The 134,623-nt window shown below is 56.7% G+C and overlaps 2 protein-coding genes across 2 annotated transcripts; one reads left to right on the top strand and one right to left on the bottom strand.

The window, feature by feature from the left end:
- Positions 1-7,047: 7,047 nt before the first annotated feature.
- Positions 7,048-8,163, bottom strand: SSTR2 (somatostatin receptor 2). Its single transcript, XM_009485143.2, has one exon. The coding sequence runs from the start codon at positions 8,161-8,163 to the stop codon at positions 7,048-7,050; it is 1,116 nt and encodes a 371-aa protein (XP_009483418.1).
- Positions 8,164-17,454: 9,291 nt separating this feature from the next.
- SLC39A11 (solute carrier family 39 member 11) lies at positions 17,455-123,126 on the top strand. Its single transcript, XM_075720030.1, has 9 exons — positions 17,455-17,562; positions 18,643-18,681; positions 26,901-27,059; positions 45,202-45,346; positions 71,943-72,113; positions 93,954-94,023; positions 121,311-121,409; positions 122,424-122,582; positions 123,048-123,126. Exons 1-9 carry the CDS (start codon positions 17,455-17,457, stop codon positions 123,124-123,126), a joined length of 1,029 nt encoding a protein of 342 aa, XP_075576145.1.
- The last annotated feature ends 11,497 nt before the right edge of the window (positions 123,127-134,623 follow it).

The following is a 134,623-nucleotide window of genomic DNA, read 5'->3' as shown; positions in this document are numbered from 1 at the left end:
GGTTGTGCTGCGGGCCCCTCCAACAGCCCTGCTCCGCGCACCGAGATTTTCCCCCAAAACAGGGGATAAGACAAGAGGAAATGGCCTAAAGCTGCGTCAGGGGAGGTTTAAATTGGATATTGGGAAAAATTTCTTCATGGAAAGGGTGGTGGAGCATTGGGACAGGCTGCCCAGAGAGGTGGGGGAGTCCCCGTCCCTGGAGGGGTTCAAAAAACGCGCAGAGGTGGCACTTGGGGACATGGTTTAGTGGCCATGGGGGTGTTGGGGTGATGGTTGGACTGATGATCTTCAAGGTCCTTTCCAACCTTAATGATTCCTAGTTTTTACTTTCATTAAAAAATAATCCAGCCACCAAGCCAGGAAACATGAAATTATGACTCTCCCCTTAACTGGTTTGGTGGTGGGCTTGGTAGTGTAGGTTAATGGTTGGACTGGATGATCTGAAAGGGCTTTTCCAACCTAAACGATTCTGTGATTCTGTAAAATGCTTTCAGCAAAGCGCCGCTGGCCCCGTCTGATGTGGTTTTAATAAAAAAGAAAAAAAGAAAAGCGCTCGGCAAAATCGCGCTGAGTGAAAGCGTGCCTGGGGGGAGGCGCAGCTGGAGCGCACTCGCTGGAAACAAAGGCGGCCCCTCTGACAAGTGTTTTAGTTCTCTCTTCTGCGTAGCTCCAACTTGCAATACCTACACTTCCCATCATCTCGCGTATTTTCAGCCTGCGGAGGCAGAATGAAATCAGCACGCTCTGCTTTTTATTTGCAAAATCTTCCCTGGGCAGTTACCGCTTTTCCCGTATCAGCCTTCATGTAAAGACTTAATATTTTCCAACAGAAACCCAGAGCCATATCTCTGCGTACGTACCCATGCGTACATATAGTTACAGATAAATCTGACCAGACGAACTCCCCGGAGCCAACGTACCTGTTTAGCACCTAATACTCACTCAGCCAGCTACAACGCGGTGTAGCAACAAGCGTGGTAAATTGCTTTCTTACAAACGCTTGTTCCCAGAGGAAAATCCTGCCCCAGCTACCTGCTGCTCCGCGGCGAGAGGTAGATCTCCAGGGGCAGGGCTGCCCGCGGGGCCGCTTGCCTCTGCCACGCTGGAGAGCATCCAGCCCCGCGGGAGATGCCGGTGTAACCAGAGCGTGTGGTCTTGGGGGCTTTGCTGGTAGAGGTTGTGTTCAAATCCCATCAAAACCCTGTTTGTGCTGTAAATTGGGGAGGGGGGGAAGAAAAAATCAGCCTGTACCTCCGCGCCCTGAGTTTCTGCCGACCGGAGAGCGATCTTGTGGGTTTTTTGGGCAAACGCAGCTCTCCTGCTGCATGGACCCTGCGAAGCTGAGAGCACCCCGTGGGTGAAGAACTGGGTGTGCTCCTCCCCAATGGGAGATGGACGTGGGGAGATGGACGCGGGGAAGAACTGGTTTTGGGAGAGGGACTGAGTGCCAGTCATCCCTTGGTGGGACTCCACGTTTGGTGCCTCCTCTCCGGGGAAGAATCCAAACCTGGGTTATACCCCACTGCTCCCGCCCAGCTCTGACACACGCACGCGGAGTCAGAAACTGTAGGAAAAGTCTTTTATTTCCCCCGCTCCCCGTGGCACACACCGTGGCAGTTGGGAGCCTTCGCTGCGGCAAGGCTCAGTTCCCCACCGAGACATCGAGAAACAATCGCTACGGAGGAAAGCAAGACTTAAAAGCGGAGAAACGCTCTCCGGCGTGTTCCAGTCACGCCGTGTCGCACAGCAGAGCCACGCACACTACACAGAGCACAGCCACAGATACAGAGGAGCGTATGTACAGGAGGTGAGCAGCGTGGTGCGGTGCTGCTGGGGGGGACGGCCCCCGCATGACTACAGCCCCAGCTTGGCGGGGAAGGGCTCCTGCGTTTAGTAGAGACTAAAGCTCGCCTTCCCTTGCCCCGCAGAAGTCGCTTATCGATGTGGGAGCAGCCTCCGCCGTCCCTCCCGGCTTGTGCGCGGTGCCACGGCACCCGGGGAGGGCGAGGGGGACCCCCCGAGGGGCTCCTGCGTGCGCGGGGAGGGGCTGCTCCAGCAGCCACAGCAAAACGGAGGCTGCAGAGCGTCTCTGCAGCATCAGGATAATAAACCCCTTTGCTGGCGTGTCCAGTATATACACGTATGTACAATCACCCGCCCCTTCCCTCCTCCTGGCCACGCAGCATGGGGTGGGGTGGCCGGGGTGCCCAGGCTTCGCGCCCCTCGTCTCCTTCTGGTCAGGGCACAGCTCAAAGCAGGTTCCCCAGAATCTCAGCCGGAGCCTGACTGTCCTCCTGCCCCGGCTTTTTGCAGTCCGGGTGCTGGAGCAAGCGGGGAGCGGGCTGAAATCCGTCACGAGACACGGGTGCCAGGCTGGGGGTCGGAGGCTGGCAGGGAAGGGCAGAGGTGTCCTTGGGTCGGGAAACGGCAGCTCTTGTTTCAGATCTAGTAGCAGGAAGGCCGGTTTGGGGTCTGCTGTGCCCTTTGCTTGCGCCTTGCTGGCGATTCCCCCTTGGAGCAGCCCTGGGCAGGGCGTGCGGCCGGTGCAGCCCTGGCAGAGGGGATGGAGGCTCTCCCCGAGCGGTTTGAAATCAGCTCGTGCACAGCGAGGGCTGAAACAACCCCAGGACATGTGAGAGTCGAGCCCTGCTCTAAAGCAGCGGCACGGATCCGCAGCCTGGGAGCTCTCGTCGCAGGGGATGGAGCTGGCTGGGGATTGCCGGCTGCACGGCTGCCCGCGAGGCCGCTGCATCTGTGCAGGTCTGGGAGGGAAGGGAGCTCTCCGTGGAGTGTCCATCAAAGACAAGGCTCTTCCCAGCGGGATGGAGAGTCAGGAAGCCCTCCAGAGACAGGACAGCGCGGTTCGTTAGGAGATCATGATTTTAAAGAAGCCCAAGGCAGCTTTGGTGCAGATACGAGGAGCTGTAGAGATGCAACAGGAAGGCTCCAGGTCCAAACCCAGCCTCTCCCTGCCCATCAGAGCAGGGTTTGGCTATCGAGCACCGGGGGGGGCACTGGCCATCACAACACCAGGAGCCAGGCTCGGTCCGAGGTGGGCACGGTCGGAAGCGTGCCCGGGGTGATGCTGAGCCCAGCCACAGCACCAGGCTTCGCTCCCTGGCCCCCGAGGGCTGAGGAAGCGGGGACAGCCAGGATATCTCCACGCAGGTCAACCCCGGGCGGGCTCGGGAGAGCTGCGGAGCCGCCCCTCCGCTTTGCTGGGGTTCCTCGTCTGCACGGGGGGAAGCCAGCAGTGGGGAGGGGAAGGGGCGTTGGTTTCTCACAGGCTTTTCGGGGGCCACGCAGGTGCTGGGACTGGCAGTCTCTCGCAAGAGCAACCCGCTGCAAACACCCCCGGTGACAGCCGAGGCCGCGCCGTCACGCATGCAGCCCCGCAGCAAAGCGCCCAGCCCTGCTCTGAGGAGCCACGGGGCCAGATCCGTGCTCCCGGAGTACAGGGGAGCTCTACGGGACACACAGGTCTCTGCTTCCCATCGCCTCCCATCTGTGATAAATCTGTTCCTGCTGCTCCAGCTGGGCGGGCGCTGTGATTAATCTCACCTGCCTGGGGACAGTCTGCGTGTGAAGGAGCAGCGGAGCCGCTCCAGCGCTTGCAGGATCAGCCTATTCGCTCTGCAATAACCGGGAGAGATTTCTCATTGTGCCGCCAGCAGCCCTGCGAGGCTTTTCAGAACAGATCTGATATGAGGTCAAGTTCCCACTAAAATCAAGTGGCTGGCAAGGAAAACTTTGTTACTCGCAGCGGCAACGGTGCTGCTGTTTATTAGTCATCAATGAACCAGCAGAAGGTTTTATTTTGCTGCTTTTACTGCAAGCGTTGGGCTGCGGCTCCCTCCCCTGCTTGCTGCGCCGAGGCGGCACGTTTCCCTCTCCTGCCCTTTTCCCCGGGGCTGAGCTGCGGCAGGGCGGCCGTGGGGACCCCCGGGAGCCGCCCCGTGCTCCTGCCTTGCAGCATCCCACCTTGGTGGCCTTTGGGATGGCGGCGGCGGCCCCCCACACCCCTCACCTGCAGCCCCGTTATCCCCAGCCCAAGAAAGCCCCTGGGTGCAAAGCGAGGGAACGGGGTGTTTCAGATCACAGCTCTGAGCTGCCAGAAACGCCGCTGCCTTGGGGGGTTTTGCCAGGACAAAGCTGACCCGGGCACATGCAGTGCTGGGCACGGGTCCTTCCCAGGGCTAGAAAGCCAGGTTTTCCATATTTTCCACATTAAACCAGCACAGAGAGGTGACGCTCCCAGCCAGGGGCTCCTGCTGGAGACCCCCGTGGGGGTGCAGCCGGCAACAGGCATCTCCCCACGCCACCGGTCGTGGCATCGGTAGCAGGGCTTGCACCGCAGGACCGGGGCGAAGCCGGGTGCCAGCTGGGCTGGGTCTGGCCCCACTGCAGGTGAGTGCTGGGGGGTGCAAACATCAGCTCCTGTGACGGGCGGGGGGGGCTCAAAGCACCCCCTCCCCACCGCCTCTCCCGCTTTCCGCACAAATAGCTCCTTCACCGCCCACCAAACGGGAAATATCCAAAGCCCCGCTGACGCATCGCTCCACTGAAGCCTTATCCTAACGGAGGGCTCCGGCTGCACCAGGCCCAGCAATCGCCACCCAATATTTCACCCTAGCGTGACACGCTGCTCGTGTTTTAATTCCTGCAGCGTCAGCAGAGCAGCCTGCGCTGTCTCGCAGCCCGGCTTTGGGTTTAGTTAACGGAGCCGGTGCAGGGATGCGCTTGGCGAGCGGCCGCCCGCACCGCCCGGCACGGGCAGCGAGGGCGCGGGCAGGTGCCCGCTCAGCGCTGAGCCCACGCCGTGCCTCCGAGCGCTTGAACGCAGACACGCGCTCCTCGGAGGAGCAGGAAATGGTTAAAAGCAAATAAATGCTGACAATGATCTGCTTTGCCCTGCAGAAAACCCCTGAGCCCTGCGGTGTCCGCGGTGCCCCAGCGTCCGACAGAGCTGTGCCAGGGAGCAGACGTTGAGCCCGGCACTGAGGTCTTTTTGGGGGGCTGGCGGGGGGACGTGTGACGCCCGGGGCAGGGACTCACTGCCGGGGCTGGGCAGAGCCACGGGAAAACTTCTCCTAGAGCTGATGCTCTTGGAGCATCGAGCGGGGGTACGTGGTTGAGCAAGGCGGCACCCCAAAGCGGGCAGCATCTCACGGGCAACGCTCACCCTCACCTCCCGCATGGCTTGGAGCGCGAGGTGAAGGCTCTGCATCCGCCGGCGATGGGGCTGGCGTGGGGACTCGGGGGTGGGATGGGAAAGGGGAATAAAAGCAGGCTGTTTTCTCCACATAAACCACTGCGTTCCCACAGCTCAGCTCTGGAGCAAGAGCCTGTGGACAGAGTCTGGCCTCTGGCACAGAAACCGCTGCGGGTGCTCTGGCAGGAAGATGGCTTTTCTCCCTCTCCCCTGGGCTTTCCCTTGTGTTCCGGCTGTGCCGGGTGGCTTTGCCGGGGCAGGAGCAGGCAGTCGGGGCTCCCGAGCCCTGGGTTTGTGCGCTGAGCTGGAGGGGCAGGGGCAGAGCCGATCGCTCCAGGGTGGTCTCGAGCAGCTACACGCAGGGGTGCCAGGCCGGACCCGCCACCCCCCCACGCAGCGGGCTGCACCCCGTGTCCCCCCTTTCCCGCGCTGCGGTGCAGGAGAGGGACGGGGAGGGGCTGGCTGCGTGCTGCCCTGCTTTTCCTCACGGCTTGGTGCTGGAAGCCCTGTCGCCTGCTCTGCCCAGTCCCTTCGGCTCGGATGAGGGTCGGGGCCAAGTCCCCAGCACCCCCCGCCTCCCGTCCCCCATCCTCTCCATCAGCCCTTCCTCCGGAGCCACTTGCCTGGAAGGAGCAGGGCAGCCGTCACCGGCGGCCAGTCGATGCTCGCTCACCGTGCGCCGTGGGGCCGCCAGCCCCAGCCCCAGTGATCCTTGAAACCTAGGTTTCACCCAGGCGCGGGAGCCGTCGGCAGCGGGATGTGCCGCAGCCTGTGCCAGGGTGCTCCAAACCCCCGCTGTTTGGCTGCTTTTTAAATGCTTCCAAGGATTTCCCACCGGGGACTGGTGCCGGGCGATCGTGCCGCGGCTGCTCAGCCAGCCCGGCCACGGCTCGCCGGGGAGAGCAGCGGTCTCGGCTGCCGGCGCAGCCTGGGATGGGACTGGGAGCAGATGCGGGTGGCAGGAGGGGCAGCGGCTACTGGGGAGGGAAAAGGGGGAAATCCTCCATCCGAGGAGAAAACCTGCGGGCAGGTGACGTCATGGCGGGAGGAGGGAAGGGGCTCTCCTGCAGCGGGAATGCGGGGCTGGAGGAGGCAGGGTAGGAGCGTGGCCGGATCAGAGGGGCTGCCGAAGTGGCAGAGCTGCTTCCCATGGGGTGGACGCCTCTGTCCTGGTCCCGGCGTGCCACCTCCGGGCAGGGCGGCTGTGGCAAACGATGCGGTCAAACAGCAGCAGGGAGGCTTCAGGGGAAGCGATGGAGTAAGTTATAAGCCGGACAAAATGCAACCCCAAATATCCTTGTCTCCTCGGGGAGCGTGACTGCGGGAGCGTGCTCGGACTCTCCGGGGAGCTCCCACCAGGTCTTGGCTATAAGACGGCGCATCTCCGCGGTGGCACGGGTGTCGGCACGCGCCCGTGGCCTCGGCTCCTCCTGAGGTCACCCCGCCGCGCACGCCCGCGTCCGCCTGCGAGCGCCCGTTCTGGGGCAGAGCACCCAAAGCCAACCAGCCCCGAGGGTAACACCGGGGAAGCCAGCGGAGCCGCACCAGCGACGGCTGTGGCTCACAGTGGCACTTTGGTGTTTCAGCGCGCTGCATTGCTACAAGTTGTCTGTGTTTCCCTGGCGAGGCAGCTCCTCTTGAACCGTATCCTTCCCAGCGCTTGAAAGCCAACCCGCCGGCAGCTGAGGAGGAGCCCAGCCGAGCACCCCGCCGCCCGTCACTGTGCGCACCGCCATCCCCTAAGCTGGCTCTCCTGCCCCGACTCCGCACGTGCCACTGCCAGTTGGGAGCAAGTGGGGAGAGGAGAGCGAAGGAAGGACAACCGCGCCGTCCTCTCAGATGCTCGTCTGCAGGTCACCATTGAGCAGGGTCCTTTGGGTTTCCGTCGTCTCGTTGAGCCTGGATTTGTCCTGCTTGCTGTCGCTCCGGTCCGCCTCGTCCATGCCGCTGACCTTCACCAGGCAGAGGACGTTCTGAAAGCTCTTCTTGAAGTTGTCAGACAAGAAGGCATAAAGGATGGGGTTGGCACAGCTGTTGGCGTAACTGAGGACCACCACAAAGTCGAACATGCCCTTGAGGACAGGCGTGGGCACGATCAGGACGGAGACGGAGGAGACGTTAAAGATGTAGAAGGGGAGCCAGCAGAAGATGAAGACAGCGACCACGATGGAGACCATCCTGGTGACTTTCTTCTCGGACTTTTTTCTCTTGGAGGAGCCCACTCTGATGCCCGAGGACTTGACTTTGATAATGATGAACAAGTAGCAAAGGCAGATAATGGTGAGAGGCACCAGAAAGCCCAGGATGAAGGCGTAGATGATGAAGCCCGTGTACCAGGCGCCCGACTCTCCCGGCCAGATGATGGTGCAGCTACTCCTGCCATGATTCTGCTGCACCCCAGCATAAATCATGATGGGCATGATCACCAACAGGGAGACGCCCCAAACGGCCACATTGATCATTTTGGCTGTCCTGGGCCGCCTCCACTTGGCAGATTTAATGGGATGGACGACAGCCAGGTACCGGTCAACGCTCATAACCGTCAAGCAGAAGATGCTGGTGAACTGGTTGATCCCATCCACCGTCATGACAATTCTGCAGATGGCTTTGCCGAAGGGCCAGTGCACCAGGGCGACCTGCATGGCCAGGAATGGCAGACCGAGCATGAAGAGCTCGTCCGCGATGGCCAGGTTGAGGATGTATATGTTGGTGATGGTCTTCATCTTGGCGTAACGAAGGATGACGTATATCACCAGCGTGTTGCCGCACAGCCCTATGATGCAGACCACGAAGTAAATGAAGGTGAGGATGGCGTTGCTGGTCAGGTCGAAGTGCTGGCCTGTGGCGTTCTGCGACGTGTTGGCGGGTGCCTCCACGGAGAAGTTGTCAAAGGGGGAAACCGGGGAGAACCAGAACGCGGTGGCGTTGGGCAGCTCGTATTCCAGCTCCATGGCTCTGCTGGTCCTTGGGCACTGCTGGTTCAGAGGAGCCGAGATGTCATCTTCCCTTGCTCTGGGGATAGAGGAGAAGATTCTAGAAATCAGAGAATAAGTAGAAATGAAGGGATTCCTGGGGAGGATTTGCCTGTCCTGCTGTCAAGCTCCGTGGGAGAGATGCTCCTGGAGGGGCTTTCCCTAAACCCCCTCGCCGTCTCCCCTCCGGAGCCCGTGCGGTGCCGCGCAGCCTGCCCTGGCCACACCGCAGCTCTTCCCGACTCCGGCGCTACCGGAGTCCTTATGACTCCCAAAATCCAACCGGTGAAGTCCCGGGCGGGTGCAACCGATGCCCGGAGCGCTGAGCGCAGGGGGGAAACCCTTTCCCTCGCTTTGCCTTTCACCGGGGTGCCAGCGCCTTCCATCCCAGCCGCCACCCGAGCCGGGACGGGCACCCCAGCCCCCGCGGGTGCGGTGGGGGGAGCAGCAGCCCCGCACCCCGGGTGCCCCCAGCCCTCCGCTCCCCGCCGCTGCAGCCGCCCGGGGGCAACCGGCCGGTGCTGCCCCGGCCGCGGCCCCGCCGCTCACCTGCACCGCACCGCTCCGCTCCGCTCCGCACCGCTCCGCACCCGCCGGCCCCGCCGCGGCTCCGCTGCCGGACCCAGCGCCCGGCTGCGCCCCGCCCCGCACGGGGCGGCTCTGCGGGACCGGGGCGGGGACAGCCCTGCCCTCCTCTGCCTGCTCTGCCCGCCCTGCTCTGCCCTCCTCTGCCTGCTCTGCTCTGCCCTCCTTTGCCCCCCCGCGCCACCCTGTCTGCTCTGCCCACCCTGCTCTACCCTCCTTTGCCCTCCTCTGCCTGCTCTGCCCTCTTCTGCCTGCTCTGCCCACCCTGCTCTACCCTCCTTTGCCCTCCTCTGCCTGCTCTGCCCACCTTGCTCTGCCCCCCCGCCTGCTCTGTCCACCTTGCTCTACCCTCCTTTGCCCCCCCTGCCCTCCCTGCCTGCTCAGCCCACCCTGCTCTACCCTCCTTTGCCCTCCTCTGCCTGCTCTGCCCACCTTGCTCTGCCCTCCTTTGCCCCCCCTGCCCTCCCTGCCTGCTCTGCCCACCTTGCTCTGCCCTCCTTTGCCCCCTCTGCCCGCCCTGCCTGCTCTGCCCTCCCTGCCTGCTCAGCCCACCCTGCTCTACCCTTCTTTGCCCTCCTCTGCCTGCTCTGCCCGCCCTGCTCTGCCCTCCTCTGCCCCCCCACCCCCTCTGCCTGCTCTGCCCGCCCTGCTCTGCCCTCCTCTGTCCCCCCTGCCCACCCTGCTCTGCCCTCCTCTGCCTGCTCTGCCTACCCTGCTCTGCTCTCCTCTGCCTGCTCTGCCTACCCTGCTCTGCTCTCCTCTGTCCCCTCTGCCTGCTCTGCCTACCCTGCTCTGCTCTCCTCTGTCCCCTCTGCCTGCTCTGCCCACCCTGCTCTGCCCTCCTCTGTCCCCTCTTCGTGCTCTCCCCGCCCTGCTCTGCCCTCCTCTGTCCCCTCTTCGTGCTCTGCCCACCCTGCTCTGCCCTCCTCTGTCCCCTCTTCGTGCTCTGCCCACCCTGCTCTGCCCTCCTCTGTCCCCTCTGCCTGCTCTGCCCGCCCTGCTCTGCCCTGCTCTGTCCCCTCTGCCTGCTCTGCCCACCCTGCTCTGCCCTGCTCTACCCTGCTCCGTGCACCCTGCCTGCTTTGCCTGTCCTGCCGTGCTCCCCCCGCGTTGCCCACCCTGCCAGAGCCAAGCCGGGCACCTCGCCTGCCCGCACCTCGCCTGCCTGCACCTCTGGGCGCGGCTCCATGCAGCCCCATGCTTGGCTCCTGCCCGCAGAGGGTGCCGGTGCCCAAAACCAGGGGCTCAGAGCGGGTGCTGCAGGTGCCGTGCAGCAGGCAGCGTGGGTGCAGGGACCCCGGTTCCCAGGACCCCCGTTCCCCCCGGAGCGTGGCAGGACCTGCCTGGCTCCACAGGGCTTCCAGCAGAAGAGACCTGGCAGGGCCACGCACCCCTCGGCTCCTTCCTCTTCCTCGCAGCGCCTTGGCCTCGCCGCCTGGCTCCCGCTGCAGAAGCAACGTTTGGGCTCCAGCGATGGTGCAAAGGGCTCCGCTCTTCCTGATGGCTCCAGGGCCGCCGGGGTGGGCAGGGACGGGGCAGGGCGATGGCAGCGTGACAGCCACGCCGTGACCCCGGCTGGAGACGGCTGAGAGTCTCAAAGTTTCCCAGGAAGCTGGGCGTGCCTCGGCCCCAGGATTTTGCACCTTGCCACCAAAGGCAAGGCAAGGCAGGGCCTTGCTGCCTTGGCACAGCCTGGCAGAGGTGGGAAGGTGATGCCGTGATTGCCCGCAGCTTTGGGATCTCTGGGGACTTGTGCAACCCGGGCGGCTACTGCCGCAGCCTCTCCCTCTGCAGTTACCCAGTAACGACGACTGGAGGAGGAAGACCAAAAAAAGAGAGGTTTGGGGGAGATAACCTCTGCTCTGGTTTGTTTGAGATCTTGAAAGCAATTAAATAATAGCTATTCCCTTCCCCCCTCCCTCCCCTTTCCATCATTTATCAAAGAGACAATAGAAAGCAGGAAATTAAGAGTGACTTGGAACAAAGAGCCCGGAGCCAGGCTGCTGATTGTGGCAAGAGGAGCTGGGAGGTTCTCATTTGCAGTTAGCCTTGCACTTCCCAAGGTGGATCTGAAGACACAGGGTCCTGGAGCATGAGTGAGAATCATGATCAGCCTCATAAATCTTTAGGATGCTGGAAAAAAGCTGCTTCTGAAATAAATGATGTGGAAATTAATATCCCAGTAAAAGTAGGTGAGGAGGGAGGATAGGGAAGACGGTTTGGCTGATGCGGATGGGGATCGGGTCTCTGCAGGGTGCTGCCCACTGGGGTTGGGGTGTCCTGTTGCGTGGCACCCGTGCAAGCCCCGAGGGCAGCTCCCGGGGTGCTGCTCCGGGCAGGGCGGCTGCACGTGGCCCCCGGGACCACCGCCGTGCTCTGCCTAGAGCAGAGATGCTCCCCGACACGGGGGAGGAGGGAGTGCAGCGTGGCACAGGAGAGGGTTCTGACGCCCTGTGACATTTTCAGAGTTGTTTTACCCTCTCTTGGATGGTTCCCGTGCCCAGGAGGGACATCTGAGCGTGCCCTTCCCTCAAAGCCGCATCGGCAGCTGTCGCGGGCAGCGTAAAGCCGTGCCGTGCGCGTTTCCAGCGCTGCCTCCTTGAACTTCTCCCCTGCCGAGGTGATGCTGCCACGTCCCTCCCTTGGGTCCTCAGCCCGCGGTCGGCAAACCTTGCTCGTGGCAGGGCGGCGTGCCGCCGTCCCCCCTGGCCCCGGCACTGAGACCAGCCCCTAGCCTTGGGCTCGCAGCGGCTTCTCTCAGCGCCCTGCGTGGTGCTGACCATGCTTTTCCCGCTTATCCGGGGGTAAGTTTTCCGCTTATCCGGGCGGGCGGCTGTGCCGGGGCGAGCGCGGGGATGCCTGCGGAGCTGCAGGGCTTCAGCCGCCCTCTGCCCTTCGCTTTCACCTCCGGGGGAAGCTGGTGTTGGATGCAGGAGCCAGGAAGCTGTGTGAATTCAGCCAGCGAGCTTGTTTGGCTGAAACCAGATCTGATCTTCATTAAAAAAATCCCCCAAACTAATGAAATGATGGGCCGGTGTGTATTAAGGGGCTGATGGGAGCTGATATCCATCCAGCGAGGAGTGCAGCAGCAGCCAGCTGAAGTGGGAAGCTGTGCTTGAGCCTTGTGAAGGGTTTTTTTTTTTTTTATTATTTATTTTATTCTGCTTAGATTTAGGGTTGCATTATAGCCTAGTGTATGGTCCGAGCTGTACCTCTGGGTGGTCCCTGGTTTGGAGAGACATTGTCTTGACCCAGCAGCTGGTTTGGTGCTGGCAGATAAACTCCTCTTTGTCCTTCAGCCTGGGAAGCATCCACTCTGCTGAAAAGCAGTTTAGCGGCAGGGCTGGATATAGGAGAAATGCACGGCCTCTTCCCACACGGCTTTGGCGGCCGATATAACCCATGGGAGAGGGGCATGGGGATTATGTGACCACAAAGCGGTTTATAAAGTCTGTCTAAGTTTCCTGCCATCCGTTCCCAGCTGTTCCGCAAGACTCCCCGTGGGCACCAGCGCTTTTGACCCCTGTCCTAGAAATGAGCGCTGTGAGGAGCTGGGGGTTTGGTTGCCAACGGAGGGGTAGGGTGAGCCGGCCTTTCTCCCCAATACGTGGATGTCCGGCATTTTGCAGGAATGAAGGAGGCTGTGGTGGACTGGTGGGGCTCTCTGATGGCGGAGGGGAACTGGAGGAACGGGGAGGCAGCTGCCGTTCCCCAACAGACAGGAGGGGAAGGATTTGCTCCCGAGCGCAGCTCGCTCCGCAGCTTGCTCCTCCTGCGCGCCGCTCGCCTGCAGCCGCCCCACGCTGCTGGGGGAGAGACGGGGGCGCGTGGGGCCGGTCACCCACTTTTGGGTCCCAAATGGGTGCCACGGGGTCCCTGCCTGTCCCAGCCCTGTCCATTGCTGTCCTCAGGAGTAGCCCTGCCCACAGCCCCTCTGGTCTCTCCCGTTACCTCTGTTAATGACCGATGGCAAAAATACCGGGTCATCGCTCCGGGCCCTGTTTGTGCTGGGGGACAGGTCCCTGGGAGCTAAAGCTTCCCCTCATCTCTTTTCCTCTGGGTGCCCGGCTGCGGCGTCCCATGGCGTGGTGGGAAGGAGCTTTGCAGGGAGCGAAGCGATGCCACGCAGCCTCGCCGGCCCCATCGCTGTCCCTGCTCCCCGCGCACAGAGCGCGGTGCCCGAGGAGCCCCGGGCGCTCACCGTCGCCTTTTGCGGAGCGGCGAGCCGGCCCCGAGCAGCTCTGCCTCCGTGCCCCAGGGCAGCCATGCCCAAGCCGGCTTTTCCCCAGCACGCTGCCCTCGGGGGGACCCCGCTGTCCCCGTGGCCACAGGGCCAGCGTAGGCAGGGATGACTGCGGTGTTCGCTCTCCCGTGGGCGCTTTGGCTGGCACTGCCCTTTCCCTGCCCTTTCCCTGCCCTTTCCCTTCCCATCTCCAGCCAGCAGCCGCGAGCGGCTTTGGTGGCTCTGCTGACGCCCAGCCGGAGCTCAATCACAGGGATGCCTGGGGTGGGGGGAGGCTTTGCTTTCTGCTAATTAGCCAGACAAACAGGCCTGGACCATCTCCCTGCACCCCTGAGGCAGGGCAGAACCAGGACGATGTGATCTAATCGAGCAGCATCTGCAGCCGTGATGGATGGGGAGGGAGAGGCGCTGGTGCCTTCACCTGCGGCCAGGGCAGCTGGTAGCATCCCCGCATGCCCTGCAGCACCCCGACCCCGCGGGATGCCGGTTTCTCTGCAGCTCCGGCGGGTCGGAGGCTCTCCCGGGGGATCCCCGCACCCTCCGCATACGGCTCCTTCCCTGGAGCTGCCTCCCGCTCCCGCCAGACCTCCCCGCGGACGGCTCCTTCCTCCCCCTCCCGCCTCTCCCATTCTTGCCCTGCCGTTATTTGCCTCCGTAATTAGTTTATCGATCTCTGCCGAATGTACCGGGACTGGGTTGCAGTGAAAGCTGCTGCACACATTCCCCATGAATCATATTGCTAAACCCCTGACGCTAATGAGCCTTTGGCAACCACGGACCGAAATCTCTGCTCCTGCCCGTGTCTCTCCCTGCTGTGCCTGGCTTGTTGGAGGGTCGTGCGCATTAAATCGGGACTTAGCAGTACTCTGCATTTGGCAGGCAGGCTTCCTGCACCAGCTGGAAATGTCAGGGTTAGTTACAGCACGCGCCGATCCGCCGCTACTCGCATCCCCTCCCGTTCAAAGCAGCCGTGGGTCGGAGCTCAGCGCCGGTGGGACTCCGCGCTCCCCCAGCCTCGCGCCGCGTCCGCCGCGTCTCTCACGGCGAGCCTAGAGCCAGCGGAGCCGCGTAAAGCTGTCGCTTTGTGCCCTGTGACTAACAGGCGCCTAATAATCCCGTGGGATGGAGATGGCGTGCCCTGCCTGCGGTGCTGTGCTGCTCCCGTGCCCCATCCTCTGGGATGTCTCCGGACGTCCTCGGCTCCGCAGCCGCCTTGGTGCGGGTCCAGGCTGGCTCCATCCACCGCCTCAGCTTGACAGGGATGGATGTGGGTTGGGAAAGAGCCCGGCCACGAGCCCAGCCTGCGCAAAGGGGACACGGGGGGGAACAGGGGGACCCCACGTGCCGTGCCCGGCGAGAGGCACAGCGGGGGCATCTCCAAACCTGCCTCAGCCTGCGGTGCCCCGGGCCATCGCTGTGCTGGGACGTGTCTCTCTGCACCTCAAACATCGCTAAGGGGCTTTATTGCAAAAAAACGAAGGGGTGTGGGTCCTGGCTGCCCAGCGGCCCCAGGGCTCCCCGGAGCCAGGACTGCGGTGCTGCCCCTTGCAGCACCTCTTGTCCCTTCATGAGAGAGATTGCCCAAGAATTTGCGTCCCTTTTGTTGTTCAAATTGCATTTTAGGGACTCCAGGTTGCGACTGCCGGTCTCATCCTTCTTTGCGCTGCTCCAGGCAGGGGCCACGCAGGAGCTGCCAGCCCTCCCTGGCGCTGCCTTCGCCTGCCTGCACCGGGGCGCAGCGGGAGGCAGAGCTGCCCGTCTGCCCGGCGTGGGGAAGGGACCGCATCGGACCCTGACCCTGTCCCTGTCCCCGTCCCTCGGAGGACGGGCAGGATGGTGCAGGCAGGCAGGAGGAGCGGCTGGTGCAGGCGCAGCCCCGTTACCCTGGGGAAGGTGACGTGGAGGTATCCCTGCACCGAGAAGTGACACCGGGGAAGGCGAGGCGTGAGTTGATTTTGCTGATGCTTCTGCACGGAGCCTCGCCTGCCATCACGACCGTCCCCGCTGCCCGGGGCTGCCCACACGTCCCCGGGCAGGGACGTCCCTGCCAGCCGCCTCCGGAGCGTGGCAGCGTGCGGTGTCAGCGGTGTCAGCAGTGTCCCCACGGCCTCACCAGCTGTCCCCAGCCCTGCCAGCGCCTCCGTCACGCCTGGCCGGGGAACCCCGGGGTGACGGCGGGGGGGAAGCTCCGTTTGCTCTGTCCCCGCGTCCCTCCCAGCTGGCACCTCACGCTGCATCTGCCTTGTTATCGGAGCTAATGAAGGATGCAGGCAACTATAGGGGGAGATTGATTAAATCTTAAATCGGGGAGGTTTCAAATGGCCTTGACCTTTCCCAGCTGTGGCAGGGGAGGCTGATCAAAGGCTGTTAAATGATAAACACCCTACTAAAGAAGGGTTATGTTGCAGAAAAGCTGGATGTGTCCTTCTGCCGCCCGCTGCACCCTCTGGCACGGCACAAGCAGGAGGCACCCGCAAGCCCTGAGGGCGGCGTGGCTCCCCACAGCCGTCGGCATAAGCCCTTCTCCCTCCTGCCGACGCCGCTGAGCTGCCGGGGAGGAATCGCTGCCGGGGCTGCCGCTGCCCCCAGCCCACCCGGGGCTGCAGGCTGGGCCACCATGCGCCCCGTGATGGTGCTTCGAGGGGACGTCAATGGGCGGGAGAGGACGCGGCGGTGCCCGATGCACCCTCCAAAGGCCGTGCCGGGGGCGGATGGCAGCGGTGATGGGTTGGGGGGCTGTTTCCAGCAGGCTGCCACGTGCTGATCATAGAATCATGGAATCGTTTAGGTTGGAAAAGCCCTTTAAGATCATCCAGTCCAACCATTAACCTACACTACCAAGTCCACACTAAGCCAATCAAGGGCAGACCAGACTGAACCATGTCCCGAAGTGCCACATCTGCCAGTTTTTTGGACACTTGAGGTGTTCATTAAGGTGCAGGCTGTAGTTGTTAATTAGCCCGGCTGATTGCGCTGCACGGGTGCAATGCCGGGGCCACGCTCCCGAGCTGCTGGCTGGCAGGAAGGGACGCTCTCAGGACACCCCAAGCCAAAACCCAGGAGCAGCCTGCATGCAGCCCAGCGGGAAGCCCTGCCCGGGGTGCACCTCGCAGCGGCGGGGGGGGGCTGCGCCGTGCCCGGGGGTGGCGGTGGCAGCGCCAGCTTACCGCGCCCTCCCGCACCGCCCGCCCGCACCGCTTCTCCCTCCGCCTCTCCCGCCCGAAACGCAGAGCCGCGGGCGGCCCGCCCCCGCCGCGCTCCCATTGGCGGCGGCCGCGGCGGTGGGCGGGGCGACGGCGGCGACACGTGTGCCGGTACCAGGAAGTGGCGGCGGGGCCGGGAGCGGCGGGCGGTGAGCGGGGCCGGGCCGGGGGGCTGCGGGGGGCGCAGGGGTCCTGCGCCCGCTTTGGCGGCTGTAGGGTCTGGGGGTGCGGGGCACCGGGGCCGGGGGGCCCGCGGGAGGGTTTGGGGGGTCTCCCCCTTGGGGACCGGGGGGCCGCCGGGGTGCTCTGCCCGTCCCCGGGGCCGGGGGGGGTCAGGGCCCGGCAGCCGGGGGGGTTTGGCAGCGGGCCTGGGGCAAGGCCGGGGGCCTGGGGGGGATCTGAGGGGGCAGAAGGCAGTAGGGTGCGCGTTTCTTGTGTATTTATATATAAATGTACGGATACAGGTCTAGTTTGATGTATAAACACGTGCAAATCCAGGTCTATTTTGGTATGTTTACATATAAATGGACAAATATAGGTCTATTTTGATATATTTATACGCCTATATTTATGCACATGTGTGGATTTTCTTCGCAGTGCCGTTCCCCGCCACGCTCAGATAACCCCCCGGTCCTCGGGCACAGCCCTGAGCCGTATTTCGGTGCCCTGAGCCATGTTTTGGTTCCCCATCCCAGGACTCGTTCCCCTTTTCGCTTGGTCCCGGGGCTCCTCGAGCCAGCTGCCACGAGGGCCTTTGCCTTCCGTGCGAGTCAAATTGGGTTTTTTGGCACAAATAAGCGCCGCCGAGAAGTGGGTCGCGATGCACATGCCTGGGAGCCGCCCGGGGCCGTGGGACGAAGCGTCCCCTCGCTCGGCGAGCTTTCAGCGCCGTTCCTTTGCGTTTCTCCGGAGCTGCTCTGCCCTGGTGCCGGCTCGGGGAGGGGGCTGAGCCCCAAATCGGCGTGGGGTTGTGCGCTGGACGGGTTGTGCTGCATCCCATCCCTCCTCGGTCCCTCCTGCTCCTCTGAGCTCGGATTAAATTGCAAAGCCTTGCTTAAGGGGAAGAGAGAAGCTTGGAGAGGCGGTGCAGGGGGGATGGTTAAGCTCGCTCTGTCCCCTTTGGTGAGGAAGGGTTTGGGGCACGCTCCCCCCATTAACCAGGGAGGAATTTGGGGGGTTGTTCTCTGTCTTTCAACACCAGGTGCTTCTCCTGACGCTCCTCATCTCTCCTAGGTCAGCATGATCCCGGGGCAGGGGCCGGTGATCCAGTCGGTGCTGGGAACCTTCCTCACCTGGGGGCTGACGGCGGCTGGCTCGGCGCTGGTGTTCGTGTTTTCCAGCGGGCAGGTGGGTGCTGGGGCCGCGTCCTCTGTCCCCGGGAGGCGAGGGGGGCCGGGGTGGGGGGCTGCGCTGTCCTTTCGGATGGGTTTGGCAGCCGGGCCCAAGCGTGAGGGACTTGACGGAGGTCCTGGGGCGGGAGGAGGAGGAAAAAAATCCAGCTCATTTCTCTCCCGTGTGTCAACACAGAAGGGGAGAAGGAAATCAAATTCCTGACCCCAGGCTGTGGTATGTGCCGTAGCGCAGCTCACGGTGTTCGGGAGATGGGGCAGAGCCGCGGGCAGGGCTCTGTGTTTGGAACAGCAGGTTCTCCTCCCGTAACCTGGTTTCTCTGGTGCAGGATTCGGGTCAGCCCGTGCTCAGAACAAGCAAAGGGCTGATCGTTAAGTCATCTTGTATTCCAAAATTAGAGGCTTCCCTTGCTGTTGTGTTCAAAGTTGCCCAGATGAATTTATTATTTATGCCTCTCTCTTGTGATGATTTATTCAGGAGTTTGTTGCAAAGTGAGATTCCCTTTGCAGCAGCACGTTGGTTTTCTTCCTGGGGGAGGGCGATGTGGTAAAGAAGAAAAACGGCGCTGGGAGTTAAGTGGGCAGGATACGTGCTGGCTTACTGGAAGACTGATGGCTTTGTTTATCGCAGCCTGTTATTAGAGGAATCAAAACCTTCAAGGGGGGGGAAACGCAGGGCATCTGCGCGCAGATGGGCGGGAGAGTTTCTGGTTTATCTTTCCGTGCCCTCGGAGCTTTTTGGCGTGGGCACTGGATGGGCCGAGCCCAGTCCCGGCAGTGTCAGTGGGTTGAGGGAGCCAGGATGTGCCGTAGGCCCTTGGTGATGGTGGGTGCCGTGGCCCAGGGTGGGCTCCTCTGCGTGAGGAGCACGGCTCTTGCCCAAAGCACGGAAATCGCTTGGGTCGCGGAGGTGGGGAGAAGAGAGTTACCTCGGTGCAGCAGCAGCGCAGCTGGCTTCCCCCCTTTGCGCAGTTTGTGGTGTGGTTGCGCTCCGCTGCTTCTGCCAGGAGTAAATGGTGTGTTCTGTGTTTTGTTTTTGGTTTGTTTTTTTTTTTTTTTTTTTTTTTTTTTTTTGCAGAGGCGGATCCTAGATGGCAGCTTAGGCTTCGCCGCGGGGGTAAGTACAGCATCTTGCTACTCATCGTCTCTGCTTGCGTTCTCCTGCCGATACCTCTGAAGCCCAGGCGCGCTTCGTTTGGTTGCCCGCTCGTGTTAGTGTTTCTTGGATGATTGCCTGAGGTGCAGGTGGGGCAGGGAAGAGCACGGTGCGGCGCTGGTCATGCCTCGGTGCCTCTTCGGTGAGGGTGGAGGTGGCACGAGGAAGGTCATGAGGACATCGAGCTGCCCATGCTGGATATGGCTCTCTTGAGTTAAATTCTTGTTGTTTTTTTGGGCTTCTGAATCATTCCTCCTGGAATACTGGTGCGATGAGGGTGGGCAGGAGAGCCCTCGTCCTGGAGGCTAACGTGCACAGCTCGCTTTGTGCCGCTTGCTCTCCTGCGGAGTGTGGGTGCTTTAAGCCCTCGGGAGAAGGGAATAAAGACGCTGCAGTTCTACATCAAGGGTGCACGCTACGCGTGGGGCTTATCGCATCCTTCTTGAGGGAAGACTTGAAACCGCGTGGCTTGAAATTGTCTTGGGGCTTGTGAACGTAGACCTTCTCCCGCTGCCCAGCTGCTGGGGTGCTGGGGAGCAGGTGGAGGCTCGTTCAGACTCGTTAAATCACGTTTGTTTTCCTTCAGGTGCTGGAGTGTGCCCGAGAGCCCGGGGGATGTGCTCTGGGTGGAAGGTGCATCCTCCCAGGGCCTGCGGTGGGTGCGCAGGGCTCTGCCAGCTCCCGCTCGCTGTGTCCCAGCTGGCACCTCGCGCGTGGGCGATGCTGCCAGGTTTTTGGGTGAACCACGAGCCTGGCAACGCGGGTGGCCAGTCCTGCAGCGTGCAGTAATGCCGCTCACGCTCAGGCTGTGCGTGGAGTGGGGCTCCTTCCCCCCTGTGTGCCTCCAGACGCTGCTGAGCAAGGTGAAATTTCACTGTTTGCAGCTCTGGAGATCACAGGTCTTCTGCTGTTCCCAAAGCCTGAAGCAAACCCAGCTGCCCCGAGCAAAAGCCTGCCGTGGTGGGTGATGCGAAATGCCACAAAGCTCGGTTCGCTGCCTCGCGAGCTTTCCTGGGACGTGCCTGTGACCTGCTAGTGATGTGAATAATGCAACTCATCCGTTGTAGCGGATTCTCGGGTCATCATTTATAAATGAATCACTTGTGTTAGGCATTGCCCGTTCTGGAGCTTTCCTCTGTGGTTTGATTTCTGAGCTGTTTTTCTCTGGGAGACGCACCCTCATCCCTTGGCAAGCCAGGTCGGAGCCGCTTCTGTGGTGTCGGGGAGATGCTGCTGGGGACAGCGTGGGCTGGGCTGTCCCCTCGCTGTGGCATCGCTGTCTCCCGAAGCAGCTGGTGCAATCGTCCCGCGGCTGGGGAGGCACCGGGGCACGGCGGTGTGTTTGCCCCGGCCGAGGGCTGGCTCGGGTGCTGCACTGGCACGGCACGATGCCGTCCTTGCCGTGGTCACCGCGTTGTCCTGCCAGGACACTGAGTCAGCCCTGCGCAGCAGAGGTGTGGCTCGGCTGGTGAAGCAGAAGTCCTTCAAACATTTGCTTTTCCCTTGCCTTCTTTCAATCTTTCAATACCGTGCTCGGAGCAGGAAAAGGGAATTTTTTTCTGGGGTTGCTGCAGTGTCTGGAGGCGAGGAAGCCTGCGGTGGCAGGTCCCGCTGGCAGAACGTGCTGCCGCATAAACCACCCACGACCTGCAATTTGTGAAGGTTTCTAGGTCGTGTTTACGGGCCGGAGCTGCCAAAGTGGGTGCTGGTTGGGGTGAGCTGTCTGTGTCACCCAGGGTCGCTGCAGCCCTGCCCTGATGCTGCGTGGCCAGGACCAGCTCTGCCAGGGGAAGATGCCTGAGACCCACAGGTGACGGTGCCACTGTTGCATCTAGGGCCACTGGGCTCGCTGGGAGCAGGTCCTTGCTCGGTGGCCAAGTCATAGAATAGAATCATTGAATCGTTGAGGTTGAAAAAGCCCTTTCAGATCATCCAGTCCAACCATTAACCTCACACTACCAAGCCCACCACCAAACCAGTTAAGGGGAGAGTAGCAATTTCATGTGTCCTGGCTTGGTGGCTGGATTATTTTTTAATGAAAGTAAAAACCAGGAATCACTGAGGTTGGAAAGGAGCTCTAAGATCATCAGTCCAACCATCAACCCAACACCCCCATGGCCACTAAACCATGTCCCCAAGTGCCACCTCTGCCCGTTTTTTGAACCCCTCCAGGGATGGGGACTCCCCCACCTCTCTGGGCAGCCTGTCCCAATGCTTGACTACCCTTTCTGTGAAGGAATTTTTCCTAATTTCCAACCTAAACCTCCCCTGACGCAACTTGAGTCTTTGGGTAGCAGTGATGTAAAAGCACCAGAGGTTGGAACTTTTATCTTTTTTGCTCAGTTTGCTCCGGATGTGCCCGTAGCTCTCTGCCTTGTGTCCGACGAGGGGCTGGCGTATCCCCCTGCGAGGGCTGCGCTCGACCCCGTGCCTCCGCGCTTCCCCTGTGCAGCTTCCCAGGGCTGAGGAGGGGTTTGCTGGATGTTACCCCCAGGCAACAGGTTCCCCCTGAGTTTTTAGCAGAGTTTTTTTTTTTCTTTTCCCCGCTGGGCAGCGTTGTAATTGCTTGACCGGCAGCGTGACTGGCTGTGTCTCGCTCTCATCCGTATCCGAAAGGGTTTAATAATGTGAGAAGCGTTTTCCTCCTTCTGCAGACAAGGAAAGTGCTAGTGATGTGTGTGCTTGGTGGCTCTGCAAAGAGTCCACAGAGAAGCTGGAGGAGAAACCACCTCCTGACCCAGCCTTTCAGGACGGCCCTTCGGCAGGAGGGACCGTGGCCGAGTCGCATGGCTGGGAGTGGGATGCTGGAGGTGGGATGTGATGCTGGAGCGAAGCAGGCTGCAAGCCTGAGGCTGGCTGGGACGAGGCAGGAGCAATGGAGAGGGAACCCAGATGGGCTGGGAAATCCTCCTGGCTGGCTGGGACGAGGGGCTGTTCCTGCCTCGTGCGGGCTTTGTGCTGCAAAACCGGTGGCGGGGGAACCTCAGGAGCAGCGCGGGCTCTCCGTGTTTTAGCAGGCTGGCTTTGCATAGGGGGAAAAAGCAGGATGTGGAGCAGCTGGTTTTGAAACCTATTTGTACTGTTTTCTCTCTCTTCCTCTCTGTAAGAAGTGTTTCTTCAGACGGCGACGTTGCTCTGGTCACGGACTACTTCCCTTGCTCTGAGGGATTTCTGTTTAAAACACCGTGTCTCTGATGTAGATCTCTTGCAGATACGGACGGGCTGTTTCTCTGAGCATTGGCACAGAGAGAGGCAGAACTTAGCTCCCTCCCTATCTCTGCTCTGAAATCTGGGCTGCTGGGTTTAATTAAACTTCCCTTGTGCTCTGACAGAGCCAGCAAACCTCCTCTTCCTGCGCTGTTGGAGGCAGGTGGTTGCTTCAAATCTTGCTGTTTTGGTGCTTAGCTCAGGATCACCGATAGTCGTCTGGGTTCCAGGTGCTCTCCGAGACCAGGATCGCTGGTAAAACGGGTTATAATGGATGGTTCCCTCTCCTGTCGGTAATGCTTTGCCTGCTTGTCTTCTGGGAGCTTGTAAAGCAAAATACATCCAGAATTAACTAAAAACTTCTCTACCACTGCTGAACCAGGAGGAGGACGTGGGACAGGGATGTTCAGGTGACCTTGAGGAGGACGGTCCGGGATGCATAGCGTTGGTTTGGGATCCAGAAAGCCGCGGCTCGGCGCTGCCACCTGATCTGGGGGAGCCGGTGTAAGCTCGGGCACGTGGTCAGATTGCTGCACGCTGGGAGAGCCGCCTGCTTGCTCCGGGAGCATCCCGACTGTGAAGCAGAATCCACTTTTGGCATGGCTCAAGCTGAGCAGGTCTGATGGCACCAGCGTCACCTCAGCAAAGGGGACCCGCGCGGCTGGCTGCTGCGGTGCCGAGGAGCTCGGCTTCTTCCAGCCCGGTACCTCCACTCGGGTGTCTGAGCGTTTAGCTCCTCTCTGCCTCAGTTCCCTTTCTGGAAATCATGGATAATAGAGGGGCTTTGTATGCAAAAACCTCCGTGTTTCCATGGAGACAAGGCTTCGCTTGCTTGGGCATCTGATGTGGAATTCTGGCTTTTCTCTTAAATCTTGATGTTCTTAAATAAGACCTTTTTTTAGATGTTATCTTGCAGGTGCTGTGCTCTCAGTCATCATAAACACTACATAAACACTGGCAGTCCTCCTTCCATGCAGCCGTGCATGGCTATTCCTCTTACTGGGTTGCAATTTTAATCTCTTCTTCTGTCCCAGGAGAAGCAGAAAATCGTAAAGACACGCTCTTTAAAGTGCACCAGGCACGGCTGGTATTGAATATTCCCTTTCAGCGCTGCTTAAAACGGCATCAGTAATTTACACGGGTCTACTGAGGCTGGTTCTCGGTGTTGGAGCTTTAATGAAGTCAAGCTAAAAAGTTTGTCAGGGAGAGTGTCCTGCCAGTTCTCTCACCTTCCACTTTTCTTCCCCGTCCTGCCAAGGGGATCTCCTTCGCTCGTAAGCGGCTCGGGTTTTCTGATGCGCACGCCGTTAATGTGGCTGTTTCCCTTGAAGCTGCCGTTCTCATCCCCATGATCCCGCAGGAGTGCGACGAGACGCTGCCGCTTGCAGCGGATGAGGCGAGAGGGCTTTGATTTTTAACACAGCGGTGTGATACCAGACTCGGATGTGCAGGGACTCTGCTCCTCACCCTGGGGTCCAGCAGGGCCAGCTGTGGTTGGGGATGAAGATCATTGTCCTGTTTATTCTGTTTTTGCAGAAAAAAAGCTCCCGGGTGGCTCCGGAGCCGAGCTGGGGCGGTGCCGGCTCTGCAGTCCGGGTGGGGAGGGGTGCTGGCACCGCAGCGTTTGGGATCGGGCACCCATGTCGAGTCCCTGCCTGGAAGGAGATGCCGGTGCCCAGGGGCCAGCGATGGAGACCCGTCAAGCCCTGGGAGCGGTGGTGGGGCACGGTGTGGTTGTAAATCCTGCTGCCTGGCACGTTTTGAGGGTTTCCCATCAGCGTGAGGACACAGACCTGGGTTCAGTCATTTCCCGTGGTGCGAGGCAGTCGGGTTTTGAGCCTGGGTTTTGTCTCCAGTTACGCTGATGTATCCCAGGGAAGGGTTTGTGCTCCCCGCACATCCCCCGGGGATGCTTTAGGTACGCAGCTGCCTTCTGCGTGCTTTCTCTTCCCCCGTCGACCGCAGCTTGTTTTCCCAAGAGCTGGTGGATTTATGGTGGTGTTGCCTCTTGGCTCTGGATCACGAAGTCTCTTTGCAAAAATGTCCAAATCCAGTTTGGCAGGAGGTGCGTGTCCCGGTGCCGGCGAGCCGGCACGCTGTGTGTCCCTGCTCCACATCTTGGCTGGGCTGAGCGGGGCTAGTGCGAGGGGAAGGCTTTGTGCAGAAAATTGTATCCTCTGAAGTGGCTTCGTGTTTTATTGATCTGAGGAGAGCCAGGTTTTTAATCTTTTATTCCTGCCTTTGACGCCAGCCTGCCTGGTGACATTGGTGGGGTTTGGGTTCTTGTCCCTGGCTGGACAATTACAAAGATTGGAAATAGAGTGTGATTTTTGTTACTTAAATCAGGTCGCTGGCAGAAATCCTCACCCTCTTGTTAGTTCGTGAGCATCACCTGATAAGGGGTGCTGCTGAACCAGAGGGGTAGGTGCCAGCTCTGATGCTGAACAGGGTGGGCAGGAGCCAGCACCCTTGGGCAGGACATGAAATTATGACTCTCCCCTTAATTGGTGTAGTGGTGGACTTGGTAGTGTGAGGTTAATGGTTGGACTGGATGATCTGAAAGGGCTTTTCCAACCTAAACGATTCCATGATTCTGTGACCTTGGCTGCTCCCTCATGTCCCTAAACCCCCAGCTGAGCTCAGAGATGGGCTGAGGGGAGGCACGGGGACATTGTCACTTCTGCTGCCAGGCAATGGCTTCCAGCTCCCCCACCAAGTAGGGTCAAGGGGTTTCTCCACATAAAAGAGCGCAGGAATAAATCGCTTTTCCTTCCCGAGCAAGTGAAGGTGGTTGGTGCAGCCCAGCAGTTTGCTCCTTCAGCTGGTGAGGCTGGGGTGGATTAAAGCTCTGTCACCATCTTCCCCCGGAGCCCATGTGCAGCGAAGCCGGTGGGAGCTCCATTGCTGACTTTGGTGATGGGATCTGGAGGCTGAGCAGTGTCAGGCCTCTGTTTTCCGTGGGGAAATGATATCTTAACGTAAGATGACAATATAATTCTGCAAAGCCTTTCCCTGTTGCTTGTGTTTCCGTGTTGGGGTGTGTGGTTGTTTTTTAAAGGAGGTGGCATTTGAAATATGAAGTTTGACAGCCGTGGTTAAGCCTGACATGACAGCCTGCCTTTTTCTTACTCATAGCGAGCTGAGATTTACACAATCCCGCAGGGACTTGAGTCTACACCAATAGGCATCTCGTTCCTTCGTTAAAGGTGATTTAAAATGTAATTGCTCGTTACGCACTTCTCTTCCGCGGGTGCATACTCGTGCCGTGAGATCAAGCTGAGCAGCATCTCTTTGCATCTCGCAAACGGGACCTCGGGGGGTGCTCGGGGGGTTGCTGGACAGAGAGGTGGGGTCACCTTTCCTCACAGCATCCCTCCCGCTGCTGTCTCCGGGCTCGCTTTGCTTGTTCCCGCCGGATCCTGATCCCGCACCCCTTTCTCTGTTGATAGCTCCCCTTTGACGCGCTTCCCTGCTCGCAGGCAGGGCTGGGAGAGAGCTCGGAGCATCGCCTTGTCCACCCCGCGGCAGCGCGGCCCCCATCCGCCCACGGCGGCTGCCGCCGCTTCTCTGCCCTCGCTGGTGCGGAGCAGTTCCCAAAGCCTAACGCAGACCTCGGTGTGATTTTTAAGCCCTTCTGCGCTTGCCTCGCTGACTTGCTTGCTCCCGGTGTGTGATGGGACCGGTCCCCGGCGCTGGTCGCAGCCGAGCTCCCGTGGAGCTGAACGGCTGCAGGGAGAGAAACCGGGGCCAAGCTGCTGCTGAGGGCATTGCGCTGGGCTGATGACTTTTTGATTAACCCAGCCCGGTATGTCGGGCAGCAGAGGAGAGGAGGAGATAAGGTGACAAAATGCATGTTAATATTGTGTTCTTTGGTATAAGCCTGTGAAACTGGTGCCTTGCTGGGCTTCCTGTTCTCTACACTGGGTAACACCCTGAGCAACCGGCTCCGAGCAGGGCTGGATTGGAGATCCCCACAAGTCCCAAATTCTGGGTTTTTTTTGGGTAGCTGTTCCTTTTCCCTCCCCGCTAAGCAGCAAGCAAGGAGAAAAAGCACTCTGTACTGGAAGGGTTTATTTTCCTGGTGCAAACTGCGTTGGTGAAACACCCTGGTAGGACTTTGGCAGCTCTGTGCCGGGAGCTGGCACGTTGCTGCTTGGGATGGGAACGTGTTCTCCTCCCAGCCCGGGTGCTCTGGCTCGGATGCTGGGACAGGAGCAGCCCAAGCGCTGGTCCGGGCAGAAGCAGAGGAGTTGCAAAGCCCTCGTGCTGCGGTTGCCTTGGTCTGGGGTAGCGAGGCGGGGACCTTGGCAGCTAAACCGCAGCGGGCTGAAATCTGCGTAGCGAAGCCTTGCTGTGCCCTCAGCTAGCTTGGAGATGGCTCTTTGGCTCCAGGCGTTATCCAATATTTATTCTCTTCCTGCATGAGACCAAGGCTGTGTTTCCTTTCTCCCCTGCCTGCTCTGCGGAGAAGCCCGGAGCTGGGTGCAGGATGGATGGGGTTCACCCTGGCTTTGGCAGGAGTGCGGTGGCCGGTGGGCTCATGGACCCTCTCCTGTTGCTGCGAAACACTGGAGGGGAGGGTGGCTTTCCTGCTCCCGTGCTGCTGGCATTCCCGTTGGAAGGACTGTCGTGGCTACGCTGATCCCACAGAAAATCAGCCTAAGGAGCTCGTGTCGTTCGTTTGCTGCCTTGGACTTTTGAGCCAAGAAAAACACCCTTGGTGAAAATATGGGGGGGGGGAGAAACCCCTCGCTTCTCCATCCTTCAGTGATTTGTCCTGTCGGGAAGTGGGTTTTGGTGGCTCTGCTGGGTTTTGATGGCCACGCCGCTCGTGGGGCCGGGTGTAGGGATCTCCTCGGCCGGAGCGTGGGCCGCTGGCAGAGGTGCCAGCGGTGCTGCCGTGCGGCGGTCGGCGCCAGATCCCCGCCGGTCGGTGCCTACGTGGTTCTCACTGCTCCCCTTCTGTCTCCCAGGTCATGCTGGCCGCTTCCTACTGGTCCCTCCTGGCCCCGGCTATCGACATGGCCGAGGAGTCCGGCAGCTTCGGAGCCTTCGCTTTCTTCCCGGTGGCCGTGGGCTTTGCCCTGGGAGCAGCTTTCGTGTACTTCGCTGACCTGCTCATGCCGGCGCTGGTGAGTAGGCGTTCGTAGGCTGGGGGGGCTTCTGCTCTTCCCTCGGCTCTGCCGTGACAGAAGCCGGATACAGATTGGGTTCTGTCACACACTTAATGAAACCATGTTTTCCTTGAGACCCCGGGTGGCTCTGCCAGTGCTGAATGCAGCTTTAGGCTGTCTACGCTCTTTTTTTCTTCCCCCCCACCCCCTCCCCGTTTTTTCCTTTTTTCCTCCCCCCCCCATGCTTCTGCTTTTGTTCTTTTCACTGGCAACACTTTGCAAACAGTTCAGGTGTGACCTTCTGTTTCAGCCCAGGGGTTTAATTTGCAGAGCTGCTAACCCTCTAAGCGTTTCAAAATTGAATGAACCATCCTACTGTCTAAGAGCGTTATTAAATAAATAAATTGGAAGCTGCTGGATTTTTACAGCTGAAAACACAAGAATGGCTTAGTCGGTGAAGATATTTTCAAAAACTTGCGAAGAGCTTTTTAAAATTTTTATTTATTTTAGTGGAAGTGGGGGGGATTATCTGTGGTTACAAGTGAGGAGTGTGAGGCTTTCCGTCTGGAGCGCGGTACGGCTGGTAACCCCCGTGTCCGGGGCAGCCCGCAGCACCAGCCTTCCCCGCTCCTTTGCTTTTTGAGCCTCTCGTAACAGCTACGGTCAAACGCATCCTCAGCTATGAGGAAAATTGCTTGATATTACGGTGTGTCGCTTCCAGTGCAAATGGATGCATTAGAGTAAAGAACAAATAAATGAAACGACAGCGGTGTCGGAGGGCTGAAAGCCTGGCCCCCCTCCGCGCTCTCTGCCTGCCCGTGTCCTGGCTCTTCTCGGGGCTCCCGAACCCTTTGCGGGATGCGGCGGGGGGCCGGGGGCTGCCGGCGGGCAGCCGGAGCCCTTGGAAGCCATTTGCCATCAAACCCTGCTTTTATTTCTCCTGCTCTCAGCAAGCCGAGGTCTCTTGCCTGCGTTGGCCGTGGCAGCGATCGCCCTTGTTACAGGGGGCTGGCTGGGGCCCGGGGTGTATTTGATCAGCTGCCCGAAGCTGGTGTTTCCCGACAGGGGAGGTAAACACTTGCACCACAAAACCCGCTGCTTCCTGGCGGCTGGCGCTTGGCTCCGCTGCGTTTTGAAATGGGAGCGTGTGGAGGGGGAAGAGCGTCGGGGGAGTGAAATTCTTGCGTTGCAGAGAGCAGGATGGAGTGGGGACAAGAGCGGCCAGTGCGCACGGTGGCGAGGGCGACGACCTTGTAGGGAGCAGCGCAATATATATAAAAAATATACAGTTATCTTGCTTTAAATCCAGTCCAAACACCAGCGGGAGAGGAGCCGTTGCCTCCTCGGGCTCGACGCGGCTGTCCGCACCGTGCGGGAGAGCGTGTGCCACCACACGCTTGTTCCACGGGACTTCTGCTCGCTGGTGCGTGCGCTGACGCTGAGCTCGGGGAGGGTTTACACCCCGTGGCTAATGCTGCTGCCTGTGTCTTTTGCTTCCCGCAAAAGCGGGTGTCCCTGCGCTGGGGTGTCTCCTCCAGCCGGATAGCGGGCAGGATCCATCTTGTTAGAGTTTGTGCAAATGCAAAATGCCGCTCGTCCTTCCCCCGGGTGACTCGGGCAGGGTCAGGAGAGCTGGCGGTGGGCGCGGGGCTCCTGCGCTCCCTGCCCGGAGGCAGCAGCGACGGCTCCTGGGGTGGTCAGAGACCCTGCAATGGGCAGGGGATGGAGCTTTTGGGATGCTTTGGGCAGAGGACGGGGTACCCAGAGACTTGGCGAAGTTACGAGGGATGCTGTGGAAGCAGCACGGGTAGAGGTTAAAGCTGAACGTGTTGAAATGAAAATCAGCAAGTGCTTGGTTGGTCCTGAGCCGTGCTTGGTCGGTCCTGAGCCGTCCTCAGGGCTGTGCTGGCAGGGGAATTTGGCTCGGGATGCATCTTCCTTCACTTGGATCCCAGACTTCTCAGGAGCCAGTGCTGCTCAGACAAGGGTTAAGCCATTGCCCTTTACTTCCAACAACTCTTGCTTCTTTCTAAGTCTGTTAAAATCTCAGGGTTGGTTTTTTTTTTTCCCCCCCACTTAAAGCCAGGCAAGGAAGGGATGCTGGTGAGACCGTGGGGCATGCTGTCCCTGGGAGGGCAGGACGAGGGATCCGTTTTTAGCAGGCTGCTCTTTGCACAGAGAGCTCTCTGTCTGCCTGGCACTCCTCCGTAATTGGTTTGCTGGATAGCAACAGGTAGTAAAAGCTTTTAATGACTCCTTATCACCCCAGCCCTGCTCCCCGGGGAGGGAGCAAGGCTTTGCTCCTGCTGCAGCCTCACCAGGAGCTGGGCGGCTCCGGTGGTACCCGAGTGTTTGAGCTGGGGCCGGCGGGAGGGTTAAACCCCCGAGACAAACTGGTTAATGATGCTGAACAGCCGTAGTCATTAAATTCCTTACAAAAGACAGAGCTAATCTATTACATCTTTATCTTTCACCGTTTCCCCATGTGAAGCCTTTAACGTGTTTGTTCATCCTTTAGCCGAGTTTATGGAGGAGGAGACGCTTGCCTGGGAGCGCTCGGCTCGGCAAATGGTGGAGGATGGCAAATGGTGGAGGACAGCAAGCCCCAACGGGGCGTTCGGGCGCGCTTGGAGAGCGAGACCGTCGCAGAAGCGGACCTCGGGAGTTTTAAGAAAGGGCCTCTCCTTTATTTTGGCAACCACCTGCTTGCATGTCGTGCTCAGCCAAAGTGCGTCTTTATCAGCTGCGCTGGGCTCGGCGGCTGGGGAGGCGGTGGCAGAGCTGGTTCTGCAGCGGGACGTTGCTATAGTTTCTGGAATATCTTAAACCACTAACGAACGGCCCGTCTGTCTCTTCCCTCCCGGCCTCGGTGATGCTGCAATAGGTTTCTCTCCTTCCTTCCCTCTTGTTGAACCTTAGGACGATTTATTTAAATAAGAACTTGGCTTTCAGCTGATATTTGAGGAGGCTTCTGGATGGAGAGGGGCAGGTGACGGGGCGTGTATGAGACGCTGTCGCCTTTACTGAAAAGGGTTGGGGCTGAGGGTCTTCGATGCCAAGACCCGAAGCCTTTGAGGGAGAGTTTACTTAAAAACACCGCTCAGTGCAGTAGGTCCCTGATCGCTGAGCCGCTATTTTGGGTCTCCTGTAATGCTTCGGAATGCTGGAATTAAGGATTATTATTCGTATCCTTCAAATCTGTCGTGCAGCTCTGCTGACTTGGCTGGGTTTTGTTCGGTGCATGATGTTTTATCGGGTTTCTTGCTCCAGCCTCTCTCTTCCCAGAGGAATCTCACAAGAGTCCAGAGGACGCATCCAGCCCTGACTCTGGTTTTCAGACAGTCCCTGGCTGCTTTTGCTCCTGAATTTTTGCATGCACGTGTGTTGGCTTTGCCTTCGAGCTGCCGGATCCCCAAGACCTCTCCTGACGGTGCTGCAGGCTGTTGGAGCTCCCACGAGTGTTCCCGTGCCCACGCGGGTGGGCTTTGGGTGGGATGCTGGGTCCGGGTGCAGCGGAGCATCCGTCTTGAAGCTGTGGCTTCCAGGAGCTCCCTCGCTCCTGCCCTTTCCGGATCACTGCCCTTTTAAATGCTCCTCCGAGCAAGGGGGAATTCACAAACGTGACGCTGGTGGGATCGGGAAGGTGGCGTGGGCAGGGAAGAGGAGAAAGCAAGCTGGCCACAGCGGGAGATGAAAACCCCTCGCTGGCTGCACGTCGGCTCCGCCGTACCTGCCTCCCGCGTGCGTGCGCGTTTCCTATTAACCGCTTCATTCTTTCCGCTCACCGGCTCCGCGATGCCCTCTCGGCTCCACGATCATTATGCTAAATAGGATAATGAGGCTCAATCGGCTTCAGCTCCTCTACCTCGAGGCTTCGTTTTGCTCGGAAGCATCTGCCCGCGCGCAGAAAGCAGCTCTATCGCTGCCATCGTGGTTGGGTGCAGGTCTGCAGCCGGAGCCGAGCTCGGCCCAGGACAGGGGGCTGGGGCACCCTCGGGGTCTCCCCGGGAGAGCTGATGAGCGTTGAAGGTGGCTCTGGGGGAGGGAGAGGAGGGCAGATGTTGCAGGAGGACCAGGAGTTAATGTATAAGCCAGGGAGAGAGCTGACGGGCCATTACTCAGTTCTAACTAGGAGCCTGCCAATACTTCTCATGTAAAAGATGATCGGGGCGGGAGGATGGGGAGCCAGGGCTGTAATTCTGTCCTGCAAATACCATCTCAATTGGACTTTTTCTTTTTTTTCTTGTCAGCTAGATACAGGGTTTGTTGTGTGGGGTATTTTTTTCTTTTTTTTTTTTTTTTCCCCTACCCGAGTACAAAGTAAATCAATAAAGCCGCATGTGATGGGTGGACCATTCGTTAGATTTAAAACAAATAGTAACTAAAGTGCCTTTTAAAAGCCTTTCGCCTGGGTTGGTGTGCGCTCCGCGGGTGCCAGCGCTGGCCCCTCGTGCTGCAGGAAGAACCAGCGCGGCCGAAACCCCTTCCCGGGGGTCCGGGGCTTGTGTTTCATACCAGTTTTGAAATATTTGGGGCTGTGGCTTGCAGCCGCACTCTGGTTTTCGTGAGCAGGCTGAGGATCTTCACGTGGGATGGATGAGAGCGGAGTGGGTGCGTGCGTGTGTACGTTCGTAGTAGGAGGCTGGATCGCGTTAACCCTCTCAAAACGTAATCGCGTTGTGCTCCTGCTCTCTTCTATTTTTGCAAATCGAGACTTGCAAGCTTTTTTGAAATACAGTCTGGGCTTGGGCATTTTGCACAGCGAATTTTAGGCTATTTTTGGTGAGCACCCTTGGGAAGGATTTGAGAACTTGATAAACAGATATCCGAGATATCTGAGATATCCGAGATAAACAGATATTAAACTCTTCCGTTTAATAACGATGGTGTCTGTTGTTTGGCTCCGAATGTGCCTCGAGGATGCACGTTTTGCTTTCTAAATCTGTGCAAGTCGCCCATGGGGGGGAGAGCCGAGAGCAGTGCACGGCTGGTGAAGCTGCAGGAGGGGGAGGAGAGACCATCACGCCCGCTCCAGGCGTAGTTGCATGTTATTTAAAGCTGCAATTTCTTTCTCGGGGCTGAGCCCGCAGCTGGATTAGACCATGGGAAGCATCTTTTTTGGGGGGGGCACTAGGTAGTGATTCCTAGGGCTAACGAGGCGGGGCAATCGTTAGTGCCGTGGGTGCAGTTCGAGGATGGCTGGTGATCTTCCCCGCTCAGCGCCGGCAGCGTCCGTGCTTCCACCCGGCGAAGATGGAAAGCTTTTAATACTGCTCTCCCTTCTGATTTGCATGGAGCTGGATTTGATGGGTTTATTATTTCATGAGGCAGTAAAAATGTGCTGGGTTTTGTCGCTGGTGTTAATTTATAATCGGAATAAAGGTTCCTCTTATGCAATTTGCTAATTCCTCCGAGACGTGCCCATCACAAGTTCTCATTCTTAATGTGCTTTTTCCTGTTAATCTGTGACTCCTAGAAAGTTAATTAGCTGCACATCCTCATTGCCATAGCAGGGAGAGGCTTTTTTGATTTGAGCATTAACCAAGGGACATGCCTGCGTGTGGGGCACGTATATTTTTCTGGCTTATTGAATTTTTGCGCGTGGGACTGAAACGCTGGCCAGAGCAGCCCGGGGACCCAGGTGCGGTGGCGTGGGTGGCACCTCGCCGAGCTCAGCCTGGCAGCTGCGTGTCTTGGGGAAAATGAGCAAATAGAGAGGTTGCGGCGAGGTGGTTTTGGTGGTCTGGGGCATGCAAAGCGGCTCTACCCTTTTTGACATGCAGACCGTGTTCGGTCTCTCCCGCTCCGTGCTCCCGGCAGCCCTGCCTGCCGGCTCCCGCTGCCTGCCGTGCCTTCCCGCCTCTCGGCATCGCCGTCCCGGCGAGAGCTGAGCTGGCGTGGGGATGCCTGGGCGCGGAAAGCGGGAACGGGCAGCCGCGCGAATGCGGGATCGCAGAGCCGTGTCTGCGCCGCGCTCGTGCTGCCCTGAGCTAGGGGCTTAGCCCCCCGTCAGAGCGGGGGTGACGCAGCCCCGCTGCCGTCGCTGCGCCGCCGCAGCCCTCGGCCAGATCGCCGCTGCGCCGGGTCCGGCCTGAGTCGGGGTTTTGCTCGTGCAGGGGCTGCAGGAGACGGGCCTTTGCCTCGCAGGTGGGTGAGGAGGGACCAGAGGGACTCGGCTGACGCGGGCTTGCGTGAGCCGCGGCTTGACTCGCGCGTTCCTGGTTTGCTCCGATTTCCTTTGCTTAGGGGCAAATAAATAGCAGCCCTTCTGTTTGCTTGGTTTTGTGGTATTCTGGCCCTTTTCCACTGGCTCTGGAAGGGAGGAAGGATCCAGATCCGATGGCTGAGGAAGGGGAAACCTTTTTTGGGAGCCTCATCAGGGAACGTAGCAAAGCCTTCTATTGGGAAAGGTCCTTCCCCTTCTAGCTCGAAATAAATAGGAGCATGAGTTTTGTTAACTTATCAAATCCAACCCAACTCTTCCCCGAGGCCAGCTGCGGAAGGTTATGGATCCGTGTGGGACTGTTGCCTGGGACCGGCTCCCCCGTGTCCTGTCCTGGGCAAGGGCAGGATTTCGCACGTGATCGTGGTGCTGACCACAAAGCCCACCCATGGGATCCTCTGAAAGTCCCTTTTCGAGTCCCACTTCTCAAGGCCGGCACCCCGAAACCCCTAAAGGTTTCTTTAAAATCTGTTTGCCCATGTAATCTGTGAAAGCCTGCCTGCCTCCCACCCCTTCCCTGCCCATGTGCAGTGGTTTTAGCGATTGAAATCCAGTTGTTGCTAGATAGGGTGAAATTATTTGCAAAAAAACCCTGTAAAGTTTTAATTATACTAATGTTTAGAAAAGCGTTTTGTTTTATTAATGGAGGTAAAAGGTTATTTACTTCCAGAGTGCAATTTGTCGGCTGCTCTTAATTATAATTCTCTCTCTCATGATGCATTAAGCATTTCAAAAAAACATTACGCTTGAAGCCCCAAAGCTAGAGCTGCAGAGCAGAGGTGCTTTCAATCCAAGCCAGGGTTAAATTCCCCTCCCACCCTCATTAGGTTTATGGGGACAGTCGCTGACAGCAGCTGAAATCCGGAGCAGTTTGACGGCGCTCGCAGCAGCGTGGCTCCGCGGGCTGACAGCAGGGTTGCACGGGGAGCGAGGAGCTGGAAAAAAAAAAAAAAAAAAAAAAAATCCTGCTGTAAAAAAAGCAGGGACTGAGAAAACCTGGCTTAATTCTTCATTCGACAAGCCCCTGCGCTGGATACGCGTTTCTCCACCGTTCCCTTCCCCGCTACGTACCTGTGCCCGTGCTAAAGCACCTCTTTCCCCGCTGCTTACCTCGAGCGGGTATTACCGACTGATAGGGCTGGTAATGCAACACGGGGCTCTTCTCTCCTCCGTGGCTCAGCCTTGGCTGATTGAATTTCAATTACTGTTTGGGGCCTGGCTCAGAATTGTGAAAGAGGATGGATTTTCCAAAAGGAAGAGCACGCTGGAATACCAGATCTCCTCGCTACCTGCCCGAAGAGTCTGGCTGGCGCTGCGGGGAGGGATGCGTCGCTGCCGGGGGGGTTCTGCTGGATCCTGGGCAGCGTCTGACCTTTCTGCTGCTTGAATTTCAGCACCCTTCGCTACGTTAAGTTTTAGACCTGGAATAAGCAGAAAGCGGGCAGCGAGCTCCCGGGGGAGGGCAGGGTGTGGGTGCTGACCCACCACTCGCGGCTGAGTGTGGACCGGAGGGGCTGTGGGTGCTCGGAGCGCCCGGGGATCCGCCTGTGCTTCAGGCTGGATGGGCCCCGTTGGTGGGAGCCTCCTGGGCTCTAAAAGCTGGTGGCGATGCTCGAGAAACTTCAAGCTCCCTTCCTTGCTGCGGTGATGCTCTCTGCACCCTGCCCGGAGCCAGGTGGGCTCGCCGAAGGAGTCGGGAGTCCCCTGCCTCCCTTTCCTGCCACCGCGGTGCCGGTTCGCGGCGAGGAGCCCGCTGCCCGGAGACGGCATCGCCTGTGAGACTCGCTGCCGTGGCATCAGTGCTCTTCTTCTGAACACCTGCGCGAGGCTCCTCTCATCCGCGGGCACGCCGAGCGCTACGGACGGTTCCTCGGCTGTTCTTTGATCTTAAAAATCTGCCTTTGAATTGGCTGGTGGCATAACCCCAAATTAGCGCCTCCGCTGTGAAAAGTAAACCTGCCATTAGGATGACAGAGAAGCAGCGAGTGAGGTTGCAATGGGTTGGGTGGTGAATGTCAGGGAGAGGAAGGCTGCTTTCCTGGAGAGCACGGAAAATGCATCCGCAGGGATCTATAACTGCGGCACGGTGCCGGCTCGCTCTCGGGGTAAACTCTGACTCGGGCAGACTTGATGCGCTGTCTGCTTTGAAGGCGAGCTGTAAAGAGCTCGGTTGTGTGCCTCTCGCGTGCGCGTGTCCCCGGGGGGGACGGCTCTCTCCGTGCGGCGGGGCAAGCCGCTGCCTCGCCGCGCTCGATGACCGCCCTGCAAACGGCTCCTCCCGCCTTGCAGGTGCCGTGGGTGGCTGCTGGCGAGTGATGCAAACCAGACCTTTACCCTTAATCCAATGGAATATTGTATTATATATCATCTGTGTTTCATTAAGAGGCTGGTGACCGCGCCAGAGAGGGGCACGCCGCTGGGGAATTGGGGGGAAAAACCAGCTTGTTTGTTCCTTTCTGCTCAGCCTGGCTCCTCTGCCGGTGTTGGGACCCTGTGGCTCTCTGCTTTTGCACCCACTCGATGCCCGGGGGTGTGCGTTTGGGGGGTGCTACGCTCAGGGCGTGAAAAATCCTCGCGGCGCGTTTTCCCGTCTCCCCTCATCGTGCTCTAATTGTCAGCGAGGTGGTGAAAGGGTTGTGACTTTAATCTCTTGTCCGCAGGCTTCGGAGCTAATGCAAACTGAAAAATTGCCCGGATGAGTCCCGTCTTCGAGTTTCAGGCTGTCTGCGGGCTCGGGAAGGCGTCTTGCTGTTGGTTTGCATTTTGTACGTGGGTTTTTTTGTTTTTTTTTTTTTTTTTTTTTTTTTTTAAGGCCTGTCAAGACTTTATAGGTGAGGTACATACTACGCATATAAATAAACGCTTTGAGGGCTGATTTCGGAGCTCCATTTCGGGGCTTTAGGTTGTCTTGGTTGGAGTCCAGCGCCTGAACGAGGTGGTCGTGAAAGCTTAGGAGGAGCCCTGGCCGTGGGGCTGGTTGGAGGGGACCCAGCCCATTCCCCAGCTCAAAATTCAGCCGTGCCCTGTGGGACAGTCCCAGATTTACTGTCCTGAGCTTCCAAAGGAAAGGAAATTGGTTAGCTTGGTTGGTGGTAATCAGGAAGCGCCTTGTGCCTTATTACGGCTCTGTTCTGTAATGAATTAGCAAATTAATTGCGCTAGCTGAAGAGAGCGAAGGGCATCTCCCGCGGGTTCATCGCGCAGGAAGGTGTTTCGGGCTCCCCTGGCTTTGCCACGGCTCCTGCAGACGAGCAGAGGAGTTGGCATCTCCGGGGCTTTGGTGCTATTTTGGTAATTACGGGATGCACGAGAAGCGGGGAGGAGAAAAAGAGCAGCAGCCCTGGGCGAGCTGGCTGCGGGCTGGCTCCCCGGAGGCTGCTGCCGCTCCATCCGCCCGCCGGGGCTGGTGCATGTCCCCGTCGCTAATTGCGGGCCTGAAGGATGTTGTGTGTTAACGCGATGGCATTAGGCAGCGCTGGCGTGGCGTGGCTCCTGGTTTGGGGGGGATGGATGGCTAGCTGAGCCCTGCTGCAGCTCGCCAGCCCTCCCGGCAGCCCTCGCCGTCCCTTGCCAGGGCTCCCGACTTCCCACCCCGCAGCAGCGGCCGCCCGCTTTGTTCGCCCTTCTCCCCTTAATTCAATCTGCGCTGATAGCAAATCATTACCGAGGAGTATATTGTGTAAAAACGAGCTGTTAATTGAAGTTTTGTTTGCTTTTTCTCTTACCCTTGCAAAAAGCCTTGCATAATAAAGGACTGTAAAAAAACCCATGTTGCCACGCTACAAATATACAAGGTGGGAAGGGGGCAGGGAGAGAGAAAAGAGGCGAAGCTGGTCTCCATTAGATTTTAATAAGCGTGTGGAGAAAAAGCTCTTGTTAATCCCATCTGAGGCTTGAAGGTTTATTGCTAACAATTAAAATCTCATATTGTAGCGCTGACTCGATGCCACAAACCTCTCTGCCGTGGCCTGCTGAGCAAGCCGCAGGCGGCGGGGTGGTGGTGATGTGTGGGGCAGTCCTTAGGAAAATATCCCTTAGGAAAATAATATCCTGTAGGATCTGGCTGTGAGCTTGGCTGTAACAGGCACGTTTCCTCCCAGCAAACAGCTGGAAGCGTATGTGCGTCCTAGCTGGTTTTGGTGGGCAGCACTTGCGTGCTCAAAAACTCTGCCCGGAACAAGCGGTCCTTTGAAAAATAAATTTACTGGTTGTGTTTCGAGGTTTCTCCAGGCTTCCTGGTGGACAGGAGGTTGGTGACACGAAACCTGTCTCCTGCTGTTGCAGAGGTGGGTTTTGTTTGTTTAACAAGTTGCTTGGTTTTTTTTTTTTTTTTTTTGCCAGGTTGCATGGCAAAAGCGGCGAAAATCCTCCTGTGCTTTTGATTTTTGGAATGGCAAAGGTTAGAAAAACGACCTCCTTTCTGCCGTGTAAAAACATCGCTGTTGCAAAACATCACGTTTTGTAACAAACCTCCTGGGTTTCCCGAGGAGCCTGGGAATTGCGCGCGCGTTCCCTCCTCCTGGGCAGCGCTCCCCCCGACCCCGCGCCACAGGGGCCACCGCCTTCCCAGACCCCGTGCCAGCAACATTCCTGCTGTGTTTTCCCTCCCTCCTGGAAAGCCCAAAGCCCCAGCCGTGCCAACGAGGAAAAATCCGTACGTTTGTTTTTCATAGGAAGGTTGCTTTGGCCAGCAAGATGGATTTGCCTGTGCCTGGCTCCCCTCGGAGCCCCTCGCGCGGCTCTTGGCGGGGCTGGTGCCGGCGGCGCGTGCCCGCTCCCCGGCACCGATGCTCTCGGGGGTCCAGCGTGCCGGGCCGGCTGGGAGCGGGTCCCCAGCACCCTCCGCTCCGAAGGGCCGCGTTTGCCCGGCGTGGGCTGCGGGATGCATTCCCCTCGTTCCTGTTGGAGGGCGGATTTTGGTTTATTTGAGGGTCTCGGGTGCTTTTTGATAAATCTGCCTTCCTCCCTCCCTGGGGTTGCCAGGCTTAGTGTTTCTGGGCTGTCAGCTCGTGAGAGCGCTGCGGGTTTTGGCACTGCCCAGGGTCTCCCGTCGGCTGCTGTCGGATGAGGGCGGCTCCCAGGGGAGCCCCCGCAGCCGGGGCTGCTCCGGGGTCACCCCGCGGGACACCCCGGCTGTCCCCACGCTCCTGGTGACACAGAAGGGAGGTGATTTATTCCTCCTGCCCCCGCAGCTCGTCAGCAGAGGCCGGTGATTAAAGCTGCTGTTTGCAATTTTCAAGAATTATGAGTTATCAAAGTGGCTGATAATTAGCAGGGAATAAAATGTGCTTGCAATAATATTACATCAGTTACAGATAAACTGATATCAGCCGTCCTTAATATTCACTTAAGCTTCCCTGTCTGCAGTTGTTAGGGGAAGGCTCTGGCGTTGCCTTGCTGCCAGCTGCGCTGTCAGGAGGAGAAAGGCTTCCCCGCCTGATGCGATCTGCTCGCGAGCCACTGCCGGAGCAGATCTGCCGTGAAAACGCTGAAATTTGTTGTCTATGGATGAACCTTTCCTTTCCAATTCCCGCGGCAGCGCTGCCATAGCTACCAGTCTCCTGCCTGCCGCAGGCAGGGCTGCGGGCCGGGCCGGAGGAGGATGCGGGGCTGGAGGAACCAGATGGAAGATGCTCGGCGTGGGAAGCGGGGAGCCCCCGGGCCTCCCCCCGTGCCTGCTGCCGGAAAAATGTCGGTGGTCACGGGGCAGCACGAGGGGTGTGCACCGCCGAGCTGCGGGAGGGCTGCGGTGCTGGGCGTGTTGCAGGATCAGGCCCTCAGGGTCTGTTTCTCCTTGGGAAATTGGATTTCAGGAGGATGCGCTGGTGTTAAGCGATTGCCGGGTTGATCGCTTGGCTCCTAGGCCTCTGCTCAGGGTCGCCCTGCTCCCGCCTGGCATGGAGCAAGCCAGTGCCGGTGGGTTTCCGTAGGGGCTCCGGCCATCCTTGAGCAACGATTCCCTTCCAGCCATCCTTGAGCAACGATTCCCTTCCAGCCATCCTTGAGAAACGATTCCCTTCCAGCCATCCTTGAGAAACGATTCCCTTCCAGCCGCCTTGCTGGTTGGGGAAGCGATCCCGACCTGCCGGTGACACAGCTTTTTGCTCCGGAGTTGCTTTTGCCGCTGGCATTGTGGGGGGACAAGGATGTATTTGGGACCGGGCTGTTGGGATGAGGGCTTGGGTTGGATTCGTAGAGCCCCCAGAGCTGCTGATGTCCACCAGCAGCGCGAGCGATGCTTCCCACGGGCTCGCCCTTGCCATTTGCCTTCTCCGGTGCGGTTCGCCTTCTCCTGCTGCTCTCTTTGGAGGACGTTTCTGGTTGCTGTTTGCACATGCTGTGGTTTCGGTTTTATGAAACTTCAGGCAGTTGAACTCTAGAGGGGAAAATGGAAGAAATCCATTTCACAACATGACAGACAGCGCTGACCCCGCTCTCGTTAGCAAGCCCAAAAAGAATTGTCATCGCGGTGCCTTTCTGTCTGCCCTGCCCATTACTGCTGCTCCGTTGTTAGCAATTTCCAAATTAAAATGCAAACCGAGATGTACCTGAAACGCTTGGGGACCCTTAAACTTTCATGTGAAAATAAATTCGGCTTTCCATCTTCATTACGTGGGGTTTTATTGACGTGGGGTTGGGGTTATTTGCTGTTGTTTTGGGGTTATTTGCTGTTCCTCAGAACCCGGAGCGTAGCGGTGAGCCGGGGCATGCTGGGTGTCCCCAGGTTTATTCCCAATTTATGGGGGCACGGTCTGCTACGGGTTTGGGTGCTGCTGGTGGGACCCAGGCGTGACCCCGAGCAGCTGGACCGGGCTGTGCCGGGCCACGGGGCTGCCAGGCACCGTCGGAGTAGAAATAAGGGAGATTTGCTTGTGTCCAGAGCTGCGTATTGGGTGCTATTAATCATAAATATGACTGCACCCACTTGAGTGTTGAGAAGAGCCTGTTTTTATTGCATGGAGTATTTAAGGTTACACTCGAGTTGTTGATTTTAGTATTGCGAGTCAGGGATTGCCAGCGATCCTGGCTTGGAGAGGAGCTGCAATTCAAGTCCTCTCAAATGCGTGCCTGCTAGCCCCTTCCCTGAACCCATCCCCTTGTGCCAGGTCAATATTGACCAAAACCATGTTTTTGGTTTGGTTTTTTTTTTTTTTTCCCCCTCTAGAAGAGCAGGGCACGGATTGTTTTTGGGGATGCTGTGCTGGGGGAACGTGGAGCTGGCTGACCATTTTTTCGGAGGGCTGCCCGGTGGCATCCAGGCTTCTGGCAGCGCAGCTCGCCGCAGCCTTTAAACCCCGTCCCAGGCACATCCTCGCCCGCCCGACTGTTTGCGCCCTTCTGATGAGCGCCGGCTTCTGCTCCCCGCAGAGCAGCACGGAGCCTTTGTGCGGAGCCCCAGCACGGAGCCTTTGTGCGGAGCCCCAGCCCGGCGGTTGCTCCAGCATGGTGCTGGGATGGGAAGCGATGCGGCCAGGTGGTGGTTGGCTTTTTTTTTTTTAATTTATTTTTATTATTATTATTAAAAAAAATGGTAATTTGAAACGAGGAGGGCTTTGGAGAAGTGTGGGCGTGAGCAGGACCACCTCCCTTCTGCACCCTCGGCGGCGGGGCTGGTGCAGGGGGAGCGGGGCTGCACGGGGGCTTGGCACATCCCGTGGGACACCGGCTTCCCCGGGGATAGAACCATCGAATCGTTGAGGTTGGAAAAGCCCTTTAAGATCATCCAGCCCAACCATTAACCCAACACTACCAAGTCCACCGCTAAACCGGTTAAGGGTAGAGCACAATTCCGTGTTTCCTGGGGTTGCCGTGCTGTCCTCCAGCGCTGCGCCGGGGGCTTTGGGAGCAGCGTGACCGGCCGAGCTCTCGAGATGAATCCGAAGGATGCCGAGGGAGGGTGGGGCGGCTCGCCATGGCTCATGCCTTCGTTGGCTCTCGGTGGGTTACAAACGAGCGCTGCTGCCCTGGGGATTCGCAGCCGGCGCTGCGCCGCGCCGGAGGTTCGCTTGGGAGCGTCAAGCCCTTGATGTGTTGTTTCAAATAACAAAATCCCAGCCTGTTGTTTTACATGCAAATGGGTGCTCTCCGATAACTAAGTGCTTTCTAAGGGAGCTCTCTTCCTATCCGATCCTGTTTCATGTTTTTAACATAAATCTGTTCATCCACCTCGGAGAAGCCGGGCGCTCGCCGCTTTGCTGCTGCGCAGCCTTTGTCTCCGTCCCCCGCGGTGCCGGGCTCTGTGCAGACGCAGCGAAGCCGAGCGAGCGGCTGATGCCCGGAGCTCGCCCCGAGCTCGCCGCAGCCGCGGGGCCGCAGAGACGCGCCGTGGCCCTCCCCGCGCGCGGGGCAGCCGCTGACACGGGCTGGGGACGTGCGGCGTCTCCTCTTCCTCTCCTGGCTCCCCACCCCTCTTCTCTTACCGCTTTCGGGTCCCTGATCCGTTATCACTGTCTCTCTTTTAATACGTGTGAAACGGGAGCCTCCGGGCACCATCAAAGCATGGCTTGTTATTGTCTCTTTTGTCTCTGCTGGACAAGTTAGGAACCTTTTTTTTTTTAATAAGGTAGTGTTATTCTATTTCTCTTTCCTCTTGAGGTGCTTTCTGCCGTTAGTTGATGCGTTACGGTCTTTGTCTCCTGTGGCTTTGCTTTGTTCCAGGGCGCTTGCTGGGTTAAAGCCAGTGAGATATTGCGCGGGAAGAGCAGCGTCGCCGACCTTCCCAGACGAGCGATCTACCCAAAGCCAGGCCATCAGCTTTTGTCATCGCTATTTCTTGATTAATTTATTCCCGTTCGTTGGTCAGGTAGAGAAGCGCAGATTATTTCTCAAAGGTGTCACTCTTAATTTCTTTTCAAAATGGGCTTCGGTTCAGTTAGCAACTTGTGCAAGAGGCTGGCTGGGCGGCAGGGCGCAAGCCTGGTTAATTTGGGATTGCTGCAGCTTTTGGGTGGCAAAAGCAGGGTCTGCCCGTCTGGGTGGGTGCTGGGTGGAGTGGGGTGGTTCTCTGCTCTCTGCAAAGACACCTATTTTTTCTCAGCCGCTTTTACACGCGGGGCCAGGACAATCTAATGACCTTTCTGTTGTAGCTCCACGAGCAGAGATGAAGTGCGGTGGGGACTCCCGCGTCCCAGAATAGTTTTCCTCCAAGATCTTCCTGTCCAAGTCTCTCATTGCATCTCGCTTTTTGAAATAATCAGCCCCCGTGGTTATTTCGGTTAACGCTAATTACTGGCGTGAACTAATTAATGTGAGTTGACTTTTCTCTTCTCTTTCTAATGCTTTTTTAACCCACTGACACGTTCCAATTAAGGGACTCATGCAGGGACCGGACTGAAATGACTCAGAGCAATCACAGTTGGAATAAATCGTGTGCTTTACCGAAGGTCACTAATATTTTTTCAAATTGCCGGTGTTGCGTATTTGTGCCTGCCAAGGGAGGCCGGGGGGATGACCTGACCTTACAAATAAGCATCTGAAATATCTTCAAGTTTGCCTCCGTTTCGGTGCGAGCAGATTCGCGGGTACCACATCGATAGCGTTTGATGTGCTGAGAACGGTGGCACAGAAAATACCCGTGGGAGGCTTCGCATCGGGACCGCAGACCTCGAGGCGAGCGGTCTTGACGTCGCAAGGACCTTGCTTCTTCGCATCTGAAGCTGTGCGATGGTAATGGAGGGCGCACGCGGCTCGTGCTCGTACGAGCGATTTCTTTTCCCCCCGGTTGGGTTATTGTAACGCGCCGAGTCCGACGGGCTCTGGCCGTGCCCTGGACTTGCTTCCCTGCCTGTGCGGACAAGCTGCAGTTGAGAGACCAGCTGTCCTTGGGCTGGGGGGAAGCCACAAATCCGGTGGTGATAAAGCCTACAAAGCTGCTGTTGCGGTGTTTGTAGCTCATTTAACAAAATGCTCCTAGGAGCCATGTGGAAGGAGAGCCTTCTGCTCTGTAAAACCTGCCGTTCCCAAAGTCCGAAGCGGGAGCAGTGGCAAGCGGGAGGCAGCCGGTGGCTGGAGCAGGGCTGCAGAGCCCCGTGCAACGCTTGCAAATCCTTCCCATGCGCTTAAAGTTGAGGCTTCGCTTCTGCAGCTTCCAATTCCCATCCTTCCTTCTCCTCGGGTTGGCGTTTCCCGGGAAGCGATGCTACTCGCCTTCCAGAGGTGAAAACCCCTTTAGCTTCAGCAGGACTGGACTCTCTCCTGGATACAGGGAGACCACGCTGCAGAAGTGCCAGCAGCAGGGTGAGCCCATGAGTTTCCATTCTCAGTCTCTTCCTGCATTATCCGAGTCGGGTCGTGATGCTGAAGTTTCCCTCTTTCCTCGCTACGTCACGCCATCCCGGTTTTGCTGGCAAACGCTTGTATTTCTGCCTGCTCTCCCCGCTCCTGCGGCGAGGCGCGGGGCTGCCGGTGTCTCCGTGGGCAGGCGCGGCGGGGCAGTGCGGGTCTCCCTTCTCCCGGGGGATTTAAACGCGGGCACCCCATCGGTGCATCTCGTAATTGCCGGGTTAATGGAGGTGAAAGGACTCAGATTAAACTGCAGTGGAGAGCAGATAGCAAATATGTGATTAGTATTAATAGCGCTGGCCAGACTATATTATGCAAATGACGGGAGACTAGACGATTTAGTTATTCATCTTTAACCTTTATTTTTGTTTAATGTGACCTTACCCATCGAGTCTCTCATTACCATCTCTGGCTGTTTGGCGTATGTTCATTTATTCTGCTGCCATCAATCCGAGAGCTACACCCGTGTTCCCAGCCGGCGACGCCGGGTACAGCCTGGACGCCCTTCCTTGCGGATGCTGCCGGGGACTGGTTCCCAGCCCTGCAAGGAGTTGGGGACTTGGGGTCCCACTCCCCACATTTTGGGTAGAGTTGGTTATACCAGGTCGTACAGCCCCTGCCATGGGACACGTTCCCTTCTTGCAGCTGTCCGGTTATGTCTCTAATTCCGCGTTTCCTATCGGTTTTGTAGCCGTCTCCGGGTGGGTTTGAGCAACCAGGAGACATCCAGAGACACAGACATTCCTGCTGCACGTCCAGCACCGTGGGGGAAAGGCAGAAACAGTGTCTGCCAGGGTTTTTGTTTTTTTTTTTTTTAATTTTTTTGGCCGATGCAGATAAAGACTCTGGTGCATCCTTGAGTCACGTCTGGTGTTTGCAAGCTGAGTCCAGGTTGGCAGGAATTGCTCATGGGAGCAGTGCAGTCCCTCTTGCCGCGGGGCGTCTGCTCCGATTCCCTGCAGACTTTACGCATAGCTGGACGGTATTGGTTTTGGCCATCCCTCTCTGCTTTCTGGAGGTTACAAATGGTGCAGGAATATATTCCAAGTGAGTCTGAAGTTTCATCGGGCCATCTGGATGAGTCCCGCTGAACTGACACTGGGTGGTTGTGAAGGTAGTGTCTCATTTGATGCTCAAATGGGTTCAATTTTGAACAAACTATTTCCCTTGCAAGCTCAAGCCACGTACCCTGCTGCAAACTGAATTTCTGCAGAGGTCAACCCAGCAGCTCGGCAGGGCTGACAGCAGTCCATGTCCCTCCTTGTCTGCCGGTCTCCTCCAGGTTGACTTTGGAGGGAGTTGCGTTTATGGAATTGCGTTTCTTCGTTTGTGGAGTTGCATTTCTTTCTGTTAATGAATGTGAATTTTGGCTTTCCCTCTTTAGCCCCGTACTTCTTGGCCCGCAGCTCCTCCTAACCCTGTTCTTGATGTTTCTGCTGGAAATGCGCATTTAAATCTAAACAGCTAGGCAGTCTGTAGAGAGAGGGGGCAACCCAAAAGACACGTGTCCCGGCAGCCGTGAGAAGCTGCTGTGACACGTGCTCCGATCGGCTTCCCAACCGCACGGATGCCAGCGGCGGTCCCTGAGGATGGGGCTGGGAGAAGGCTGATGGGGAGACGTGGGGAAAAACCTGAAATTTCTCTCTTGCCTTGCAGGGTTTCAGCGGGCCTCCCCACGCAGCGTTTGCCTTGAGCTGCGACCAACGAGCGGTGAAAGAAAAATATGAGCATGAACCTGCCCATCACCTGGACTACGAGAGCGAGTTGTCCATCCGGATAGGTAGAGCTGGGCTCCATCCAGGCAAGCATCCTGTCATATACCAACTGCAGAGTGTACGGGGAAAATACCCCTCTTAAACTGGCACCTAGACTGTCACGTATGTGATTGAAATTAGATCGGTTTTGACATGTGCATGCAAAGTGCACCTTCTCTTCCCTGTCTGGATCTGTGTCTCTGCTGGCTCTTATTCCAAGAATCGTTACTTCTGTTTCTACTTCAGTTCTCAAAACCACTTGCACGTCTGTCTGTGCCTATGAATTATTGATAATTAGAGATCTCATTCACCAGGGAAATGAAATCATCAGCTTAGCCTGAGATAAGTTTATTTTCAGCGTGGGCGCAGCGAGCGCTAGCCCTGCCCTCGCCAAGCTATGCCACGTTGAAGGTGCCCCGCACACCGACCTCGGTGGCCCTCCCTAATTATAGACCAGGACTGGCGGTCACACTGTCACTCCTTATTTTGGAGGTTAATCGAATTGTAGCTGCCAAAGCGTGGAATAAAATGTCTTGTTGGCAGCTATTTCCTCCTTCAGCAGATTTTTAAAGAAGGAACTTTTTGGTCAAGGTGGTGGAACCTCGTCAGGCTTCCCCGGGTCCAGGGTGCCTGTATGGGACGGGTGGTGGCCACCCTTGCACCCGGCTGCGTGGGGATGCGTCCTCTGAGGCAACGCAATTTTCTGTTCCGCTACTTAACGGCAGCTTTCCAGTAGACAAAGAAAATGTCGTTTAGCGAATTCATCTTATTGCTCCTCTGCTTTTTCTTGGTTGGAGAGAAACTGAAATAGCGGTTTACAATATCTTGAGTACAACTGGGAGCAGATTGAGATGAAGAAATGATCCTCCTTTTTGCAAAGAACGGTGCTCGCCTCTTAAATCAAGCTCCGTTATTTAACTGCATTGCTTAATTGCATGTTTCGTAGAGTGTTTCAAATCCACGGGATTTTTCAGAACTTGAAATACCAGCTTGGATTTTGCCAAAGGGATGGAAGGAATTGTTGTGCTAGACGCAATGGGCTTTGGGTCCTGGACGTCTTTTAGCTGCTGGGGCAAGTGCAAGCTTGAAGGCTGCTCTAGCCCTGCAAGTAAGGCTGTTGCAAGGTTTTTGATATTTTTGTAAGGTGGAAACTTTACACCCCAGGTGCAGTTTAATTTTATTCTTCAAGGAACAAAAAAGTAGGCAGCCCTGCAATTTTCAGAAACTTAAGCTGCTGGGTTTTTATATTTTCATCTTCTCTTAGTTGCAAACAATAACAGTGCAAATGGTTTTGAGAATAGAAAATTTCCATGAGACTTGGTTGTTTTTCCTCTCTCTGGGGAAATGGTATTAAGAATCTACAATGCGTTAATTCTTTTATTGTCTCTTGCTACTTTTTTTTTTTTTTTTTTTGGCTTACTGAAATGAGCTCGGTATTTTCACAAGATACCTCAAGCCTTCCAAGAAAGCAGCTTTCCCCAGCTCTGGGTACTGCTTGCCTGCGCTCTGGGGAACGCTCTGGGAACATAACGGGTATTTTCAAAGTCTAATGGGTACTAAGTGGAATATTTCAGACTTAATCACTGTTGAATCATTGACCCTTCCTTCATATTTACATGTTTTAAAATACCTAAAGCTGTGAAAACAAACAAAAAAAAATCCCAAAGCACGCCGCTGCCTTGTTTTGCAGTTGTCTTTACTGCCTGGGGGTGGTGGTGAGGAGCAGGGGAGCTGGTATGGAGATGCTGGAGAACACGTAAACGTGCAGCTCTCCAGGGCCCTGGTACCTGAGGGCTTTGCCATTAGAGATGTAAACGCGTATTTAACGTGGCTGGGAGCAGAAGTGGCTGTGCGGTCGTGCTCGGGTGGTCAGATCCTCGTAGCTGTGCTGAGCAAGCAAGAAGGTTTCTTTTAGACCTGTAGAAAAGGGAGGTGGAGGAAATACAGTGGTTAGACTTATCCATCATCTGCTCTGTTGGGAGAAAAAAACTCTTATTCTGCTTTCTCCCCCCAGTCGGCAGCGTGTTTGGGTGGCTCTGTTCTTCGCCATCATCCCAAATCCCTCGGTTTCCCATCACTTGCAAGTCGTTTGTAGGGAGGGAGGAAGCACGGCACCGTCCGGATGGGGCTGGGAGCCCCCTCTCCCCCTCCGCATCTCCCCTCTGCTCCCCTCGTCCTCCGGCTCCTCTCCAGCCCCTAGCCGCGTGAGATGGAGTATGGGCGGATTTGGTGTGAATTCCAGTGAAAAATCTGTGTCTGGACTCGGTGTTTGACGAGCGGGATAGTCGCTAGGCTTTAATTACTACAAACAAGAGAACCCAGCCTTGCCTTTAGTACATCTGGGTAAGCAAGGGGTGTAATCTGTATTTCTCTGCCTGCCTTGGAGCAGACTGGGATAAAGCTGGGGAGGGTTTCTTCGTTCCTCTGGCTGCGGGTGAAGCCCCCGCCGGTGCCGTGGAGGGCCCCGGGGGGCTGCGCCCTCCCTGCCGCGGGGGCTGCGGGCTGCCCCGCTCCCTAAAGCTCCCCCTGCCCCGGGGGCTCGGGGCAGCTCAGCCTGCTGGAGTTTGCCGCCGTTAAAACCAGGGGACGTGGTTTTGGCAGGGTCACCGCAGGCTGCGGGACTGGAAGGCCAGGGCTGACCCCTTAAATCGCAGCTACGTGCACGGTGTTCTTGGGTAGTTCGCAGAAAGGATTTACATACGGCATCGCACCTTGAAACCTGAGCCGTGACTCACGCTCCTAAAAACTGTATATTTAACAGCGAGGCATGTTGATTCTTCGTCGTGTCCTGGTGCTGAATGATTCACGTCTCTCCAAATCGGATTACGGAGCGGAGTGGGAGGGCAGCGATGTTCCCCATCCTCCGCCTCCCGCTTTCAACATCCTCGCTACCGTATTGCAGGAGGAAGATTTTATGTCCAAGGCGATGCTTTCTAGGTGTGCTGGGGCGGAGGAGTTCGCAGCGAGGTGGCTGTAAAGCGCTCGGAGTGAAATACCAAATATAATTTCGGTGCTCAGCTGGGAGCATCCTCAGTGGCTGGCACAGCTCCGGCCGTGGGGAGTTAAGAGTAGTAGTCTCCGTGCTGGCTGCTGACCCAAGCCACAGATAAATGTCTCCAGAAGTACCTGGCTGACCGGCAGCATCTCTGCTCGCTCGTCATCCATCCCAGACGCGCGGCCGGCTGCGCCAAGGGGGTGCGATGGCCGGCTGCGCCAAGGGGGTGCGATGGGCGGCTGGCGTCGCGCTGCCAAGGCTGTTAAATCGCTAATATTATTAAGGGGAATCGGGGTTTGTTTTAATGACTCGATTGACTTTTGGTGGGGCATGATTTAGGAAGTGGTACTGTGGCATTCCTGTGTAGATGCTCAGTAAATAAATCCAGATGGGTTTAGTAATTGGAAAAAGATACTGGCGTTTGAAATAGTGTACTTAAGAAATGAAATTTCATTAAACTTGTTACTTAAATGAGCCGTGAGGTTTGGGGGCATCGTAGAGAAACCTCATTACATAGAATTTGTATTTTTTTTTTTTCTCCTTAAATTTGCGCTGCTGCATCAAACCAGCTGCAATGTTGCAGAGGCTTAGGCGGCGTTTTGGCGGGGGAAGCGCTGGAGCAGGGGGAGCGGGTGGGCTGGGGGCACCCAGCAGCATCACCCAGCCTCTGCTCTAATTTTCCATCTCCTTCCCGAGGCTGTGATTTTTTCCCATTTTTGCTTTATTTGTCCCCTTCAAAGGAAGTTGTCGTGTACCAGGGCTGCTGCAGTGGTTCGCACAGCGGAGGAAGCGGACCCTGCTCGCGGAGCGTCTCTTTCACCGGTGCCAGGCAGTTCAAGTCCTGTAGCGATGCTGGAAACTTCCGAGGAAAGGGAGGAAGGGAGCTGGGGAGATAAAAGAGGAGGCGAAACCCCTTGGGACCGATACAAAGGGAGGGGGGTGCGAGCCGTGTTGGGGGACTGGCACTGATGCTTCAGGCAGCGTATGGGTATGGTTTGCTCTGTCTCTGGTTGCGTTCTTGCAGCCAGAAAATTCACTTTCTGCTCTGTTACTGCTGGTGTACCGGCTGCTTTCGGAAAGTCCAGCTTTGTCCCAGCTTTTCAGGCTGCCCTGATCTGCCGTTGTCCCCTAGTGCCAAGGGGAAAACTCCTCCGTAGACTTGGCCACTTCCCATCGTAAGAGCAGAAGCCGTTTGCTGACGCTTACCCTGTACATTTTCTCCTAGTTCCCTCCTTCCCTGAGCAGAAGCAGAGGCCGTGAAGGGGGGATGATATATAAAGCCTCTCCAGCCATGAAACCCGTTGTGATTCATTGGGGTAATATTCAGCTGGAGCCTCGCATGTGCATCCAAAAGGTTCATTAAGTCATTGCAACTTATATAACGCGAGGCTCCTGCAAAATGGGATGTTCGCCGGTGTTAGACGGTTCCAACCGTGTTTGCAATAACGTCGACGTGTTCACACCGTGCTCGGTCTGGAAAACTGCTGCTTTCAAAAGGCATCAATTCATTTTGAGTTTTAATAGCCAGCCTTGATGATGAACACCTCTGGCAATGGCTGTATTGATTTAAAAACATCCTAATGCCCCTTTCTGGAGCGTTTCAAATGGTTATTGACCATCCTTGTCAGGCTGGGTTCTGTGGTTGGTTTTTATAGTCATGACTAAATGTGAATTTATATATGCAGAGCTTCAGAAAAAAAAAAAAAATCGGAGCACATAATCCCTCATAAACTGATGAAATGCTTTCTTCACACGTAGGTCTGTTCCCCCGTTATTCCGGTCGCAGCCTTGCTCCTCGGATTAGGAATTTTGCCTTTACGGGGCTAAATGCAGCCTGCTGGTTTGTTCTCCTTTGCTCTTGGTCGGCATTGTCACTGGGCGTAAATGTCTTCTCACGTTCTGCTTTCCAAGATGCACATAAAAATGGTTTGGATGTATTCGCAGAGGACCCAGTTCCGCACTCCTACATTTATCACAGCCTGCAGCAAATAAACCACCCAGTCCAGCAGGTTGCTCTGGGTGCAAGTCATTAGGTTTTCCAACTCCAAACAGCCTGATCCCTAAGGAAACGTCAGCCTGTGACCCTCCGGGAGAGAGCCCTGGCTCTGGGTGACCCGTGCTGTGTCAGGACTGCCCTCCTCCACCTCCGAGGGCTCCTGAGACGGGGATCTTTGTGCTGCACATCCCATCTGTTTCCTGGTGCTCATTTCCACCTTGCCGGGGGAGCAGAGCCTGTTTTCGCACATCGTGGCGCTTACATTATTACTAAGAGAGAGGAGGAGGAGGAGGACCAGGCTGCAGCAGTGCTGGCAAAATGATTTCCAAATTCCTTGGGTGGGTTTTTGGTTTTCCCCCAAGGTACTCTTGAGTTAGCAGTAGATCTTTAAAGAGTTTAGCTGCCCTTTGAAGAGGAGGAGGAATCTTGAGTTGGAGTTGGAAGGTTGTCAGACCCTTTGAAGAGGAGGGAGAATTCTTGCGCTGGAAGGCTGTCGGGGGCTGGGGCACTTGAGGAATGGCTCCTCAGGATAGGCCTGGCATAACATTTGGTTGCTTTTGTCCTTTGCTTCGTTCTCAGTCGAACGGCGCTGTAACGAGCGTGAGAGCTGCTGGCAAGCGTGGACAGCTGCTCTATCTGCCCTTAGAGGCATGAGCCGCCTCCACGTTTGCTGCTTTCACGACCGCTTGGATAGGGAGAAGCTCTGTGCCGAGAGGAAAGAACATCCCTCTCCGCAGATGACATCTGCTCCTGTGAAATGTGCTCTTGGCATCTCGTACCGCTTCCTGCTGTTCTTTGCAAGTGTTGTCTTTCATGGCTTCTTGTTCACACATCCTTCTTTCCTGGGCTTCATCCAGTGTCCTCCTAAATGAAACGTGGCCAGAAGGGCTTAGCCTAGCTACAGGCTTTTCTGTTCAACTATTACAGTTGCAGGAGAGCTACAGCATTATTTCCATCATCTCCCTTTTGAGACAAGGACCTTTCAGTGGGACCTGCAGGTGGCACTTGAGCTTTTCAGGGGAGATGGTGTGGGTGGAAGAGGACAACACAAAATATTAGCTTGCTAGGGATTCAGCACTTGCGTTGGGCAGCAATGCCTATTGCTCTGCATGGGGTGGAAGGTGGACAGACGCTACCTGAGAACTGGAAGGGCTTTGGAGTGGTTTTTGTCATAAGCTTCTTATTCTTACTGGATATTAGGAAAAATTTCTTCACGGAAAGAGTAGTCAAGCATTGGAACAGGCTGCCCAGAGAGGTGGTGGAGTCCCCATCCGTGGAAGTGTTCAAAAAATGGGCAGACGTGGCACTTTGGGACATGGTTTAGTCTGCCTTTAATTGGTTTAGTGTGGACTTGGTAGTGTAGGTTAGTGGTTGGACTGGATGATCTTAAAGGGCTTTTCCAACCTCAACGATTCGATGATTCTATTCTGCCTGTGTCAACACAGGCACAGATTTAACAGCACAAGGACATGGTTTTCCTGCTCTGCTCTTTGCTGTAGGGTCTGGCCATGTCTTTTGCCTGTAAAAATGAAGTTAGCAAGCAAAGAGGGCTGGGTAGGTCCGTAAACGCAGCAGGGTTCCTCATCTGAAGTGCTTGGCGGCAGATGAGCAAGCGTCTTCGTGCCTGCTGCGTGTGGCGGCGCAGGAGGGGCAGCTCCTTGGGAGACCTTCTCAGCTGGCGCCGTGTCCCGCACGCCCAGCCCGCAGCGGCCGGGGTGCCGGGGATGCGGGTAGCATCGTGCTACGTGTGCTTGCTGCTCCGCTTGGCGCTCCTTTTATTTCAGGGAGATTTGTTAATCTCTGAGGCTTATTAAAGTCTGTTGAGTGACATGCTGGTTAGGACCCGTGCTCAGATCAGCTCTATCGGCAAGCGTGGAAGCTGCAGAGAGGCTTTCTGTGGTGCTTATGGCCATTAATCAGAGGAGTCATTTCCCAAATTGAGCCTCGTTAACTCTGTGCAATATTATCAAGGAGCTTTAATTTCCTGGCTGCACTTGACAATCTGTTAAGTCTTTTTAATTCTGCAGCTGTATCAAATAGGTTACTGAGAAACTCATTTCCATCCTCAGCCTGTGGATGCGGGCAGCTCTGATGGCTTCTGCCCGGTGCTCGGGGGCGGCGGCGATGCTGGGGTCAGACACGTGTGCATGCAGGGGTAGGCGCCGGTGCTGTAATTAAGTCCTCTAGTAATAACTCTCTGGATTTAGCAAGGTTTCGGGCACTAAAACATGCCCTGAGGAACATCTCTAGAGATGTGTGTCCCATCAAACCTGTGTGTCCCATCAAACCTGTGTGTCCCATCAAACCTGTGTGTCCCATCAAACCTGTGTCTTCCCGGAGTGGTTTTCCTACGGCGCAGGAGCTGGCTGGAAGGCTGAAATCCTGTCTCAGCCCAGTTCCAGCCTGGAAAGGCATTAGCACAAGTGGAGCTTGGGAGAAACATCACTCCGCTGCAGCTGCATTCAGGAAACCCTTAAATTTCAAGGTTTATTAAACTGAACTAACAATCAGTATCATTGCCCCTGGAGTGGATGTTGTTTTGACTTCATTCAATAAGCACAGTAATTCATTTATTTTCTAGCTATGGTTCTTTAGTTGAATGGGGCTGGGAATAATTTTTAGTCACCCTAAGGATGCTTTGGAGGAGTGAAATGAAAATCAGGAGCTCCAGCAGTCACTCTGCATTACGGCAGCAATATTAGCCGAGGAGCGATGCCAGGGCATGTGCCGTGAAGTGGAGGAAGGCCATCATCATTACTTTGAAGGAAAGGGAATAAACTGCATCAAAAAGAACAGGGCTCTTCCCCACAAACTAAATAAACGTTTTAAGGATAACGAAGTGTATAAAAAGCCGTAAGCCAGCTGCGTCATGGGGGATTGACCGTGGCTTCAAGGGCGTAAAGCTGCGTGCAATGGGGTTTGCAACGGATGGGCCAGGGGTGGGAGCAATCCCGAATGGAATTAGGGGAGGGCGCTGAAGTGGTCCCAGCCCCAACGCATCTGTGCGGAGCAGTTTCCCCACGTTATGGGACAGATATATCTATATCTCTATGTCTGTATATGTGTGTGTGTATATATATCCATATATATCTATCTCTCTCCATATATATATCCATATATATATATATATATGGTAGTTTGCTGTGTGGTTCTGGCCACGCTTTCAGGTGACCTGTTCTCTTCCCTGCAGCGTGGCCATCAAGGGACCCATTTAGCTAAAAGCCTGGGCTGCTTTGGGATTTTTAATCGTTGCCCTGTGCCTGGAGCGTGGCGGTGGTTGGGGCGAGCTGGGAGCATCCTGGCTCTGCTTCTGCTTCGAGGCAGCTCTGAGCGAGCGCAAACCTCCTCAGCAAAACTGCAGCTGTGCTACGGGTGCAAGGAGGGGCACGGGGGAACGCCACGAACCGTATTTGTTATTGCCTAAAAGCATGAAGCGCTTGTGCGGGGCTTTTTGTCTTTGCCAAGCTGCGCAAATGGTTCCAGAGCTGCTGAGAGATGGCGAGAAATTGGTGGGCTGGCGCCCCGTGTCCTGGCTGGGACCGGCGGGTGTTCGGGTGCTCAAATGCCTGCATGGAGCTGAGCCTGCTCCCCCAAAAGACGGATAAATTAAGACTTTGATCTCGCTTGTGATTTGGAGCTGGTGGGTTGTGGCTGGGAGCTCTTGGCGTGGTCTCCCGCACCGCTGCTGCCAGAGGAGGCTGTGCCCGCTGGGTTTTGCTCTTGCACACCAGTTTGGCCCCGATTTAAATCGCAGCCGGTCGCCGAGCAGCTGGGGAAGCTGCTGGGGACTGAGCTTGTCCTCCTCGGGAGCAGAGGGTCGGGAACCCTTTTTCCTTCTGAAGGCAGCGGGTTTGTTTTCCCTAATCACTGGTTCTGGTGTGATTGGTGCTGGTGATTTCTTTCCCATCTGATTTCAATTTCAACACATTTTCGTTTCAGTTCGCTGTGTCCTGAGACAGTTGTTCATGTCCAGGCCTCTCTTTTATCCTTTTCCACGTGGTATATGGCACAGGATGATGGACTATGCCTTTTCACTAAAAATCAATGTTTTATTTCCTCCCCGCCAGGAAGCTTTCCCAGATATGAGTATTGATTGTTCAGATAAAAGCCACGTTTACACTATAATTGCTCTTTAAATCAGTGGGGCTGGTGGGTTTACGCTATAATTGCTCTTTAAACCAGCGCGGAGCTGGTGGGTGCGGGCTGGGTCCGTGGGACGGAGCTGCTTCTCGGACAAAGATGTTGAGAGACGCGCCGAGCGTTGGTCACCTGAAGTGCCTGGAGAATATTTTGAAGAAGCCTTTGCTGTTGGCCAGGTTATGCCCAACACGGAACTGCTGAGGCAGCAGTATCCATATTTTCAATGGTATTTTCGGTGCACGCGGATCCCGACAGCGGTCAGCGGTGTCTGGGCACCCGCTCTCAGCTGTGCAGGGGGTGGTGGCTTCTTCCTCAACCAACCCAGCTTGCATCTCCCCCCGTGCACCCCGATCCCGGCTCTGTGCCTCCACCCGCGACCCAGGGGCACCGGGAGACCCAGGGGCACCGGGAGACCCAGGGGCACCGGGAACTGGTCCTTTGCTCCCGGCACTGGGGTGACCATGGGATCAAACTGCTCCCTGGGGAACGGCGCTGGGCGCCCGTCGGGCCAAGCTGGCTGGAGAGACGGTGCCCAAGGTCGGAGCGGGAGATGCCGCACGGTTACAGGGTGACTTTCACATATTTTGAAGGAAAAAAAGCTCTGCGAGGGGCAGAGGTAATGAGGGCTGCGCTCCCGCGGCTCCTGCCTCGCGCCGAGTCCCTGCTGCCTAATAAGACAGAGGCTGTGATTGAAGCTTTGTTGGCGCCCGGACTTTTGCAACGGCTCTATTTAATTTGAATTTTTCAGCATCTAAAGAGAGGGAGCTCCTGCTGGTGCCGTTCCCGAGGAGGGAGCCCTAACTGCAGAGCATCCCCCCCCCGCCTTCATCTGCCTGTTTCCTTGAAAGGGAGAAGAGCTTTGAAGCAGCTGCCCTGCCTCCAATCTGCCTGCTGCTGCCTGCCGCATCCCAAAGCCGTTCAGCGATGCCCAGGGGACCCGGCTGAAAATGTGCTTTGTGGCTGGGACACGGGGAGGGGGGTGCGGGGCTGGGCGGGAGACCCTCGCCCGGGCTGGGGCAGGGCCACGCACCAGCGATCCCGGTCTGCGCGGCCGCCGGGAGAGGTGCCGGATAAATAAGCCCAATTAGAGAGTATCTTTCTGCCTTTCGCAGAGGCACCGCCGGACTGAAAGGGCTTTTGGTTTCCAGCTGAGCCCTTGTCACGGGTTAGCTGCTTAGACATCGCACCGTCCCCCTCAGTGGGCTGTTGTCAATGAGGGCTTTATTGCACCCCGATATTGGGAGGCAAACAGCATTCAGCCTGGCTGGGTGGGTTATTGTTGGGCTCGTGGTTGTGTTTTCCTTGGCTGCTCGGCACGGGAATAGGCCGCTCCCGGCTGGAGCGGGATCTGGAGCGGCAGTGCTGGTCCTTTCCTTCGGAGGCTGCGCCGGGAGTTACTTATCTGGGTTTGGATGCAGAGTGGCTGCAGCATATGAGCGGAGATCTCAAATTGGGCTTTTTCTCTCTTATTTTTCAGTAGGCTGTGGAAGCAGGAGGGTTGGTGGGACTGGAACAGCCCCAGCACCCGGAGCAGGAGCCAAACCCGGCAGCTGCCTGCGAGGGAAGCGTGAGGAGGACGCGTTCTCCCGAACGTCCCCGGGGCCTGGGCTGGGGTGGTGGGGACCGATGGCAGCGGGGCAGGACCCGCTGCTGGCTGCGAAGGCATCGCAGCCGCTGCAGGGACGGAGGCGGCAGCGGGGTTTGCCACTCAGCTTCTCGGGAGCTCCGCAGGAAAAGCTCTTTTATTTTTGCCTTCTTAAAGACTTGGTGGTTTCTCAGCTTCTCGGGAGCTCCGCAGGAAAAGCTCTTTTATTTTTCCCTTCTTAAAGACTTGGTGGTTTCTCATCTGCCTTTGTTGTGAGCTTAAACTAAATCTCTCTGTTTTTTAAATGGTGTAATCTGCAAGTCCTAAAGCTCAGGCGTATTCATTGCCATCTGCGTGTCTCTGCATGACAGCAGAGCACTCGCCCCGGGCCCCAGTTTTGCCCTCTCGGGTGCGAGCGGAGCGTGCGGTGCCCTCCACGGGACGCGGTGCCCTCCACGGGACGCGGTGCCCTCCACGGGACGCGGTGCCCTCCACGGGACGCGGTGCCCTCCACGGGACGCGCTGCTCCGCGATAACTCCGGCCTCAAGGGCATCTGGAGAGAGGAACCGAAGCTGAGATTGATTCTCTTCAAACCCCCGAGATGTATCTGCGGCAGCAGATGGTGCGAACCGCCTTCAAGTCAGTATGAAATAGCACTGAATTCCCAATCACGTGTAATTAAAATGGTGCTTATTTATTTCTTTTGCTGCCAATGGGCGGCTCTCCTCTTTGTGCGAGGGGCTCCGGCCGCGGGCTGCGGCGTGGTGCTTTCCCTGCGAGTGGGCGGCGGGAGTTTACGGCGCCCGCGAGCGATGCTCAGATTTAAAAATAATCACTAAAATATTTGTTAGGCTCTTTCCACCCGGGAATCTCTCTCCAGTGTGCAAATGGGGACTGTCCCCTGATACCCCATCCCAGGAAGATGCAATTTGTAGAATGGCTTTTTGGTTTTTGAAGTTGCGCGTCCTTTTCCAGCTGAATCTTGGTGGCTTTCCCAGAGCGCGGCGAGCTGGCCGACACACTTGACTCTTAAACATTTCTTCAGCTTCAGAGGAGACCTCAGCCTGCGCAGAGTCGCAGCCGTGCGGGCTCGGGGGGGTTGGCCGTGCCTGGGAAGGTGCATCGCTGCCGGGCGCGAGAGCCCTGCGAAACATCCGTCATTTTATGCGCTGCGTCCTTTTTTTTTTTTTTTTTTGCTGGTTTGGTTCTGGGGTTGATCTTTGGGGAGAGCAGGACCGGCCCCAGCACTGCGTCTCTGCGCGTCGTAGGCATCGGGGTCCCGCTGCGTAGGGATCAGGAATCCTTCAACTGGAAACAGGAGTTGTCTGGGAGGCTTAGTGCTTGAGGGCTTTTCCATGAAAATGCAGATAAAGGCTGTTTAAAATAATCCTTTATTGAAATACTAGAGGAAAATTTAAGAAATGGATTTTTTTTGTGTGTGTGTGTGTGTGCTTCCCAGCTGAATTCCCGCGCCGCGGTAGAGGAGGGAGAGCTTAGCGCCGTTCTGCCGGCTGAGTCATCCCCGTCTTCCCACCCTGGGCTGAGAGAGATTGATTTGCTTTGGATTCAAAGGAGAAAAAAAAAAAGAACCCAGCTCCTTCCCACCATAAACACTGGTGGTGGTTCAGATCCTTTTTTTTTTTTTTTTTTTTTTTTTTTAAAATAGATTTTTGCGAGGTATTTGCTGCCCTCCCCCAGCTCCAGGTCTCGGTGCCAGCGGGGAGCAGCCCCCGGCATTGGGGGTCCCTTGCATCTTCTAAACGTTGAGGACCAGAGACCCGCCGGAGCATCCCCTCCGCCCCGTCCCCGCCGACTGCAGTGCGCTCGAGCTTGCTCGACGGTGAGGATGATGATGGGCACAGCTTTGTGCTCTGCGTCGCCGGGGCTACGTGATAACCCTCTGCGGGGGCAGATGTGGTCAAACTCCTGGAAAATGAGCGCGTCCTTGCCACGGGGCTCGGCGCGAGCGCGGGGGAATCCTGGGGTGAGTTGGGCCGTCCTGACCCCCGGAGCCGTCCTGGACGGCTGGGCTGGAGCCGAAGGCTGTAGCCACGCAGTCTGTTTCTACTTAAACTCTGCGAGAGACAGGAGTTTTCGTTTCCGAGACGTTCATTCCAAATCCATAAATCAGAATTTATTGAAGGAAAAAAGCCCAGACCATAAGCGAAGCGTCTCCTCTTGCAGCTGAGGCTGAATCCTCCGTTTCGCAACCCAGCGCTGCAGGTTGAGTCCTGGTTTTGCTTTTCTGGTTTTACCCTAAGGACTACCTAAAAATAGGAAAATTAAAAATTTAATAGTAGGCTAGATAGTGCTGTCACGTAGAAGAAAAAAAGACTGGGATCTTTTCATTAATGTGGGGAGGCGTCTCCTGCTCCTTTGGCAGGGCTCGGTTTAAATCCGTTTTCTTCCCCTTGGGCATTGCCCTGCTGCGACGGACGGGTTCCTCTGAAGCGGGAGAAGAGAAATCTCCTGCTCTCCTTCCCGGGTGCTCATTACACACTGGCTAACGAGCATCCCTGCGCCGCGGCCCGGCCGTTGGGGTGGGAGCGCGCCCATGGGTGCCATTGGGATCCAACCCCTCGGCGCCGGCGTCGCTGGGGGGTCGGGGAGGGGATGCGACTGCGGCGGGGTCCCGTGGGAGGGACGGCATGCGGGGTCCCGCCACCCCGGCCCCACGCCGGCCGCGGGGAGCAGCCTGCCGGCCGGGTCTCTTCCCATCCCGCAGTCTGTTTGAAATCTGCTTTGTCTGCAAAAATCCCGTTCTTCTGCTGGAAATTTGTTTCTGTGGATCAAGGGGGTGAGCTTGTGCGTGTGCGATACCATCAGGATATCGGACGCGGAAAGCCGCCCGTCTCCGCGGCGCGGGCGAGCGGAGGATGATGGATTGTGCTCCTGCAAGCAGCCTGATGGTTTGCTTTTTGCCAGGAGAGCGGGCAAAAATCCAATCCGCTTGTCCCTTCGGGAGGGAGCTGGGATTGATTTTTGTAAGTCCAAGGGCTGAGCTGCTGAGAACAAAGGAGCACTTTATTTTCAGAAATTGATTATTTATTCATTTTATTTTTCAGATTATGAGAATAGCCCTTTTTCCCAAGCGTGCGTTCGGTCTGCCCGGCTATGACAGCGGCAGATCCGGAGGGATCGCTGCCTTTCCCTTAGGCAGGGCTGCGGCTGCTGGGGGACAAGGATGGGAACCCCAAACGTCTCCCTCCAGACGCGGTTTTATTCCAGAGCACGCGCGAGACCGCCGAACAGCAAACGCAACCTGCGGCTTGGGAAGCTCTCTCTAGGAACTGGCGGTGGGACGCTGCGGTGACGGCGGCAGGGGCGGCGGTGGGACGCTGCGGTGGCAGCGGTGGGACGCTGCGGTGGCGGCGGCAGGCGGTTCCGCCGAGCCCGCGGTTGCGTGCCGCCACGCCGGGCTGCCGTGGGGCTGCTGGAGGAGGGTCGGCGTCAGCCCCGTCCTCCCGGCTGCGAGCTTATCATCTGAGCCCTGGTAAAACAGCTCCTGATAAAAAGTCCTGTTTTCTTTTTAAGCAGGTAATGAGATTGATTTTTTTTTTTTTTTTTTTTCTTCCTTCAGAGATTCGCTGCATCTGCTCTTGCTCAGATCAGAAGCTGTTCCCTGCCAAGGATCAGAGATCCGAACCTAGCTCAGCCCCCTGAAATGAAGTGATTAAATTAACTCGAATGTGTAAAATTTCAGCATAAAATGATTCAGCGATGCACTTTATCTACTGGGAACTCTTTAAAGAGCTCTTGGAAGTTAGTGTGAATTAGTTTGCTTAAAAGGACCTGGTGCATGTAATTGCATTTAACATTGTGCTGTCGCTCTTGCCCAAGAAATTAATCTTTAAACACCGCAAACGTCGAGCGCTGAGTGTTTTGGCATTCCTCCTGTCTTCTGATCTGAGGCAACCTGTGTTGCCCGAGGGGCGAGCAGCGCCTTGGCCTTGCCGTTACTGCCGGTTGCCACCGTGTGCTTGGCTGATGCCGTGTTGCCTCTGCCACTCGGGTTTTGGCCCTTCCCCGGGAAGCAGCCTCGGCGGCACAGCTCGCCGTGAGGTCCTGTGCCTTACCGGGGAGATTTCCCAACAATTTCTGGGGCAGGAGCGTACAGTGATGGGGTTTGGGTGGTTGCCAGTGCTGGGATCCCCATCCTGAGCATCGCCCCAGCACAGCGGGTGCAGCGAGGGACCCTCCTCCGGCAGACCCCGCTTCGAAGCCTGTGCCGCGGCATCGTGCTCTGCCTCCCATGGAAGAGGCTGCCACGGCATCGACATTGCTGTGAACGGGGGTTTGGTGGCTGCAGGAGCGAATCCCTGTGGCTCTGGAGGGATAAGGTGCTGGTTTAATGCATCCAACTGAGATTTCCAGAGGGTTGGTTTCTCTGGGCCAACTTTGGCCAACCTTTGTTCCTTCCCTTGATTGCATTTCTCCATCGCCTTTCCCTCTGAATGAAGAGCTGCATTACGGATTCATTTTCCCATACAAAAGCACACCCAAATGCACGCTCTGGGACGATGGGAGCATTCCCGGGTGCAGGAATTACATGGCAGCTTGAAGGATCACCAGCGGTAAGAGATAAAGTAGGGCGTCAAGGAAGACCTGCGCGTTGCGTATCCGCCTGTACGTGGTTTCTCGGGCCGCTGCGGATAAACGGTGGCACGCAGAGGGCTGGAGCAGTAATTGCATGCGAGGCTCGATGATGGATCGCTGGAGCAGCAGGGGAGAAGTTGGTGCATCAGGATCAAGGTTTGGGGGGACAAAGGTGGTGCTCGCAAAGCGGGGGGAGGCTGGGAAGGGAGATGAAGTGGTGCAGCAGCAGCGAGGATGCTCCGGAGCGATAGCTGGGAGCGTTGCAAGAAGGAGGGTCCCGGGGGAGCGCTGAAAGCATGCTGGGTCCCTTTTCAGGCCGGGTTGTTACCGGTGTGACGTTTGGGGTTTGGGTGTCAGGCTCCCTGCTGCTCTTTGGAAATAGGGTGGAGGAGGCACCCGGCGGGGCTGGTGCCGGCGCAGGGCAGGCTGGCGCGCTCCACCGTCCTCCTGACTCCAAACTTCAGATGAATCCCAGCAATAATCGTGTGTCTGAGAGCAAGCGGTAGTCAGTCACGCTGAATTAAACAACCTTTTATGAAAGCTCCTGTGCACGCTTGGATAAACGAAGGTGCCTAATAGACAGTGAGTCATGACACTCTATTTATCTTCTTTGCTGAAAGCCCGGGCAGATGCAGGCACCTCTTTTATCTGCCAGAAACATTGGAAAATGAATTTGTCATGCACAGGGGGCCGGAGGGGTGAGATCATGCCAGCGGGCTGGGGTTGCGGTCACCGCAACGTGCAAATGGGTGTCACGGGTGTCCCGCCCCTGCCACAACGCCCGGCACGGTGGCGGGGTTGATGGCACCGGGCTCTGCTTAGGCACCCGGAGCCCGCGCTCTCTGCTCGAGCAGACTGAGCCCTTGCTAGCAGTAAATAAACGCTTTTTTTTTTTTAAAAAAAACACCCGTAATTTGACCACAGTTGGACAATTGTGAGGAGCTTCCTGTTCAGCAGCTTTGTTCTCTGCATGCAGGCTTTCCGAGAGCTGGATTTTCCCTGCTTTGGGGACTCATTCCTTAGAAGAAAACCTTTTCCCTTGGCAGTTTTATTTGCAGCTCCTCTGCGATCTGGGCTGTCGGACCTGAGCGGGGCTCCCGCCTGCTCCCCTCTGCCTGGCTCGGAGCCTGCGGCGCCCGCGGCCTCTCCCCGTACCTGTCTGCGAAGGGGATAGCAGCTATCCCCTAAGAGGTGCTGTGCTTAATTACTTCCAGTAATTAAAACCTTTTATGGAGGTGTCAGATAAGAGCGGTGTGCCTGTGCGGCGGCAGGGAGCAGATGCTCGCTGACACCCATCTGCTCTTTAGCATCGAGGCCTCTCCGCGCTCCCTGAAATTCCTGCTGCAGCGGCACGAGGAGGACGAGGAAAACAAGGACGTAGAGGAGTTTAGGAGGAGGACGAGCTCCCGCCGCTCGCCGCCAGCACGCGCGAGGAATAGCTTCGATGACGTGTATGTGCTATGGGATGGGCGCTCGGTGCTGGGGAGAGCAGCTGGACCGATGGCTTCAGACCCAGGCGCTGCCAGTAACCCTTGACAAAAGGCTTTAAAAAAAGAAAAAGAAGATGAAGAAGGATGGGTGGAACTGGGTGGGAGTGTGGATCTGCTGGAGGGTGGGATGGCCCTGCTGAGGGACCTGCCAGGCTGGACCCATGGGCTGAGGCCAGCTGGATGGGGTTCAACAAGGCCAAGGGCCGGGTGCTGCACTTGGGTCACAACAACCCCATGCAACGCTGCAGGCTTGGGGAAGAGTGGCTGGAAAGCTGCCTGGCCGAAAAGGACCTGGGGGTGTTGGTCGACAGCGGCTGAACATGAGCCAGCAGTGTGCCCAGGTGGCCAAGAAGGCCAACAGCATCCTGGCTTGTGTCAGGGGCAGTGTGGCCAGCAGGAGCAGGGAGGTGATTGTGCCCCTGCGCTCGGCGCTGGTGAGGCCGCACCTGGAATGCTGTGTCCAGTTTTGGGCCCCTCGGCACAAGAAGGACATTGGGGTGCTGGAGCGTGTCCAGAGAAGGGCAACGGAGCTGGGGCAGGGTCTGGAGCACAGGGCTGGTGGGGAGCGGCTGAGGGAGCTGGGGGTGTTCAGCCTGGAGAAGAGGAGGCTGAGGGGAGACCTGATCGCTCTACAGCTGCCTGATAGGAGGGGACAGGGAGGGGGTGTTGGGCTCTTCTCCCCAGGAACAAGCGATAGGACGAGAGGAAATGGGCTCAAGCTGTGCCAGGGGAGGTTTAGGTTGGAAATTAGGAAAAATTTCTTCACGGAAAGGGTGGTCAAGCATTGGAACAGGCTGCCCAGAGAGGTGGGGGAGTCCCCATCCCTGGAAGCGTTCAAAAAACGGGCAGAGGTGGCACTTGGGGACATGGTTCAGTCTGGTCTGCCCTTGACTGGTTTAGTGTGGGCTTGGTAGTGTAGGTTAATGGTTGGACTGGATGATCTTAAAGGTCTTTTCCAACCCAAACGATTCTATGATTCTGTGATTCTAAGGATAAGGGTGGTGTCCGCAGAAGGCAGAGCGTGCCGTCGTAATGCGGAGCGCTGCGTGGGTGCTGCTGGGAGCGTGCGTGTGTCTGGCTCCGCTTCCCGAGGGCTGTTGATTTTGATGCAGTTTCTCTTCTGGGGTTTTCTCGTGGTCAAAAAATGAAGGAAGACGAGAGGTGGGGGAGAAGGGGCTGGTGCACAGCGGTCCGCGTGTGGAGGGCTGTGCTGGGGAGCGGGGCTGCCTGCCCTCCCGCAGGCGGTGCCGGCTGCCTTCTGTAGCCTTCCGACGAAGGAGGGGTGCTCCTTACCGGGGTGCTCCTCCCTCTGCCCCCCTGCCCGGGGTCTCTGCGGACCCACGGAGACGCTTCTGCTGGCTGGCTGCGGCCGTGGGCGCCGCGCGCGAGCGAGCAGCCATGCCTTTGTGTCGCAGCCAGAGGTGGAGCGCGGGGTGGGTTTTGCAGAGTGGAAGCGCCGATGGGACCGCAGGGATGGAGCCCAGCTGCCGTGGAGCGTTTGTTACATCTGCTCAAAGTTAATGGAATATCGAGGGTTTATGGAGACGAGCGGAGCGGGGACGGGGCTTGGCTTTGCAGAGCGAGAGACGTTTAAGCGTTACGCTTGCTGCACAGGCGAGCGCTTCTGTCAGGGGCTTGGATTGACTATCGGGCCTTTGGGAATCTTTGAAATTTTCCAAGTAATTTTGATTTATCTCAGCCATTAGGGGAGAGAATTTAACATGCAATTACGCTCTGCACCTCGGGAAGGGACGTCAACTAGTTGTGTTATCATTTTCTTTAGCAGATCATAGAATAGAATCATAGAATCATAGAATCGTTTAGGTTGGAAAAGCCCTTTAAGATCATCCAGTCCAACCATTAACCTACACTACCAAGTCTACTCTAAGCCAATCAAGGGCAGACCAGACTAAACCATGTCCCGAAATGGCTCCCTCCTCCCTACCCCATCCCCAGGCAAGGGGTCAGACCCAGCTTGCTCAGCTCTCCTGGTTTTGACAGAGCTGCTAGAACGCACCGTGCAGATTTCCAGCTGCAAACGCAGCAGGTGTTGGCAGTAACGAGAGCGGTGTGTGGCGTGGGGCTTGGAGGAGCCGAGAGGAATTTGGCAGCACGTTCGCTGGAGCCGGGCCGGCCGCTGGCCTCGCTGCTTTGCAGTTACCTGCGCTTAGGGGTTGCAGTCGTACTGGATAGCGTAGAAACAGAGAGAAGCAGAGGCATCGCTGGGTGGAGGCTTTCAAAATAGGAGTATTTGATGCTTTTCTTCCTTTGCCTTGTTCCCGTGCGCATCACCGCCAAACAACTTTTACAAATAACCAGCGAGCGGCAGTTAATCACAGATTTTAATAAGGCTATTGTGCAGCCGTGCTTGGCGCTCTCTCTCCTTCCCTTCTCCCACACTTCCGAGATGGGAGCTGACAATGTTTTATAAATGAATTTTTATAAATTCATCTCTGGCGAGTTTAATCTGAAGGAGGAAACCCCGGAGCGCCCGGCGCGGGGCTGTGAGAGCCCGGAGGTCCCTTGCTCCCCGCTGGCAGGGCCAGATCCCTTCTTGGCGAGGCAGGGTCTTGTTGCGAGAATTTGACAGGGAAATGATGGAGGAGGGTTTTGGAGCTGTAAATGATTTTTCCTTCCAGCACCTTCAGCCAAGGGAGGCTCTGGGTTCCCGTGAGCGTGCTTGCTCCGGCATGGAGAAACGAGGAGATGCAGGGATGCTGCCCACGAGAGCGTGCCTCGGCCGGGGGGCACCGGCTGCCCCAGCCCATCTGAACGTGAGCCAGCAGTGTGCCCAGGTGGCCAAGGCGGCCAACAGCATCCCGGCTTGTGTCAGGAATAGTGTGGCCAGCAGGAGCAGGGAGGTGATTGTGCCCCTGCGCTCGGCGCTGGTGAGGCCGCACCTGGAATGCTGTGTCCAGTTTTGGGCCCCTCAGCACAAGAAGGACATTGGGGTGCTGGAGCGTGTCCAGAGAAGGGCAGCGGAGCTGGGGAAGGGTCTGGAGCACAGGGCTGGTGGGGAGCGGCTGAGGGAGCTGGGGGTGTTCAGCCTGGAGAAGAGGAGGCTGAGGGGAGACCTCATCGCTCTACAGCTGCCTGGCAGGAGGGGACAGGGAGGGGGTGTTGGGCTCTTCTCCCAAGGAACAAGCGATAGGACGAGAGGAAATGGGCTCAAGCTGCGCCAGGGGAGGTTTAGGTTGGAAATTAGGAAAAATTTCTTTACGGAGAGGGTGGTCAAGCATTGGGACAGGCTGCCCAGAGAGGTGGGGGAGTCCCCATCCATGGGGGTGTTCAAAAAACGGGCAGAGGTGGCACTTGGGGACATGGTTCAGTCTGGTCTGCCCTTGATTGGCTTAGAGTAGACTTGGTAGTGTAGGTTAATGGTTGGACTGGATGATCTTAAAGGGCTTTTCCAACCCAAACGATTCTATGAGTCTATGATCTCTGCCCCCCGGTGCCGTGGGGCCGGGCTGGAGGGGAGATTTGCAGCCGAATCGAGACTAAAATGGGTGTCAGGCCAGCTGAGGGGGTTGCACGGGCTCCTCGCCCAGAGCCGCTGCGCCGGGGATTTGAGCGGCCCCGGCCCCGGCTCGGCAGCCTGGCCGAGCACGTTTAACCTCAGGCGCTTGAGAGCTGTAGGACGAGAGAGGCAGGGCTAAAGCCAGGCCTCGTTGGAGAGAAGCGCTCTGAAGCGGATGGAAAAAGCTAGAGAGCTCCCTAGCCTTTGGTTTGAATTCGGGAGCCAAAGTAGTGCAGTACAGAGGGGTTTTTGAGCGCAGAGTAAATAGCGTACTCGTCTGTGCGTGCGTGCCGCTTGCGAGTGCAATAAAGCTGAGCTCAGGGCTAATGCAAACAGTTTTCATTAAGAAATAATCAAAAATAAAAAGCCATTTCACATGCTGATAAGAAGCCAGGTCGTTCTTATATTTCACCAGCAGTTTAAGCCATACTCAGAGCCATTTATCTTTTTCCAGTGCTGGCTGTGGAGGATATGAAAAATGCAGCAGGCTGCACATATGTAATTAAACTTTTTTGGCAGAATCTTTGCCTTGCAGCTTTACTAAGAAATTCAATAATGATAAATTGGGTAGAATATACAGAGGACTTTTTGTGAACAAGATTTAAAACAACGTACGTGGCGCAGATAATTATTTGCCACGTAATTGTCTTGGCAACGTTCTTGTGAGTACCCTCGTCTGATTGTGTCAGCTATTCTTTAAAGACCACCCCTTGTTCTGCTCTTATCGCTACCCCAATTTGCTATTGAGGCTTTCCTGATTTCCAGCCAAGTCCGTGTTTAACCATAATTATTGTTTTGTTCCCCTTAGCCTGCGGCGTTGCAAGCTGGGAGCACTTCGGGCGCTGCATTTTCTGTGACAGCCGCACAAGTCCCCTCCCATGCTGTGTCCAACACCGTGAGCTGGTATCATCAGTCCACTGTAATTATCTTTTTTTTTTTTTTTTTTTCTTTTTTTCCACCCTTTCCCCACGGCAATTGGAAGCAAAACACATCGCTTGACCCACGCGCGGTTTGTAGTCTCGCTGTTGTATGTGACGCTACGGGGAAAATTACGCCGGGGTTGTCTCCCTGGTTTTGGTGTTGCTGCCTTTCTCCTCTGCTAATGCACTGATAATTTGTATGAGAGGCAATTTTGTCTTCAAATTGTCCATCTGAGCCACCCTCTGCGTTTCCCCTGTAAAAGCTGCATCTATTTCTTTCCCGCAGATTTCCCCCATTTGCCCTGCGGGCACCGTGGCATCCCCCCGCCCCTGTCCTTTGTCACTGCTGTCCTCGGAGGTGCTTCAAATATGCTTGGAAAAAGCCTGGTTTTCATCAAAGCTTTTTTTCCAATAGTAGCAAGCAGACTACTTGTAAGTAAACAACAGCAACAACCCCGTGCAACGCTACAGGCTTGGGGAAGAGTGGCTGAAAGCTGCCTGGCCAAAAAGAACCTGGGGGTGTTGGTCGACAGCGGCTGAACGTGAGCCAGCAGTGTGCCCAGGTGGCCAAGGAGGCCAACAGCATCCTGGCTTGTGTCAGGGGCAGTGTGGCCAGCAGGAGCAGGGAGGTGATTGTGCCCCTGCGCTCGGCGCTGGTGGGGCCGCACCTGGAATGCTGTGTCCAGTTTTGGGCCCCTCGGCACAAGAAGGACATTGGGGTGCTGGAGCGTGTCCAGAGAAGGGCAGCGGAGCTGGGGCAGGGTCTGGAGCACAGGGCTGGTGGGGAGCGGCTGAGGGAGCTGGGGGTGTTCAGCCCGGAGAAGAGGAGGCTGAGGGGAGACCTGATCGCTCTCTACAACTCCCTGGCAGGAGGCTGTAGTGAGGTGGGTGTTGGGCTCTTCTCCCATGTAGTTAGCGATAGGACGAGAGGAAATGGGCTCAAGCTGCGCCAGGGGAGGTTTAGGTTGGAAATTAGGAAAAATTTCTTTACGGTGAGGGTGGTCAAGCATTGGAACAGGCTGCCCAGAGAGGTGGGGGAGTCCCCATCCATGGGGGTGTTCAAAAAACGGGCAGAGGTGGCACTGGGGGACATGGTTCAGTCTGGTCTACCCCTGATTGGCTTAGTGTGGACTTGGTAGTGTAGGTTAATGGTTGGACTGGATGATCTTAAAGGGCTTTTCCAACCCAAATGATTCTATGATTCTATAAAATAAAATAATTTACAAAAAAGGGTACCTAACAGAAGTGATACCTGTGTGCTGGGACTGAATGGACGCCTTAGCAGGTGGCAGGCTCGTGTTCAGCACGGAGCTAGTCTGGGCGTTTGCGGTCATTAGCAAGAGCTGTGAAATGGATCTTTTCTGGTAATTTGTTAAAGGGGAGAGAGCCGAAACGCCGGGGTCATTCCCACCGGACTGGGGATAGCTGAAACTTGCCCAGTTACGCCCCACGAGGAGATGAACGTTGGCCGTTGCATCCCTTGCTCCGCTCCTTGGCAGAGCCGGGGAAGCCGAACGCCAGCGAGCCGAGCGGGATGGGCAGGGGGAGCGTGGATGTTCCTGTCTGATGCTCTCGGGTATTTGCTTTCCGCAGGTACGGGCGGCCCCGAGGCGCAGCTGGGTCCCTCTGCGGCGTTCATAGCTCCTCTCCGGGGCTTTCCCCCGTGCTCCTGGCCAGGCGTTTGGCAAAGCACGCTTGTTTCCTCAATGAAAATTCACCCAGAAATGGGAGTCGGGGGAGCTGAGATCAAAGCCTGGAAGAGGGAGCTGGCAAGGCTTCGCTTTGATGCTACAACGCCAGCAAAAGCCTTGCTCTGCCTTGCTGCAGGAGCCCTGGGGAACCCATCAAATCCAGGGACAAGGGAAATAAGGAGATGACTGGAATAAGGCAACGAAAAGCCCAACAAACCAACAGCTGCAAGCACTGGGAGTTTCCGTGCCTGAGCGTATCCTTGTGCTTGCCGGGATCGGTTTGGACGGCTCGGTCAGGCTGGAGCAGGGGGCGGCTCTTCCCTTCATGGGGTCTCCGTGTGTGTCCCGAGGGGACGGCGGCGATGCTGGGCACCGTGCCCCTGCGGGCAGTCCCCTCCCTGCCATCGGCCTGGGGAGAGCTGCGATCCCCCGGGGAACGGCACGTGAGAAACAGCCGAAAGGGAGATGGGAGCGTAATCGCAGGGGGACAAACGAATTTGCAAGCAGAGCGGATGCCAAGGCAGAGATGTTTTGTTCGGAGCCGGAAAGTTAGATTTTTGGAAACTCTGATGACATTTGGTTTATCGGTTCTGTTAAGTGCCAAGCGAAAAGCAGCTGGGAGGTTTTGATTTTTTTTGGCTCGTTCTGCCTAAACCGTGGGGACGGAAACTGAGGCATCTGGGGTTTCCACCCGTGGTTCTGCTGTGGATTTGCTGCGTGGCTGTGGGCGAGGGAGTCCTGCCTCTTGTGCCCGTCCCCTGCCCCAGAGCACGTGGGCATCGGCCATCCTGTAAGGGTCAGATTGTCCCTGATAAAGTAAATCCCAATCATTTTGTTTGGTTTATCCCAGAGAAGATGAGGTTGACGTGGTCAAGGACTTGTCCGGAGCAGCGACGTGGGGTGATGGACGGCTCCTTGACTTGGCGCGGTGTTCCGTGCGCTGCTGCGGCTGGAAGGACAGGCTGGATCAGCCCAGGAGGCGGGAGCCGGAGCCTGGTCCCGGGACAGAGCTGGGAGAGGTGGGAAAGAGGTAAGGGAAGAGCTAAGATTGCAGAAGAACAGAAGAAAACGTGTCGGACACAGGCTCGTACTTGCTTGGTTGGCACATGCTTCTCTTGAGTCAAACAGCTGGGGTTAAGCATGGTCTTGAAGTCAGGAACGCTAAGGATGGACTGGAGCAGGTCACACTGTGAGATGAGCGAAAAGAAAAAGGGAAAAAAAGAAAAAAAAGAAGAAAATAGCCAGCGATGGAGTAGCCTGCCTGGTGTCGGTAACGCCGTTCTCAGCTGGTGCTGTGAGAGAAGAGAGTGCGGCGGAGGTGCTACTGCGCTGTCAGCAGGCAGCTTTTTTGGCCTGATTTGAGAAAAAACCAAGTCACTGATATTAATTTCTGCATTTTCCCTGCATTCCCCCAGCAGATTCCCAAAGTCTGCAAAATGCAAAGCTTCCCCAGCAGCCGCCGAAACCTCCGCTTTCAGCATTCATCCTGCATTTGTACCTCGCAAAAAATGCCTCGAGAGCCTACGCTGCCCCGGCTGTCACGGCGTTGCGGTCGCTTGTGCTTTTGTTGAACGCTTGTTTCTTTCTAGAAAGCGAGAAACGCCGGTGTTTTGTCACTTGAATGGAAGCGCTCCTCTCTAAATGTCACCTAAACCGTTCTTCCTCCTCCCTGGAAAGCCCTTCACCCTGGAAGGGGGGTTCCTGCACCTCTCTGCATCCTCGCATCACCCTGCTTTTCGTGTAGGTGGTCCTGCAGCGTGAGCGATGCCGGGAGCCCAGGGGCAACACGGGGACGGTGCCGTGGTGCAAACCCACGCCCGTTGCGCTGCGGCGATGGGGCTGCCGGCAGCGCGCCGGGTGTAGGTCCACGGGTCGGCGTCGGTGGCCGGGGCAGGGTTGGCTGAGGATAACGCTGTGTGCGGGGCCCGGGGGATGCGCGCCAAGCAATTAGAGTAATCCAGTGGTCTGGCAGAAGAAGGGAATTTCATCTGTAAGTGGCTTTAGCCTTGGCTGCCCCTTTGCCAGGGGTCTGCTGCGCCAGCGTTCCTACGGTGAACTGCACAAGCTGCTCCGCTGGGTCTGGTTGTCCTTGCTATTGCTTAAAAAAAAAAAAATTTTCTTTGTCCCCGCAGGCTGGAATGAAACTGCCATCAAATGTTACTGCGCGTTATTGACTGGGCTAGGATTTGGGGACAGAAAGTGTCTGGCTCCGTACGGCTCACGACAACGGCGATGTTGGTCCGCGCAGCGTCTCGCTCTGCTTGCAGAGCGGCAGCGGCCATGGCCTCTTGGGGGGAAGCGTGGGAGCCGCGGGCGTCGCGGTTTGCAGCGCTGGTGACGCCGTGCGGGGATGCTCCTGCAGCGTGGGAGGTGGCAGGAGGGAATCCGCCGGAGAGTCGTCTGGTCCTGCTGCAGACAAGCGGGGTTTTAGTCTTTGCCCTGGTTTTTTTGGTACCAACATATCTTAAATTCTTGGTTTTATTTTCTCTGTTGTTGAGGACCGTTTCAGGATGCCTTTACGTGTCCGTTTTTGTGTTACAGATGGCAAGAGGCAAAGCGTTGCCGGCACCTCTGCTTTCCCAAGGTGACCCCTTGTGTCAATTTGCATGAGCCCTCTTACGCTGAGGTTCTTAACGGGCGCTGAAAAGGCACGCTGTGCAACGTGCACCGTGACGGTCGGGCACCATCCTGCCTCCAAAGGGCAGGGGAAGCAACTGGCATTCCGTCAAAACTGTTTCAGATGGCTCCTTACGCCGCATCCACGAGAAAAGATCTTGGGGTTGGGTGGGTCAAGGGACAGGAGAGAGAATTATATTGTTTAAATATCGAATCTTCTTTAATACAAAGCCGTAGCTGTTGCTGTGTGAGGTTAAGGAATTTGTGCTCCTCGTTTCTTGGCTTCCCTTCGCCTTTTCACGCTGAAGGTGAACAGTGAGGGGCTCGGTGTGCGTGGGCTTTATTACGGTGCTGCCTGGTGCTCGTTCCACCCTCCACAGCCCTAATTTGGGCTTGGGTTTTAGTGGCGTGGTTTTAAGTAACTGGTTGAAATAGAGCCGATAGTGATGGTCCTGCTGGGAGCAGAGGTCCGGGAGAGCCCGGGGTTATCCGGTGACATCTTAGCGAATGGCAGCAGCGAATCTTTTGGTAGCGGAACAAGTAAATACGGCTCAGCGCACTTGTTTCGTGACAGGGGTGCAATCAGAATGGAGCGTTCCAGGGTTTTCCTTCTTCAGCGAAGGCGATGGAAATGCAGACCTGCTGGCTTTGGGGTTGGCAGCGGGGGGAACGGGCAGGTCTCACCGCGGGTCCCTGCGGCTGCTGCCCGGCGGCTCTGTCCTCATCATCCTCGTCAGCCTCCGGCCCCAGAGCTCGTCCCCACCAGATCGGGAATTTGGGTTTGCAGGCGGGTGTGAGCCCGGGGGTGATGCTGGGGAGCTGTGCGGGGCTGGGAGTGGGTTTGAGGAGGATGAGGATGAACTTCTGCTTTGCCTCGGGGTCTCCCTGGCCCGTGGGCTCTGGTCTGCGTGGGGGGAATCCCCCTACCCTAACCTGAAAGGAAGGAGAAGAGAGGGCCAACGCGCACCCCTTCAGCCCTGCTTTGGTCGGTGTTTTTCCTTCTCGCGGCTTTTTCCTTCTGGGAGGGGAGGCAGGAGATGCCCAGCTGTCCGTCTGTCACCCTCTCGGCTGACCCGGCTGTTTTCTGTACCCCCAGACAAAGGTGAGAACGGGGAGCCCTATCAGAGGAGGAAGGGCGCGGGGGCCAGCCTGCCGGACGGCCCCCCGGCGTTCCCCGCGGCCAGGGACGGTGCCCCGACGGCCGGCAGCAGCAGCTGGAGGCGGATTATGCTGATGATCCTCGCTATAACCATCCACAACATCCCAGGTAAGTCCTGCCCGGCTGTCCATCCATCCCGGCTCGCGGGCAGCCTCCTCCCGGGGTCGGTGCCATCCTGGGAGGCTCGTTACAGGGCTGCCGCCTTCTCTCCTTTCTTCTTTTTCTTGCTGCTCGCAGATGGCACTCGCCGAGTGGGTGCCTGGGTGCCTTTTGGCAAGGTCTAGCACGTCAAATCTTGCTCTCTTGGTAGGGCTGAACCGTGGATGGGCTTGGCAGCGAAACCCCCGACGAGGAGGGGGCTCGGGGGGAGCCGGCGGGCTCGGGCGTGCTGCTGCGTCTTGAACCTCCGCAGCCCCGCTCGCTCTCGCCAGCCTGTCGTGGGCGAAAATTGTAAATCTGAGAGTATATTGAGAAAGATGACGCTGTAAAGACAACAAATTCTGGTCTCTTTTCATTTCTCTTCTGGTCTGTGTGCCAGCAAGAGATGCGTTTTAAAGCGCTGCTTCTCTGCGGGAGCACGGGCGATTGGGGTTCTCTTATTCAAGGGATGGAGTTTGCCAATGGATGGAAAACTGCAGAGCCTTGGGTCTTGGAGGGCTGTGTCCTTCCAGGGGCTGGGCTTCCAGGGGTGTGTGAGAGTACAAAAAAAGATGCGTTAAAAAAAAAAAAAAAAGAGATAAATTTGTGAGAGCTGGGGACACTCAGCTGCTTTGCAATTCTTGGTGATGTGGAAAGTAAAATAAGGCAACCTTTTCAAACGCTTGCTTTCCAGGTTTCCTCTCCCCTCCCTCCTCCTCCTCTCCTTCCCCTCGCCTTTTCTTTCTCCCTTCCCAGCTCAGTCTCTGCCTGGCTCAGGTTGTAGCCTGGATGGGGGCGTGCAGGGGGAATAGGAAAAGGCTTTTCTGCGTAACTTGGATCTGTAAACTTGGGCAAAAATGACGGGTGCCTTTGGAAGAGCCGTGGTTTCCGAGCTGGCAGGAACGTGTGGCTTGTTGGCGAGGAGGCGGCTGTTGTCAGCCGTGAGAGCTGCTGCGGCACGGGGCTTGCTTTAACCACGGGAGCCGGCGAGGGGGGAGCTGCCTTGCGTCGGCACGTGTGCCTTGCGATTTCGAGAGCGACTTCTATCCGATGCCAGGGCATCCATCTTAAATTCCATCACTGGGTGGGCTTCCCGGGTGAGAGGGCTCTGTTATGGGTCCGTACTCCCAGATCTTGTGTTTCTCCACCCTGCAAGGGTGCACCCCAGGATTGAATGGCAGGAAAAAATCAAATAAACACGCAGTGGGCTGTCTCGGCGTTGGAGCCGGGCTGCGCGTGGGTGTTCTTCTCCTTGAGCACTTGTGAGATGCCGTCCTTTCCAGCCTTGCTGCTGCTTGCTTTCCTCTGGGCAGTGATTGCTTCCTTCCAGCCGGTCATCGGTTCCCACTGCCCTTGGGTGCTCCTGCTCCTGTGGATTTTCTTTTTTCATCCCTTTTTTTTTTTTTTTTTTTTTAATTATAGGTAGATAACTCAGATGCTTTAGTTCAGCTCTGTGTATTGCAGGGGGAGGCAGACACCTGGCAGACGAGGCAAGTAGGGAGCTTGAAATTTAGCCACACACGCGAGAAAAGGGGAAGCGTTCGCATCGAGCGAACCGTAATTGGATTTCATCCTTCGAACGGAGTGTCGGGGAGCCGGGGTGAAGAGCCGGGCAGCATACGCATCTCGCTGCCTCGGGCCGTGTCGGCTGGGGATGCCTGTCTTTGTCACCGGCAAAAAAAGGAAGGTTTGTAGACGAGCGAACAAAGCGTCACCCGTAGCAATAGGTTAATGGCAACGTGGCCCTGGCTGCCGCAGGGACGCTGGTCCAACCTTTCATTGCTTCTGCAAGAGCACAAAGCCACCCTTGGACGGTTCCAGAGGCTCAGAAATTCTCTTGCATCTTAAAGGTCACAATATTAAAGCTTAATATCCAGAGAGGTGTGTGAGAGCGGTGGCCTGCGGATGGTTCTGCTGCTCGGCACCTGCCCGGAGGCTCGGCTCAGCTCGGCGGCGGTCCCTGGGTCGCGGTGGGGTGTCTGTCTCTGCCAAGCCCCGTCCCCAAAGTCCCCGCTCCTGCTCTTTTCCAGCTGGCGTGTGCCTTTCCAGCAGCCCCACAAAGCCCTGTGCCAACGTCCTTTCAGTGGGGATTTGCCCAAAGTCAGAGGCTTCAAGTCAGAGAAGTTGCGCTCGAGCCCGCGTCTGCCATCGCGCTCCCCAGAGCCCTGCCTGCGGGTCGCAGGGTGCCAGCACTGATTTTACCCTAATAAATAATTCAGATTGCGATTAAAACGGGAGCTTGTGGCCTGCCCTGCTCATTACCAGGGTTGCTGGTCTTTTTTGCACGAAGCAGACGCTGGTCCAGCCTCTTGGTGAGCAGCGGGACGGGGCTCAGCTTGGCTTTCGCCGAAGTCCCTTTGCTTTCCTGGCAAAGTCTCGGCAGCGCCGGTGGCACTTCTCTGATCCGCTGCGGCCCCTGCCTGCGGCGCAGGGTTTGGAAACACTGTAATGCTCTACCTCAATTATCATCGCTGCGAGCGGAAAAGCTGACACTATAATTAGCGCAGGCTCCCGCAGCGTAATGACACCTCGGTTAGCGTGTGGGTCGGCAGCGCCTGTGCTGCGGGAGGAGGCGGGAGGTGCCGAGCATCCCCAACTTCTCGGCTTGGCACCTCGGCGCGGCCGCCAGACGCGGGCTGCCGGCTCTCCCGGCCCCTGGGCTTGCAAAACCATTCCCCTGGGCTTGCAAAACCATTCCCCTGGGCTTGCAAAACCATTCGGCGCCCGCTTCGGCAGCAGCGCGCGGCTCCGTTACCGCGTCTGCTGCTTGCTCCGCTTCCCCGCGAGCCCAATGCGCTTGCAGGCAGCCTGTCATTGGAGGTTGCCCGGGTGGTTCCCAAGGGTTTTCTGTCCTCCCCTTGTCTTCACAGCGCTTCATAAAACTTCACATCCCTCGTGGGGGATGCTGCGGCGAGGAGGAGCAGCCGGGAGGGGACTGCTGTCCGTGCTCGCCTTGCTGGACCTCTGCTCTGGCCAAGTGCCTCTGACGGGCTGGAGGTGGTCTTGCTCCTCTGAAACCTGAGGAGCCGAGCCCAAACTCTACCAAGTTCCTCCATCCGGTGGTTAAAACCCTCGCAAGGACCACGTCTGGCCCTGTTCTGCTCCGCCGCTCGTGGGGAATGGGCTCCCTCTTATTATTGCCAGCAGAGAACAGTTTTATTCACTTTCAGCCCCATTTAGGGGTGAACACGTTTCGGTTTTGGCAAGGCACCGATCTTTGGTTTCAAGCAAATGTGCTAGAAGCCAGTTAATGTGCAGATGAGCTAACTGAATGTAAAGACCAGCCTCTCGCATTCAGTTTGTATTTAGTGGGCTTTGCCGGCAAGCAAAAGGTTTGTTAATTTGTTCCAAAGCTGGGGCTGGCAATGTAAAGAATAAATTGATAATGACAGGAGATGCCAAACTGCAGACTATTCCTGCTAATTAATATTCATATATGCCAGTTTTAGTGGAACATTAATTATGTATTTAATCAAGCCCTGTTTATTCTGGTTTATCTTTGTACCTTGGGTGGCTGTTACGCTGAAGGCTTCACATTAATTAAAATGTTACTGGTGTATCACAAATAACAATTAACGAGGTGTGAGTTGAACCGCCTTTCTCTCTGCGCTCATTTAGGAGGGAGGAGGGGAGCCCGGTAGGATGGAGCTTGCGGGTCCGTGGCCGGCTCCCCGCAGGGGTCTGCTCTGCTCTGAGCCGAGCTGCGGCGCGGGGCCGGCAGGGCTGTCCCCGGCGCGTGGGATCGGAGGGTTCCTCCGGCGTGGAGATGCCGCAGGAGCCTCTAACGCTCACAGCGCTCTAGGCGAGATGGAGGACAGGACCAAGGCCGTGTGCTGCGGCCAACTTCAGGCCCTGGGGCTCGTCCTGGGGCTCTCCCCGGAGCCCCGCTGCTCACGGGGGGGTCGCGGGGGTCTGCGCCTGCCTGGGACCCTCGGTGGCTTAACCGGAGCCCGAGTCGCTTCCTGGTGGGTGTCCGCACGTGGCAGCGGGCACGCTTGTGTGCGGGATAGGGAAGGAGTTGCAGAGGTTTCCTCTGTCGGGTTGTGGCGATGCCCTGCCTTGCTTTCCTCCGGCAGCTGGGAAACACGGGTTTCTCTTCCACCAAAAAAACCCCGCTCGGCTGATGGCAGGCGCCTGGCTGGGATCCCGCTCGCTGCGGGGACCGCGATGCCCCATCCCTCCGTCACCCCGAGGAACGTCCCCGCCAGCGCACCCTCCTCTGCTGCCGCTTGCTCCCAGGGGAGGCAGCGGGGCTGATGCCGGGGCCGGTTGCTGGCAGGCACGGGGTGATGCTTCCAGCCATCCTAGCGTTGCCAAGGAAACCTGAATTTTCCTTTTTCTTTTCGATGCGGTGGGCAGAGCGGGGCGGCCCCAGACCCTGGCACACGCCGCGAGCCCATCCCCAGGAGCTGCGTGCAGAGCTGGAGCCATCCGCGTCGCTCCAGCCCTTCCTGCAAGAAAACATCTTGCTTATCCATATTCAATCCTATCACTCCGTGTTTGCTCCCCGCTTCGCTTTCTGCGATGTTTCTGCCTCAAGTGTCACCGTTAAGCGGAGGTGTCTGGGAGGGAGCAAATGGGATGCGGCAGCGGCGCCGCGGCGTGCACGGAGCTGCCGGGTCACGGTGCCAGGCGGCACTGACGTCCCCGGCTCGCCCCCCAAATCTCACATGGCTCCACCTGAGGCTTTCTCTCCGGTTTCCATTGCCAGAAACCCATTAATAAGCTGGAATGTATTTATTTTTCCTTTTTTATGAGAAGGAACAAAGCAAGGAGCAGGACAGAGCGCGTGAGCTAAATATGGAACAAATTTACCCTCGTTGGCGAAGGTGCCGCGGGGAGGAGGGAGGGATGGTGGGGTATCGCTACAGGCAGGAGGGAGAAGATTTTAAATGGAGAAACTTTTAGATGACGACGTCTATGGGAAGGACAAATGAGTCTCCTGGGAAGCTGCACTGGGTCGGGGGTAAGGTCCCTGCACCCCCGGGTGACAGCGTCCAAGTTCATCCCCCGTGGGACTGTGCTTGGGGATGGCAGCGAGAGGCACCCGGCTGCACCACGGTTTGGCACGCCGCAGTGTTTTTAGGGAGCCTTCTCTGCTTGCCCAGGAGGGAGAGATTTAGCCCCAAAACTCACAGCTTGGGTTGTGGCCAACGCTTGGAGTAGGGACGAGATGATGCCTGGGGGAGGGTATAGCCCGGGGCCGGTGCGGAGGAGAGGGTGCGGGATTTACAGTGCTGGCACCCTGCTTGTGTCCCCGTCACCGGGCTGGCGTCAGCGTCTCTGGGTGTCCTTGCACCAAGGCATGACCGAGTCATAGAATCATAAAATCATAGAATCATAGAATTGTTTAGGTTGGAAAAGACCTTTAAGATCATCCAGTCCAACCATTAACCTACACTACCAAGCCCACACTAAGCCAATCAGGGGTAGACCAGACTGAACCATGTCCCCAAGTGCCACCTCTGCCCGTTTTTTGAACCCCTCCAGGGATGGGGACTCCCCCACCTCTCTGGGCAGCCTGTCCCAATGCTTGACCACCCTCTCCGTAAAGAAATTTTTCCTAATTTCCAACCTAAACCTCCCCTGGCGCAGCTTGAGCCCATTTCCTCTCGTCCTATCGCTAACTACATGGGAGAAGAGCCCAACACCCACCTCACTACAGCCTCCTGCCAGGGAGTTGTAGAGAGCGATGAGGTCTCCCCTCAGCCTCCTCTTCTCCAGGCTGAACACCCCCAGCTCCCTCAGCCGCTCCCCACCAGCCCTGTGCTCCAGACCCTGCCCCAGCTCCGCTGCCCTTCTCTGGACACGCTCCAGCACCCCAATGTCCTCCTTGTGCCGAGGGGCCCAAAACTGGACACAGCATTCCAGGTGCGGCCTCACCAGCGCCGAGCGCAGGGGAACGATCACCTCCCTGCTCCTGCTGGCCACACTGCCCCTGACACAAGCCAGGATGCTGTTGGCCGCCTTGGCCACCTGGGCACACTGCTGGCTCACGTTCAGCCGCTGTCGACCAGCACCCCCAGGTCCTTTTCGGCCAGGCAGCTTTCAGCCACTCTTCCCCAAGCCTGCAGCCTTGCATGGGGTTGTTGTGACCCAAGTGCAGGACCCGGCCCTTGGCCTTGTTGAACCCCATCCAGCTGGCCTCAGCCCATGGGTCCAGCCTGGCCAGGTCCCTCTGCAGGGCCATCCCACCCTCCAGCAGATCCACACTCCCACCCAGTTTGGTGTCATCTGCAAACGTACTGAGGGTGCACTCAATCCCCTCATCCAGATCATTGATAAAGATATTAAACAAGGCTGGCCCCAAAACAGAGCCCTGGGGAACACCGCTCGTGACCGGCTGCCAACTGGACTTAACTCCATTTACAACTACTCTCTGGGCTCGGCCACCCAACCAGTTTTTGCTTACGGTGGCGGTTCCTCACGTTGGCGATCGATTTAGGCCAGGCACCTCCTGCCCGTCCCCGTGGCAGCTCTGCCGCACCGCTCCGTCCCTAAGGAAGGTGCGGAGTCCGGCAGCGAGTGCCGCTGCTGCTTTGTTTTATCCCGAGGAAACGGGGGTAGAAGGGAAGTCTGCGCCGAAGGATGGTAAGTGTCAAATTGATTTGAAACGCGCTTGTTTGCAGCTTCGCCTGGGAAGGAGAGCGGTTCAGCTGAGTGCCCTGGGGTTGCATCGCGTGAGACCCGCCTGCTGCTCTCTGCGCGGTGGGATTTGGCTGGCGACAGCTCCGGGAGCGAGAACTGCCCGCTGAGATATGGGAGCTGCCTGGACACTTGCTTTTCTCTACGGCCTCTTGCAGCTTTAACCGGTTTTAATGTCCTTCTCTGTGTCTCTTGCTTTATGACTGTCTGGGGGAGAGGAGCAGACGGCGGGTTTGGGTTCGGGCTGGTGGCTGATGGGTGTTTTCCCGCAGGCAGCTCGCGCTGCAAATGGGAGCTGAATCCCTGAGCTGCCGTCACGCCGCGCCGCTGGCTGGGATCCGCAGCTGGAGGAGGCTGGTGGGGACCCCAGCGTTGTCCCCCCTTGGCCCGGTCCCCTGTTGCGGACATCTCCGGTGGTGGACAGCGATTGAGTCCCATCCGTCGCCCCTTGGCTGGCCTGCCTGCGTGTCTGCCCGAACCAGCTCCCGGCGTGGAGGGCTGTAGGAGCGACGTGCTCCTTGGTTGCCAGCCGGTGGAGACGTGTCCAAACCAAAAGGACATCTTCCCACCGGCGAGGAGGGAGCTTCACGGTGAGGGTGGTACCTAAACCGTGGCGTGGTTTGACGTCTCCCGGCTGAGCAGCCTGCACCGCTGTTGTCTTACCGCTGCGTGGCAGAGGTCGAGTCCAGGTTTGCCGCGCTCCGCCGGCGGGTGCGAGGCGGGATGCTGGAGGCCGCAGCTTTTTAAACCTTAAAGCAAGGCAGCGAGGTTCAGCCAGAGCTTGTCCGTCAGACCCAAACCAGAGCCGCTGTGTTCTGTGGTGGATGTGGTCCTCAGATGATGGTGAACTTGAGGATGCAAAGAGATTGCCTGTTGCCGAAGAGGCGGGTGCGGAGAGAGGGGTTTGTGGCTGGCTGCAGCAGCGCGGAGGTTGCGTACCGCGCCGTTAATTTGTGTTCCTTGGGAGGGGGCGATTTCCAGGCTGGTGACTTTGTCATTAGCAAAAAACTGATTGAATTCACTCTCCTGGGACAGGCGTTCCCATGCACTCAGCCTCCCGAGAGAAGGCTGGGGCAGTGAGTGGGATATTGTATCTCAATGATAAAGAAAAGTGTGGTTGTTTATATGAATATTCTCAGAGATCCATTAAAGGCCGGTAACATTCATTTTGAACGATGGGGTTTTTTGTTGGTCTGTTGAAATTGCGACTATTTTACAATTGTTGACTTTAATATGCGTTTAGTACCCACTGGGGTTCAGCGGAGCGTGAGAACAGGAGCCATTTAGCTGCGCCGATTAATCCGTGTCTTGTCTGTGTGATGCCTCTTTCTGAAATTACAGCAGACCTCCTTCCGCTGTCGCTTCTGCTCGTTGCGTTGCTCTTAATGGTTATTCCCGGGCACTCTTGGAGCACCTTGGGTTTCTACTGAAAGGCGTTATTTTTAGTGTGAAAAAGGAGGAGAAGATTGCTCTGCAGCTTGCGTTTCAGAGAAGAGGCTGAAAAGGAAGGCGCGGGTAAGGGAGGGTGTGCGCTGAGCACGCTGTGCAGCAATTTGATGGAGTTCAAGTGCTGCAGAAGGTCAAGGGCAGCAGAGGAGAGCGCTGGCCCTGGGGCCGGCTCAGCCCGCACTCGCCGCTCGGAAGGATGGAAAGATGCACGTTTGAACAGTCATGAATTTTTCACAGCTTTTTCTGCTCCGGGGAGAAAAACCAGCCTGGGATGTGGCTTTCCGAGGCTGCTGCCCATCGCATCTCCGATTCGATTTCCAGAGGGACCCTCCGGGCGCGGATGCGTCGGGGATCGAGCGGTGGTTGTTTGCAACGGTGCTGCGCCGTGACGGCCCTGCGAGCGGCCGGGGGGAGAGGAGAAAGGTCAGATTAGATGCGGCCCGTGAAGGCAGAGCTGGGCGTTCCACGCCAACCGGAGCGTTTCGCACGGCAGCGGCTCACGTGGGATCAGGAGGAGCGCGGCCGCACGCACGCGCCCGCTCTGGGAAAGGTTGCTTTAACCTTTCATTAAACCTCCCATTAATTCCCGCCTCATCAGCCCGTATTTTGACATTTGCATCTATTAAGCACCTCGACGGATTGAAATGGCTTGCTCGAAGTCGTTAAGCTTCTGTGCGAGGCGGGGGAAATGTCGGGAGGGGCGAGGTGCCGGCACCGGGCGAAGGACGCGGGCGGCAGCGCTGGCTGCGGGTGACGCTCTCAGCAGCTGCGGGACGGCTCTGCCCCGCTCCTCGGCTCAAGGCAAGATGCCACCAGCAAAAACCTGGTCCCGTAAAGGTGGAGGTTAAAAAGAAATCCTGCCGTGGGCACGGCAGGGCTCCGCTGGACCGGCGCACGCTGTGCGTCGCGGCTCCCCTGCCCTCTGCCTGCGCCCAAGGTGTGGGTGCCCCTCTGCAGAGCAGGGCCGTGGCGCTGCCGGGGACGGGAAGGGCCCTGGCCCTGGGATCCGGGATGCTTTCGGCTCCGCGGCCACCGGCTCGGCTCCCTCGGGACTTCCCCTTGCTCCCCTTGGGCAGGCGGAGGCTGAGGCTTCGGGTCCGGGGTGCTTTGGGAAAGGGTGCGTGAGGAACAGCCCGATGTAAATGTGATTTCATGTATTACATGGGCAGAATTGGGAATTTTTCGTCTGCAGCCTGGGGGGTGTCACAGCCCATCACGGCGGCACCGTTAAAGCGGGGAAGAGCACGGGCGGGGGGCGAGAGTCGCGGGGTCGCTAATGCCCCGCTGACAGCAACTCATATTTCAAAAACTAATTTGTAGGCAGACACCTGGAAAGCCAGCGGAGAACTGATAACGTACATTTATCTCTGCGGCATCGTTTTGAGTTGGTGATCGGTGTTTTGTAAGCGGTAACAGCCACAAAGGTGACAAAAGCCAATTAAATACAGTATTTTCACCAGCTGGAATGAGAGTCCGCTGAAATATGCATGCGGAAGCTCCTTTTCTTTCTTATCCCCATCAGATCTCGCAGGTCTGTTGCATTAAACATCGGTGAGCAGTGGCCTGAGAAATCATTTGCGTGCTAGAAATGAAACATTAAACATCCGTGATGGATTCGGGTTGCGTGGGGTTGGAGAGAGCTCATTTCCAGCACGGGTCGGTCCCTGCTTTTAGGGTAGTTCTGGTTTGTTAATTTGGGAAAGAGTTTTCTTCTTCCAGAGAAGCATTGCCATGATGAAGGAGCTTTGCGATGTTGGGCGGTTAGTTTAATTCTTTAAAATCAGGTACCTCCGGTGTAAGCAGTGGCCGTGCGCTGCCTCATCAGCTCCTGGTTAGCCATTGCAGCTCGATGGAATGAAACGACGATTTGCTCGGTGTCATCGTGCTTCGGTGAAAGGGGGAGAAAAAAGCGGAACAGGATGGGATGTAGATGGTCCAGCTCCTGCGGGGTAAACCAGGAGGTGGGATTAGGGGAACTGCCTCATGCTACCCAAATTCCACCTTGTTTAATGGACACAAACCCTCAGGCAAGGCCACGGGCTTCTCTTGGGCTGGTTTTCCCCCGGATCTGTTGCCATGAGTCGCCCAGCGTCACCTTGTGTCACGTCCCACCAGGTTTGCTCCGAGCAGCTCGGGCTTGCTGGTCCCCTCCTTGTTTCAAACCCAAGCAAACGCCTTCAGCTCGGCTGGCTGTGCGCAGGTGGGTTCACTGGCGGCTTTTTTCAGACAAAGCTCCTGTGAAATTGCCTGGGTCCCCCCAGGATAAGGCATTTGGTAGCCCATGAGGGCTTCAAATCCCTTTTAGTGACCTTTTAACTCCATGGCATTGCACACAGCAGTATGGTTGATCTTCGAGATCCTTTCCAACCTTAATGATTCCTAGTTTTACTTTCATTAAAAAATAATCCAGCCACCAAGCCAGGAAACATGAAATTGCTACTCTCCCCTGAATTGGTTCAGTGGTGGGCTTGGTAGTGTTGGGTTAATGGTTGGGCTGGGTGATCTGAAAGGGCTTTTCCAACCTCAACGACTCGATGGTTTGGCTTGCTTTGCGTCCGTTCTGCTGTTAAGCGCCGGTGAGCCGGGCATTTTGGCTGTTTGCTTTTCCAGGTGATGGCTGGCTCGACCTTGCCATCCTCTGCTGTTTTTCATCACCTCTTGCATAACCTTGATGGGACCCATCCGCGAATCCCCGGAAAACTTGGAGGCAAAGCTGCGCCATTAGTTTTTTTATCTTTTGAAATCAAAGAGGCAGAGTTGAGCTGTCTGGGCACGTCAGAAGCTTTTGAGAAGTTTCACCTTCTTTCAGCTTAGTGTATGCACGTCACAGGCCTCAGCCGCTGCTGAGTCGGTGCTTTATTAATGCCTCTAATGGGTAAACTCCTGAGTCATTTACAGAGCTCTCCCTGGAGCAGGAGAGCGGAGCTGAGCTAACGTGCGATGCTGAAGCAGGTCTGTGGTGACTTGCCTGCAATTCCCTACCCAGAAAGGCAATTTCTCTCAATTTTCTCCATTTTCAAACCGCCTGGCTTTGCTGTGCTTTCCTACTGCCGCCATCCCCACAAACCTTTAATGGGTTTCGCCCACACACACACCTTTTTTTTTTTTTTTTCCCCCCACGAACGTGGGATTACTCCAGCAGACACTGCAGGGCTTCCCATCGGTACCAGCCGCGCCGGAGCCGGCAGCTCTCTGCACGATGTGCCCAGCCACGCTCGCTTGTTTTATTTTTTTGCTCCCTCTGGGACGTTACGGTGTAAGATAGCACCGAAACGGGTTTGTTTCTCCTATTGCTTTTTCCACGGCCAGCGTTTCGGAGGGGTGGCACGGTGGGGCTCTGCTGAGCAGGATCCGTGGGGCTTTGCGGCTCTGCCTGCTCGCTGCCTGCATCTGCCCGTGGTTGCAAAGAGTCGCGAGAATAACGATTGCGCAGGACTGCTCAGACAGAGCAGATTAATCCAGCTGGTGCCTTGGGTTTTGTTTTCTCTGTCTTGTCACCGTCTGTTGGCAGGGTCAGGATGCGAGCGCTGCGTGGGCTGCGGCGCGTGAATCCGCAGGGGAAAGGGGACCGGGCTGCTTCCCCGTCCCACCATACGTCCCGCAAACAAAAGCTCTTCTTCGTTGGGAACCCAAGGAAGGAGAGGAGACAAGTGAATAATTCATACTGCTGTCGTGGTTCAGCCCCAGCCAGCACTAAGCACCACGCAGCCATCGCTCACTGCCCCCGCCCCGGTGGGATGGGGGAGAGAATCGGAGGAGTGAGAGTGAGAAACACTCCTGGGCTGAGAGAAGAACAGTTTAATAATTGAAGTAAAGTAAAATAGTAATGATAATAATATAATAATGATAATAACAATAATAATATCCAAAGCAAGCGATGCCCAATGCAATTGCTCCCCACCCGCCGACCGATGCCCAGCCAGTTCCCAGCAGCGATCGCTGCTCCCCGGCCAACCCCCCCAGTTTCTATACTGCCCATGACGCCGTATGGTATGGAATGGCCCTTGGGGCAGTTGGGGTCAGCTCTCCTGGCTGTGCCCCCTCCCAGCTCCTTGTGCCCCTGGCAGAGCATGGGAAGCTGAAAAGTCCTTGCCTGGCATAAGCAGTACTGAGCAACATCTAAAACATCAGCGTGTTATCAGCGTTCTTCTCATCCTAAATCCAAACCACAGCACTGTGCCTGCTACTAGGAAGAAAATGAACTCTATCCCAGCCGAAACCAGGACAACTGCAAATAATAATACATGCCACTATAAACTGCGAATTAATAATTTAAATGTTGTCTTTGTGTTCCGCTGAAAGGATTTTTGGTTAGGGTAATAATTCGGAGTGATCTGGTCTCGTTAGCTGGCTGCTTCTGCAGGGCTGCAGAGCAGGCGTAAAACGTGTTGAAACCCTGCTTGGCCGACGCGACTTTGTCGCTGCTCCCGTTGGCGTTGGGGTCTCCGCGGACGGCTCGTACGTGTGGCTGCAGGGCTGCCTTTGGTCAAGCACGCTGTCACCGCCTGGTAATAGTTCATGAGCGTGACGCTCGCGGGACTCCTGCGCCTTTGCTCCGTCCACACCACAGTCAGTTGCTGCTCCCCGGATCCTTTTCACATCTACATTTAGAGGACGAGGACTTTTGCACGTTTATCTCCCCCGTGACAAACCTGCCTGAGCCCGGGGAGCTGCGTCCCACCTGGGTGAGCTGAGTCGAAGCCAAACCCTAACGAGCAGCGATCTTTTATACTAAACTGCAGCGCAGTTTGTTTGCATGAAGTAGCGCGGCAGCCGTGGCGGGTGCCATAAGCGTTTTAACCAGATGTAGGTGCGGTATACACGCGTGCGTGGGCAGCAGCGGTTTCCAGCATGGGGATGGAAAACCTTGCACGAGCTGATGGGGGCAATTCATGCGGGTCTGGAAAAAGCGCCTTTCTTCTTCCTGCCTTTGAGGGAATTGGGGCTGGGGAGCTGGGGCTGTGGGTTTTTGGGGGGTTAGCATCGCCGTGCTCTTGTGCATTCTGCTGGAAGTCCCGGGGAGCAGGGAGCGTGGTGCTGGAACCCTAGGAGCAGCCGCGGGGTCTGAGGCAGGAGGCGAACGGCGTCCCAGGGCTCCTGCGCTGCACGGGGAGGTGGAAATCCAGCCAAGCAGCTTTTTATGGGGAAGCTGCATGCCAGAGATCCGAGTGCTCTCGCTCGGAAGAGCCTGTGGTTATGGACGTGGAAGAGAAATGCGATGCGGAGAGTGACCGGGTCGCCTGCATCGAGCAGCAGGTCAAGAGTAAGAGCGCTCAAACTGCCGTGCCAGGACCTCTGGTCTTGTGCCAGGACCTCTGGTCTTGTGCCAGCGGTGCCTGCGGGGGCAGCCGGGGCTTTGGGGGCAACGCCGCTTGCCAGGGCTGGAGCTGGTGGGACGTGCTGCTGTGGGTGCCTGTGGATGGTGGCTAAGCAAGGCTGCCTCCGGAGCGGCGGTAGGATTTGTGTTTCAAATGCAAAGTGAGATCCACCGCTTTCTGGCTTGGTTAAGTTAAAAAAGGAATTAAAAAAAAAAAAAAAAAAAGGTCTTTCTAAAATGACTTTAACCTCCTGCCTGCCAGTCTTATAATGGTGGATACCTAGAAGCATAAAAATCGCTGAAATCTGGTAATCGCTGTGCTTTCTTGTACAGTAATGGCAAAATGATGTGACCTAGAGGGAATGACTTCGATCTTTGGGGGAAAAAAAACTTCAAGTTTGAATAGTGGCGACAGGGCCGTGCTTAAACTCTCATAGAAATACAAACCTCATTATAGCAAGATTAATTTCCCACTAGGAACTTAACAGCTCTTCAAAGAGCAGGATGAATAATTGATGACATGCTGGCACCCGTAGTACCTTCCTCAAGGAAGCGTGTTCATTTGCTGACCCGGGAGAATTAGCTTCATAAATCCTGGCGGGAGGAGCTAACGTCGCCCCTGGCTCTGCTAGCGCTGCTGCCGGGCTCGAGGTGCTGGTGGGGCACGCGCGGTCCCAGCTCGCAGCCGGGGCGTGGGTCAGCGGTGCTGAGGTACGCGTCGCTGTTGCAACCCTCGGTATTCCCAAGGAGAAGGACTTGGGCAGCCGTTCAGGAGCCCAGCAGCGTTTGCTTCCTTTAATCAGAGGATGCTTTTGCAACGAACCCCGCGAGCGCGTCTCTGGCCCGCCATCCGCCTCGGCGCCCGCGGTCCTGGGTTGCCTCGGGTGCGCGTTAGCTCATGCAAAGGGCATTCTCAGCATCGCAGACTCTTTCCTTTGCTCGCAAAGAAAGGCGTTTACTGCTGTTAAGTCCATAATTCTTCCCATTTCTTTCAAAGCTCTGCAGACACAAGCCTCCGCCGAGCCGTGCTCTCCTTATCTGCCCCAGAAATCCGACGTCCCCGGCAGGCAGAGCTGCGGTATTTCTGCCGTAGGTAGAAGTTATTTACAAACCCCGCTTCTCCTCTAATCTTTGCCCTCCCTCCAAGCCCAAGATTTTGCCTGCGCTCAGGCTGCGGGACCTGTGAGTTGCTCCTTGTGTTATCATCACCGCGGATCCTCCTCTTCCTCCCCTGCCTGCCCGGGAGAGCCGTGCTGCATCCCCAGAGGAGTTTTCTACAAGGGTATTTTTTAGGCAAAGACACCCATGGACTGCGCTGCCGGCATCCTGCTGAGCGCATCTTCTCGGAGAGCAGGAACCATGGGATAAACTAACCGGTAACGGGTGGCTCTGCGTCCCCCGTCACTGCCATGCTAGCCTGCTTGTACATCAAGAGAAGGGGGAAAAAAAAAACCCAAACCCTAACGCCTCTGGTGCTGTCAGGTCTGCCCGTAACCTCCCGGTGTGGCTCTGCCCGCTGCTGCGTTCGTACGTGAGACGAGACTGAGCAGAGGGCAGGCGAGCGGCGTGGCTGCCTGCAAAAACTGAGATGCGTTACAGCAGTGACCCCTCCTTGCCCTGCCAGGACAAAGCACGAGCTCCGGGATGCTGCGACATCATTTTCTTTGTTCCTGAAATCCTGTCTGCACGATTACAAACTGCTTTGGAGAGAAATGTGAATTTTGTTTAGTGGTTTGGTTTTTCTTTTTAACGTTCCTGAAAGATATTGTCCTCTAGCCACAGCCTATGCTCATTTTCTTGCTTTTTATGGCATGTGAGAGTAACATAATAACTGGGGTTAATTTACTTGCTGCTGTAATTTATCAAGGCCCCGTGAGTGATGCTTGCTTTTTACTCATTTGGATTTCTAGGGAATCTGCTTTTATTTTCAGTTGGTTTTGTGAACAGGCTTTCTCCTGAGGATTACGAGTGGCTTCCCACAGCGGCTGCAAAGCTCGTTTCATGAGAGCTGCGAAGCTCTTGCAAACGGAGCTGGCGAGGGCAGGATCTCGGCGAGCCCGGTGAAACCCAGCCCCTGGCTTTGCAGGAGGGTTTTCCTGGTTTTTCTGGTTGCTGATCGAGACGGAGAGCGGGCGGCGGAGGGCTGTGATCCCTGCCTGGCTGCATAAGCTGCCCTGAATAGGATTTAAAATCGCAGCCTGCTTAATTTCATCTGGCTCTTTCAGCTCGCCGAGCTGTCGCGGGCTCGGGCAGTGGGTGATAAGGGAGAGGTTTGATGGGATGGAATCAGCCGTTCCGCTTTCAAGTGGATCCTTTGAACCTAAGGCTGGCGTGGCGTTTGCAGCCGGAGGCGCTGGGGGACGAGCCCCGCGACGTGAGCGTGGAAGCGGGCGCTCTGCACGGCAGGGCCGGGGCCGATGTGTCTCGGAAAATACGTGCTGGAGAGCGCGAGAGCAAGAAAGCGGCGTTCGATGCTGTGGGCAGCGGCAGGAGGTGACTTCAGACCAGGGAAAGTGGGCGAAACTAGATTTCAGCCCAGCGAAAGCAAAGCAGCTTCCCGGGTGCGCTCAGTCTCTTCGTTTCCCAACTTCTGCGTGGTTTGGGGTTCGCTCCCCTTTGATGGAACGGGCGCGTACAGCACCGTCAGTGTGTACCTGAGCAGCGAGTCCGGGCTGTCCGGGGCCGTCTGTTCACGACTGAGCCTTCTGCTTTCACAGTAGAAGTATCTCTTCAGTAAATCTCTCCTTTTTAAAGTTAATTGTCTATTTTGTACGTTATCCTTGTGTAGGTCTTTGGTCTCGGGGCTGGTTAGGACCTGGCAGCACAGAGCCGCGTCCCCGTGCCACCTCGCGACCATCTCGCGTCTACCGTGGCTCGTTTTGGTGGGGCCGGGCTGCCTCGACGCCAGCACCTCGCTCCTGCGGAGCAAGCCTTCCTCTCATCCCTGCCAAGCAGAAGAGTTCCCTGGAATGTGCAGCAATAGGCACTTTTTGGGGGGATAGTCCAAAGGCAAGACACCCTCCTGTAGGCCAGAGCACTGCCGTGGTGCCAAATCTCAGGAGCCTTCGTGGTCCCCTCAGGGTTGCAGCGCGGTCCCCGGGGAGGGGCTGGAGAGATTTGGCCTCCCCAGGAGCATCCCAGCATGGGGTGGGAGCGTGCAGTGCTTTCCACACTGAGCGGGGGGAGATGGATCAGTGCTGGGCCTCATCCCAAAGCCCATCCCAGCCAATTTGTGTGCTCCTGTGGATTAGAGCAGACGGGAACGTTGTCACTGTCCTCCTGGCTCAATGAGACGGAACATCTTGTGCTGTTTTGCAGCTCTGCCAATGGGGCACTGAAGTGAAATTAAAGTAAAAATAAAACCGGAGCTGTAACAGCATGCTGCACACACCCGAGTCCCCTCCGCTCGCTGGTGCTCGAATGCCGCTGGGTGAGCGTTGAGGGAGCCGGGGGCCTCAGGCCAAGCGTGAAGGTGTCGGCGGTGCGCCGGGAGCAGCGGGGGCCCTCGCTTTGCTCCCTTGGCTGACGTCCTCCGCGCCAGCTTTTCACACGCTGCGTAAATCTCTCCTCGGCTGCTCTGCTCAGCGCTGCGGCCATCGTGTCGTACCGCGCCATCACCTTCTGCCTGCCCGTGGTGCCTTGACGTGGCTCTGTGCTCGTCCAGCTTTGCCCTGCTCCCCTTTCCACGGTTCCTTCCCTGTGCACCGACTCCTCCTTCCTGTGGTGTTCCCTCTTGGCTTTTCCCTTCCAGATTTTGGGCTGGCTGCCTTCCCTGTGAAGATGCTTTTTGGGCTGCGAGCAATGCTCTTGCTAGACCCGCGTGCTGTCCCCACTCCTGCGTGGTCCTCTCCTGCTGTGCCCATGGCCACCATCCCCATTGCTCCGAGCGTGCCCTCTGAGGCTGCGGAGGAGGGAGCTGATCCTGCGCACAGCAACAGCCGGAAGCTGAAGGAGAGAGGAGGAGGAGGAGGATGGCAGGGCTTGGCCCCAGAGGTGGTGGGAGCTCCCAGAGCAGGGAAAATGGGTTCCCCTTGGCTTCGGGGCTGAAGTGATCGTTCCCCTGTGCTCGGCGCTGGTGAGGCCGCACCTGGAATGCTGTGTCCAGTTTTGGGCCCCTCGGCACAAGAAGGACATTGGGGTGCTGGAGCGTGTCCAGAGAAGGGCAACGGAGCTGGGGCAGGGTCTGGAGCACAGGGCTGGTGGGGAGCGGCTGAGGGAGCTGGGGGTGTTCAGCCTGGAGAAGAGGAGGCTGAGGGGAGACCTCATCGCTCTCTACAACTCCCTGGCAGGAGGGGGCAGGGAGGGGGGGCCGGTCTCTTCTCCCAAATAGTTAGCAATAGGATGAGAGGAAGTGGCCTCAAGCTGCGTCAAGGGAGGTTTAGATTGGATATTGGGAGAAATTTCTTCACTGAAAGAACAGTCAAGCATTGGAACAGGCTGCCCAGAGAGGTGGGGGAGTCCCCATCCCTGGAAGTGTTCAAAAAACGGGCAGAGGTGGCACTTGGGGACATGGTTTAGTGGGCATGGGGGTGTTGGGGTGATGGTTGGACTGATGATCTTAGAGATCCTTTCCAACCTTAATGGTTCCTAGTTTCACTTTCATTAAAAAATAATCCAGCCACCAAGCCAGGAAACATGGAATTAATTATGGCTCTGCCCTTAATTGGTTTAGTGGTGGATTTGGTAGTGTGAGGTTAATGGTTGGACTGGATGATCTTAAAGGGCTTTTCCAACCTCAGCGATTCTGTGGTTCTATGATAGATGGTCCATGGTGCTATGAGGTGCCCTGGTTTCGATCCTTGCTCCCCGGCTCTTGCACACCAGATGTGGTACGTAAGGAGACCTGTGGATATCATGCTTTTTGCCCGCGCCACCGTGACCGGCAGGCTGCCATAACATATCACGTAGCCGTCTGGCATTAACAACAGGAGTCTCTGTAGTGACCCTCCAGCATGGTTATTGCTTTGCAGGTTGAGGTTTTGAAGCTTTTTTTTTAAATTTCTCTGAAAACAAGCAGAGGGGAAAGCGCGCCTTTGCAATGAGCACTGCTGGCTGAGAGGTTTGTAGCTGATCCTTAAGTTAGCGTAGGATTAGTCTGATCCCCAGGTAATGCCTTATCAGGATAAAGCGTCTTGAATTGTAAAGCCAAGGAAGCCCAAGAGAGGCGAAAATCCCTTTGTTTAGGTTAAATAGAAGCATTTTCTTGGCAGTGGCTGAGATTGGTTATATTTTTCTTTCTTTGTTCTGCAACTCTGCAAAGAGATGCTGAATTAACACCCCAGCCTTCACCATGCAAGCTAACAGGGTTGTGCAGACCCTCCGGCTCTTCCAGCTCCATCACCAGTTGCAAGAGGGGCTGACAGCTGCTTCAGCCACTGAAATCCTTGGAAAAACCCTCTCTGACATGGAAAGGTTTCCTGTGGGACATGCATGCCTGCCTTCCACCCTCTTTCACATCCCAAGCTGCGGGGCTTTTGCCTTGCCCTGCCCACCGTAAACCCTTGAGTTGTTCAGGGTTGCCCGGGACTGTGCTCCTCTTTGCCTTTGCTCGTGATGGGGACCAAGAACCAGAAATCGCACAGGGCTGGTTATTTTTCAAGCTCATGTCTGAGCCTTCGGTGGGTAACAAGGTCTGCTCTCCCATACCCGTCTTCAGTGACCTAATGTCCTAGTCATCCATTTGCAGAGCCTTCAGTGCAGCGTATCTGTAAGTGGTTGACATAGAAACATCAACCTTTCTCTTTTTGTGACTTTTCCCACCTGAAGAAGCCATTCGGGCTATTTATAATTTGCGTATGTGCAGAATACCCAAGAGAGGGGCTGCAACCGGAGGGCTGAGCTGGCCGTGAGCTTTCAGTGTGGGTGAACTGGCAGCGAGCTCTTTCCGTTTGTTTTCCATGGAAATCTTTGTGTTTCTGCTTGCTTACCTGCGAAGCAGAGTCGGTTTGAGGTTTGACATCTGCTTTGAAAGAGGCTGAACCTGTGTGACTGAAGCAGTGAAGTTACTGCGTGATCCTGGCAGGCTTTTCTAAATGAAATATTTGAAACAAATCACAGCAATGGGCTGAGTGCCTCACGCAATATCTGCTAGAGATAATTACAGGCTTCCCAAGCATCAGCCGTGACCATGGGATGCGCTGGGGTCCCTGCTGTTTCTGGACCACGCGGACACCAGACTCGCTTGGCTGCGAGTTCCCGTCGGATGCTCCGGGGTCAGCGGCCCGCTGGCCGATTTGTGGTCGTGCTCGTCCTGCCCCAGCTCTCGTGTCCCCTCGTGGGAAGTGGGGACCCGGCGAGCCCGTGGCCAGAGGCTGCTCTGTCACCTCCTCCTCTCCGGGCTGGTGAGCATCTCCACCATGCTGCAGCTTCCACCATCGGCTGCTTCTCCCTCTCCAAATAAGCAGTTCACTACGCACCATCTGTTGATTTTAATTTCCCATAATTTGTTTCCATGTATATGCAATTTGCACTTTCATTAATTGTGCTGCTGAGTTTCTTGTTCCATGAGACTCGCTTTGCAGCGGGGAAATCGTTGTGGTTTTTTTCCCCCTGTCAAAGCTATTTTCATTATTCACACAAATGAGCACTTTTGTCCTTTGAATTTTGCTCTCTGGGCAAGTCTCGCTTGAAAAGAAATCTTTCGGAAGAGCAATGCCAGACCCGTTTGTGTGGAGCTTCATTCCATCCTCGTAGCCGTACTGAGCACAGCCATTAAACATCTTATTTAAAGATCTGCCTCCCCAGGTTTGCTCATCTGCCTGCAGAGCAGAGACCTTCAAAGCCATCGCCACCGTTGGCAACCGCAGCCCCCCCCGGCGCTGCTCCTGCCCCGGGCAAGGGGTGGTGGGGCAGCGTGGGAGCTTTTCACAAGAGCTTTGCACAAGCGTGTGATCCCTCCCGGCTCTGGCATGTGCCTCGCTTCCTCTGGCTGTTCTACCAGCTGGACTTCTCACCCAGTCGTGGTACTTTAGGGATAATTCGGAGTCTCCTTACCCCCTAGCCCTGTACGTAGGGTTGATTGCTGCAGTCATTTTCCCCGTCTCCATCCCGAGCCTTGGCACGAGCCTTGGATCAGGGCTCCGAGGAGCTGTCGGGTGTTTCAGTTCTCCATGCTCAGCCTGGACTGGAGGATGCAAATGCCCTGATTATCCGAGTTGGTGCTGCTTTTTACGGTGCGTTTCCAAGGCAACTGGAAATTCAGAAGGCCACAAACACACACACGGTCCTCTTCTTCGGAGACCTTATCCTCCGGTACACAGGTAAACACTCGCAGTGACATTTTCAACCTCTTTGAATGCTCATCTGAATAGTCCCCGCTGTCCCCTCCGTGCAGCCGGAGCAGGGAATTGCCTCCTTTGAAGGCTGTAAAACCCATCCAGCCACACGAACAGGTTTGCTTTTGTTCTTTCCATGTTTCCCCCCTCACCCTGCCTTGCTCGGAGGGCAGCGATACCAGAAAGGCTGCAAAACCAAAAATGGGGATTTTGAACAAAGCTAAAAAAAAAGTAGCAGTGGTTTGATGCTTTCTGAAAACAAGATTTTTTTTTTTTTTTTCCCTCTCCTCTCCTGGGAGGGACCAGGGAGTTGTGCCAATGGTGGGAGGGTAGGAAAAGTTTGGGAAAGGGCAGGAGGGGAGCAGCGCAGTTATCCCCAAGGAGCGGCGCGGAGGAAGCAGCGGCGGATCCCGGGTCTCCCCCACCCGCTGCCCTCCTGGGAAGGCTCCTCAGCTCCTTTTCTTTGGGCTTTTTGGGATTAACTGTAATGTAAAATAATCTGCACGGTGGGAATTTTCTTGTGGAGTTTGGGTTTCCTTCTGCTCTGGAGACTGTCTATACAGGCCTTGTGCTGGTATTTGGGCACGGGGAGACCAGAAACCGGGGAGCTGGCGTTGCTGGGAGCGGGGTCCCGGCTTAGCGCAGCTCCCGGGGACTTCATGGGAGAAGTCGGTGTTTGGTTCTTCTGCAATCCCCGTGGCACCCGTTCATCTGGACCTCGCAGAGGCGGCTCTCTGCAGAGAGGTTTGCCAAGCCAGAGTCCTTTTGAGCAGATTTTGGTGTTTCGCGCCGCTCTGCTCCTTATTAAACCAGCATTTCAGCTGGTGGGGGTTGTGATCTTTTCCCCTCCAGTGCACTCGTAAATACCGAAAGCTCTCTTCTCTGCGTTGGCTTCACCCAGCCCATGATTGGGGTTCATAGCAGGGAAATACCCCGGGCATCGTGGCAGGCTCTTGCATTGAGCTTAGATTAAATGCGCTTAGGGTAAGAAGGGTGACGACCTGGCACGCGGTCCTGCTTTCCTGCTCGTGCCGGTCTTTGCTCCGCTGGAGCGCCGGAGGAGGGACGGTCTCAGGGCTGGTGTAGCACTTGACCTTACTGGTTTTTTTTTCCTTCCTGTTTCAGAGGGTCTGGCAGTGGGAGTTGGATTCGGGGCTGTTGGAAAATCCGCGTCTGCGACCTTCCAAAGCGCCAGGTAAGCCACAAACGCCGCTTCCGCTCTGCGTGCGTTGGGTTTTGTGCGCGCCTTGGCCTCTTGGAGGCTGGCTGGCTGTCCCACGTTGCTCGCGTGCCAGGGTGGTTGGAGATGCGTTGATTGACTGAAACTTGTCTGGAAGCACAAGAGCGGGCAGAGGGAGCAGAAGAAAATTCCTACTGCTGTTGCCTTTTCCTAGTGGTTGTGCTTGTCAGGCGTGACAGAGAAACGCCGAGATTTTCCACAAAAACAGCATCCCCAACGGGTAGGAGCAGTTGCTGGAGCCGCTGGAAAGCGTGTGGTGGCTTTGTTTTCCATCCCTGCCAAACAGGGTCACTAGACTCTGTCATTGGTGGCAATAAAAACTCTCAATCCTCCCGGCATCCCTGTTCGCCTGCTCCCGGCATGCCTGCTCGCCGACTCCTGGTATCCCTGCTCACCTACTCCTGGCATCCCTGCTCGCCTGCTCACGGCATGCCTGCTCGCCTGCTCCCGGTATCCCTGCTTGCCTGCTCCCGGCATCCCTGCTCGCCTGCTCCTGGCATCCCTGCTCGCCTGCTCCTGTGTCGTGGTTTAGCCCCAGCCAGCAACTCAGTACCACGCAGCCGCTCGCTCACTCCCCCTACCCCGATGGGATGGGGGAGAGAATCGGAGGAGTAAGAGTGAGAAACACTCCTGGGTTGAGATAAGAACAGTTTAATAATTGAAATAAAGTAAAATAGTAATGCTAATAGTAACAGTATAATAATGGTAATAATAATAATGATACACGAAGCAAGTGATGCACAATGCAATTGCTCACCACCCGCCGACCGATACCCAGATAGTTCCCGAGCAGCGATCGCTGCTCCCCGGCCAACCCCCCCCAGTTTATATACTGAGCATGACGTCATATGGTATGGAATAGCCCTTTGGTCAGTTTGGATCAACTATTCTGGCTGTGCCCCCTCCCAGCTTCTTGTGCGCCTGGCAGAGCATGGGAAACTGAAAAAGTCCTTGACTAGCATAAGCAGTACTCAGCAACAACTAAAAACATCAGCATGTTATCAACATTCTTCTCCTACTAAATCCAAAACACAGCACTATGCCTGCTGCTAGGAAGAAAATTAACTCTATCCCAGCCGAAACCAGGACATCCTGGCATCCCTGCTCGCCTGCTCCCGGTATCCCTGCTCGCCTGCTCCTGGTATCCCTGCTCGCCTGCTCCCGGCATCCCTGCTCGCCTGCTCCTGGTATCCCTGCTCGCCTGCTCCCGGCATCCCTGCTCGCCTGCTCCTGGCATCCCTGCTCACCTGCTCCCTGCTCGCCTGCTCCTGGCATCCCTGCTCACCTGCTCCCGGCATCCCTGCTGACCTACTCCCGGCATCCCTGCTCACCTGCTCCCTGCTCGCCTGCTCCTGGCATCCCTGCTCGCCTACTCCCGGCATACCTGCTCACCTACTCCCGGCATCCCTGCTCACCTGCTCCCGGCATCCCTGCTCGCCTGCTCCCGGTATCCCTGCTCGCCTACTCCCGGCATCCCTGCTCACCTGCTCCCGGCATCCCTGCTTGCCTGCTCCCGGCATCCCTGCTCACCTGCTCCCAGCATCCCTGCTCGCCTGCTCCAGCCTCACCAGCAGCCGCTCTGGCCCAGCTCTGTTTTCGGCAGCGCGAGCTGCCGTGCTACCCCGTGCCACCAGGCAAAACCTTTTGTGCTTCTCTGCGGGACTGGTGTGGACGTGGCGGGGTTAATTAGCTCCCGAACTGCCTGGGGGGTTTGGGCTTTGGGTGCGTTTCATACAGCGGGAGCAGAACCTGGGCGTACGGGTGGGTGACGGCAGGGAGAGCCCTGCTGCCTGCCCTCACCTGGCAGAGCTGAAACTGGGCTGACTGGGAGCGTTGCTAAAGAAATGGGAGAGAAGAAGTCGTCTGGCGTGAAGCGGGAGCCGGGGGAGCTGCCTCGGCTCTGGAAATCTGCTGGCACCTCTCTGCGGCTGGCTTGCAAACGGCACCCTCCTGCCGAGGCTCCTCCGTGCGCCGTTACCAAATGCTTTTCTTTTTCCGTTTGGGTTTTACACCCGAGGCTCGTGGCGCACCCGCGTCCTCGTCGCCCTTTGCGTGCCAGACCCACGCCGTAAGGGATGTGGCCTGGGGCCGCACGGCGCGTTCAGGCTGTGAATAACCTGCTGTCGCGGTTCAGCCCCAGCCAGCAGCTCAGCACCACGCAGCCATCGCTCACTGCCCCTGCCCCGGTGGGATGGGGGAGAGAATCGGAGGAGTAAGAGTGAGAAACACTCCTGGGTTGAGATAAGAACAGTTTAATAATTGAAATAAAGTAAAATAGTAATGCTAATAGTAACAGTATAATAATGATAATAATAATAATGATACACGAAGCAAGTGATGCCCAATGCAATTGCTCACCACCCACCGACCGATACCCAGACAGTTCCCGAGCAGCGATCGCTGCTCCCCGGCCACCCCCCCCCCAGTTTCCATACTGCCCATGACGCCGGATGGTATGGAATGGCCCTTGGGGCAGTTTGGATCAACTTTTCTGGCTGTGCCCCCTCCCAGTTTCTTGTGCCCCCTGGCAGAGCATGGGGAAGCTGAAAAAGTCCTTGCCTGGCATAAGCAGTGCTGAGCAACAACTAAAAACATCAGCATGTTATCAACATTCTTCTCCTACTAAATCCAAAACACAGCACTATGCCTGCTGCTAGGAAGAAAATTAACTCTGTCCCAGCCGAAACCAGGACACCTGCCCAGCCCTTACGGCTCGTGGATGAGAGTGCCGGTACATCTCAGCCCTCTTGCTCCTGCCAGAGGATCTGTGGGGCCCCGGCGCTGGTTTTGGAGCCCTCCAGGTTGCCCAGCCCCTCCTCTGGTGGGGCACAAGCTGTGCTTGCGAGGACCCTGCAAAGACGGGAGCGAAGCCTCCTGTACCCGATACCCTGTTACATCCCCGGCTGACGGGGGACCCATCCTGACAGCACGGGCTGGCACCGGGTGCACTGCCGCCGGTGCTTCGATTGCAGCAGATACCACCCAGATCCGTGGTGAGAAAAGCAGGATACACCAGTTCTAGCCGCTGCGTTTCTCTAACCTTTTGAAATAAGAGGCTCTTCATAAAGGCTGCAGAGGCTCTGGAGATCCTTGAACAAAAGGACTTTTTTTCATCAGCTGCTCAGCAGAAGCTAAGAAGCCAGAAGCAGCTGGTTCTTTCTCTGTATTTACAATGGCATTAATCGCGTTAGATGAAAGGTGGAGTCTGTACCATGAAAATACCCATGCAAATTTAGTCAGCTGCGAAAGGCGACAAAATAACTTCATTGCCATCAGTCTGTCTGTCACTGTCGTCTGCGGGCAACCCCCAAAATCACTCGGTGTAGCCGGTCCGCCGTGAAGCCATTTGGCAATATCCGCGAGTAAAATTTTAGGTGGCTAATTTGTGTTACGTAGGCTTAAAAACCAGCAGTGGAATTACACTTGGCGTGAGCTCATGTGAGAAATAGAGCTAAATATTTTGACACGCCCAAAGGGGCAATTGCTCCTTGGCCAACCTCAGCTCTTGGGAGACACGACGGTCGTGATCCCCCTCGTGTCCGTGGTTTTGAAATAGCGTCTCCATGAAACGGCTGCGTGACTCAGTTTACCTCCTCCATTCTGCTTCTGCTTCCCCTTGGGTGTGACTAACCGCGTTAGCAGCGAGCTGAGCTGGGGCTGGGGTGGGCTGCCTCTCAGGAAGGCTTATTCCTTCAAACCTTGAGTCACGCAAAAGGCTTTATGAACGCTCCGACGCGCTCAGAGCTAAAGATGCGGACGCCCGGGGATACTCGCAGCGGCTGGGAGATGTTGCCAGGGTTGGCTGTGACTTGCCCCCGCTAACCAGAGGACCTTCCTTGCTGACTTGGGCTTGATGAATAAATGCTGGCTTGCTTGGGAAAGCGCTGCCTGATTGCATTGCTCCCAGAGGGGTGAAATCTCGGCAGGAGCCTGAATTCATTCCAGCTCGCTGTAGGGCCCTGGTGAGACGCAGCTGTGCTGTCTCCTGCAGGGCTCTTTTCGGAGCCACGGGCTGTGCAAATAAGCGGCGTGTTTGCAGGGAGACAATTAGGAAGAAGGGGAGAGTACCAGCCGCTCGGCAAACCGCAGCCGCGCCGCAGCGGTGACGTCTGGGCGCTGCAAGCAGCCAGGTGCTGCTCTGGCCTGGCTTGCTGTCGAGCGAGCTCCCCGGGTGACCCCCGTGCAGCGGAGCCGCCCAAGGGTGGGCGTTGCAGAGGGTCCCCGCCGGCCTCAGCCGGCCGGCATGCTCCCAAGCGCTTTGCTTTTTTGGTAGCGCAGCAATGCTCCCCAGAGTTGTTTGGATGAGGGTTAACACCCTGTTCCCGATACCTTGCAGGATCCCTAGGTTTAGGGCTCGAAAGTCTCGGTGCTGCCCGCTGCCTGCCCACCCGCTGCCCGCCTGCCCGCGGCAGGAGGGGTGCTGCAGGGATCCCACCCCAGCTGAGCGTGGCGAGGGACCATTTTTGGGTTTTAGAGCACAGTGGGCATGGGAAGGGACCATTTTGGGGTTTTAGAGCACAGTGGGCATGGCAAGGGACCATTTTTGGGTTTTAGAGCACAGTGGGCATGGCAAGGGACCGTTTTGGGGTTTTAGAGCACAGTGGGCATGGCAAGGGAGCATTTTTGGGTTTTGAAGCACAGTGGGCATGGGAAGGGACCATTTTGGGGTTTTAGAGCACAGTGGGCATGGCAAGGGACCATTTTTGGGTTTTGGAGCACAGTGGGCATGGGAAGGGACCATTTTGGGGTTTTAGAGCACAGTGGGCATGGCAAGGGACCATTTTCAGGTTTTGGAGCACAGTGGGCATGGGAAGGGACCATTTTGGGGTTTTAGAGCACAGTGGGCATGGGAAGGGACCATTTTCAGGTTTTAGAGCACAGTGGGCATGGCAAGGGACCATTTTGGGATTTTAGAGCACAGTGGGCATGGCAAGGGACCATTTTTGGGTTTTGAAGCACAGTGGGCATGGGAAGGGACCATTTTGGGGTTTTGAAGCACAGTGGTCATGGCAAGGGACCATTTTCAGGTTTTGGAGCACAGTGGGCATGGCAAGGGACCATTTTGGGGTTTTAGAGCACAGTGGGCATGGCAAGGGAGCATTTTTGGGTTTTGAAGCACAGTGGGCATGGCAAGGGAGCATTTTGGGGTTTTAGAGCACAGTGGGCATGGCAAGGGACCATTTTTGGGTTTTGGAGCACAGTGGGCATGGGAAGGGACCATTTTGGGGTTTTAGAGCACAGTGGGCATGGCAAGGGACCATTTTCAGGTTTTAGAGCACAGTGGGCATGGGAAGGGACCATTTTGGGGTTTTAGAGCACAGTGGGCATGGGAAGGGACCATTTTCAGGTTTTAGAGCACAGTGGGCATGGCAAGGGACCATTTTGGGATTTTAGAGCACAGTGGGCATGGCAAGGGACCATTTTTGGGTTTTGAAGCACAGTGGGCATGGGAAGGGACCATTTTGGGGTTTTGAAGCACAGTGGTCATGGCAAGGGACCATTTTCAGGTTTTGGAGCACAGTGGGCATGGCAAGGGACCATTTTGGGGTTTTAGAGCACAGTGGGCATGGCAAGGGAGCATTTTGGGGTTTTGAAGCACAGTGGGCATGGGAAGGGACCATTTTGGGGTTTTAGAGCACAGTGGGCATGGGAAGGGACCATTTTTGGGTTTTAGAGCACAGTGGGCATGGCAAGGGACCATTTTGGGGTTTTGGAGCACAGTGGTCATGGCAAGGGACCATTTTGGGGTTTTGGAGCACAGTGGTCATGGCAAGGGAGCATTTTTGGGTTTTGAAGCACAGTGGGCATGGCAAGGGACCATTTTCAGGTTTTGGAGCACAGTGGGCATGGCAAAGGACCATTTTTGGGTTTTAGAGCACAGTGGGCATGGGAAGGGACCATTTTTGGGTTTTAGAGCACAGTGGGCATGGGAGGGGACCATTTTGGGGTTTTAGAGCACAGTGGGCATGGGAAGGGACCATTTTGGGGTTTTAGAGCACAGTGGGCATGGGAAGGGACCATTTTGGGGTTTTAGAGCACAGTGGGCATGGCAAGGGACCATTTTTGGGTTTTGAAGCACATTGGGCATGGCAAGGGAGCATTTTGGGGTTTTAGAGCACAGCGGGGCTGGGTGTGCTTACAGAGATGGAGCTGGGAAACACCGGCACAGGCGGCGTAAGCAGAGCACTGCAAGCGCAGACCTGCAGCTGATGGTCCGAGTCAGGGGGACGCTTCGGGGTTTGGTTAAAAACCAGAAAAGGATGATTAGGAAGCAGGGTGGGATTATAACCTTTCAAAACACCCGGTGCTTTGCATGTGCTGGCATCACCTCTGCCATTCCCTGACTCCCTGGGCTCTGGTACCGTCCTGCCCCTCACCTCTGGCTTGCAGGATCCATCCCTCTGGCCTCCTCCATCCACCCCATCTCCCCGGAGCCTCTCGGAGCTGCCTGCCAGGCCCCTGCCCGCACTCGTCCGCGTTTCTTTGCTGCCACCGGGTGTGCAGGCTCCATTCCTGCGATCTCGCTCTTCCGCGGCTCCTCTCCGCCGGTGCCAGGGCTCGCCCTTGGGTTACGGCCCCTCGCCTTGCGAGTTGTTTCGTTTATGGCTCGTGGTGTGGGGGGAACCCACTTTATTTGGGCTGTCAGGGGACGGGAGCGAAACGCGGTGCCGTGCCTGAGGAAGGTGAGGTTGGATCTTTGCTTTTGTGCGCAGGTGCGTATCGGTGCTCCTTCAGCTGGGCAGCACACAGCCTTTTTCGGAAAGGTGATGTAGGTTTTATGGCAGTTTAGAGGGGGCTTAGGATGACCAAACATCTGCTTTTGGGGTGTTTCCCATGGGGGGCTGAGCTGCTGCTTGTCCTCGGGCAGGAGCAGGCGGCTGCGGAGCATCGCTCCGGGCTGCAGAGCATCCCTGCCTCCCTGCTGCGGGACTGTGGTTCGCCTGCCCGGTTCCTTGCAAGGATGAAAACATCGGAAAGTCCCACGGGCTGGAAATAGCAGCTCAGGGCAAAGCTGCTGCGGTGACAGGCGAGGAGCGAGACCCGGAGCGAGTGCGTGCCTGGGGCGGAGGAGCGATGGCCGGGCAGAGGAGCGGTGCCCGGCGCGGGGTGTGCAGCGAGCCCCGGGAGGGGAAGGTCCCCTCCAGATGTGAGCGGGGAGGCATGAGCCGCTCCTGGCTGCCTTCCAGGCAGGAAGGTAAAGAGAAGGGCAGCCATGCCTTAAAAAAAAAAGCTGGTTTACCTCCCCCTCTTTGCACGCTATAGTGGGGGGGGGGAGGAAACCCTCTCCACCTTGTGTGGCTGATTTAACAGGAACCAGATGGGGCTGGAGCTGCTGAGATCGAGACGGGCTGAATTTGCACTTCTCTGGGGATGCAGAGCGGGAGGGGTGCAGGCAGGGGTGCAGGCAGGGGTGCAGGCAGGGCTGTCCAGCGCTTTGTCGGTGGCTTCCCCGGGGCTGGGTGCAGGACGAGAGGGGCTGGGGCAGGTCCCCAATGCTGGCCACACTCTGCACATCTCCATCCGCCGGAGCTGCGGCGCAGGGGAGCGGCGTGTGTCAGGGTGCGCTCCCTCTCTCCAAGTCCCTGCTGTGTCTTTTAGAGGACAAAAGCACCCAGCAATGAACCCTGGGGCGACCCTGAGCCCCTCATCCCATGGGGGTTACACCTGCGATGCTGGGCAACCGCGAGCCGGGGTGCAGGGCTGGCAGGGAGGAGATCCCACGTGCCCGCTCTGCTGTCCCCTTGGGACCACATCCCTCGGGACCCGCCTCGACACCGCTGCGTCGGCACCCGGGAGCCTGCAGCATCTCCGCTCCCGCATTCCCGGGAGCTCGGACCTTGGCTGGAAACACGAGAGTGGAGGGGAAAGGGGGGGTCCCTGGGCACCTCTCTTTTTCTCTCGCCCCCATCGGAGGCTCTTCCTTTGAGAATTGGCACAAGGGGCTGCTTGTCCCCTCGCCGTTCCACCTGGCAGCGTGCTGGTGCCTTGGCAGGATGCTTGGGTTTGGGGGGAGCAGAAGGGGGTCCTCGGGGGGAGCAGAAGGGGGTCCTCGGGGGGAGCGGGGCCGCGGGAGCCTGGTTCTGCTTCTTGCCCCTTTACAAATCCTCCCTGTGCTGTTTGCTTTCTGAAAGCAGGAGGCAGCTTGTAATCGTGCTGTATGCGAGCAGAGCACACAAAAGCCAAATCTGTTTTCTTACGGAGCGTTGCTTCTTCCAGCAAATTTTTTTCTGTCAAAGAGGAATTCACCATAAAATTAATTTTCTCGGTCAGGATTGTGGGAACTCCTGAACGTACCTGCGTTACGCTGCAGAGCAAACAGAAAACTACCGTAAAACGCCTGTGCCAGCAATTTTGCTTTTAACAGGAGAAAGGTTTGGAAATGTCTTTTAAGATACAGACCCCCCACGCTGAGGAGGCGGACGGATGGTGAGGGAAGACGGGGGCAAATGGTGAAAGCAGGACAGTTTCTGTGACCGGTCTCATCCGTGCGGCAAGTGGTGCCTGGACCTGGACAAGTGCTTCCTTGGCTGCTGAATTTGGGGAGGAAAAGGGAATCTGTCGCACAATTGACTTTGAACTGCCTGGATTTTCTCTGCCAATCCCTCTCCGGTCGAGCCGCTCCTCCGTAAGGAATCACAGCGCCGTGTTTCCAGCAGTTAGGGTATTGCTGCATCACTGGCTGGCAGCGCAGGCGACGGGCGATTCACCGGCTGATAGTCGTGGCTTTCCCCCGGCCGAGCTGCGTTCCAGCTGGGATGTGAAGCCTGCGCGCTAGGGATTCTCTTCCAGTGGAAATAATCTCCGCGTGCCGGTTCCCCCTCGAGCGCGGGTGCACGGGGGCTCGCCCCCCAGGTCTCCGCGTTATGTGTAGCGTATGGTGTCTGCGTGGGTGTAACCTGCCAGTGGTTTCGTTTTGCAGCCTCAGGGTTATTTTCATGTCCTTTGCGTGTATAATTCTAAAAAAATTTGATAAAAGGTTATTTACTAAGGCTGGAAAATCAAGCCCGTAGCTACTGGGAGATGCTGGCAACGGGATTGCCGGTGCACTTTTTGCTAGGATCTCTGTAAGCACGTGGTGCAAACTGTGCGTTTTGCCCCGACGCCCCTTCTTCTCCCCCTCCAGCTCCCCTGCCCTCCCATCCATCTCTCGGTCCTTTGTGGTTTGGTCCAGGCTTCCTCCGCGGCGTAGGACAGAGGGGATGCGAGCACCGCGGTGCCCGGCTGCAGCCCCGGGCAGTCTGCAGGGCCAGAGCACCCTCCGAGGGTGGGGGTCCTGGGGGGACGGGGGTCCCCAGGGCCCGGAGCTGCCTTCTGTTCTCATGCACACGCCGCGGGAGCTGCGGGGCCACGGCGTGCCGCAGCGTTAACTCTGTAAGAAAGCAGCCTTTGTCGCGGCACGAGGCTAAGTCCGGTCACAAGGGACAGTATGTGCCAGAAAATAAAATTTAAAAAAAAAAAAGAAAAAAATTTCAACTGCGGCAGCGTTTTTCAGGTCCTGGGTAATCGGTGAGGTCTGAGTTTGGCAGAGGGATCGTTTAATTTTAATTTCAGCCGGCGCTGCGAGCCGTCCCCAGCCCGTGGCCGGAGCTCCTGCCCGCCCGCAGCCTTTCGGCTTTGCCGTGGGGTTCCCACGGCGCCAGGCTAACTGTGCTGAGGTGACGGGTGACGCCTGCCTGGTCTGAAACAACACTCACCTCCTTTGGCGTGCGTTTGCTGCGCTCTTTTCACCAAATACCTCCCCGTGCGACGGTTTGAACAGCTGAGCCTGGTGCCCCATCCCCACGCATCGGTTATATTCTGCATTTTTGTTGCTGGCTCGTCTCTGTGCCGGCTGTTCCGGGCACCTTCCCCGTGCTCCTGACATGGACAGGGCAGAGCTGCAGAGCTGCCTCTACTTCTTCCGTCAAAAATAGGAGATGGATTAGGACAGTGTGGTCCTGACAGCGAATAACTTGGCTGGTTGTGGGCAAGAAATACGTGCGAGTCCGACTTGAACTGAAAAGACAGAATAAAACACAGATGGGCCTTTTTTTGCACTCTTCCTCCCCAAAAGCGTATCGTGCATTTTTATTTTTAGATCCACCCCTGTTACAGGGGTGGAAAGCTCGTGTCCCTGCAGGTGGCCAGGAAAGCAGAGGTGTCCGGGCTGACCTGCGGGCTCTGGGCTCGCCGCCCCGTCACCGATGGTTTCTGCGGAGCAAGAGCCGTGGCCAAGCCGTCCGCGTCCCCGGTTGCTGCTCCTCTCCCGTCTGACACTAGGTGGTAACATCCATGTTCCTATCAGCTTGCTCTCGGCAGATTTGGGGCCGCTGCATGGTCTCGCGCCGCTGTAGGGTCTACGGGACTCCCAAATGTGGCTTTTCCGCTGGCAAAACGCCTAGCAGAGGGGCTGCTCTTTCAGCTGCGAGAGAACGCTCAGAGAAGTGAAAGCAACGTCGCGTTAAACGCCGTAAATTTCTTCGAGCGGATGCTATATAGGAAGGACTAAAAGCTTGAAAAATAAAGTGAAATGGTTTGTTAAGCCGCGGGTGGTCTGGGCGCCGGGTCCTCGTAGGATCCCGCGGGTGCAAATAATTTAGGGAGGTTAAAAACGGTGCAGGCAAATTTTTGGCAAACGTCTGCCGTAGGATGAAGCCGAGTACATTTAGGGGTGGGGGGCCGCGGGGCGTCGGGTGCTGCCGCTGGTTTAAAGCAGAGGGAGCCGGGGGGGCTCCGTTCACGGCGGTGGCGGCAGCTTTCGCTGCGTGGCTGGTTCTCGGGGTGCACGTGGATCCCCTCTGGGTGCTGCGGAGGGTGAGGAGCAGGGAGCAGAGGCGTCTCGCCCGCTGCGGGTGGCACCCCGCCAGCACCCGCTGGTCCTGGGCACAGCGCTGCCGGGGCGAGGACCCTCCTGGGCGAGGTGGACCTGCACCCGGCGAGCTTTCCTCGCCTAAACCCCAAGCTCCTCGGGGCAGGGACGGATTCCTTCTCCCCTTCAGCAGCGCTGGGGCAACCAAATTCCCACCGGAGAGCTTGTTGCGTCCTCTTCCGCAAGCTGCGGGTAAAAGTTTTGTCCAGGGTCTGAGCCCCGCTCGCCGCGGACGTGAGGAAGGGGGAAAAGCACACATTTTTGCGGGTGTGATGTTTAACTTGGGCTCGCCCTGCCCCAGCACGGCTCGACTTGCAAAGTGCTTTTGGTGCCGACGGACCATCGCGCCGTGGCACCGGAGCTGCCGGCAGCAGCCCACCTGCCCCGGCTATCTCCCAAATGAAAGCTCCTATTTAGGGCAGCTGGAGAGCATGGAAGTGATGTAAACAGATATATTTTTTTCTCCCCCGATGATGATGGTGATGTTTCCTCTACCGCAGCACAATGGTTCCCATTCATCGGCCCTTTTGCTGGGAATGCTGGCCTTGTTTTGATCTGTTGTGCCCACAGATTGTTTCCTGTCCAGCTTTGGTAAAACAGACAGAAAAGAGGCTTCGAGTTGACAGGCAGACTTTGACTATGGCTTGGAAAATATTATTTCATGGGACAGCCTGTGCCTCCCACGCTGTGTCTCTCAGGCTGGAAAAAAAAAAAAAAAATAGGCTTGATTAATGTACGGAGATTGAAACCAGGCAAAAATTTTATACTGTGTTTTCTTTGAATGAATGGAAATCATTGTGGTCTGAGAGACAGCAGAAGACACACTGGGTTTTTCTCTCGTTCGCACACATGCAATCTCCGTCTCTTGCTTATGAATAGATCCACAGTGGAGCTGCGAAAGAGGTTGCTCGGGTAGGATCAAAATGCGGGGCCGAATCCCGACCGCTTTATCAGATCAAGGCTGTGCGCAGAAACACCTAATGGAAAAAACCCACCTGTTGGTGGGGGAGGTGGGGCTGGACGGGGATTTCCACCTTTCCCCGGCATCCCAGGCAAATTCTGCTCCCGCAGCCAGGCTGCTCCTGCCTGGGGCGCAGGGCAAAGCCCGGGTTGCAAAACAAAACTGTTGGAAGATGCTTATTAAGCGCCTTTTAATTAGCCTCTCCTGAAGGTAGATGTTTATTACTGAGTGAGAGTTAAGGAGCTGGGTAGGTTTCTCCAGGGCTTTTCTTTTGTGATCGGTGGCGATGGTACCAAGCTGCGTTTTCACCACGGTTGGTGCTCTGGAGAAGAAAGTGGTCTGGAAGGGTTTGGTGAGCCGCAAAACAGGAGTGTGGCTCCTCAGCTGCCGCGTTCCTCATCGCGGCTGATGAACCTCAGCAGCAAAGGCTGAAGGGACGGAGACGAGGGGAGGCTCCTGCCGGCGGCGACGGCATCTTCCCAGCAGAAGTCTCGGATGCGGATATCCCGGCCCCCGTGTGCAAGCGTGCAGATCGGCTTTAAGAGAGGAAATGCACAATTTAGGCAGAAGAGCAGGTCTCGGGGCCGGATGAAATGAGGCTGCGTGGATGTTTGGAAAGCGCTCTCCTCCATCGCTTGCCGGGAGAGCCGGGGCTACGGTTTGGCCGCGGTGGCACAGACGCCCCGCGCTCGCCCTGCCGCAGCAGCAGAGCTGATGCACGTGCGCTCATCCTGCCCGAAACCTTGCGATTCTCTCTTTGCCCATCGGAAAACAGCGTTTTATTGTAAACAGATCTTACAGCTCTTCTTGGCCATTGGGAAAAGGAAGCGGGTGCCTCCCCGGAGGTGTTTGCAGAACTGTGCGCTACCAGGCAGCGCCTCTGCCCGCACTTCCCCCTTCCGAGGCCTTTCCCAGCATCTCTGTCACCTTGCATGGAGTTCCCTGGGTCCTGTTTGAAGCCTTAGCAGATGCTGCAGGACTGCTTCGACGCGCTCGGTTTGCGGTGTGGGTGGGATCTCACGAAGCAGCCCCTGGTGCAAGGCTGAACGGAGGATGGCCGTGGCCCGCGGAGCAGCGTAGCCTCCCTTCCCGCTCCTTATCCTGGATAAACAAACTTACGCCACCGACAGACAGAAGCCAGACTGACCACGATGTCTTGGCTCCGTCCTGTATCCAAGAAAAATCAGCGTGACACCAAACACAACGGCGCGTCCAGCCTCTCCCGGAGCAGCTCCGGAACTCCTGACAGCTCCCGTCATCTTGCGTGGCCAGGTCTGCGGGACGGGCAAAAAAAAAAGCGGTGGGAAAGCTGTGTGGCCTGTGGTGTTTTTATTGAGCTGCCTTCAAAGCTACCAGATGTTTTCCATACCAGGAAAACATTTGTTCTGCAGTGCCTGGATAGTCTATCGTCCTGCAGACGGACCTGCTTCCCATTTTGGTGCAGTGCTGGGGAGTTAAATCTGGGGTCTTGCGGTGCTTTGCTGCTCAGTCCCTGATGCGGAGAGACGCGGGCAGGGAGCAAAGACCTTGTTTTCCAATCCTGGGATCAGGAGCAGAACGCAAATGTTTTTCTGGTCCTCCAAAAATGTGGTAGCTCGGTTTGGCCGCAGCAACCCAGGTTGCTGGAGACTGGGTTCAGGGGGAATTTAAATTTGTGGAGGAGACTTCCCTAATGCAGACCAGGTCTCTGGACCCCAGCAAGGGCCCTCGCCTGCCTGCAGCGCTGTGGGTGCCCTGGGTGACGGACGGGCGGTGGGAAGGTTCTTGTGTCCCACCGTCGAGCAGACACGGGGGGAGCCGTGCCGAGCCCCCCCCGGCAAAGGGAACCCATTTTGGATCCGCAGCTGCGGTCAGGCAGGGCTCCAGCCGGGAGAGCGGCTCCTCGGTAGTTCTTGGCAGCAAACCACATCTTGAGAGGTTTACCTTGGCCTCGCGATGCTGCTCCTGCCTCCTGCCAGGCTGGGGAGGTCGGGTGGCTCCGTTCCCCCCATCCCTGTGCACCGGCGCAGGGTTAGGGCTCAGCTCCGGGGCCGGGGAGCAGCAGGCAGCTGCCCTTTTTGGAGGATGCTTTTTTTTTCTTTTTTCCTCTTTGAGTCTTGCAAACAGGCGCTTGGCTGGCTGGGGTTGGTTCTCCGTTGCACGGCTGCGTTTAGGGGCAGCTGCTCTTTCCGAGGCAGCCGGCTGTCCGAGGTCGCTCTCGGCTGGTGATGCCGCTGGGGAGCACGTGGAGAGATGCTGAGGAGGGAATCGCGGAGCGGAGCTGTGCACCGGCTGCTGGGTCCCATAGAGGTGCTGGACAGGGGGTGAGGGAGATGAGGAGCATCTCTCAAAAACAGCCAAACCGCAGAAGGTAGAGAGCTGCTAGAGAAAACGGGCACTTTGTGCTTTCCTGAAATTCAGAAACCAGAATTCAAGGCACTCAAAGTCAGTGCCTCAGCAGGGAAAACCTGCCCGCAGTGGTGCAGCCCAGCTGAGCAGAATCCCTTGGGCTCTGTGGCTTGTGCCTGCATGTCGGAGGCTCCTTCGCCGCATTGGTGCCGGCAGGTTTGGTGGCAACACTCATTCTTCTTCCCTTGCCTGTCCCTTATCCAAAATGAGCTGGTTGAAAGCCCCTGGCAGCCCAGCCGCCGTTGGGCCCCGGCTCCTGGGGCTGGATGGGTGCTGCAGCCTTTCTTCATTGCCCTGGGTTGGAGGAGGAGAAGACCTCCCAAGTCAGCAGGGAGGTCTCCAAAGCCTGGCTGGGAGCCGGGCTGCTGGCTGCGAATCCCTCGCCGGCTGTTGGCGTTTACATCACCGTTTGTATAAATAGTCTCCCCTTCTCTTCTCTCTCACTTCTTCCTTCTCCCTTACTCAAGTGTCTAGACCGAGGAGGGTTTTTGGTTGATTTGTAATACTTATGAGAGACAGCTGGCCTCCCAAACAACATCTGGCTCCACGGAAAGTCTGTGTAACGCTTGCTTGCTTCTCTTTCTGTGGTGGTCACTGTGTCTGCAGATACAGCATGAAGGACGGGGATGCCCGGAGCAGCTCCCATGTGAAGCTCTTTGACTTCTCAGCTCCCTGGGAGAGGGCTTCGCAGGGAGCTGCCCAACCCTTTCCCCAGGTGTGCTGTTGGCCAACTGAATGCTTTCTGGCCAAGCCATGGCTGGTGCAACGGCCAAGCAGCCCACGGTGGCCTTGCAAGAGGAGAAGGCTTTAGCTCCGCGTTTGCAAGAACCCGCGAGCGGTAGCAGCTGAACGCGTTGTAATTCTTCCCCGAGGGCACGGCTCACCCTGCGCCCCGTGTTGGAGGTAAGGCACTCATGGTTTTCAACGCAACCGTGTTGGGTGTCTGCATCATCCTCTGACGTTTTGCAGGAGAGCGGCTGGGGAGGCTGCCCAGAGCCGGGGAGGACCAGGCAGGGGTGCCGGCTCTCCGTGGTGGGCCAGGCTGTGCGTGATGCTCCGGCCAGAGGATGGACTGCGGTGCAGTCACAGCGAGCGCCGTAGAGGATGGGTTAGTCGGGAGCTGGGGCTGGCAGGGCCAGGCTGCGCGAGCGCCTGCCCTTGAACCCGCTCCCCGCTCCCGCAGGGCGAAGCGTCGGGCGCCGCTCCCTCCCCGGCCCCAAAAGCCAAAACCTGGCAAGCACGTGTTCTCCGGGACCTCACTGCAAAGGTCTCTCCTGCCCCAGCTTTGATCTGCAAAGTGCGCCCGTTCAGTTCCTGTTCACCTTAAAATAAAAGAAAGAGGGCGAGGAAAAAAAGCAGAGAAAGAAAAAGCCATTCTCCGCGTTTATCTTATCAGGATAATGCCAAACAAGGCTCACGTTGAACACCAGGTTGGGTCTGCGCAGCCCCAGTGGCCCGTTCCTCTCTTTAGCAGCCTGGTTTAAAAATAAACCCTCCGAGGAGGGGAAGCAATTTGAATGAAGACATTGTTACCGTACACGATGCCATAATAGGGCCTTTTATAGCTACAGCTGTTAGTAAATTGTTTAGTTCCAGGTTTTCAGGCTGCATAAAGGAGCCGCTCTGGTGCTTTCACACTCTACCCCGGCCCGTTTTAGCAGCGATGCCGCGGGAGAGGGAAGAGGAGAAACTGGTTTAATACTTTTCATTTTGCTCGTAGCTAGCGATCCCCACCCGGATGCAAAGGCGGAGGCGCAGGAGCGGTTCGCGAGCCCCTCCGTGCACCCCTGCCGCGGCGGCGAGCGCTGCTCGGGCTGGGAGCGAGCGGGGTGCCGAGCTCCGTCACCCCGCTACGGCGGGCGGCTGAGAGAGGAGGAGCGGAAGACGTACGTGCATTTATCTGTACGTATAGCTGGGCCTTGAGGCCTTTCAGGTTCTTTTCACCCCCTAGCAGGGAGGAAGAATAGCGTCTTTATTAACTCCACTCATCCTTCTTCCCTTGCCTTGCTCCAGGCTTTTGTTTTCTGTAAGCGATGGGGGCCGTGCGTGCCGGTGGCTGCCTGGCTCTGGAGGATAAGGCCAAAAAGCCCGGAAAAATACCCCCCTCAACCATCCCCCTGCCCCAGCGTGTTATTTGCACTGAGATTTCCATGGCCTATAAAATCATTTTCTACCTGAAACGTGCTTATGGCTTGAAGATTCGTACAAAGGGGGAGAGGCGTGGTGGTTTTGCATGAAGCTATAAACATTAATTGGCAGGTATTATTGGGGATTTTTATAGGTGGGCCATAATCCCAGCCCTGCTTTTAGACCACCCAGTTTCTGTGTGTGTTTAATTTTTTTAAAAAATATTTTAATAACCTTTATAAGGTTCGGTATCTCCCTCCAGCTATAGCCCTAGCCAAGATCGATGCAGCCACGTCGTTAAAGGCTGCTTTATTTATGGACGCGCCTATATGAATATGTAAAAATTTAAATTTTCTGCAGCCTGATGCTGTTTAAAATAGAGTTAACGAGGTCTCGCCTGAGGGTTGTCCGAAGGTGTTCAAAAATAGGTGCTTCTGGCTTGTAGGGTCTTAACCAAAACCTGCTGGTGATGGTTGGAGGGAAGGTGCTGCCCGTGGCTCCTCGGTGGCTGCCGGGGAGGGGCGATCCCGGTTTCTGCTCAAATCCAGAGAAATTTCTGTCCAAGCCATCACCTTCAGGAGCTGGCTCTGATGAGGTGCGAGCTCTCGACGTCTCCGCAGACTCTGGGTTTTATGGTCGTTGCCGTTCTGCTTGTAAGGGTTTGGTGGGATTTACAGGGTGCCGGGTGTCCGCGGGGCTCGGGGCGGCCCCTAATGATGCAGAGCTTTTCTCTGAATGCGATTCTCAGGAAGGAAAGACGCTGCGAACAGCAGCAGCGGTGGGGGGGCCTGCAGCTCTGCACGCTGCTTTTTAACGCCGCCTGCGTATCGTGAGCTTACGAACGGGGAAACTGAGGCAGAGGGCGGGTGCCTGTCGCAGGGGCTGAGCCTCTCCCGGAGCTCACCCCGCGTCTGCAGCCGGAGCATCGTCCTGCCCCGGGCCGGCTCCCCACCTCCCGCCTGGCGGGGCAGAGCCGGGCGCCGGCGTCGGACGTGGGAATAGTTGGCTCTTGTGCTGGTCCCTTTCCTTGGGCACGGATTTAACCCGGTAAATACGATGGGGAAGCGATGCTGGGAGTGGGAAGCAATGTTTTCATCCGTTTACAAGTAGCTGTTCTCTTTTCAGCTAGGTAGACCGTAACTGCATGCATGGAAATCTGCGCGATGGATTCTGCTTTTCATCACGCACCGCGAGAGCAAGCCGCAAGAGAAGGGCCATCGCTCCCGGCTTGCGTCTCCGGCCAAGGTGGTTTTGCAGGGAGCGAGTCCGGGGCTCGGTCACGTCTCCTGCTCGTTTTGCAGATACCAGCCTCGGAGAGCCGGAGCCGGCCGAGGCTCGGCCGACGCTGGCTGGATCCTGCGCTCGCAGGTCGCGTTCACGCTCTTATCCGGCAGCGGGAGAAAGTGCCGAGCCGCCCCGAGCCTTTCCTGCCGCGCCGGCGAGGTCAAAACACGGCGAAAGAGAGAAGAGAGCAGGAACGCGCAGAGCTCATGAAACGTGGCTTTGTGCTTCCCACATCGGGGGAGACATGAACTTTTACCCTGTGCGTGAGTCTGACTCATAAATCAGTTACATAAATAACCGGGCAGATAAGAATAAAGATTTTAAAAGCCCGGAGGAATGAATGGCCCCTAGACAATGGGACCCCTCCGTGCGATCCGGCGGTAGATACGCGCCTGCCGTAACAGAACACTGACCGCCGGCCAGCCGCGCACAGCCGCGGTTTCTATCGCTTATCGCCCGCCCCGGCCGACGTCAAGGTTTTGAACTTGCTCTCGCCGGCAGCCGTTTGCGCCCGGGCGCAGCCGGAGGGGGGTGTCCGGACTCGCGTCCTTTCGGCTGAGCCCCCCGCACCGCCCCGGCTTTGCTGGGATGGGGAGGAGATGCCCCAGCCCCGCGGGGCGTCCGAGCCCGGGCTGGCAGCACGTGGCACCCGGAGCGACGGCACTCGTGTGCGCCGCGTGTCCCGTGGGATGTTCTTGCACCTTGGGCCGGCTGCAGCCGAGGGCTTGCCCGCCTTCGTGCGCCAGTGCCCGGTTTCCTCGGCCAATTAAGCCGTAACGCTAATGACTCGGTGGTTCGTGCGGGAAGGGCTTGGAAGGTCAGTCCTCCCTGGGGAGCGCAGGAGGATGCGGCGACCGCGAGATGCGGGGGGAGCTGAGCTTTGCGTTTGCTGGCTTTCGAAGTGGGATTCGGGAGCGGAGGTAGGAGCGAGCCCGAGCGCTCGTGCGAGTCTAGCAAAGACGCGTGTGCCGCGGGCAGGACGCAGAGCGCGCCGACACGCAGCAGGCTGGGGGAAAGGAAGGGGGGGAAAAAAAAAAAAAAAAAGTCCTGCGTGTTTTAGCGAATTGATGTAACCTGGAGATGCAACCAGCTCAGGCACGTGAATGTGCTTGGGTGCTTCGTGCACGGACCCTTCCCCATGCCCGTCGCCGTGGTGTGCAGGATGCGGGCGGCGCGGGGGCTTCCCAATCCTCCCCCCCAAGCCCTGCCGAGCTGAGGTTTGCCGGAGAGGGGAGGCGGGTGGCAGCCCCGTCCCGGGCTGCCCTGGCACCGATGGGGATTTGTGTCGGGAAAGCTGGAGAATTTCTTGCTCTTCAGCTAAAGTTCACGTCCCGGCTGCCGCAGTCAGAGGGGAGAGCAGGTTTTACGACTTTGAACTTAGCTTACGCACCTTTGGGATAAATTACGGGTAAAATTTCCTAAAATTGTAAACGTTTACGGCGTGCGGATCCAGAGCGGCGTATATTTAGGGCTGGCGGAGGGCCAGGCCAGCAGATGTGACACAGGCCAGGCGGCACGCTGCTTAAGAGCCGAGCGATTGAACGGGAAGAGGGAGGGAAGGGGTAGGAAGAGGTTTGGAAGCGGCTACCAAGGAGCAGTGCCGAAAGGGCCAAGCACCGGGGGAGCAGGCGGCGTTTCCATCGGGGTGTCCCTACCACGCACGGCTCTAGCAGAGATCCGACGTGAGCTTCTCCGTTCCCAGGAGCGGGCTGGCGGAGCGGCTTGTGTGTAGGCTCCAGAGCCGCTCAAACCCCTGCCCCTTCCATCTTGTGCTTCTGCGGTTCTCCTTGGAGACGGGCGTCCGTGCGACCGTCCAGCCCGTCCTGCCTCCCGACCTCTGCAGCTCTGGTTTGTGCCCCAAATTCTTTCCTGCCGCTTCTCCTCTTCCCTTTGCTTCCTTTCGGATGCACTGGCTGTCTTTGGTGCCGTTCGGAAAGCACCTTGCTCGTGGCACAGCTTGGGTGGAGCTCTGCTGTCGACTTCCAAATGAAAACAGGGTGCCTGTTTTTTTAGGATTTCGTTCAGATGCAGTTCCCAATCTGTCCGTATGGCTGCGTAACTGGGAAATCGTGCCGTGGCTACCGGCCTGGTGGTTTCTTTGCCAGTGGGGAGGAGACCTGAGGGCTTTCAGGCTCGAGGCATCGTGCGATGGGCAGCACGCTGCTGCCTGCCCTGCCCGGGATGGGGGTACACGCTGCGTCCCCAGCTTGGGACGGGGGTACACGTTGCGTCCCCAGCCCGGGACGGGGGTACACACTGTGTCCCCAGCCCGGGACGGGGGTACACGTTGCGTCCCCTGCCTGGGGCAGGGGTACATGTTGTGTCCCCAGCCCGGGACAGGGGTACACGTTGTGTCCCCAGCCCGCGACGGGGGTACACGCTGTGGCCCCAGCCCAGGATGGGGGTACATGTGGTGTCCCCAGCCCGGGACAGGGGTACACGCTGTGTCTCCAGCCTGGGACGGGGGTACATGTGATGTCCCCAGCCCAGGACGGGGGTACACACTGCGTCCCCTGTCTGGGACGGGGGTACACGCTGCGTCCCCAGCCCGGGATGGGGGTACACGTTGTGTCCCCAGCCCGGGACGGGGGTACACGCTGCGTCCCCAGCATGGGACGGGGGTACACGCTGCGTCCCCAGCCCGGGATGGGGGTACACGTTGCGTCCCCTGCCTGGGACGGGGGTACATGTTGTGTCCCCAGCCCGGGACAGGGGTACACGCTGCGTCCCCAGCCTGGGACAGGGGTACACGCTGTATCCCCAGCCCGGGACGGGGGTACACGCTGCATCCCCTGCCTGGGATGGGGGTACACGCTGTGTCTCCAGCCCGGGACGGGGGTACACGCTGTGTCTCCAGCCCGGGACGGGGGTACATGTTGCGTCCCCAGCCCGGGACGGGGGTACACACTGCGAATTGCGTCCCCTGCCTGGGGCAGGGGTACATGTTGTGTCCCCAGCCTGGGACAGGGGTACACACTGCGTCCCCTGTCTGGGACGGGGGTACACGCTGCGTCCCCAGCGTGGGACGGGGGTACACACTGCGTCCCCAGCCCGGGACGGGGGTACACGTTGCGTCCCCAGCGTGGGACGGGGGTACACACTGCGTCCCCAGCCCGGGACAGGGGTACACGTTGCGTCCCCAGCGTGGGACGGGGGTACACACTGCGTCCCCAGCCCGGGACGGGGGTACATGTTGCATCCCCAGCCCAGGACGGAGGTACACACTGCGTCCCCAGCCCGGGACGGGGGTACACGCTGCGTCCCCAGCCCGGGATGGGGGTACATGCTGTATCCCCTGCCCACACGCTGCGTCCCCAGCCCAGGACGGGGGTACACACTGCATCCCCTGTGTGGGGTAGGTTCCCACGTTGCTCCATGCATTTCTGTGTTCCCGTGGGTAATGAGGCTGGCAGCTGCGCTCAAGAGGAGGAGGCATAGTAAGTCTGTATCCCCTTTTTTTTTTTATTTTAATGGTTTTGAGTGTATGCGATGAAAGATACTGTATTATCAAAGGCCAAACCTGCGGGAGTGACATCCTCCCACCTGCTTTTGCAGATTTGGCCTTTAAAATGCCAAGCACCTAACGCAACGGAGTCACCGGGAGCCCCGTGTGCCCGCGAACGGGTCAGGCTGCTACTCCGGGTGGGAGCGCGGGCCGGTGGGCGTTTGGGCTGCTGGGGGGGGACCGCTGGTACCCCTGTCCCCGCCGCAGCTCCCCGTCCACCTCTTCGCGTGAGAGCCTCCCGTAACGCCGGGCAGAGCGTGCCGGCAGCTGTGTTTAACTGGTAGGACAGGTATGGGGAAACGCTCAGGGCCCTGTGCTCGCCGCAGAGCTCCTTCCCACCTGCGAGCCCTGATCAAACACCTCGACGGGCGGCCCGAGTGGGAGCCATGATGTAATCTTGGGAGCCCAAAACAATCGGCCCTTTCATGGCAAGACGATAACAATCAAAACAGTATGTAAGGGCCTGCCATGCAAGAATACACATGCACATTATACACTGGAGGGAACTGAAAGCCGTAGTGAAAAGGGGCTTGTTAAGAATATGTAGCCTGCTTTCATAATCAGTTTGTAAAAGAATAGGCCCTTGAAAACAAGGGTTTAGGCTTATAGAAGGCTTTCTGTGCCTTGACCTTGCAAATATGCAGAGATGCCAACTTTTTTTGAAAGTGAACTTGGAGTCTCCCAGCGTGGTGCCACAGCAGTTGGCAGGCGAGCTGGGGGTAGGAGGTCCAGCCCTGGTACGTTCCCGGGGGACACGGACTCTTTCCCTCTCGCCACGAAGAGCTGGGCCTCGGTGGAGCTCCACTGGGATGCCACGGGTTTACCTTTCCTTCCTTAAAACTGCAGCCCTGGGCTCTGCTGCAGAAGAGGATCAGCCAACGCAAGGGCAGACCCAGCCCGGCATCGCTGGCTCTCTGCCGAGCTCACGTGTAGGCGGCACGTGTCCTAGTGGCGTTTCTGTGCCCGGATTGAGAAGGTTGTGGAGCACACCACTGTCATCGCCCCCGTGTTACAGATGGGGAAGCTGAGGCAGAGAGCGGGGAAAGGTAATATGTCCAGTGCATGTTGGCTCCTTGATCCTCAATGCTTCCTAGGACGCCTGAGTCCGTTGTGCCCAAACGGAGGAGATGCCCAAGTGACGTTCCCGCGTTGGCCGGGGCGCCGGTGGCAGAGCTGCTAACGGGGTACGTGCGTCCCCAGGCAGAGTCTGGTGTGGTTTCCCCTGGGCTGCTCTTTCTTTAGACCAATGCACGATTGTAGGTTTGGGATGAGCCACAGGTTATCCTCCTTGTCTACAAAATGTCTTCTAGCTGGACACCGGTGACCCATCAGACCAGATGGGATCTGCTTCTAACAGCTCTCTATCGCTTATTCCCCACCTTCCTCGCTTTAGAGACCCTAATGTCTCTAAACACTTCATTCTGATGATTGTCCCTGTGGCTACGTTGGCTCATCTCCCGGTCGTCGTCTCCTCTGTGTCCCGTAGCTCGCCGTGGGCGCCCGGAGGTTCGGCTCCCCTGGGCCAGGCTGCTCCGAGTCTGTCTTTGTGCATCTGGTTTACAATGTGTTTCTTTGCAGTCGGGGGAAGCCTTCCAAGAATCCCCACCTATTTCCGTAATAAGGACGCCTTTGTTTTCCTCGTACACAATGCAGCTTTGATTCAGTTGCTTTCTCACCAACCGTGTTGCCGTCAGCTCGACATGGGAGCTACGGAGAAGGTGTGAGGTGTGCACGGCTCAGTGGCAGAGGGGGAGAGGAATGTCCCGTGGGGTGGTTTTATTTCACATTTGGGGTTTTATTTCACATTTGGGGCATCGGAGGTAAATCTGCTATGCCTTAGCACCCGGACATCTCCCGAGACGCTGCGCTGGGCAGACAGAGGTGGTCCCTGAGCAGCGAGTGGAGGTGCCCTTCGTGCCGTGAACCGAGGCAAATCAAATAGGAGGGCTTATGTGTTCCTGGCCTCCATGTTGTCATGGAGTTATCCTCATCCTGATGAGAGTAGCGCTCCTGGGAAAGGCTCAAAAGGCCCCAAAGTCCAAGAAAGTGTCCAGGCAGAGCTGCGGTGGGAGGAACCGTTGAAGGAACTACGTGGTCTGGGTGAGCAGAAGACCTTTGCGGAGCCGCAGAGGGACTGGAGGCCAAGGAGATGACATGGGGACCTTCTCAGCCTGACGCTGAGCCCAGAAGGTCCTTTCTGCCCCATGGATGTCCCAAGGCAGGAGAGAGAAACCCTACACGCAGGGCCAGGCGCCGGGTCTCCGGTGGCCTTTGCCTCTTGCCCGCCGCACGCTGAAGCTTTGCGTGCCTGCGCCCGATGCCTGCCCTGACTGCCGGCACCCATGCGGCGTGACGCCCACACCTGCGTTTCTTGGAAAACAGGTTAAAATCTTAACTCGGGATGGGGCACACGTTGCTGCCTCCCTGCTGAGGGCTGGGATGGAATTGGGTGGCCTGACCCCAGACGGTTGCCGTCGGTGTTGGAGCACGCCGCGGCCCGTGGCACGCCGTGGCACGTTGCTTGCCGTAGCGTGTGCACGCCGTGGCCCGTGGCACACCGTGGCCCGTGGCACGCCGTGGCACGTTGCTTGCCGTAGCGTGTGCACGCCGTGGCCCGTGGCACACCGTGGCCCGTGGCACGCCGTGGCACGTTGCTTGCCGTAGCGTGTGCACGCCGTGGCCCGTGGCACACCGTGGCCCGTGGCACGCCGTGGCACGTTGCTTGCTGTAGCGTGTGCACGCCGTGGCCCGTGGCACACCGTGGCCCGTGGCACGTTGCTTGCCGTAGCGTGTGCACGCCGTGGCCCGTGGCACACCGTGGCCCGTGGCACGTTGCTTGCCGTAGCGTGTGCACGCCGTGGCCCGTGGCACACCGTGGCCCATGGCACGCCGTGGCCCATCGCTTGCCGTAGCGTGTGCACGCCGTGGCCCGTGGCACACCGTGGCCCATGGCACGCCGTGGCCCGTCGCTTGCCGTAGCGTGTGCATGCCGTGGCCCGTGGCACACCGTGGCCCGTGGCACGCCGTGGCCCGTTGCTTGCCGTAGCGTGTGCACGCCGTGGCTCGTGGCACGTTGCTCGCTGCAGCCCGTTGCTTGCCGTGCTTGCCGAGCGGCTGCAGCCCCGTCCCCGTCCCATGCCAGACCCACTGGCCAGCCGGCGCTGCCGTGGAGGTGGCCCAAGCTGCAGGGCTGGGGCCGGTTCTTGTTTCGGGGACCCCTGATGGGTTTTGCTAGGGGTGCGCGTGGGAGAGAGGGGAGGAGGAGAGCGGGGGCAAACCCACCCGCCTGGGCTTTTCCTGCTGGATCTTTCCCCAGGTTAAAATCCCTTTCCTCCTGCCCCTCGGGGCTTTCTCTCCCCGGGGGCTGCTGCAGGGCAAGGGGTCAGCGCGGGGTTCCCTCCTCCCGGCGGGACCGGGGGCGAGGGGGGGCTCGCTGTACAGACCCCTCCATTCACACCTCCCTCTCCCACCCCATTAATTTGTTGTGGTCGGGGCCAGTAATAGCTGCTTTGTGCAAAGGCAAGGGAAGGAGGAAAAGAAAAAAAACAACAAAAAAAACCCTCAGCGCACAGACAGCGGCTCCAGTGTTTTCTAAAAGGGATGTTTTTCCCCCTCCGTTCTCTCGCTCCTTCCCGTGAATAATGTTTTTGATTGTAATAGCCTGTCCTGGTTCGGGAAACCCGCAGCCTCTCCCCCTTCCCCTCCCCTCTTCTGTAAACCCTGGTAGAAGTTTAAACAACCCAGAGAGATTTTTCTCACCAGTCTTATTTTACTAATAGGAAACAAGTGTTTAAAGCAGCAAAGGGAGCTTTCAGCTGCTGGCAGAGGAATAACTGGCCTCGCAGAGAGGTGCTGGGGTCCCGCTCGGAGCCGTGGGTCGGTCGCAGCCCCGTACCTCACTGCTGGAGATTTGAGCCCCCCGGGACGGTCGTCCCCCCCGGGACGGGCCACGGCCAGCTCCGCCGATGCGCACCGGCGAAGCCACGGCGGGAGAAATGCCCCGACCGGGGAACAAGTTATCGTTCGCTCTCGTGGAGCCGCTCAGCCTGAGGAGCCCCACGCCCTAAAAAACGAGCCCTGTTTTTTAGGTGCTTGCAACACTTTTGTTCCTTGAGTGAAGGAGAAAACTCCATTTCCCAATGGTTTTCCCCAAAAATCCCAAAGTCCCGCTGAGTTGGAAGGGACCCTGGAGCAGAGGGGAAGGACCGTTCCCAAGGCTGGAGCAAATCCCAGCCGAGGAGGGGTGACGGTGCGGGCGGGGGGGTGCCGGGAGCAGCCTCTGCTCCGTGGGGTGCTGGTGCACGGAGCTGGGGTGCAGCTGCCTCCCGCGTGGAAGATCCCGACAAACCCTCCCGCTGCAAATCCAGCTGTGGTGACTGCCAGCTGTTCGCAGAGCTGGCTGCCTTTTGGAAAAGCTCCGGGTGATGTGGTGGTCCCGCCGTGGGGTCGCTGCGTGGGAGAGGCTGGGGCGGGGCGCGCAGCGGGCGGGCGCAGGGTGCTCTGACGGTGGGTGCTGGAATAGGTAGCGGGTCTGAGCGTCGAAGGGGAGAGGGCAAGCGAGGAGAAACCTCACCTAATGCTCTGCCCGTGGACATCCCTTCAAACGTTAGCCGGCTGGACATGAGCCAGCAGTGTGCCCAGGTGGCCAAGGCGGCCAACAGCATCCTGGCTTGTGTCAGGGGCAGTGTGGCCAGCGGGAGCAGGGAGGTGATTGTGCCCCTGCGCTCGGCGCTGGTGAGGCCGCACCTGGAATGCTGTGTCCAGTTTTGGGCCCCTCGGCACAAGAAGGACATTGGGGTGCTGGAGCGTGTCCAGAGAAGGGCAGCGGAGCTGGGGCAGGGTCTGGAGCACAGGGCTGGTGGGGAGCGGCTGAGGGAGCTGGGGGTGTTCAGCCTGGAGAAGAGGAGGCTGAGGGGAGCCCTCATCGCTCTACAGCTGCCTGATAGGAGGGGACAGGGAGGGGGTGTTGGGCTCTTCTCCCCAGGAACAAGCGATAGGGCGAGAGGAAATGGGCTCAAGCTGCGCCAGGGGAGGATTAGGTTGGAAATTAGGAAAAATTTCTTTACGGAGAGGGTGGTCAAGCATTGGAACAGGCTGCCCAGAGAGGTGGGGGAGTCCCCATCCATGGGGGTGTTCAAAAAACGGGCAGAGGTGGCACTTGGGGACATGGTTCAGTCTGGTCTACCCTTGATTGGCTTAGAGTAGACTTGGTAGTGTAGGTTAATGGTTGGACTGGATGATCTTAAAGGGCTTTTCCAACCTAAATGATTCTATGATTCTATGAAACCTCTCCTGTCTGTCCTTCGGAGCCGTGTTTGCTGCTGCCGGGGCCATGGGGCTTTACTTGGAGCGGTTCAAGCTCACCGTGTCTGCCTGCCTCACCCCATTTATCACGCTTTTTCTCTCTCGTGCCTGGAGAAACGGTCCTCGCGGCAGCCTGCCTCCTCCTGCGCTACTTTACTGATGGACGGACCAGCTCTCCCCTCCGGCTGGTTTTGGCTCTGGAAGTCCCAGTGCCGCCTTTCCATAGGATGCAAGAGGAGGGGGGAAAAAAAGAGAGAAAGAAAGTGAAATCCTGTGGCTAAAATATACTTCTTCTCTTCCGACGAGCCCCACGGCCGTACGGCTCGTGCAGGGGAGGTTATGGTTACGGTTAAGGATGGTGCTGGTGAGAGCCGGGCAGGTTACGGGAGAGGGACCGGGGGCTGCATCGGGGCCCCTCTGGCAAAGCCCCCCCGGGAGGGGGGAACCCCAAAGCTCCGGCCGCCCCGTGAGCCCAAACTCCGGGGCCCAGGGATGCTGCGGGAAGCCTTGGGTTGGAAATGCCTCGGGGGGCCTCCCTGGGCAGGTCTCTTCTCCTCCATCTGGTCTCTGTCGCTCCCAGGGCTCATGCTGAAGGTGATTAAATGCTGCGGAGCTCTTTGAAGATGAAGTTTGCTGTGTTCGTGTTAAATATTAGCATGACTAGCCCCAGGGCTAGCTGCGCTTCCATTCAAAAGGCGTATCCCTAAAAATGTCTTTTTTTTTTTTTTTTCCCCAGCTCCCAGCATCCTATCCCAGACTGTGCTTTCCACCTCACACACACACACACATATATATATAATTTGTGCTTTTTTTTGTGTGGATAGGAACTTAGCAATCGGGATTGGGATTCAGAATTTCCCGGAGGGCCTGGCTGTCAGCCTGCCTTTGCGCGGCGCTGGATTTTCGACGTGGAAGGCGTTCTGGTAAGCCGAGCTTCTCTTCGCCCGTGGAAGCCAGACCTCTGCCAGCAGCTCCTGACGAGCGGGTGCCTGCAGCTTCCCTCCCCGTACCCGTTTCTCCCAGCGGAGAGCCGCTGCTGGGAGCGCTGCTGGTTTCCAGCTTTGCGGAAGGGCGGTGAGCGCTGCCCTGCTCCCGCCGCAGCGTCCGAGTGCCCGGCTCCCGGGGGATGCATCAGTGATCCCGGCCGGTCACCCTATCCCTGCTTGAGCGCCTGTGGTGAGAGCTCCCAGATTCTGCACTAAAAAAAATTTTTTTTTTTGCTTTTAATTTTGTTTCATTTTTTTCCCTCGCTTCACTCTGGGCTGGATTTCAAACCCACTTTTTATTTTCCCTTTTCCCTGAGGTGAAAAAGCCAAGGGCATGAACCCTGCGAGCGCGGGGCTGCGTTCCTGCCCGTGCACGTGTCCTCGGCCGGGTGATGGATGGAAGGGCAGGGGGGCGGCTTGGAAACGGCTCCTGCCAAAGCTTTGTTTTCTTTTCCTCCCACCCACCTCCAATTCAGTAAGCGCAGCCGGTGCTGGGACTTGCACCGGGATTGCTGCTGCCAGGAAGGGAGTTAAAACAGTCTTAGAGGGAAAGGAAACGAGGGGGACGAGCACAGTTTCATCCTGGTTGAGGCTGTGGCCAGATTCCCTCTTTGGGATTGAGCTATGCTGGAACTGTTTCCTCTCCGACCCATCCCTGCCCGCGAGCTGGATCCCCAAATCCCACAGAGCTCTTGGGGGAAGGAATGGGATCGTGCCTTAATTCCTTTCCTGGAAAAATCAGCTAGGTTAGGTCAAATTGCCTTCGTCGCCTGTTTAAGATAATCTTGGTGACTTGGCTCGGTGTGACCCAGTGGCCGACCTCCTCCCGGGCACGGTGGCTGTAGGGAGGGCCGTGGGGATGGGGAGCCGCCGAGCCCCGGCAGCCCCATGGGAGGGCTCTGCATCCCTCGCGCCGGGTCCCCGGTGGCTTTTAGTCTCGCTCTTTTGCAGGTACGGGCAGCTGAGCGGCATGGTGGAGCCCTTGGCCGGCGTCTTCGGTGCCTTCGCCGTGGTGGTGGCAGAACCTCTCCTCCCCTACGCCTTGGGCTTTGCCGCCGGAGCAATGGTCTACGTGGTGATGGATGATATCATCCCCGAGGCGCAGACCAGGTGAGACCCCCGTGGTGACCACCCCTAAAGGCAGATAGAATCATAGAATCATAGAATCGTTGAGGTTGGAAAAGCCCTTTAAGATCATCCAGTCCAACCATTAACCTACACTACCAAGTCCACACTAAACCAATCAAGGGTAGACTAGACTAAACCATGTCCCCAAGTGCCACCTCTGCCCGTTTTTTGAACGCTTCCAGGGATGGGGACTCCCCCACCTTTCTGGGCAGCCTGTTCCAATTCTTGACCACCCTTTCCGTAAAGAAATTTTTCCTAATTTCCAACCTAAACCTCCCCTGGAGCAGCTTAAGCCCATTTCCTCTCATAAATGGACACGGGGGGAGGTGCAGAGGACTCTGGAAGATCCCTTCCCTTCCCGGGACGAGCTATTAAGCAGCACTTCCCGCATCCAAAAAGTTGGTCCCGGCTCCTAGGAGCTCACGCCCTCCCCTTTTCCCCCTGCAGCGGCAACGGGAAGCTGGCATCCTGGACCTCGATATTAGGATTTGTGGTGATGATGTCCCTGGACGTTGGGCTGGGGTAGGGCAGCGCGCCGCTCCCCGGGAGAAGACTTCAGAGCAAATCGTGCGGCGGCGTTTGGAACTGGACACGCGTTATCCTCTAGACTTTTTTTGTATATATATTTTTTTTGGATCTGGTTTGGTGTTGATTTCCTATAATTTTATATCTCTTCCTCCCCTCCAACGTCATGTCGATGGTTTTCAAAGCACAAATACGTGTGGTTCCTCGCAGGTCCTGGTTTCCTTTCACCACCAGATTTTCTTTTCCTCTCGGGAGGGTCGTTGGACGACGCAGGGCTGCAGGTCACCCTCTCCTTTCCCTTCCGCGCTGGGCTGGTTTCTCTGAGTCAGGTCGCTCTGGGTTCTGATCATCATCTTTTGTTCTGTAGAAGATTAGAAATTCACTGTCGTGTGTTTAAGCTGGTCTGTGGTTAAGTACCAAGGCGTTTGAATGGAGCGAACTCCTTACGGAGTCTCGATTTCCACGCGGTTTTTGGAAGGCAGGTGGAAGGCGTTAGGGCTGGGCTAACACGTGCAGCACTCTGCGGGATCGCAGGTCTCGTGTATCCTGTTGGTCCTCGGGGATGTTTTAGGGTGTTAGTTTTGATGGATGCAAATAGTCCAGGCAAATAAAAATGAATTTTCTTGGGATGTCTGTAAGAGGGAAATGTCATTTTTTCCTAAATTTATCTCCGAAGTGGGGCATGGCTCCAATGCATTGTGTCCAACACCCTGAGGTTTTCTCTGAAAAAAAAAAAACAGGAAAGAAGAATTTTTGTGTTTTCTAGCACGTACTCTTTGAAAAGCCGAGGTGTGGTCACCCACGTCACTGATGATGATGGGTGTAGAGCAGGATGTGTTTCCGCGTGGGCCTGGGACTGTGCCTGGCCTTACCGAGCGATCGCTGCTTCACAGCTGCTGGTTCCAGCGGTCCCCAAAGAGCCAACGCAGGTTTTTCCAGGTGCTGGCTCTGGTTGTGCTTCACCCCGCAGAAGAGCTCGGAGCTGAGTCAGGATCTGAGCGTGCCAGGAGCTCTCGCCTTCCTGCGCAGCATCAGGATGAAATAATTCATCGGGGTGAATTAATTATCCTACCTGAAGAGCCAGAAGCATGCACTGTGTGTACCTGCCTCTTCACCCTCTGCTTTTCAAGCACCTCTCGTTGACCGGCCGTTCCTGAGCGGGCAGGATTAGTCCCTTCCAGGCTGAGGAGCGAGCCCTCCTTGTGCCTGGCGCACGCTCGAGCGAGGAGCAAAACGCCGAAGCTGGAAGGATGCTGCAAACCACACCTCCCTCTTCACTAAGGATGCTTCCGTCTTCAGCGAAAAGGGGTTCGTTAGACCCTTCGGTAGGAATAACTGGATCGCCTGGCTGCTGCCCGCATCTCAGTCCCTCCGCAGCCACGGGGCTCTCGGGGGAGCGGGGCTGCGACTGGGGGGGTCACGGGCCGTCGCTCGGTCCTGCCGGAGTAGCTGCAGGAGGGGCACCCAAAGGGAACAGTCTTGAATAAACTAAGCTAGAGCCATGCATTTCTGTTTGGTTCTTTTTTTTTTTTTTTTTTTTGGGTTGGATTTCATTTGTACTTCATTTGTGTGTCACTCTGGATGATACAAAACTACTGTTTGCCAATGGATTTGACCTTTTAACTGTGATTGGTTTCAATAAATGGGAAATTCAGAGTTTGCGCTGGTTTATTTTAGTGCTGTAAAGCCGTACCTTTGCTTCTCCTCCCTCCCTTCTGCGATGTTTCTTTTCTCCGGCTTGATGGTTCCTGGCTTGTCCAAGGTCCTGCCTCTCAACCGGGAAGGCAGCCTTTTTGGGGAAGAGAAAAAAAGGGAAAAAAAGCTGAAGAAAGGCAGCTTTGCAGTGCCTCATGCAGGCACCCGTGAGTGCGTTTGAGCGCTGGGGTTGCTGCAGCCGACCAGCTCAGCCCCAGCTCCAACGCCTGACGCTGGTTCGTGCCTTATGACTCAGAAAAAAGCAACCGCAAGAAATCCCTTGGGCGGGAGGAAAAAAAAAAAGCAGCTCTGCCTGCACCGACCTGAGGGTGCAGGCACCGCGGTCGCGCGCGGGGTGTACGCCAGGACGAGCCGCAGCGGCCAGGGGCATTTGGGGCAGCCCCGAGCGCTGCAGTCCCGGGGAACCGGGATGGGAAGGGGGGGACCTGACCTTCCCTGGGATCTGCGGAGATGAGACGGATCTCTCCAGGCACAGGGGCAATTCAGGGTTGTGGCCCTCAGCGGGAAAAGTGAGGGGTGTCAGGACCCTGGTTTTAAAAGCATCAGGTGAGAGCTGTAGGGAGAGGGGAGGGAGCAAGCCACGGCCGGGAGCAAGAGCCCTTCGCCCCCGCGGCCGCTCTCCTTCCCAGTGCCACCAGTGAAAAGGCTGGGCCATCTCCCACCACTCTTCACCTCATTTCTAGACGCGCTAGAAGTGTTTGTAAAGCTTTTAGCCCTCTGTTTTCAGCCAAAACCCTTCGCCGGAAACTAAAACCTCAAGGGTGTTCACAGGTCGGGTTTTTTCGCAGACTGTTGGTGATATTTTCTGGTTTGATTTCTGGCGTGCGGTGTAAGTTGGTACAAAAAAACACATTATACATTTAAAGGCAGCCTTGTAATCAGATTGCTGTGCGATAATATCACGTAAAGCATTTAATCCTGCTTAGATGTAGCCAGCTGAGATAATTACGTACATTGGACCCGTAGGAGGCGAGCGGGGAGGGTGATGCAGAAAGCACATACGAAAATCCTTCTTTTCTGTTTGTACCCTGGAGGCGAATGAAATTATATATCTATTCCTTGGTATGATTGAAAAGCTGGCCGGGGGCCAGGCCTGGAATTACCTGTGGAAACAATAGCTGTCAATGAAAAGGTGGAGTTCGGAGCAAAGGCGACAGAAACACGCAGCCGAGCCCTGCAAAATGGAGACGGGCTCTGCTCGTCGGCCGGGAGGAGCCGGCTCTTGTGCAGAGACCCAGCTGGAGGGAAAAGAGGGAAGTTATCCCGAACTAGAGGGAAAAAGGGAAGTTATCCCGAACTGGAGGGAAAAAGGGAAGTTATCCCGAACTGGAGGGAAAAGAGGGAAGTTATCCCGAACTGGAGGGAAAAGAGGGAAGTTATCCCAAACTAGAGGGAAAAAGGGAAGTTATCCTGAACTGGAGGGAAAAGAGGGAAGTTATCCTGAATTGGTGGGAAAAAGGGAAGTTATCCCGAACTGGAGGGAAAAAGGGAAGTTATCCCAAACTGGAGGGAAAAAGGGAAGTTATCCCATGGTGGGAAGTTATCTCGAACTGGTGGGAAAAGAGGGAAGTTATCCCGAACTGGAGGGAAAAAGGGAAGTTATCCCGAACTGGTGGGAAAAGAGGGAAGTTATCCCGAACTGGAGGGAAAAGAGGGAAGTTATCCCGAACTAGAGGGAAAAAGGGAAGTTATCCCGAACTGGAGGGAAAAGAGAGAAGTTATCCCATGGTGGGAAGTTATCCCGAACTGGAGGGAAAAGAGGGAAGTTATCCCGAACTGGTGGGAAAAAGGGAAGTTATCCCGAACTGGAGGGAAAAAGGGAAGTTATCCCATGGTGGGAAGTTATCTCGAACTGGTGGGAAAAGAGGGAAGTTATCCCGAACTGGAGGGAAAAAGGGAAGTTATCCCGAACTGGAGGGAAAAAGGGAAGTTATCCCGAACTGGAGGGAAAAGAGGGAAGTTATCCCGAACTAGAGGGGAAAAGGGAAGTTATCCCGAACTGGAGGGAAAAAGGGAAGTTATCCGGAACTGGAGGGAAAAGAGGGAAGTTATCCCTAACTGGTGGGAAAAGAGGGAAGTTATCCCGAACTGGAGGGAAAAGAGGGAAGTTATCCCGAAGTAGAGGGAAAAAGGGAAGTTATCCCGAACTGGAGGGAAAAAGGGAAGTTATCCCGAACTGGAGGGAAAAGAGGGAAGTTATCCCGAAGTAGAGGGAAAAAGGGAAGTTATCCCGAACTGGAGGGAAAAAGGGAAGTTATCCCGAACTGGAGGGAAAAGAGGGAAGTTATCCCGAACTGGAGGGAAAAGAGGGAAGTTATCCTGAACTGGAGGGAAAAGAGGGAAGTTATCCTGAATTGGTGGGAAAAAGGGAAGTTATCCCGAACTGGAGGGAAAAAGGGAAGTTATCCCAAACTGGAGGGAAAAAGGGAAGTTATCCCATGGTGGGAAGTTATCTCGAACTGGTGGGAAAAGAGGGAAGTTATCCCGAAGTAGAGGGAAAAAGGGAAGTTATCCCAAACTGGAGGGAAAAAGGGAAGTTATCCCATGGTGGGAAGTTATCTCGAACTGGTGGGAAAAGAGGGAAGTTATCCCGAACTGGAGGGAAAAAGGGAAGTTATCCCGAACTGGTGGGAAAAGAGGGAAGTTATCCCGAACTGGAGGGAAAAGAGGGAAGTTATCCCGAACTAGAGGGAAAAAGGGAAGTTATCCCGAACTGGAGGGAAAAGAGAGAAGTTATCCCATGGTGGGAAGTTATCCCGAACTGGTGGGAAAAGGGGGAAGTTATCCCGAACTGGTGGGAAAAAGGGAAGTTATCCCGAACTGGAGGGAAAAAGGGAAGTTATCCCAAACTGGAGGGAAAAAGGGAAGTTATCCCATGGTGGGAAGTTATCTCGAACTGGTGGGAAAAGAGGGAAGTTATCCCGAACTGGAGGGAAAAAGGGAAGTTATCCCGAACTGGTGGGAAAAGAGGGAAGTTATCCCGAACTGGAGGGAAAAGAGGGAAGTTATCCCGAAGTAGAGGGAAAAAGGGAAGTTATCCCGAACTGGAGGGAAAAGAGGGAAGTTATCCCGAACTGGTGGGAAAAAGGGAAGTTATCCTGAACTGTTGGGAAAAGAGAGAAGTTATCCCATGGTGGGAAGTTATCCCGAACTGGTGGGAAAAGAGGGAAGTTATCCCGAACTGGAGGGAAAAAGGGAAGTTATCCCAAACTGGAGGGAAAAAGGGAAGTTATCCCATGGTGGGAAGTTATCTCGAACTGGTGGGAAAAGAGGGAAGTTATCCCGAACTGGAGGGAAAAAGGGAAGTTATCCCGAACTGGAGGGAAAAAGGGAAGTTATCCCGAACTGGTGGGAAAAGAGGGAAGTTATCCCAAACTAGAGGGAAAAAGGGAAGTTATCCTGAACTGGAGGGAAAAGAGGGAAGTTATCCTGAATTGGTGGGAAAAAGGGAAGTTATCCTGAACTGTTGGGAAAAGAGAGAAGTTATCCCATGGTGGGAAGTTATCCCGAACTGGTGGGAAAAGAGGGAAGTTATCCCGAACTGGTGGGAAAAAGGGAAGTTATCCCGAACTGGAGGGAAAAAGGGAAGTTATCCCATGGTGGGAAGTTATCTCGAACTGGTGGGAAAAGAGGGAAGTTATCCCGAACTGGAGGGAAAAAGGGAAGTTATCCCGAACTGGTGGGAAAAGAGGGAATTTATCCCGAACTGGAGGGAAAAGAGGGAAGTTATCCCGAAGTAGAGGGAAAAAGGGAAGTTATCCCGAACTGGAGGGAAAAGAGGGAAGTTATCCCGAACTGGTGGGAAAAAGGGAAGTTATCCTGAACTGTTGGGAAAAGAGAGAAGTTATCCCATGGTGGGAAGTTATCCCGAACTGGTGGGAAAAGAGGGAAGTTATCCCGAACTGGAGGGAAAAAGGGAAGTTATCCCGAACTGGAGGGAAAAGAGGGAAGTTATCCCGAACTAGAGGGAAAAAGGGAAGTTATCCCGAACTGGAGGGAAAAAGGGAAGTTATCCCGAACTGGAGGGAAAAGAGGGAAGTTATCCCGAACTGGAGGGAAAAGAGGGAAGTTATCCTGAACTGGAGGGAAAAGAGGGAAGTTATCCTGAATTGGTGGGAAAAAGGGAAGTTATCCCGAACTGGAGGGAAAAAGGGAAGTTATCCCAAACTGGAGGGAAAAAGGGAAGTTATCCCATGGTGGGAAGTTATCTCGAACTGGTGGGAAAAGAGGGAAGTTATCCCGAACTGGAGGGAAAAAGGGAAGTTATCCCAAACTGGAGGGAAAAAGGGAAGTTATCCCATGGTGGGAAGTTATCTCGAACTGGTGGGAAAAGAGGGAAGTTATCCCGAACTGGAGGGAAAAAGGGAAGTTATCCCGAACTGGTGGGAAAAGAGGGAAGTTATCCCGAACTGGAACTAGAGGGAAAAAGGGAAGTTATCCCGAACTGGAGGGAAAAGAGAGAAGTTATCCCATGGTGGGAAGTTATCCCGAACTGGTGGGAAAAGGGGGGAAGTTATCCCGAACTGGTGGGGAAAAAGGGAAGTTATCCCGAACTGGAGGGAAAAAGGGAAGTTATCCCAAAACTGGAGGGAAAAAAGGGAAGTTATCCCATGGTGGGAAGTTATCTCGAACTGGTGGAGAAAAGAGGGAAGTTATCCCGAACTGGAGGGAAAAAGGGAAGTTATCCCGAACTGGTGGGAAAAGAGGGAAGTTATCCCGAACTGGAGGGAAAAGAGGGAAGTTATCCCGAAGTAGAGGGAAAAAGGGAAGTTATCCCGAACTGGAGGGAAAAGAGGGAAGTTATCCCGAACTGGTGGGAAAAAGGGAAGTTATCCTGAACTGTTGGGAAAAGAGAGAAGTTATCCCATGTGGGGAAGTTATCCCCGAACTGTGTGGGAAAAGAGGGAAGTTATCCCGAACTGGAGGGAAAAAGGGAAGTTATCCCAAACTGGAGGGAAAAAGGGGAAGTTATCCCATGGTGGGAAGTTATCTCGAACTGGTGGGAAAAGAGGGAAGTTATCCCGAACTGGAGGGAAAAGGGAAGTTATCCCGAACTGGAGGGAAAAAGGGAAGTTATCCCGAACTGGTGGGAAAACGAGGGAAGTTATCCCCAAACTAGAGGGAAAAAGGGAAGTTATCCTGAACTGGAGGGAAAAGAGGGAAGTTATCCTGAATTGGTGGGAAAAAGGGAAGTTATCCTGAACTGTTGGGAAAAGGAGAGAGAGTTATCCCATGGTGGGAAGTTATCCCGAACTGGTGGGAAAAGAGGGAAGTTATCCGAACTGGTGGGAAAAAGGGAAGTTATCCCGAACTGGAGGGAAAAAGGGGAAGTTATCCCATGGTGGGAAGTTATCTCGAACTGGTGGGAAAAAGAGGGAAGTTATCCCGAACTGGAGGGAAAAAGGGAAGTTATCCCGAACTGGTGGGAAAAGAGGGAATTTATCCCGAACTGGAGGGAAAAGAGGGAAGTTATCCCGAAGTAGAGGGAAAAGGAAGAAGTTATCCCGAACTGGAGGGAAAAGAGGGAAGTTATCCCGAACTGGTGGGAAAAAGGGAAGTTATCCTGAACTGTTGGGAAAAGAGAGAAGTTATCCCATGGTGGGAAGTTATCCCGAACTGGTGGGAAAAGAGGGAAGTTATCCCGAACTGGAGGGAAAAAGGGAAGTTATCCCATGGTGGGAAGTTATCTCGAACTGGTGGGAAAGAGGGAAGTTATCCCGAACTGGAGGGAAAAAAAGGAAGTTATCCCAAACTGGAGGGAAAAAGGGAAGTTATCCCATGGTGGGAAGTTATCCCGTGGTTGGAGCTTGGGAGACCGGGGTGTGCTCGGCCCCAACCCCTCTCGCCTGGACGTGCGTGCCGGGATGCAGCCGGGGCTTTGCCCTCCCGGGGGGCTCCGGCAGCGGCGTGGTCCCTTGGTAAAGCTGTCCTGTGTCGCTGCCGCCGCCGTCAAACGGGGAGAAGCGTCCCGCAGCGTGCAAGGCCGTGCGCTCGCGGTGAGCACAGAGGCGGGGGGTTCTGTCTTTCCATCCCCTTGACGGGGGGCAGCCAGCCTTCGGAGGGGCACAGCGGTGCCTGGGCCGGTTCGAAATGTCCTTTGAGACCCTTACAAGGGTCACGTCGAATCGCAGCATCAACGCTGGTGAGTTCTCCCTCCCCCTGCTAATTTTTCAGTAGAGCCTCGCGTATGCAAAAACTTTAGATTCTTGGGTTTTATAGAATCATCGAATCGTTGAGGTTGGGAAAAGCCCTTTAAGATCGTCCAGTCCAACCATTAACCCAACGCTACCACTCCACCACCAAACCAGTTAAGGGCAGAGCCATAATTTCATGTGTCCTGGCTTGGTGGCTGGATTATTTTTTAATGAAAGTAAAAACCAGGACTCACTAAGGTTGGAAAGGATCTCTTAAAAAAAACGGTCATAACTTTTTGCATTGGCTGGAGGAAAACTTAAAACCGTGACTCCCCTCTATCCAAAAGCTTCAAACCCCCAAAAGGTAAAGCGAAATCTTTTCCTAAACGGCGTCTGGATGTGCTTTTGCGATGGCCTTTAAAGTGTGCATTTGTGGCCTGCTTCCTGCTGCTTTTGTGGACGTTTTGGGGTTTTTGCAGGCCCTGCTAATGACGGGGGGGTGACCTGAGCGGGTTAGCTGAGAACTCAAAAATCCCCTGATTCCCGCACAGCCCCGGGGGTGGCTGCGTTTGGCAGCGGGCGAAGCTCGGAGGCGGTTCGGCACTGCGTGTGCAAGCACGCGTGCCCCGGCGTGGAGCCGGCGCTTGGAGAGCTTCGCCAAGCACAGTTGCTGCGAAAAAAGCCCGGCAATGCAGCGCCGGGTGTATTTTGCTGCTTTTCTTGTGTTTGGTTGTTTTTTTTTTTTTCTTCTTTCAGAAGCTGACCCCACCGAGGCGCTTTCCTGCAGGGCGGCGGTGGGCACGGTGCGCTATCGGGCAGTTAATGGCTGCCGAGAAGACGGTGCAAGAGTCCGCGGGGAAACTCCTCTGCGACCAGGAGAGCCGCCCAGGACCAGCGTCAGGTTGTGCGTGGGACTAAGTGGTGGATGGAGAGGCTGCTGATAGCATGGGTGCGCAGCTACGCGTGTTTGCCGGTGGATTAGGGCTCTGGAGAGGGGATTATTTGGGGCTATGAGCGCGTGATGCAAAGCGTTGGGCGTCTCCCTTCGGCATTGCGGCTGATCCATCCCGCCCCGGAGCTGCGGTGCAAGGAGAAAACGCCGTTCCCTTTGCTCCGGGCAAATCCCACCTTACTCCCTGCCTTCGTGGGATGCCGGGCAGCTCCCGGCGGGTGCCCCGGGCGGCACGTGGGTGGGCATGGAGGCTGGCACCGCGGCACGACGGCTGCTGCTTTTCCCTCCCCGGCGGCTCCTTCTCCCTGCCCGCCTCGGCTCATTCCCGGCTGGGGAGAGCATGGTGAAGGGCCGCGGTTACGGTTGCGCAACCGGGGCAGGGAAAGCACCCCTTCCCTCGCGCCGGCGTGACACGGCTCACGTCGCCCCGTGCGCGGTGCCGTGAGTCAGGGAGCAGGAATGGACGGGTGGGCCCTCCATGGGTGCTGGGCGCTCACCGGCCTGCGCCGGGGCGCTGGGGAAGGCGAAGGCGGCTGCGGTTTGCAGGGCTGGGCGGGGACAGAAAAAACCCCAAGTGAGGGCTTTGCACGCAACCGAACAATAATCCCATTATTAGGGCCCATGCCGTCAAACAAAACACGGCACAAAACATTACTCGGGCTTGCAAGATGCGCGCCCAGGGTAGATCGTAGCACCTGAGTCATTGCTTATAAAGGAATGGATTTCACCTCCCTCCCCTCCCCTTAGGAAAGAAACAATTCAAACCTTCAAACAAAATGACTTCTATTCTTTGTGCGCGGACTTTGTTGTACTTGGCAACGAGGCTGCAATTAAAATTGAGACGCGCTCTCTCTCTCGTGCGCACACACGCAGGCTCCCGGCTCCGAGCTGGAGAGCAATCGTACGGCTCCTCTTCCTGCTCGGAGCTCGCTCGGTTGCCCCGCGGCCGCCACGCTGGCCCCGGCCGTGCCACGTTGCCTTGCTTCGTCCCCAGCGTGGACCCCCCAACCTCAGGAACAAGCCTGGTTCTGGGGGACCGGAGGGAGGAAGGGAAATTACGGCTCAGGGTGCCCTTTTCCTAGGGCAGATGTTAATGGGGCCGTTGAGTTTCTAGCGGAGATTTAATGCCAGTCTCTCCTTTTAGGTATATATTGGCGCGCTCTATATATGTGCATTTAGCCTTGCATGGCCAACCAGCCCTTGAAAAGCTACGAGCTCGTGTCCACGCTGGCTGGCTGGGACTGGAGCCCATCGGTGATCTCCCGGTTGCCTTTCTCCTGGTTGCGTTACTTCAAAAACTTCGTTTCAGCGGGCCGATAGAAGGGTGGCGACTGCGGAAAGGTTCCTCTCTGCCGTCTCAGAGGGACGTTCGCCACGCGGTTTCTTAAGTGTTGTGCGAGGTGGGAAAGGGCGACACGAGGGTGAAATGCCATCGGGCCAGCAACGGCTCCGCTGCAAGTTCTTCAATCTGAAGGGTTCTTCCAAATGGGAAAAGAGGGGAAATTACACACTGTGGGATTGGCATATTGCACAGCTCTGATCTTAGTGCCTCTTTTCTTGTTTTAAGACTTTTACAGTGCGGAAGGCAGCTGTCTCTGCAAGAACGGGGAGAAAATATTCTGTAGGCTCTTAGTACGTCCTTGGTTGAGATTTCTGGGATACGTTTCTATGCCGTATAATCCTACGAGGGGGGTCTTGAGAGCAGGAAACTGAGCCTGAAGGTTTATTTTAATATAATCTTACAAAACGCTGATGATAACTAAAAAGCTTTTGTGTCCAGAGCTGGTTTGCATGGGGGAATTGTTTAAATCGCTCGCGCTCGCTGTTGCCTTCTCGTGTTCTTACAGGACCGATGAAAGCATTACAGACCCGACACAGGCTCGCTCCCCGTCTCATCTCCTACAATCCTTCTGCTGTGCCTGAAGCAGAAAACCAAACCGCCGCTCCACAACCCCATATGAAAATAGGGAAGAGAATGGCCTGGATCTGCTTTCCTTTGACTGCAAAATAATTTCCCTGCCATAAAATTACCAGCGAGAGCCAAGGGAAGATTAGGTCATAGGGAAAAACGCTGGTTGGGAAACAATGGAGGGAGGTGCTGGTAACGGCCGGGGTGCGGGACTCCCCACCGCCCCGGGCTGCCCCCAGGGACCCCCCCCTCCTCTGGGACCCCAGCTCGGGACCCCCCCCTCCTCTGGGACCCCAGCTCGGGACCCCCACCCCTGCCAGCCCCGAGCCCCCGCGCTGCTCCCCCGGCTCCGCGCAGGACAGGCAAACAGCATCAGCACCCCCAACCCTTTTTATTTCCCTTTCTTTCCCAAAGTTAAAACGACAGCGAGGGCTCGGAGAATCCCAGTTGCTCCCGACCTGGTGTTTCAGCCTGGGACAGGCATGAGGTAGGACGTGGAGCACGAAGCAGCATCTCATAATGTGCTTTTTTGTTTTCCTCCTTCCTTTCCAGGCCATAATTTGTCTTGGAGCTGCTCTGCCTCCATCCCTACCGACTGGCTCGGCTCTGCCGGCGGACGGACAAACCCTCCGGGTGGGGTTTGGAGGTCCTTGGAGGTCCTTTGCCCTGAATCCGGAGTCGCTGGCATGTCCCTGGAGGTCAGAGGACCCCAGGAATTTGGGGGAGATGCCTTAAAACTTGTCTTGGTGCAGGTTTCAAGCCCTCCAGTGCCCTCCAGTTCTGGGTG

Source organism: Pelecanus crispus, chromosome 12, assembly GCF_030463565.1.
Source record: "Pelecanus crispus isolate bPelCri1 chromosome 12, bPelCri1.pri, whole genome shotgun sequence".
NCBI lineage: Eukaryota > Metazoa > Chordata > Aves > Pelecaniformes > Pelecanidae > Pelecanus > Pelecanus crispus.
Note: the sequence above shows the minus strand (reverse complement) of the source record. Positions and strands in the feature narration are given on the sequence as shown.

Coding starts and splice junctions, on each gene's coding strand:
- SSTR2 (XM_009485143.2), bottom strand. CDS start 8,163: ATGGAGCTGGAATACGAGCTGCCCAACGCCACCGCGTTCTGGTTCTCC.
- SLC39A11 (XM_075720030.1), top strand. CDS start 17,455: ATGATCCCGGGGCAGGGGCCGGTGATCCAGTCGGTGCTGGGAACCTTC. Junction 45,347..71,942: donor TAGAGCTGGGCTCCATCCAG/GCAAGCATCCTG, acceptor CTGTACCCCCAG/ACAAAGGTGAGAACGGGGAG. Junction 122,583..123,047: donor ATCCCCGAGGCGCAGACCAG/GTGAGACCCCCG, acceptor TTCCCCCTGCAG/CGGCAACGGGAAGCTGGCAT.